This window comes from Gossypium hirsutum, chromosome D09 (assembly GCF_007990345.1).
Source record: "Gossypium hirsutum isolate 1008001.06 chromosome D09, Gossypium_hirsutum_v2.1, whole genome shotgun sequence".
Lineage (NCBI taxonomy): Eukaryota > Viridiplantae > Streptophyta > Magnoliopsida > Malvales > Malvaceae > Gossypium > Gossypium hirsutum.
Window position 1 is genome coordinate 1,478,545 of NC_053445.1, and position 139,846 is coordinate 1,618,390.

Consider the following 139,846-nt stretch of genomic DNA (forward strand, 5'->3'; position numbering starts at 1 on the left):
ATACAAAGTATATTAATGAAATTAATGAAATTGCTTTATTAACCAATTTGTTCGAAAAAATTGCAAGTGTACTTAGATGGAAATACTACACTTAGGGTATTGTTGTTCTGCTTGAAAATATTTAGAATTTGTTTTCTAAAGGTCTGTTTGTTTGACTGAAAATTGTTTCCGAAAAATGATTTTTGGAAAATGACTTACTTTTCTAGAAAAAACTAGTATTTTCTGGTGTTTGGATGAATCTGTGTAAAATATTTTCTATTGTTTGACAGATTTCCTTAAAATATTTCATAAAAATTGTTTAAATGAAAGAAACATATATTTGAGAATTTCTTGTCCTTTCATTGTTTAATTGATTTTATTTTATATCTATTAAATTTATATTTTACATTTTTTTCATATATTGTAATGATTTATTTATAAATAAATACATCAAATTAAATATATAATAGTACCTAATTATGAAGCTAGAATATTAACAATCATAAATTGAAAATAACCAAAGAGAATAGATGATTCCTAATTGTGTTATAAGAAAAACAATGATTGAATAATAATAAATTAGCTTCCAAGCCACAATTAGTACTACAAATTAATAATATTATCCAAGTGCATAATTAATAATACACTACATGATAACTACAATATTGTCAAAGTGCATAATTGTTCAAGTTCATTATTAGTATTACACTATATAATTAGTACTACACCATATTAAAGCATCAATATCTTCAATCTTGAAAAAATTTTTGAAGCCAAATTTTTCGATGCTTCGTAATTTTATCCAAGAAAGCTTTGGCCTTGGATTCATGACCTACAAGATAATCAAATACACTACATAGGAAGTTGTCATAAAATCCTTCCACCTCCATTCTACAGTAAATTGTTCCAATGCATTAGCAATCTTACCAAGTTGGTCACCCACAAATTTAATTTGTTCATTAACGACACTTTCTTGAGTATTTTTTCTTTTACGCTTAGATGAGCAAAAATGAAGATGCTTTTGTTCTTATCTCCTCAACCTCTTCATTGTCACAATCTACAAGCACTGAATCTACCATCAATTAAGTCTATGTCAGCAAATGTTCTAGCAAAACTCCCTTTTGTCATATATTTGCCAACAACCAAAGCCATTTCATCATAATGATCAATGCTTTTGTTCAAAAATATTTCATACTTATTGTGTGCATGTTGGATATTATACAAAATTAGAATAACTAGTAAAAACAACTAAAATATCTTTTGTGACACCCCAAACCCGATCGGAACAGACCGGCTCGAATTCGAAGCGTTACATTAGCCACTGAAGCGTCTTTCCAGCTAACGACCACCCGACACACACCGCAACCTTATAACACCTCATTTATGACTAATTAACTATCATTTATTAATGCGGAAGCAATTTATGAACCATTTTTAAACTTTTTCTAAGTATTTAAACCTAAAAGTATTTTAGTCATTTTACCACCTAAGGTTAAACAATCCCAATTTTAATTCAAGATAGTTATCTACCTTATTTTAGTCAAATTATTCTAGCCCTAAAAATTTCAACTTAATTTGAGTTCATTTACTATGTCTAATTCAAGTTTTATTATTAGGGACTAAATCGTGACTTTTACAAACTTTTAGTACATTTTTCAAATTAAAAATTAAGGGTGTTTATACCAAATATTAATAGTTACAAGTCTAATCCTAAAATATTATCAAGTTTCCCTATCATTAAAGGCTTCAATTAATCTATTCAAGTTTTAGGACTAAAATATAAATTAAGCAAATTAGAACACTAGATTACAAAAACCAAAAATCAAACCCCCCAAAACCCACACGGCCGTGTCCCCAGCTTGTGTGTTGTTTAAAAACTCATGTTCAAATCGCGAAAAACTTTCAAGTCGATCGCACACACCCGTGTGTGATTACCTACACGCCCGTGTGAAAAGACACATACCCGTGTGCAGACCACTACACCTATTTTGTCAAACATTCGTTTTAATTACTCGATTTTACATATTTTACTTACACATTAAACTTAAAATAGGTACAACTAATTACCATAAACTTTCACACATCTCCAATTTAATTGATTTACAACAAATATGCAATAATTAATCAAAATTTAACACCCAATTATACGCTTAGGAAACACCAATTAATTCACAGAAGCTACATACCTTAGTTGCAAGCAACCCACTCCATGGTAAGCTTCAATTAAACATTTTTAGTATAAAATACATGCTTCATACATCGTGTTATCAATCACCGTACGAACACTCATCAATAGACCATAAATCAAACATCAATTAGACAAAAAATCATGTATTAAAGTAATTATAAAATCACCAAAATTAAAGTCCAAAATTTAATGTCCAATGTCCATTACAAGTTAAATAAAACTAGTCCCAAAAGCATCACAATGCTTCTATATAGTCTCTAAAGTAAATTTCTTAAGTCAGTACTAAACCTTATTCTTGGATCGCCCTTGCACTCGCTTCTTGACTCCTTACGCTAAAAAATTCTCTACACGAAATGTGAGGGTGTGAGCTTAAAAATCTTAGTGAATGATAGTAAAAACATAAAGTAATTTGCACCCAATCATGCATAAATCAAAGTAATTAAGCATTAAATTTTCAGTCGCAACATGTTAACATTTCACCAGAATATCACATGCTATTTCAAGAATTAAGAATCAATTTTTCCATGACATGTAAAATCATCTTTTAACACATAAACATTCAATTATGTTGGCACAATCAATCAGTTATATTGGCATAATACATCCATGGCAATAAGTAAATGTGTGATCACACATTGGATAAATGGATCTCCGAACTCCCACAAATCAAATACAGTCCTCCGAATTGAGCGGGTCGAAGCCACACGCTCCCTTATAGCGCCCCAACTAACCCGATGAGTGGAGACTCAAGCACAACACTCCCTTATCTACTTCAAACAAATCAGTCCACCAAGAGCCATAAGCTCACAATATCACAAATAATGGTGAGTACTCACAAATCCTATGGCATGCCAACTATATCCAATGGATCCACCATGCAATGTTGCCAATATAATCATACATAAAAGGCATAAAATCTGATGTTTAATCACTTAATTTAGGATGTTAAAATGCAAGTAAAAGCATGTCGCTAAATAAATTTAACATCAATAAAATTAAGCATAGAAAATATCATTTTCCCAATATTCATATACCAATTAGAACACCTTTATCAAATGTTCAATAAATCAGCAATTCATGCTCCAAATATCAATTTATTCTATACAATTTAATCATGCTAAAAGCATAATACACAACTTACCAAACCAATTGTCATTTTGCTCTTTTATAAAATAAAGCCTATTTTTGCAAGTCTAACCATCCAATATATAATTAAGTCATTAATAACACCAAAATCTTTAATTTAATACATAATTAGGCCAATTTACCAAATTGCCCTTACTACCACTCACCTCTACACTTGGCTCTTTAAGCAAAAATGTGTTCAAACAAGAAAGTTTGAGCTCCAATTCTAATTTGCATGTTCCTCCTCTTGATATGGAGTTTTAACAGAGACAAGGTATGCATTACAAACTAACAATAGTAACAAGAAACACGAAATTTGATAAAGTATATGAATCTAAACCATTGCTCTAAACTACCTTACCAATGTTGCACAACTAAGCCAAAATATGGAGTTCCTCAACTAAACTCCCTTTCCAGCACCTGAAACCACTTCTAATCTTCATTCCTAGTCCAATAACAAGTATTCTAAGTGTTAATTTCATTATTTAATTTGTTTCATAATTTTTTCGAAAAAATCATCCATGTTCTTGATCAAATTCAAAATTCTCAAAATAGATCCATATAACATGTTTGATCTTTTAGTTTAAGATAAAAACCTCTTATTAGACCTATTTTGAGCTTAGACAGCCATTAATATTTGGATTCCAACTCAAAATTAAAGTTCCACCATTGTTGATCATCAAGTTTAAGAAAGAATAAATTAAAGTTGAAAATCCATTATAATCATTTTAATTAACAAATAATGATTGAAATCAACTTAAAAACAAGTTTAGAGATGATGATTACCTTCAATTGAACTCAAATCATTGATTTAGAAGTTTGAATCAAAACGCATGAAGAAATTCAAATGACTTTTTGCCCAACTTTGAAAATCATTTCGATAGATTTTAGAGAGAATTGTGGGAGAGAAAAGGTTTAAATCTATTCTCTGATATTTGGTTTATGAAAACAAGCAAAAAATGAGAGAAAAAGCTCTCAATTCGGGTGAAAAATGAGTGAAAAGTGAGGTAGTTGCAGGGTTTTTAAAATTGAAAACCCTACCTATTTTCAAAATTTGGGGAATTTTCCATCAAGCCACACCCCCTTTTCCCTTGTTTTAAAATATGCTCCTTTCCCTCCAAAATTTATTATAAAACCTCTTTCACATTTCCCTTGTTTTTCAATTTAGTCATATTTAATTAATATTTTAAATCGCCCAATTAAACCCTCATTTTAAATTATTTTTAAATTCAAATTTAATCCAAAATATTTATTTTTACCCAAAAATTATTTAAAACCATACAAATTAATTTTTCTAAAAATATTTTTATTTTTTGGAATATTATTTATCGATTTTTAGATGAAATTGAGCTAACTAATTAAGAATAAAAATCACTAATTAATCTGATTAATTCCCAATTTTCACTCGGAACCAGGTAAACTTTCCTAAAATTACTAGACCTATTTTTCGGGCCTTACATATTTAACATATATATTACCATCACTAATGCATCATATGTCGCACTATTTGATCATTTTCATGTTATCATCCCATCCAAAACCACTTTTGGCCCAAATTATGCATATAATTTACCATGTGCTTTTTACAGTCCTCCGATTATTTTCTACATGCTTAGCATCACATTAAACTTGGAATCTTTCAGAAATAGTTGCAGCAACTCGATTAATAGAAACTATTTTGAAAGTGTTAAAAGGCTTATTTCCTTTCTGGGCCACATTTGCTAGAAATTCGAGAGAAAGATGTTTCATCGGTTTTGTCCACCTGTTACGTGTAAATAACTAATGCAATTGTGCAAGTGTACACGTCATTCAAGTAATAAAATGATAAGTAAGTATTGTCTCCACAGGGACCATAAATTGGTAAGAGATTGATTAAGTTATTATAATCCTATTAACTATAATAAATAGTAAGAAATACTCTTCAATTGAATAAGATGTTGGTATAATGAATTAATGAAATTTAATGCTAAAAATAGAGAATTGATATGGAAAATCAAATGTAGTGGCAAATTACAAGCAAGAGTAATTATGTTGTTGAATGAATAGGGCTGGAATTATTTAGGTGAAATGCTTATATCTAAATAATGTTATATAAAATATTGTCTAATCAACTACTTAGAGAGTGACTACTGTAACTTGCCTATTTCGATAGCTAGATTTTAAGCTAAAATCTAAGTTACTGTATGCCTACAAAACTCTGGACTAATAACTGCAATGAACATTCTTCTCTACACAACTGGCAACATCTATGTCTAGTGTGTTACGAATATTCTGTCCAAAAGTCACTTGCATCAAATGATTCTAGATCCAGTATATTTAACCTTTTTAGAATTAAAAATACCTCTATGAACACAACATACAATCAACTATGTCTAGAGCTTGCATGCATGCATTTAAAATAGGCATAAATCGAATGAAACAGTGATATAAGAAATCTCAAATCATAAGCATTAAAGATGATAAACATCCACCTAAATAACTCCAACCCAGAAACGATTTAGTTCATAGGTGGAAATGTAACACCCCGAACCCGAGACCGTCGCCGGAGTCGAACACGAGGTGTTAACAGACTTCAAACCACTTATTAAAATTTTTCCAGACAAGCTGTCAATCTGCGTACTAGTCGCTTTAAAAATCATATCTTGAGCTCTGGAACTCAAAATCCAGTTCCGTGAATTTTTCCTGAAACTAGACTCATATTCCCATCTACATAATTTTTTCTAGAATTTTTGGTTGGGCCAATTAGTACAGTTTATTAGTCAAAGTCTCCCATGTTACTGGGGTCGACTACACTGACCTTTGCGCATTACGACCTGGATATCTCCCTGTACAGAACTTCCATACTGATGCCGTTTGTTTCTATAGAAACTAGACTCAGAGAGGAATCTATACATATATGGTATGACTCCTAATTAACTCTGGTTAATTTATAATGAATTTCCAAAGTCGGAGCAGGGAATCCAGAAACCGTTCTGGCCCTGTCCCACGAGAACCTGATTATCTCTTAACATACTGTCCATATGATCTTTTCGTTACTTCTATATGAAAATAGACTCATCAAACTTCGATTACATAATTTATTCATCAATTAATTCCACTCCTACTATTTTTAGTGATTTTTCAATCTCACGTCACTGCTGCTGCCAGCATCTGTTACGAAAGCAACTATGCCCACTTCGTGTTTACTCCTTGATCTAACTAATAATTCATCATGCATATCACAAATTATGATCATGACTAACCATGCCAAAGGCTAATCATTGTCAAACTTCCCCCTACTACACTATTGCCATATCATGAATTTTAACACCAAAATAATCAACCATGACGTATGGCATAAAAAGGTCGAATTATCAAGATTTGCGACCTAACGTTATGAATCCAAACCCAACCGAACATTTATGCCATTTTCGCATGGCTAAAAGATTACATACCAAAGTTCAAACACAACATAATAGCCTATACATGCCGAAATGTTCTCCTAAGCCAACTAAGAAGAAAGTACCAAAACTTGCTATCCGGTGTGATGACTTCGATGACGGCCCGGCCACGCAAAAAGAGACGAGTCCAAGAAACCTAGAATAGGTGACAAGGAAACACCGGGTGAGTTTATAACTCAGTAAGTCATAAGCAATACACTACCATCCATTAATAACATTATCACAAGAGGAAACAAAATGGAACGAGGCTAGTTACTCCATCCATACCGAACCATACCATAGTTCCTCCGACCTATCGGTTCAATCTCATACCAAATCATGCATTCACATTCCATATACTCATCAATAGAATATTCGAGGCATTTTCATAAATCATTTTATTTTCGTTACAATCATACAACTAAACGGCCTTTCACCCATTCCACGATAAATCTTATGTACGTGACTTCAAGTATATTTGTCACATAGGTTCAACTTACCAAGCTCAACTCCAAATATAAACATAGCACCTATTAGCCATGAACTCGAGATACTTACTCGATCCGCTGTCCGTGATCGACTCAATAGTGTCGCACACTTAGTGTCCATAATGATTCAAGAATATATATTAAGTCCGCACACTCAGTGCTATATAATCAACTCGCACACTTAGTGCTACATAATCAAACTCGCACACTTAGTGCTACATAGTCAACTCGCACACTTAGTGCTACATAGTCAAACTCGCACACTTAGTGCTACATAGTCAAACTCGCACACTTAGTGCTACATAGTCAATTCGCACACTTAGTGCTGCACAATTTAAACCCGCACACTTAGCGCCAATCTCATGGTCATAAATGTTTATACCCGCACATTTAGTGCCGAGATCAACAACTCAATACATCTCACCTCTTTTCTTTTCATTCAACACTTTCATCATCACATACGTACATGCATATATATATATATTTATTCATTCCATTCAGCATCATTACATAAACGTTATGACCATTTGAATTAATACCAACTATATGCTTAATGACTTACTTTATGTTGGGTAAGACGGCTCCAACTCGGCTACTCGATGATCTTTTCTTTGCCTTTGCTTGATTCTCTCCCTTTGATGTCTTGATCTATAATAAACACATTTAGTAGTTTAATTTTCTTGCTGGATACTTATGTATAATTTAACGGTTTTCGCTCCATTTCACAATTATCCTTGTTCAAAATATCAAAACCTTAACCATATTCGATTAATGCTTCAAGGCCGAATGCATTATCGCTATTATGGTAACCTAGTCTTGAGTATTTTTGATTCTAATATACAACATTATGAATCAACTCAACCTTATAAGCCAATATTACTCCTTCAATCGGTTATCAAGAGTTAACAAAAATAGTATCACAAACATATACACCTATATGGCCGAATATACCAAATTAAATTTGACCTTACGTATGTGATTACCTATAGTTAATATACATCAAATTTCATACATTTAACCCTTAATTTCCACCACATAACAAGCATAAATCGGGTTTATGGATATACCATGGCCGATTCAATCTAATCACTTCCAAAATCATCAACCATTTTCAATGCATATAACATATATAAACATGAATAAGTTTCATATAATCTCTTAACACATTTACTTCTTCCATCAGCAACCTTTTGTTTCTTTATCCATCAAAACTTAAAGGAAATAATCAAATTCCTTCTTTAATAGCCATAGCCGAATGGTCCATCCATCCATCAAAGTTTTTTTTTTTAAAAAATTTAGCATGGTCTAAGTAAGAACCATGATAATTAAACTAAAACAAGCTAAAATTTCACAACTTTAACACAATATACTAACCTTATTAAACATTCAAATGGCCGAAAGTTCTTTGCCCCTATTCCTTCCTTCAATTCGGCCAAGAAGACAAGAATGAAGCCCCTTTTTTTTTTCATCACATTTTCATTCTTTTCTTTTATTTATTAAATCCCATAACCCAATATCAATTTCAACAAATATTTTGCCCATCATCAACCCACCTTGGCCGGCCACTATAAGGAAAATTGGGCAATTTGACATGCAAGTCCACCTTTGTGTTGACATGCACTAATAAGCCCCTTTAAAATTAACCTATCATTTTTCACCATGTCTCATGTTGATCCCTATTTAATAATTCCTCATGCAATTGGCAAAAATTAAGGCATGAAACTTCCACATATGCATGTACACACATAATAAACATAGAATATAACAATTAATTATCTTCATAACTCGGTTTTGTGGTCCCGAAACCACTTCCCGACTAGGGTAAATTTTGGGCTGTTACAACTCTCCCCCACTTAAGAAATTTTCGTCCCCGAAAATCTTACCGGTAAATAGGTTTGGGTATCGTTCTTTCATCGAGCTCTCGGTTTCCCAAGTAGCTTCCTCGATCCCATGTTTGAGCCATAACACCTTCACTAACGGAACCCTTTTGTTTCGCAACTCCTTCACTTCACGAGCTAGGATACGTATCGGTTCTTCTTCATAACTCATATCGGCTTGAATTTCAACCTCTGATGGGCTAATTATATGCGATGGATCAGATCGATAGCGTCGAAGCATCGAAACATGAAAGATGTCGTGAATCTTTTCAAGCTCAGGGGGCAAAATCAATCTATACGCAACCGGACCAACTCGTTCGGAGATCTCGTACGGCCCAATGAATCTCGGGCTCAACTTGCCCTTACGGCCAAACCTGAGTACCTTTTTCCAAGGCGAAACTTTAAGGAACACTTTATCTCCCACCTGATATTCAATGTCCTTTCATTTCAAGTCTGCATACGATTTCTGACGATCTGTGGCTGCCTTCAGACTTTCACGGATTACCTTTACTTTCTGTTCGGCATCTTTAATCAAATCAACTCTGAAAATTTTACTTTCACCGAGCTCGGTCCAAAACAATGGTGTACGGCATTTACGACCGTACAAAGCCTCGTAAGGTGCCATCTTAATAACTGATTGAGAACTATTGTTGTAAGCGAATTCAATCAAAGGTACATACCGTTCCCATGAACCACTAAACTCAAGGATGCAGCATCTCAGCATATCCTCGAGTATCTGAATTATCCGCTCGGATTGACCATCGGTTTGGGGATGAAAAGTGGTGCTAAAATGCAGCTTGGTACCCAAAGCTTCTTGCAATTTCTTCCAAAATCGCAAGGTGAATCTCGGATCTCTATCCGACACGATAGAAATAGGTACTCCATGTAATCTCACAATCTGAGAAACATACAATTCGGCTAGTTTATCCAATGAAAAATCCGTACGCACGGGGATAAAGTGAGCCGACTTAGTCAGTCTATCAACAACAACCCAAATCGCATCCTTCTTACTTGTTGACAATGGTAGTCCGGACACAAGGTCCATTGTGACTCGATCCCATTTCCACTCGGGTATCATGATCGGCTGAAGTAATCCTGAAGGCACTTGATGTTCCGCTTTCACTTGTTGACATATTAAACACCTTAAAACAAATTCAGAAATGTCTCGTTTCATGCCCGGCCACCAAAATTGACGTTTCAGATCGTTGTACATTTTAGTACTACCCGGGTGGATAGACATTCGGCCACTATGAGCCTCATTCAAAATCATCGAAATAAGTTCCGAATTCCTTGGAACACACAAACGACTTCTGAACCTCAAACAATCATCATCATCCATTTGAAACTCCGATTCCTTGTTCGGAACACACTCAGCCCGTTTTGCAACCAATTCATCATCAACTTTCTGGGCTTCAAGAATTTGATGAATCAATAATGGTTTGGCTTTTAATTCAGCTACTAACACATTGTCGGGTAGAACAGACAAGTGCACATTCATCGCTCGTAAAGCAAACAATGATTTCCGGCTTAAGGCGTCCGCAACCACATTAGCCTTTCCCGGGTGGTAATCAATGACAAGCTCGTAATCTTTCAACAACTCAAGCCAACGTCTTTGTCGCAGATTTAAGTCTCTTTGAGTCATCAAATATTTGAGACTTTTGTGATCCGAAAATACATGGCACTTTTCGCCAAACAAGTAATGTCGCCATATTTTCAAAGCGAATACGATGGCGGCTAGTTCGAGATCATGGGTGGGATAATTTCTCTCGTGTGGCTTCAATTGTCTCGACGCATAGGCCACAACTCGACCTTCTTGCATCAATACGCAACCCAACCCGAGTAGGGATGCATCACTATAAATGACAAACTCTTTGCCTGATTCGGGTTGCACTAAAATTGGAGCTTCAGTCAAATGAGTTTTCAGTTGATCGAAGCCTTTCTGACATTTCTCCGTCCATTCAAACTTAGCATCCTTTTGAAGTAGCTTCGTCATTGGTGTGGCTATCATCGAGAAACCTTTGACAAATCGTCGGTAATAACCGGCGAGTCCCAAAAAGCTCCGAACCTCAGTAATATTTCTCGGAGGTTTCCAGTTAAGTATGGCTGAGATTTTGTTCGGGTCAACTCGAATACCCGATGCGGATACCACATGGCCCAAGAAGCTAACCTCTCTTAACCAGAACTCACACTTACTGAACTTAGCATATAACTTCTTATCCCGCAAAACTTGCAACACTAATCTCAAGTGTTCAGCATGTTCGATCTCATCTCTTGAATAGACCAAGATGTCATCAATGAACACAACTACGAACCGATCCAAATATGGTCTGAAGATTCGATTCATCAAATCCATAAATACTGCAGGGGCATTAGTGAGCCCAAACGGCATCACTAAGAACTCGTAGTGACCGTACCTCGTTCTGAAAGCAGTTTTGGGTATGTCCGAATCTCGAATTCGCAACTGATAATAGCCCGATCTCAAATCTATTTTTGAGAACACTGAGGCTCCCTTCAGTTGGTCGAACAAATCATCGATGCGCGGCAACGGATATTTGTTCTTTATCGTCACTTTATTCAGTTGACGATAGTCAATGCACAACCTCATGGTTCCGTCCTTCTTTTTCACGAACAATACTGGTGCACCCCAAGGTGAGAAACTTGGTCGAGCGAAACCTCTATCCGTCAATTCTTGCAACTGAGCTTTCAACTCTTTTAACTCGGTTAGTGCCATACGATACGAAGCTATCGAAATTGGCGTAGTTCCAGGTACAAGCTCAATACCAAACTCTATCTCCCGAACAGGTGGCAAACCCGGTAACTCTTCAGGAAAAACATCCGGGTATTCACAAACCACCGGTACAGATTCGGGTTTCTTTTCTAACTCTTTGTCATCAAGTACATACGTAAGGTATGCTTCGCACCCTTTTCTCACATATTTCTGGGCCAACATTGCTGATATTACAGCTGGCAACCCCCTTAAGTCCGCAGACTCAACTCGGATTATCTCGTTATTTGCGCACCTCAAATCAATAGTCTTGCTTTTGCAATTCACAACCGCATCATGCGCGGTCAACCAATCCAAACCAAGAATAACATCAAATTCGTCAAACGGCAAAAGCATCAAATTGGCCGGAAAACAAGATTCTCGGATTATTAGAGGGCATCTCTTACACACTTTATCAACAAATACGCATTGACCCAAAGGGTTTGACACTCGAATTACGAACTCAGTAGACTCAACAGGTAGAGGCTTACTGGATGCTAAGGTTTCGCATACATATGAATGAGTAGAGCCAGGGTCAATCAATGCAATCACATTAGTATCAAAGAGAGTGAAGGTACCAGTGATGACGTCAGGGGAGGATGCCTCCTCTCGTGCGCGGATGGCATAAGCTCTAGCAGGAGTACGGTTCTCGGCTCGAACAGCCGTATCAGAGGCCCCTCTCTGACTACCACCCCTACCTCCCAAAATTCTCGGTGGTCTACCTCTAGTTGTCACTCCACTAGGTCTTGCACCTTGAATCTTATTCTTCTCATCAAGCTCCGTGCAATCTCTAATGAAGTGGTCCTTCGAACCGCATCCGTAACAGGCCCTGTTAGTAGACTTACCCCAACATTCACCTAGGTGTCGTCTTCCGCATTGGGGACATTCAGGTTTCTCTAGACGATTATTGCCCACACTAGCTACCGAAGTAGCTCGGGAGCCCGTCGATGGTTTTGCTCTGATGGAAATTCCCGCAGTCATCCTCGACTTATTAGTGTCCTCCTTGAACTTCTTTACAGCTGAGAACGGAGCTTTACCCGTCGATCTTTTACGATAGTCTCTAGCTTCAAATTCAGCCTTCTTCTTCTCCTTTCCAAGTTCTTCCGCCTTGCAGGCTCGTTCGACTAGTGTTACGAATTCTTTTATTTCCAAAATACCCATTAGTAGCTTTAAATCTTCATTCAATCCTTCTTCGAATCTTTTGCACATAGCAACCTCATCAGCTACACACTCCCGGGCATACCTACTGAGTCTCACGAATTCATGTTCGTATTCAGATACTGTCATACGGCCTTGCTTGAGTTCCAAGAATTCCTTACGCTTTTGATCAATGAACCGTTGGCTAATATATTTCTTTCGAAATTCCGTCTGAAAGAAGTCCCAAGTTACTCATTCGTTCGAGACTATGGATATCAAGGTCCTCCACCAATAGTAGGCTGAGTCTCGCAACAAAGATACAGCACACTTTAGACATTCATCAGGTGTGCATGACAGTTCATCGAACACCCGGATGGTGTTATCAAGCCAGAACTCGGCCCTTTCGGCATCATCAGTAACTATGGCCTTGAACTCCTCAGCCCCGCGCTTCCTAATCAAGTCTACAGGTGGCTTACTTAGCCTCACAGGATCAGTGACTGATGGCATTACGGGCTCTTGGGGTGGATTATTCAAATTCGGGAATTGTTGGACAGCCGGATTGGTTCGGGCATATTGCGCGACCCACTCATTCATCATGGTAAAGAAGGCTTGTTTAGCCCCCTCACCTTGATTATTCGCAGATGACTGAGGTTCAACAGGCGGTGTCCTTTGTGCAGGAGCAGCCGCTACACTTTTAACGTCATCCGCTAAGATTCTTTCTACACCGGGGTCCATTTACTAATCAAAACAAACACATTTTAACCGTCAGAAGTCATCACACATTTAAACATTAACATTAAGGCATGTATAGCTAGACTCATACACGCTATGGTAGTCCTAGAACCGACTAAACCATAGCTCTGATACCAATCAAATGTAACACCCCGAACCCGAGACCGTCGCCGGAGTCGAACACGAGGTGTTAACAGACTTCAAACCACTTATTAAAATTTTTCCAGACAAGCTGTCAATCTGCATACTAGTTGCTTTAAAAATCATATCTTGAGCTCTGGAACTCAAAATCTAGTTCCGTGAATTTTTCCTGAAACTAGAGTCATATTCCCATCTACATAATTTTTTCTAGAATTTTTGGTTGGGCCAATTAGTACAGTTTATTAGTCAAAGTCTCCCATGTTACTGGGGTCGACTACACTGACCTTTGCGCATTACGACCTGGATATCTCCCTGTACAGAACTTCCATACTGATGCCGTTTGTTTCTATAGAAACTAGACTCAGAGAGGAATCTATACATATATGGTATGACTCCTAATTAACTCTGGTTAATTTATAATTAATTTCCAAAGTCGGAGCAGGGAATCCAGAAACCGTTCTGGCCCTGTCCCACGAGAACCTGATTATCTCTTAACATACTGTCCATATGATCTTTTCGTTACTTCTATATGAAAATAGACTCATCAAACTTCGATTACATAATTTATTCATCAATTAATTCCACTCCTACTATTTTTAGTGATTTTTCAATCTCACGTCACTGCTGCTGCCAGCATCTGTTACGAAAGCAACTATGCCCACTTCGTGTTTACTCCTTGATCTAACTAATAATTCATCATGCATATCACAAATTATGATCATGACTAACCATGCCAAAGGCTAATCATTGTCAAACTTCCCCCTACTACACTATTGCCATATCATGAATTTTAACACCAAAATAATCAACCATGACGTATGGCATAAAAAGGTCGAATTATCAAGATTTGCGACCTAACGTTATGAATCCAAACCCAACCGAACATTTATGCCATTTTCGCATGGCTAAAAGATTACATACCAAAGTTCAAACACAACATAATAGCCTATACATGCCGAAATGTTCTCCTAAGCCAACTAAGAAGAAAGTACCAAAACTTGCTATCCGGTGTGATGACTTCGATGACGGCCCGGCCACGCAAAAAGAGACGAGTCCAAGAAACCTAGAATAGGTGACAAGGAAACACCGGGTGAGTTTATAACTCAGTAAGTCATAAGCAATACACTACCATCCATTAATAACATTATCACAAGAGGAAACAAAATGGAACGAGGCTAGTTACTCCATCCATACCGAACCATACCATAGTTCCTCCGACCTATCGGTTCAATCTCATACCAAATCATGCATTCACATTCCATATACTCATCAATAGAATATTCGAGGCATTTTCATAAATCATTTTATTTTCGTTACAATCATACAACTAAACGGCCTTTCACCCATTCCACGATAAATCTTATGTACGTGACTTCAAGTATATTTGTCACATAGGTTCAACTTACCAAGCTCAACTCCAAATATAAACATAGCACCTATTAGCCATGAACTCGAGATACTTACCCGATCCGCTGTCCGTGATCGACTCAATAGTGTCGCACACTTAGTGTCCATAATGATTCAAGAATATATATTAAGTCCGCACACTCAGTGCTATATAATCAACTCGCGCACTTAGTGCTACATAATCAAACTCGCACACTTAGTGCTACATAGTCAACTCGCACAGTTAGTGCTACATAGTCAAACTCGCACACTTAGTGCTACATAGTCAACTTGCACACTTAGTGCTACATAGTCAAACTCGCACACTTAGTGCTACATAGTCAATTCGCACACTTAGTGCTGCACAATTTAAACCCGCACACTTAGCGCCAATCTCATGGTCATAAATGTTTATACCCGCACATTTAGTGCCGAGATCAACAACTCAATACATCTCACCTCTTTTCTTTTCATTCAACACTTTCATCATCACATACGTACATGCATATATATATTTATTCATTCCATTCAGCATCATTACATAAACGTTATGACCATTTGAATTAATACCAACTATATGCTTAATGACTTACTTTATGTTGGGTAAGACGGTTCCAACTCGGCTACTCGATGATCTTTTCTTTGCCTTTGCTTGATTCTCTCCCTTTGATGTCTTGATCTATAATAAACACATTTAGTAGTTTAATTTTCTTGCTGGATACTTATGTATAATTTAACGGTTTTCGCTCCATTTCACAATTATCCTTGTTCAAAATATCAAAACCTTAACCATATTCGATTAATGCTTCAAGGCCGAATGCATTATCGCTATTATGGTAACCTAGTCTTGAGTATTTTTGATTCTAATATACAACATCATGAATCAACTCAACCTTATAAGCCAATATTACTCCTTCAATCGGTTATCAAGAGTTAACAAAAATAGTATCACAAACATATACACCTATATGGCCGAATATACCAAATTAAATTTGACCTTACGTATGTGATTACCTATAGTTAATATACATCAAATTTCATACATTTAACCCTTAATTTCCACCACATAACAAGCATAAATCGGGTTTATGGATATACCATGGCCGATTCAATCTAATCACTTCCAAAATCATCAACCATTTTCAATGCATATAACATATATAAACATGAATAAGTTTCATATAATCTCTTAACACATTTACTTCTTCCATCAGCAACCTTTTGTTTCTTTATCCATCAAAACTTAAAGGAAATAATCAAATTCCTTCTTTAATAGCCATAGCCGAATGGTCCATCCATCCATCAAAGTTTTTTTTTTAAAAAAATTTAGCATGGTCTAAGTAAGAACCATGATAATTAACCTAAAACAAGCTAAAATTTCACAACTTTAACACAATATACTAACCTTATTAAACATTCAAATGGCCGAAAGTTCTTTGCCCCTATTCCTTCCTTCAATTCGGCCAAGAAGACAAGAATGAAGCCCCCTTTTTTTTTCATCACATTTTCATTCTTTTCTTTTATTTATTAAATCCCATAACCCAATATCAATTTCAACAAATATTTTGCCCATCATCAACCCACCTTGGCCGGCCACTATAAGGAAAATTGGGCAATTTGACATGCAAGTCCACCTTTGTGTTGACATGCACTAATAAGCCCCTTTAAAATTAACCTATCATTTTTCACCATGTCTCATGTTGATCCCTATTTAATAATTCCTCATGCAATTGGCAAAAATTAAGGCATGAAACTTCCACATATGCATGTACACACATAATAAACATAGAATATAACAATTAATTATCTTCATAACTCGGTTTTGTGGTCCCGAAACTACTTCCCGACTAGGGTAAATTTTGGGCTGTTACAACTCTCCCCCACTTAAGAAATTTTCGTCCCCGAAAATCTTACTGGTAAATAGGTTTGGGTATCGTTCTTGTTCAATTTTTTTAGGCACTTGTTCAATTTTCAATGGAGCATACATTAGACTGCCATGTATTATATCATGTCACAATTTAAATATAAATCACTCATGAAACAAAAGCTTTTAACTAAAAAGAAGGATGGAGCAAACAAGTACCTTCTTAGCAATTTAGCCTCAAAATTTAGTAAAGTTTCCCTAAAATATGTTTTTTTAACAAACACTTATATCTGAACTCATTTTTTTGGTCAACAATATAATGGAGCAAACAAAATATTACTGACCTACTCAACAGGTTCAAACATTAGAGTATTCATATTATTTTACCATGACATAAAATTATACACTATTACTAAACTAAATTTAAGTTAAGAAATCCTAAATTCATTCAAAGAATGATACTATAGCCTAATTGCATTTATATTTTAATTATTCTACTTTTAGAAAGTCATTTTCAACAACTGTCCTATACTAAACACGCTTAAACAACTATCACAATATTTTCTATGTTTGCTAAGAAGAATTATTATCCTCATTGAACATTGTTGATCACCATATACTCGCATAAGCAGACAGTGGAATGGAAATTGAATGTTATGAAAAAAAGACTGTATGAACAATTAATAATGCAATATATATGCACAACACACCCCCAAACCTAAGGGATGCATTGTCCTCAATGTAGGAACATGACAAAGTTAAATGAATAAAAGCTACATAAATGCATGAAACAAATAAAAACCAAGATGAATGATCATGAAAATATAAAAATCAAAGCTTGGAAGGGAAGGAAACTACTTGGGTTGGGTGGATTTTTTTGCAACTCTCTTGTAACATTACGACCTGTCCTGGTCATCACTGTCAGCTTGAATAGTTTTACCAGCAGTTCAATCGGAATTGGGCTTTGTGATTTTGTCAACTAGTTGATGAACCGCACGTTCTTGGGAAGTCATAGAGGCCTTGGATTATGGTACAGGTGCGGTAGTTTGAGTGGTAGCCCTTCCATCATCATCAGATACAATGTGGACAGATTCTGTCCTGGCTTCATCTTACTCTAGGTCTTGGTTATTCGTGTGGGCAGTAGTATGTTCATCTTCTTCTTTAGGATTCAATAGTAGTTCTTTAGAAAAAAAATAAAATTGTGGCATTGGGCACGAGAAATTCTTTTATAAAGATTTACGAATGGCAATATCACATTGGCGAACATATCCCCAAAACATGGTCATGTCCTCTTGATCTTTGCCAAAGTCAATGACAAGCATTTTCTGATGTTTTTCCAACACAAAAAACTGTTGTTTCAAACCTTCTACAGCTTTAATCATTCGTTACTCAAACTCAGTGTAAGAAGTCGAGGGGGCAACAGAAGCAAACCTAAGGGGAGAAGATAGAGGTGTGCCAGTTTGCCTTGGCATTTCCTCGCCCACCAGTTTTTGTGCAATGTGTGTAGTAATATCCCCTTTGTTAGGAAGGTCGTCTTCATTTTGTGACAAGAGAACCTTGACTCTTTAGCAGAGTGCAGTAATTAGTGAGGGGAAATTTAATGTGCCAGCATTCTTTTTGGCACAGCAAGGAATCTCACGAAAGATGATTTTTCCAACATTAATCTTTCTGCCCACCATTATGGAGTGGAGAAGCAACAATCGATCCTTAGAGATTGTAGCATTATGTGTAGAAGGAATGAAACAAGCTTTTAAGAAATGGTACCAAATCTTGCATTGAGGCTTCAATCAGATTCTATTGATGGTCTAACAGTCATTTCTTGAGATTAACCATTGTGTTCTCTCCACACAAACATCAATGAGTATCTAGGCTAAACGCTCTGGGGACATTGTCTTCACAAAGTTAGCATGCTTGTCAGAACCTTCAAACAATCCATATTGAGCATTGATGGAGTCCTCATCAAATAGAACTGATGCGCCACCCACGTATATAAATGCATTGTTAGGAGAGGTAATGTGGGAATAAAACTCTTTCACTACCTTTGGGAGGACATCATCAGGATGGAGGTAGAAGATTCCCATCTAAGCTTTTCGAAAACTTATGAAAAAGCCTTTGTATACCCCATGAAGGGAGCATCCTGAACAAGAAATCCTTTTTCCATGCAGAATGCTCATTTGGAAATATTTTTATGGTATTTCTCCTCAGCAAGTTTACTGAAAAAGGTGCATGGAGAAATTGTGTTAGCTAGGTTAAAACATGGGGGAGAAGAATTTATGACGTGTGCGATAAGACTAGCCTCAATCATGTGCTGACAAGGAAAAACAATTAACATTTAGTGGGAAATTGAAATGAAATTAGCGCAAATTGGGAGGACTAAATAATTTAGGCTAATGGCTCCAAGTTGTACTTATTCTTTCCCAAAGAAAAACTTGTAACAAGAAGGAAAAATTAAATGAGTTTAGTGAATAAAAAAAATAAAATGAAGAAAAGTTTAAATGAATGAGAGAAATTTTCATTATTCCAAAGAGAAATGAAATTTTTGTCACACATTATAAGAGCTTCAAAATAGTGTTTCAGTCGTTGACCATTGACTTTGAAAGTGGATCCTATTTTTCCAACTTTAACATCGACAGCTTCATGAGGATATATACGCTTGACTTCGAATGGTCCAGACCATCTCGATTTTGATTTGCTAGGAAATAGTTTAAGTCTGGAATTGAAAAGCAAGACTTGTTGTCCAAGTATAAATTGTCGTGGAAAAATTTTCTTCTCACGCCAGCACTTTGTCTTTTCTTTGTACAATTTCATATTTTATTAAGCTTGAGCTTAAAATTCATCCATCTCATTAAGCTCTAGTAGGCGATGAGTAGCAACAGCACCCCAGTCCATGTTTAGTTTCTTGATTGCCCAAAATGCTTTATGTTCTAGCTCAACAGGAAAATGACGTGGTTTACCATAGACAAGCTTGAAAGGTGACATTCCTAATGGTGTCTTAAAAGCTGTGTGATAAGCCCACAAGGCATCATCCAACCTCACTGACCAATCCTTGCGGTTGGGATTGACAACTTTCTCTAGAATTTGCTTGATTTCTCTGTTGGAAATTTTAGCTTGTCCATTTATTTGGGGGTGATATGCAGTGGCAATGTTATGTTTTACCTCATATTTGTTCAGAACATTGGCAACTAATCTACAACAAAAATGTGAGCCTTCATCACTAATTAAAGCACGAGGGGTACCAAACTTGGTAAAAATATTTGTATGCAAGAATCTCAGAACTGATTTGGCATCATTTGTAGGTAAAACCACAGCTTCAACCCATTTGGAGACATAATCCACAACGACAAAAATATAGATTTTTCCCCAGGATGGTGGAAATGGACCTATGAAATCAATTCCCCAAAAATCAAATATTTTCACCTCTAAAATATTTTGTAATGGCATCTCGTGTCTTCTTGATAAGTTATTAGTTCTTTGACAGCGGTCACAATTTTTACAGAACTCATTAGGATCTTTAAACTTGATAGGCCAATAAAAACCAAATTTGAGAACCTTTGCAGCAGTTACCATGCTTCCAAATGTCTACCATAAAGTGCAAAATGACAGTGATGCAGGATACTTTGAAATTCATCATCTGGAATATGTCTTCGAATTACTTGATCTACACACTGCTTGAATAGAAATGGCTCGTCCCAATAGTATTGCTTGACATCATGAAGGAATTTCCTTTGTCCTTGATGTTTGAGCGTAGGTGGCAGCAACCCACTAACTAGAAAGTTAACAATATCAACATACGATGGCAATGTCATAGCCAACAATATCTACTCATTAGGGAATTCATCTTTAATCATTTACCCTCATCATACTCATTTCCAGCTTCTAGTTGTGACAAGTGATCAACCACTTGATTTTTAGTGTCTTTCCTATCTTTGATTTCCTAATCAAATTCCTGCAACAACAATATCCATCTAATGAGTCTAGGTTTGGCCTCTTTTTTTCTTCACTGAGTTTTTGATGGCAGAATGGTCTATATAAAATCTGACTTTGGTGCCCACTAAATAAGCTCTGAAATTTTCAAAGGCAAACACCACTGCTAACAATTCTTTCTTCTTGGTGGTATAATTGAGCTGTGAATCTGTCAGCGTGCAATTGGCATAATATATAGCATGAAACACCTTGGCTTTTCTTTGCCCTAGCATTGCTCTGACAGTAAAGTCACTTGCATCACAAATTAGTTCAAGCTGTAGCATCTAGTCCAGTGAAGTGACTATTGGTGTTGTAGTTAATCATTCCTTTAACTCTTCGAACGCCTTTGAGCATAACTCATCAAAATGAAATGATTTATTTTGCTCCAACAATTGACATAGAGGCTTTGATATATTAGAAAAATCCTTGATGAAGTGATGGTAAAATCCAGCATGCCCGAGGAAACTTCTAATTCCTTTCACTAAAGTGCGTGGTGGCAACTTTTCAATGACTTCTATTTTTGCTTTGTCAACGACAATTCCTTGCTATGAAATTATGTAGCCCAAAATAATGCCTTTACAAACCATGAAGTGACATTTTTCCCAATTCAACACCAAATTTGTTTCTTAACATTGGCAAAGTACTGACTCTAAATTTTTTAAGCAATCTTCAAAAGTGTCGCCAAACATCGAGAAATTATCAATGAATATTTCAAGGAATTTCTCCACCATGTCGAAAAATATTGCCATAATGCAACGCTGGAATGTTGTCGGGGCATTACAAAACTCAAATGACATTCTTCTGAAAGCAAATGTTCCATAAGGAAAAGTGAATGTAGTTTTTTCTTAATCAGTAGGAGATATGGCAATCTAGTTGTACCTTGAGTATCCACCTAAAAAATAATAGAAGGCTTTCCCTGCTAGTTTGTCCAGCATCTGATTTATAAAAGACAAAAGGAAATGGTCCTTTTTAGTTGCTTTTTTAATCTTTCAATAATCCATACAAACTCTCCAACCTGTGATAGTACGTGTGGCAATGAGTTCGTTGTTATCATTGCTGACTTTTAGGACTCCTCCTTTCTTGGGTACACACTGAACAGGGCTCACCCAAGAGCTATCAGAAATTGGGTATATAATCCTAGCATCCAACCATTTGATAATCTCTTTCTTAACTACTTCTTTCATGATAGGATTCAGTCTCTTTTGTTGTTCAATAGATTTGCCATGGCAATCTTCAAGTATTATTTTGTGCATATAGATTGCTGGGCTAATTCCTTTAATATTCGCAATTGACCATCCTAAATCTTTCTTGGATTTCTTTAAGACCTCTAGTAATTGCATCTCCTGGTCTGTTGTAAGCTCGATAGAAATAGCTACATGTAGTGTATCTTTTTCTCCCAAATAAGTGTATTTCAAATACACTGGTAATGGCTTCAAATTCAGCACTGGTGGATCTTCTATTGATGAGTGATGAGGGTTGAAAGAGTGACTTGATAAATCTAATGATTCAAAGCTCCTTTTACCTCTATTTTCAAATTACTGAGTTTCCATCCATTCTTCAGATTCTTCAATCAAATTTGTTTCATTTAATTTGACAAAGTCTACATCAAAATTTTTGTACATATGTCCTGTAAATTCTTCTTGAATTATAATGTCAACAAATTTTACAGCATGGCATTCTTCATCTGGGTCTGCACACTTTAAAGCATCAAACACATTAAAAGTCAACTGCTGATCATTAATTCTCATTGTTAGCTCACCTTTCTGAACATCAATCAATGTTCTACCAGCTGCTAAGAAAGGTTGTCCTAGTATTATAAGTACCTCTTTATTTACTTTACATTCCAGAATAATAAACTTTGTTGGAAAGATGAACTTGTCAACTCTTACTAGTACATCTTCAATTTTACCTTCTGGATGGATATATAATCTATCAGCTAGTTGTAGTGTGACTGTAGTAGGTCTTACCTTTCTTATCCCAAGTTTCTTGAAAACAGACATATGCATTAGATTGATACTTGCACCTAAATCGCATAATGCTTTGCCTACATAATGGTTTCCAATCGAATAGGGTATAGTGAAATTCCTTGGATCTTTTAATTTTGGTGGTAATTCATTCTTCAGCATTGTTGTGCACCCTTCAGTAACTGCCACAGTTTTGAACTCCCCTAACCTTCTCTTCTTAGATAGGATATCTTTCATGAATTTCACATAATTAGACATTTGTTCTAATGCTTCCACCAAAGGTATATTGATGTGTAATTGCTTCAAGACCTCTAGAAATTTCTTGAATTGAGCATTTTGTTTCAACATTTGGAAACACTAGGGAAAATGTAACAGTGGCCTTCCTTCCATTTGTTGAGGTTGTCTTTCCATGACATTTGTATTGGCTCGGCAAGATGAATTTGCTTTTATATGCTTTTTTCTACTATCATATTTTGTAGTTTGTTCCACTTCTAGTTGGAAAGTTGTGCTTCCAGGAACTTTGGAACTTTCCTCCTCAAACAAGGCATCATTCACAACTCCTGGTAACTGAGTGCCACTCCGAAGTGTTATGGATTTACATTGTTTGTTTCCTTGATATCTAGAACTTTTTGTGTCACTAAGCAATGCTTCTTATTGTCTGGAGCTTAATGCAATGGCAATTTGTCCCACTTGATTCCCCAAAGCTCTTAAGGAAGTTGTCTGGCTATGAATAATTGCATCATTCTTAGCCATATACACTTTTAATAAAGCTTCCATAGCTGATGTTGAAGATGACGAACTTTTTTACACATTTTGCTGCAACATTGGTTGACTGTGTCTAGGTGGTACACCAGCCGCATTCTGTCTACTAACAGTGCTAGCATTTCCCATTCCCTGATTACTCCAGCTGAAATTTTAATGTTGCTTCCACCCTGGATTGTAGGTGTTAGAGTAGGGATTGTTGTTGCTACGATTAAAATTTCCCATGTAATACACAGAGGCTGGATTGGATGAGCATTCATCAAAAACATGATCTTCTCCACAATATACGAATGCTAGTTCTGCAACCTTCTTCTCCTGCACTGAGAGGGTCCTTTCAGAGTTTTAATCATATTTGTTAAAGATGATACCTGAGCTGTTAACAATGTAATCGCATCAAGTTCCATTACTCCAGCAACTCTTCTACGAGTACCAACTCTGGTAGTGGGGTACTGATAATCATTATTTGTTATTCTTTATAGAATTTCATATGCTTCATTGTAGGATTTGTCAAGCAATGTCCCATTAACAGATGCATCTACCACCATTTGCATATTAGCATTTAATCTATTGTAGAACATTTCCATTTGTGTCCAATGTTGAAAACGATGCATCGGGCATTTTCTAATTAATTCCTTGAAACGCTCACATGCTTGCCTAAAGGATATAATGTAATTCCTCAGCTTGGCATTCATGTTGGGAAGATTGGATAAGATATTGGTATAATAAATTAATGTAATTTAATGCTAAAAACATAGAATTGATATGATAAATAAAATGTAGAGGCAAATTACAAAGAAAAGCAAGAGTAATTCTATTGTTGAATGAATAGGGTTAGAATTATTCAGGTGAAATGCTCACATCAAAATAATGTCATGGCAAAATATTGTCTGATCAAATACTCAGAGAGTTACTACTGTAACCCGCCTCTTTCGATAGCAAGATTTTAAGCTAAAAATCTAAGTTAATTTATGTCTACAGAACTCTGGATTAATAACTGCAATTAACGTTCTTCCCTGCACAACTCGTAACATCTATGTCTAGAGTGCTACGAATATCCTGTCGAATATTCGCTTGCATCAAATGATTCTAGATCCAAAATATTTAACCTTTTCAGAATTAAAAATACATCTATGAACACAACATACAATCAGCTATATCTAGAGCTCGCATGCATGTATTTCAAATAGGCATAAATCGAATGAAACAGTCATATAGGCAATCTCAAATCATAAGCATTAAAAATGATAGACATCCACCCAAATAACTCCAACCCAGATAATATTTAGTACATGGGTGGAAAAGTAAACACCAAATTTAAATCATTCATCAACATTTAAAGAAGTTTAAATCATTAGAAATCAGGAAAACTAAAGGCAGAACTACAGTATTTCTCGCCACACTCCAGCTTGTCTTTTATCTTCCGATCGTACGTGAATCCAGGATATATGTCTCTTCCCCTTCTTCACGTCTGTATTTTACTCTTTTTAGCTGCTACCCTTTCTTTCTCTGAAATTCTCCAATGGAGTTTTTCTCTGTGCAGAGAAAGGATTGTTGTCACCAGTCTTTTTCTCATACAAATTCTCCTCTCCTTTGTTTCTTCTCTCTCCTTCTTTTATTGGGTAGATACGTCCCACCTCAGTACACTTTTTTCATTACACTTTTTAGGTTGGATTTTCTGGTACATGCACAGCTGGCTGAGAATGAGGTAGATAAAGTGCTGAGTCATCTTCTCAGAATTACCATGGCAAATCTGCTAGCAGTCAATTTCACCATTTTCCATGGAAATATTTCACTTCCTTTATTTTCCCCCTTCATGTTCTTGCTCTTCCTACACTTGTGTTAACACAAAACCACACCTTTCCTCCCCAAATGATAAAAGTAACAAATAATGACCATTATATCACAATCCAAGCTTTGTTATGAAATGTTCTAAAAAAATCATAAAAATGAAAATGTATTCACTTAATTAAAACCAATTAATTCTATTTAGAGACCTTAAATATAACTCTTTTCAAAAGTTATCACCACCTAAGTTGCTTTATTATCCCTTTTTTGTTGTCTTTACCCATTCTACATTAATAATTTACATTTTCAATAATTTCAATATCCAACAAGCTTAAAACATAATAATTTCAATATCCAACAAGCTAATTTCAATATCCATATACAACCAACATTTAAAAAATAACAATTTTAATACACTAAACATACATAACATAGAAATGTTAACCCTAAGACATGACCCTAACAATTGCATTATGGTCTTGATTACAGTTCATCTACATAAAATAATATCACACAAATATTTGATCATTACAAAAAATAATTTCAATTTGTATTTGAGATCAAGAACTAACAAAGCCAACATTAACAATAAACAATACAAACCAAAAAGATTTTTGAGCTTTACAACAAGTTAAAACTTCAAAAAAAAAACATAAGTGAGAAATTAAAAATAAACATTCAACTAAAAATAATTGTAAAACCCAGTTTTGGCGAGTCTCTAGATGGCGAGTAAACAAGAATAATCTGTGTGGCGGGATCCTATTCGCTCAATCGATGCTTTTGGCAGATGGTTGGGGCGCATAGTTAATGATAGAGTATAAGGTAAGGATCGTTCTCAAAATGTGTAGATTTGTATAAAAGAGGGGATTGGTAGGAGTACTAAGGATTCGTGGGTGATGAGGGTATCGCCAAAGGTAAGGTACGTCTAGTTGGTCTAGTTATTATGCTAGTTACGTTCTAACGAGATGGTCAGGATTGAACAAAGGGATAACTCAAGGATACGTAAAGATTTTGGATCCTTGTATACATTTCTTTACAGCTGTAAGCCACTAATAGGGAAGTTTTGAAAGTTGGTTACACGTGTTATGTTGCACTATGAGAAAATAAGTTTTATATATCTATTGACGTGAGCTTTATAAGAAGAGAGGGACTTATCTTCTTCCTTCTATTTGAAAGCACCATTGCTAACTTACTTTGAAGTTGATCGAGGATATTTCATGCTAAACTGAAAATAAGGAACAAAATTCATGCGAGGGGTTGTTTCATATCCTGGGTAAGTATTATGGGACTTACATGTTGGCTTCTCAAAGAATAAGTCTGTTTTATGTGCATAAATAGTAAGGTGAGGGAATAAGGTGTTGCATGGAGGTTGTTTATGTTTCAGATGATGATAAAAGTTATATGAATGAGTTTTAACAATACCCCTATATATCAAAAGCAGTGATTGATGGGTTTTCATGTTGGATGTTTGGGATCTGGAGATCAAGCTACTGTTCGTAGGTGTCAAGTGAGTCCCGAAGTTGACTTATGTTATTGTATGTTGTTCATTCTAGATATTCTTGTGAAAGATTGTATGAATTGTGACTTGAAACTAAAAAGGGATGGTATGATGAATATGCTAATATATGAATGTTGGATAATATTTGCATATATTGTTGGTATGAATCTGACAAGTATAGAGCATGTGATAAGAAATCTAGAGTCGAAGATATTATTGAATGAGCATGGCTGGAATGTGTAAAATGAGATGTATATTAAGTTTGGTGCTAATGCATGAAAGGTTTGTTAAGTGTCTCTGTCTGTTCATTGCGGTGGAGTCTAAAAGGGTCCGTCAGGACTTTAAACGCGATCTTTAAAAGGAAAGCCCATGGTCATGGCACCATATTGTGTAAGACCATAACTGGTAGGCTATGTCATCATATGGAAAGAACTAAAGGAATGTTATTACCTAATGGGTTCTCTGCATGACCCAGGACGATGAGAGGCAAACCTAAAAAAATGTGAGTCTAGGCGAATCCTTATCGTGAACACGCTAGAAAATGGAAGCCTTTGTGGAAATATATGAAATAGAAGCCTTTGTGGAAATCTATGAAACGAAAGCCTTTGTGGCAATTGATGAGATGGAAGCTTTTGCGGTGATTTAAGGAAAAGAAAGCCTTTGTGGCAAATGATGAAAGGAACGCCTTCGTGGCACACACAAAAGAAGGACCCTTGTGGCATTTATTTGAAGGGATAGTATGTTTTTCAGAATCTAAAGGGATATTATGTATGGTGAATTCTAAATGGATAATATGTCTGGCGAACTCTGAATGAGCGGTAGGCATGATGAACTCTGAAGGAAAAACCCTTGTGGCGTATTAAGCTACACTTTCAATAAGATAATCTAATGAGTTTTCTTTGTGGAGAGTGACATGTCAGTTGTTGGGGCGGATCTTTCATGGTCTTAAGATAAGAACAGAGAAACTAGAATGCACCAGAGCATGTGGTGAATTCGAAATATGGGTTAAATAGACTTGAAAAACAAATCTGGGTAAATGCTATGTCTGGTAAGTTGAATAAGGTTATCTATCCGTAATTATCATAAGAAAAAGGGATATTCCCCATAAAGAATCAAATTGTATAATTAAAGAATGTATCTTTTAATTGTGTATAAGAGCATGCTTGGATTTCAAAGAAATTATGGCTTAGAGTATGTAAGTAAGAATAACATTATTTTGTTTGTATAGGCATCTGAAATGGGTATGGTTAAGGAATCACAATTGTGTAGGGCGAAGAACATGAGTAATATATCAAGATGTGGAAAGTAAGGCATGATTTCAGAAATTAGGGGTGACATCTATAGTACGAAAAATGACACTCTAGGAAGGTATTCATTAGAGACAAGTTGAAGAAAAAAAAACAATGATGACGAACTTTATTACTAGATGAGAAATATTAAAACGGTTCCGATAAATGGGTGTTTATCTCATTAATTTCTCATGAACTTACCTCTATATTTTATGTTACAGGAATGTTGATTTGGGTCTACGCCAGAAGGGACGATGTAAGACCCTTAACCCGTCTCCGTCGTCGGATCAAGATTACGAAGCATTACTGTACAAAACAGAATATTTAACATCGAAACGTAATTAACATGCAATTTATATATTAACATTTGATAACATAATTGAATTATAGCATAATTACTTTTTTGAGCCAAAAATCGAGTCTTAAAGGCCTTAAAAAATAGTTTGGAAACAATCAGGGACTTATTTGAAACAAATAAAAAATTTTAGGCTAAACTTGAAAATTTTCAAAATAAGGGTCACACGACCATGTGGCCAAGCTGTGTGACATAGCCCAAGTCGTATGAGCATTTGAACTATGGGACACACGGTCGTGTCCCAGCCCGTGTGTCAAACCGTGTAACTCATTGACTTAGGTCACACGGTCGTGTCGCAGGTTGTGTGAAGCATGCACCTAAATTAATATGACACACGGCTGTGTGACAGTCCGTGTGTAGCAAAATTTGCCCCTAAAACAAGCCATTTCAAATTTAATTACTTGCATACCAATGCGCACCATATCTAAGCTATTTCACATGGTTAAAAGTACATTCAAAGGATAAAAAACATGTCAAATTCTCATTCAACCTATGACAAACCAATATGTCATCAATAGACTCTCCAATTCACACTCCAAAACCATTCATGAACTAAGTTACAATATCATATCTCAATCATATATCACGAATACCAAAAGACCATTTCTTTTCAAATTATACCATCAAAACTTACCAATTTAGATAGGCAAAATTAAAATGACCATATTTATAAAAGTTTAAACATATACAACTCAAATCAAACTATATATATACTACTAGACACAAGAAGAGCCAAAATACACTATGTGATCAAACAAGATAAGCACCTATTACATGCCAAAGCACATATATCATTTAATCACTTCAATGAACCAAAAACATGTCAATCAACCATTTCTTTCCTAATTTCAAAAGACCATGCACAATCAGTAACAAAAGATATTAAAACATACCAAAGCTTGGCACAACCCAAAGCATACCAATTTAACATATAACCCTATACATGCCATTTATAAAAATAGGTTAAAACATTCAAAAACCACCAAAACATATCGATGGATAGTGTGATCGTGCTCTGACGATGTTCCCAACTGATCGAGCTTTCCGATGACCTACAAAGAAATGAAATAACTAACATAAGCATTAAGCTTAGTAAGCTCGTATAACATGAACTTAGTCTTACCGAACATACAAAATTTAAACCATTCAAACATGAATCCATTTATATGTCAATTGCACATCTTTCATTTTTATACACACACGTTCAAAAGTTAGAAAATAAATCAATAAAACATATAAATACAACCAATCTTGAACGTGCATAATAAGATTTGCCTTTCAAATTCCATTCAGCACTTAATTCACCATAATCAAATCCTATATCAATTCTTCACAACATTAATTTTCAATTTATAAATTATAACTATGTAACCTTCCATACATATATTCATATTCATTCCATTAATTCTTGATTACCAGATGTACCTAATGAAATAACATCGAATACTTAGAAAATACTCATATATCCATTTTACTCTCTAAACCCACCACAAACATAACTAATTAACATATTTAAAGACTCATGAAATATATAATTACAACAATGCATTTATATTCATCACCGAACTATACTAGTCAAACATTCATCTCATATTCCTATTTGTGATACGAATCTCACCCGAAACATGTTACCTGAATAGTGAATAATTGAAAGATGAGATACCAACTTTTTCGTTGATATCTTTTTCACCTTTTTATTTATATCCTTTTCAACCTTCTTCAATAGATCATTTATACATCATCAACATGGATCAACCTGTTATTGGCACCCGATGCCCGACGGATAAATCGTAACAAAGTTTTGCGCCCAGCCCTAGTCGGATAAACCAATGATAGGTGTGCCCTGCACTAGTCGAATAGATCAACAATGTTTTGCACCCAGCGCTAGTCAGATAAACCGATGATATCAAATGTGTGCCCAACACTAGTTAGATAAACAAACAATCAGTTGCGCCCAATGCTAGTCGGATAAACCGATGATATCAAATGTGTGCCCAGCACTAGTCGAATAAATCGATAATGATTTGTGCCCAGCACTAGCCAGATAAACCGACAAATACATACATAATTACATCATTCCACAATTCTTCAATTCATAATTTAAATCCTTTACATTAATCTTCTATATTAAATTTCTATAACCCACTCCATAACCATCTTCATATATATATTTCCATAACATTACATTTAAAATACTAATCATTTGAATACATATAATTGACTATCAAATTAACTAATAATCAAACTAATTACATAAATAAAGTTCGAGTGTAAGGACTACGAACTTACCTCAACTACAACCGTTGTAAAAACTTAATCGAGAACTAATCCAAAACTTTAGCTTTTTCACGATTTAAGTCCGGTTGTTGTATATCTTAGTCTAAATAGTAATTTAATTCAATTAAACAATTCAAATAAATTAAAATAACTAATTCAAGCCTATAATCCATTTTAAGGTGAATTTACGGAATTACCACTAATATTTTAACTTTTGTGCAATTTAGTCTCTAATCCCAAAACTTGCAAATTCACTATTTTAAACTAAAAATCATGCTAGCTGATATTTAATAGATTCACAAACAGCCCATTTATTCTTCCATTTCACATAATTATCATTAACTTTTACTATTTTTTAAAATAAATCCTTAAACACAAATTCATCAAAAATCACTTAACAAAATAAGTTTATTCAACAACCAAGCTTACTATTATATCAACCAAATTCAAAACACAACCAAACTCATTCTTGGTGAGTCCCTAAACTTTTAACAGTTTTACAAATTGACCTCCGAGTTAGTTAGACTAAGCTAAAAGATCTCAAAAACATAAAATTCATTAAAAACATGGTCAAAATCACTTACCATGCATGAACAAATGTTGACCGAAGCTCTCTAATTCTCTAATGAAGGGTTCTGCTATGGTGAATTAAAGGAAGAAGATGATGACAATGAAATTTGTCATCTTTTGTTTTAAATGTTCAAATACCTATTTACAAAATTAACCTTTAAAAATAAACGCAATATCACCAAATTTCAAGCCACAACCTCCACTATCTAATGGTATGGGATATTTACCATTTAAGCCCACTTGTTTATCTTTCCTTAACTATTTGACAACTTTAACTAATAGAACTTATTTTTGAAGCTTTTATAATTTAATCCTTTTTACTTAATTAACTATTTGAATGTTAAAATTTCTTAACCAAATTTCAATACACCTATATAATTATTCTGTAAATATTTAATAAAAATATTTATGGGCTCAATTTAAAGAAATGAGGTCCCGATACCTTACTTTCTAAAACCACTTGACTTGAGGGATATACCACTTGAACCTAATTATTCATTCAAATAACATAAATTATCAAATCAAAATTTATTATATTACTATATTTGACTCATAAATATTAAATAATAATATTTACGGACTCACTCGTTAGATTTGTGGCCTCGAAACCACTATTTCCGACACTACTGAAAAATGGGTTGTTACAGACGACACCAGAGTTGCACCAAAGAAGTGGCAGAGCGGGCTATTATGCATACAAAGTGAGTTAGTGAGATAAATGTAGTCAAAAACATTACTTAAGATTTTCACCTTAAGATAATGTAATTAAGTTTTGAGGTTTGCTTGGAAGTCTTTGTAATAGCAATTCTTGTACAATAATGGTAATTGTTCATTGTTATATTCAATTGAGATTTTGGGTTGGGAGATTCTAAGTTGTAATGATTTATGAAACTTAGTTATGAGTATTTAAGTAACACCTGAGATTCCAATCCGGTGAATCGGATCGGGTTGAGGGTGTCACAAGAATGATAGCAAATCATTCAACTAAAAAAATCATAAAACTAGAATATCCAAAGATTATGTTTATCCCATTGTTACAAGCAGCGAATGGATAGCATAAGAAGATATTAAAACTACAAATCAAGTTCAACACGAAAGATTATATTCAACACTCCAAACTAAAATATTCAATGGTCAATCACGGGACACAAAGAGATTGTTTCAACTGCCAAAATGATTAGTATATTTGCCTTGAAATATCGGCATAAGGCTTGCAAACCAAATACTAGGTTTCGTTTCGAAAACATAAAAATTAACAATCCTAGATCGATAATGATAATTGAAAATCATCTCATTTTTCCTGCATAATCCACCCAAGCACCAACAGGAGAAACGAACAAACAAAACAGTGCTACTCAAGAAACATGATCTCAAAGTAATGAAACCCTCAAATCAAAGAGATGCATCTTATAGAGGTCACTGCACATGAGTGGAAGCATCGACTGGCCCCCCAAGTTATGCAATCGAGATAAATAAAATACAACACAAGTTGAGTAACAAATCAACACAATTAGTGGAGACATTTGCAATGGTTTTGCAGAAATCAGTGAACTTTTCGTTGCAATGTCACAAGAACTGGAACATGATCAACCGCCATTAAGGCAAACTGTGAAACCAAATTAACAATAGCAATGTAACTTCTTAAGCACCCTTAAACATTGTTGATCTGATAGAACATAATAACAGCAACCTAGATTTTGCAAATTTTATATTATGATCCTTAAAGCAAAGCAAAGCATAATTTTTGCCTTTAGAAGTAGGAACTTCATGGTCGTGCTTTCAGTAATACTCCCTTCTAGAAAAGAAAATAAAAAACAGGAAAACCCCCCCGCAAATATTTCATCGAACTGACCAAAAAAGGGGAAAAAAGAAAAGATTAAAAGAAAACCCAAAGGAGAAAAACGAACCCAACAAACAACCCAGATTAGAGACCATAAACAAAAACCAAAACTATGGATCAAAAAAAAAAATATATTGGAGATGAGAGATGAAGCAAAACTAACTTGTAAAATAAATAGGGAAAGAGAGTGAGCTGCAGAGTGAAACCAGTAAAAGGCCGGCGAAAAAAAAGCTAAAAACTAACTTGTTGAGAGAGATTTACTTTTCTATTAGAAGTAATAAAATTATTAATCATTCTATGTTTGATTCGTGATTGTTTAAGCTTACACTCAAAGCGAAGCGATTTGTGATATGGGAGTAGCGGAGACCTGGACAGAAAGACCCTATGAAGCTTCACTGTTCCCTGGGATTGGCTTTGGACTTTTCCTGCGCAGCTTAGGTGGAAGGCGAAGAAGGCCTCCTTCCGGGGGGGCCCGAGCCATCAGTGAGATACCACTCTAGAAGAGCTAGAATTCTAACCTTGTGTCAGGACCTACAGGCCAAGGGACAGTCTCATCGTTCGATTGAAAACACAAAACACAAATACTTTTTGATAAAAATTTATTATTATAAATATCACAAACCAACATAATTTTTAAATTTGTAATTTTCTTCAACATCAACTGATACAGTACAATGCCCACTACCATAATCTAAATGCATGGTTGATTTTAATCACACCACTAAAAAAACAGTTTTTACCATCAATAGAGCCATAGAAAGGAAGGTTTAGCCCCCGGAAGTACTATAGTTATTTTATTTTTTTATTTTTTAAATTTAGTTATCTTTAAAAAGAATAAACAATCATTAATTGATTATCTAGGACTTGTTTCAAGCAGAAGTCAGGTTGTCTCTTGATTTCGCCTTTGACATTGTACAAATTTCTTAAGTTGAAATGCCTCGAAGCTTATCTCGGTCTCCGTCTCCGTCTCCGTCATACCGGTCTAGGCACAGCCGCCGTAGCCGAAGAGAGCACAGCCGGAGAAGCCGTTCATCCTCTCCACGTCGCCGCAGAAGCCGTTCGCCATCTCATCGACGCCGAAAAAGTCGCTCTCCGACTTCGAGGAGACACCGCCGGCGAACCTCCTTATCTCCTTTGCCCAAATCTCCCTCCCCACCTCCTCCCATCCCTCAAAACAAAAACAATAGGTATCTTTTTTATTTTTCTTTAATTCGAATTTTATTTTTGTTACTTTGAACGAAAGCAAAAACAATAGAGCACAACGTGAAGTCAAATTTTAATAAAATCTAGTATATGGCTAAATCATTGAGCATATTCATATGTAATCGTTTAGTTTTGTTGCTTTGGTTTGTAATTAGGCTTCATCAAGAAGCTGAACTAAAATTATTAGAGGAAGAGACGGCGAAGAGATTGGAGGAAGCAATTCAGAAAAATGTTGAGGAGAGGTTGAATTCGGAGGATGTTAAGTTAGATATAGAGAGACGGGTAGTGGAAGGGCGTAAGAAATTGTTCGATGATGTTTCCACTCAACTCCAAAAAGAAAAGGAATCTGCTCTTGCCGAGGCAAGGCTTAAACAGGTAAGCATCTTCACCCCTGCCTTCTTGTTCTTTTAACTCAAATGTTCTTCCATTTGTATTCTTATATTATTTGGATTTGCATTCTAGACTACAAAATTTAAGCTGATATTAGTGACTTTTTTGGAATAAGAAAGCGTTTGGGAAGAATGTCCCACATAGATATTAGATCCATGGTATGCCTTGATTCATTAAATGAGATTCATCACTTAAAAATTTCTTGGTAAAAGAGTGGTTGGTTAAGTTGGTTTGCTATTTCAAGTTATAATACATACCTATTTTACTTGAACTTGAGGGTGAGAATTGGGTACAAATATGTGTTTGAAATGAGTATATTCGATTTTCTATGTTTTTTCTATGTATTTTGGGTAGAGTGGGTGGGTCTTGGAGATCATATTCCCATATCCATGTCTGGAAATGCATTTGACATGAGTATTGGGCAATAAGTATTTCAAGAAAATTGGAGAGTCAAAGCAACATAGTAGTGTCCTATAAACTTGGTCTTAGATCTCCTATGGCGTTTGGTACTTCTTGTAATTGACGTATTGAGATGATGATGGTGATGGTGGCGATGGGGTTCCTTAGCTCATGTGGTGATTAAGTCAACAAGTAGAAAATTGATGCCTCAAACTAATCTAGAATATAATGTACAAAAACTGTGATTGAGATTTTTGAACAATTTACTTAAAAATTAATTTAATAAGCAATTAAAGCAAATAAAAGAATAGAGATAAAAGATCAAATACTATTGATTTATGGAGGTTCAATCTCGTGCCTATGTCCTCTTCTTTAGTCTCATTTGCCAAGAAGTTTCTAATTTGCTATCTTGAATTGATACTTTTAAAGGACGAAGGATATTTTCATAATTCCTATCTTTTATCTAGGTTAAGATAGCAACCTCTTCTATCTTTTCAAAGCTAAGATGTATCTTCTCTACTTTTAACGGCCTAAGTTGAAACCTCCTCTTTATAATAAAGATGTTTGTGTAAACAAGATGAATCTCTAATAGGCTAGATGTTTGTAAGGTTGAGCTCAACAAAGAGAAACTATATATAAGGTGTTTTTATACAGGAATGAAAAGAACGACATGAAATTAAGTTTAGATAGTGAACTTGAAAACTTTGTGAGAGATAATGATATTGCTTTGATCTTTCTCTCTTGGTGTTTCATACTCCTGGAAATGTGGGAGACCCTTATTTAATGCATGGAACATCGAAGTATATGAGTCATTGATATGCAGTCATGTATTTGCTAGAGATAAAACACATTGTAAGTGAATTTATTTTTAAACGGATTTAAGGTCATTCAACCCAGGTCCAATCCAGTGTACTCCCAAGTCCAGACCAGACATCTCTATCTCTACTTAGAAATCCAACTAGCTCCGATAGTTAAGAAAATCTATCTCCCACTGATAGTATCTTAGACAAAATAATAATCTTCACATAAGTTACTTGCTCATTTTAACCCCTTGTAGTAGGGGCATATTTAGATTACTAACTATGAAAAGTTTTCTTCCCTCACACAAAAGACCATTGTATGTTTCTATCAGTTTAACTCGGGTAATCAGGGAACCATATTTGTTTTACATTGCTTTACATGCACAAAAATTTTGTGGACAATATATTGCAGAAGAAGTGAATAATGTGTTTGCTTCCAATGATAATCAGTTTGATTGGTTACATTAACTTAAAGTTTAATTAAATTATAAGACTATAGCCTAATGCTTCTTTCTTCAATTTGTTAGTAGGGTGCTATTGTGCTTCTAATGCTGTTATTTATATTTGATGTTTCGATGTTGATTCCCTTTTTATCTTGAAGATTTGAATTTCAATTTTAGGAATCCAGATTGTTTTCCATGTGAAGTTCTAGGAGAAGTGGATCTGGTTACTATTGCTTGAACCAGATGTGTTACCCGTGCCTAACTAACTTTCTCTATAAATTTATATTTGTCCTTGTGTCACATTTTGGTCCCCGTCTTGTTTTGATACGATATCAACAATTTGGGCAGGAACAAGCACGGAGAGAGAGAGAAGAGCTGGATAAGATGCTTGAAGAGAACAAGCGGAGGGTGGAAGAGGCTCAGAGACGAGAAGCATTGGAGCAACAAAGGAAAGAGGAGGAAAGATACCGGGAGTTGGAGATGATTCAAAGGCAAAAGGAAGAGGCTGCACGGAGGAAAAAGCTTGAAGAGGAAGAAGAACATGCAAAGCAGATGAAGTTGGGTAAGAATAAGTCCAGGACAAAGGTTCCATTCGGAATTGGGTTATAACAAAAACATGTACCATATCACGGTATTGTATCGATCTTCAATCTTTTATGTTTCATTGGCACTTCTGTACCAAGCCCCAATGCCCTTGTTCTCTTCTATACCTTGAGTACGATATTTGATTTACAAGAAAAGGAACTAAAACCTACTTCCTTGGAAAACTGGAAGTGAATTTCTTATGGTTGGTTGGTAAGCTATTTGCCGAGAAAATCAATTGCAAGGATTATGTTTTTCCTTTGGATTTAGGTTGTTTGCTTCACTTTCATGAGTTTTGCAGGAAATTCACTTTTGGGTGTTCTAATGTTAGCTTCTTAAAAAGAGTCCATAGTGAGCTATTGCTTCTGAAAATACAAGTATTGTTCTCTTCTATACCTGTTTTTTTTTTTTTTTTTGAATGAAGCAGGTAACATGTTAAATTATTGTATGTCTTGTAACTTTGTAATATTTTCGGTATACTACTTAATTTCTTACTACATTAGAAATTATTGAAATCTTACCAATTTATTCTTTTCTATTTACAAAATTTTTGAATTCCTTCTAACATTGTAAAAATTTTAGAAATTTATTTACTTTTTTCCAACTTAATTTATTGAAATTCTTACAAAATTTAATCTCGAAAAACTTTATGATAGACTTAATATATTATTTGGCACATGAGTTTGACATTTTCTCTAATGTGGTACTCGTGACTTTTATGTCCAATATTTGTATTCGATGAAAATGCTATAAATTTAGGTATTGTTTAATTCAGATTTTAGGACTATTTTGATGAAAATTAATAATTAATAAGTAATCTTAGCAATTATCTTTAATCATATCAACTTTAAAGCCTAACAAAAAAAAATCACAATCATCAAATTATATTGAACAAATTAAGTATAACATTAAACAAATTTATAATTAATATTATTAGTTTTGATGAATGATGAAATTCATTAATCTAATAATGGAGTTAAATTGCTACAAAAGAATAGAAAAAAAACACTATATAGTGACTTTAAGCTATACAAATAAATTAATAGGATCAGTTTTATTGATTGATTTTCCTCCTTAACGAGTCTGCACAATCTCTTTAATCTACACTAAGATAACGTGTTCAATCAAGAAAGATGCACCAAAATAGCTCTTTTTCCTCTATCTCCATATCACATACAAATATACACTCACAACAAGCTTGAATATAACAAAAAGCAAGGAATTTTCTTTAAGTTTCAATATTGCCCAAGCTAACTTTTGCCTTCAAGTTCCCACAACCCTATGAATGGAGCAAAGACACAAAATTGACTGCCACACCTTCCTTGAAAAACTGCACTCAAAAAAAATGTGATTACGTCTTTCTACAGCATCTATATAGAAAAAGCAACAACTATCAACTAAAATCCCAAAAGCAAGGAAGTGATCTCGAGTTGGGAGCCTATTAAGAATGACCATCCAAGCAATCCAAAGATACCCCTCTCCTACAAGCAAGATACGAATAAGTTACAAAAAACAAGCTTGATTTCATTCTACTATATTTTTTAGTCCTAAGCCCTCCTCATATTAGGTAAACAAATTGCCTTCCAACAAACACAAGCCCCTCGACCCAAGCCAACTTTCCCTTTCCAAAAGAAGCTAAGACAAAATTGACAAACCTTCTTAAGAACAATCTTATGCATTAGAAATTGACGAATCCAATAAGCTTCCACACTAAAGATCATAGCCTTAATGAGTTGTAGTCTACCAGCATAACTCAAGTGCTTAGTAGACCACCCTTGAATCTTGTCTAGAATCCTATTAGTTAAATCAGCACAGTTAGACCGAGACAACTTTCGAGAAATAAGAGGAACACCAAGGTACCTCATTGGCAGCCTACCAACTTTAAACCCTATACAAGTAGTCATGAAAACCAACTCCTTTTGAGGCACCTCAGCAACAAACAATTCACTTTTGGAGGCGTTGAGTTGCAACCTAGAAACTAAGTAAAACTGCTAAAGAACACAATAAACACCAGCCATTGAATCAACAGTACCCTTAGAAAAAATAAGAAGATTAGCAACAAACATGAGATGTGTCAACAACACTCGAAGGCACTTAAGATGATCCTTGAAGACATCATTTATTGTAGCAACATCCAATAATTTGGATAACACATTCATTGCAAGCACAAAGAGGTAAGGACAAAGAGGATCTCCCTGCCTAATACCTCTCCTCCCTCGAAAAAACTCCACAAGGCTTCCATTAAGGGAGACAAAGAACCGAGGAGTAGTTAAGCAAACTTCAGTCCACTTCAAGAACTTTCCAAGGAACCCTTGAGCTCTAAGTATTGAAAGCAAAAAGGCCCAGTGCAAATAATCAAACGTCTTTTGAAGATCAACCTTCAAGGCACATCTAGGAGAAATATGTCTTCTACCATACCCTCGCATTAGCTCATGAGCCAATATGGTATTATCAGTGATACTACGCCCTCTAAAAAGGCACACTGACTATTAGAAATCAAAGCAGAAAGAAAAAGAGTCATTCTATTAACCAAAACCTTGGTGATGCACTTATAAATTGCGCTGCAACAAGAAATAGGCCGAAAATCCTTTATATAGCCAGGATTAATCACACTTGGGAACCAATGAAATTGAAGTAGCATTAAAGGCAGTCAAAAGAGTGGAGGATGCAAAAAAAAAAATACTGAACAACCTTAAAAAAGTTAGGCCCCACTATACTCCAAGCAGATTTGAAGAAGAAAGTCATGAAACTGTCAAGACCAGGGGCTTTCTCATTCCCTTGCCCAAAAATAGTTACATTTATCTCCTTATTGGTAATAGGGATATTCAACACACGATGAGCATTGTTAAACAGTTTAGGTAGTAACTCCTGAAGTAAAAAATCTAGGCACTCAACAACATTGGAATCAACTGTACCGAGAAGATTCTGACAAAACCCCAAAACCACTGCAGAAATTTGATCAAAAGATTCCAACCGATTACCAGCTACAACAAAAAGAAAAGTAACAATGTGCTTATTCTTCTTCACTGCAACAGTACTATGAAAAAATTTAGTGTTTTGATCCCCCTCCTAATCCACAACACCGAGCTTTTTGCAGATAAAAACATGACTCAGCCTCTTGCAAAACCAAAAGGCCAGCTCTCACCTGACCAATAGGACCATTTCTAACTAGATCATCCCATAACAAAGCAACCTGAAAACTCTCCAGCTCTTCAGCCTTAGCCTTAACTCAAGCAGAAATATTACCAAAAGCCTCAGTATTGAGCATCTTCAAGACAGACTTAAGTCTCTTACTTGGTAAGTAACTTCAACATAAGATCACCTACCATAGTAGGCTGCCAAGATTCAGCAACAAGCTGCAGAAACTTATCATGCTTAACCCAAAAATTAAAGAATCAAAAAGGATTTAGTAAGGATTGTACAGGCCGCTCCAACCAGACAATAGAAGTACAATGATCCGAACAACCAAGAGTAGCAAACTCAACCCATGAATGAGGCAAAAACCTCAACCAAGCTGCATTAACAAGAACTCTTTCAAGCTTCTTCACAATCGGCCTATCCAATTTATGATTAGACAAAGTTAAAACATGACCAAAATAAGCATAACCAAAATAAACATGACCAAAATAAGCATGGCCAAAATAAACATGACCAAAATAAGCTTGAAAATCCTTCATATCAATAGTAAAAGATTGAAAACTATCAAAAGAAGAACTCTTTTGATCTGTCGTAATTCGGTGTAGTAGATTATACACTTTAGGAGCTTGAAATTAAACATTATCATTAGGATTTAATTATTTTTTAGTAAGTTTTATTAAGTTCAATAAAATGTGCAAATTGAGTCTTTTATTGACCTTGGGGACCGAATGAGACCTAAGGGTGAGCTAATGAACTTTATAAGTGTGCAGTAGACTATTAGAAGGCATATTAAACAAATACTGGCTACTATGTCACAACACGAAATGATCAATGTCGTAACATTGGGACACTGGTCCTGGTGTCACGACATACCCCTGAAGATATTCCAAAAGGAGTATACTGATTCCTATGTTGCGATACAGGTCCTGGTGTGTTGCGACATCGACTCTAGACAGGAATTAAACACGAGCCAGGGGGTGTTTTCTGCATGATCAAACTTTAAGCTTGAGAACGTTAGCTAACCTAGGGTTAAGGACGACAACCACCTAAGATTTATAAATAGGCTCCTTTGTCACACGTAAAAGAGACCATTCACTTAGCTTATAATTAGTCTTTTAAATTCAGTTTAGTTCTCTCTTTTCTTACGCTAGAGTTATTTCTATTTGTTCTTTGTTCTATTTGGAGAGATCTGAATTGTGGAGACAATCAAACCTTGTAGATTCGCGATCAATCTTAATACAACCAGACTCCTTCATGAACTCTATATTGTCGATTTATTTAGCATGCTTTCTATTTATATTGATGTTATATTGTCTATGCAGACCATGAGGAACTAATCCATCTATGGGGGATTAGCGAGTGGAGGGATGATTTTTTAACTATTTTGTAGGGATACTGAACGGATCATCTATTTGGAAAAGGAAGAACGTAAAACAAACCCTATGTCTGACAACCTTGGGAAGTTATCAAGGTAGGAATTAACCCAAAATTGGTATGGCCAATCCGTGAACACCTTCACATTAAACCAGTATGGACTGTGAGGTCGGAAGACAAGTAGTCCTTGCCGACTCATTGTTCAAGTGGAAGATCGAAATATCCTACTGGGATAGCGACTAGTTGATTGATGAAGAACCCGAAATGACAGTTGATGGGGATTACCGAAGCAAGCTAATCACCCATAATTAGATTCGATTATTTATATTCTTCAATATCTTGAATTTTATTTCTTTATGATATTTTATTTTTTATTCATAAAAACCATAAAAACTCCTTCTTACCTTTGCTCTCATTATATAACTGACTTAAATTACTAATTAGATCTTTTCGTGTTTAGGTTAAAATCGATCTAGCACCCACCTCCCTTCGGTACGATCCTCGAAGTAGTCACGTACTCCGTTGTAACTATATTACAACTAGACCCGTACACTTGCAGATATCGAATCATTTTTATATCTTTTACTGTAGTATTAACACTGTGGACATTAGTACGTTAGGAGGCGATCAAGTTATTGGCCCCGTTGCCAGGGAGGCAACATCATCAGTTTGATTTTAATTTTTGCACTCAGAAAGAATAATTAGAAAATTTTTAAGTCATAGATACGATCTTTAATTTATTTAACTAACTAACTTTACTATTACTCATTTTTTTAAGAAGACCGTAGTGCACATCATGAATCAAAACTACAACTAAAGGAGACCGATGGTCTAGGAATTTTCCAGATACTAAACAGTATTGGAAAAATATATGTAGACAGGACTTATGATCACCTAACAAGCCTCAATCAAGCTAGGCAACTAATAAGCATGAGCCTTGAGCTGCGAGTATCTTGGAACGTTCAGACATTACAGGAACCATTCAAGAAAACTATCTATAACAAAATGGACAAATTAAAAATGCCACAAATACAGAATCCAAGTCTGGTGGTTCAAAATTCCTTACCAATCATCACCTCAAATACCCTGAACAACCATTTCTGGTCGATGAGATGGGCAGAAACATCATAAGTAATGAGTATGAACCGCAATTCTCAACCTTCATCCAAAGAGAAGATGTTAAGCAGAAATAAAAGTGGTTATGCGATTACGTAATACTACCAATAATTAATAGCTATGATTTAAAGAAAGAGCTGTCAGTTGTGAAGGCAAGTCGGAAAGGCAAGTTCAAGGAAAGAGACAATCGCAGACGAATAGAATGGCATGATGGGTGTTGGACGAATACAGACAGAGATAATCTACAAGGAACATCATCGTGTACATTGACTAAGCCGACGGACGAGTCCGGTAGCAAAACCTAACTTTTTTTTCTTAAAACCTCTTACTAACTGTACTAAATTGTATATTTCGCTAACCAATTCTTTAAAATACTACAGGTAGATCAAATTCAAAAATTTTTAAAGTACTTGCAAGCACTCTGAAGAGAAAAAATTTGGGAAATTGGCATCAACGTCGCAACACGGGCATTCCGTGTCGCAACACAACGGACAGAAGCAAAGAAACAAAAAAATCACATCAATGTCTCAACACTATTGTCCTGTTTCGTGACATGGTAGACATTATCCAAAATTTTCAAAACTACAGAGTTTGTTGCAACACTGAACCCCGGTGTCACTACATGGGCGATCTGCTAAGGATGTCGCGACACGAAAGCCCTGTATCGCGACATCGCTGCAATTTTAAACATCCCCAATCACGCAACCCAGCATTTTAACCCCTAAAATATCCAGATTTTAACCCTAGAAACACTAATTTTAAACATAAAAATACCCCATTAAGTTAATCCAACCTAGTTTTAACATCCCAACTTTTCCAAAACCTCTAATTTCAAAAACCCTTTTTTCCACCAAAAACCTAGGTTTTCAATCCTTCATCCCTAATTCCAAAGCCACATCGGATGAAGCTTTCAACTATCAAAGAGGAAGTGCATACAAGTCCACAGAGGTTGAGATTAAGTGTTTTCGACTCTATTTTATTGTTCCATTGATTACTGTTCATCTATCTTTCTGTTAGAAACATTGTTTATAAAATGCCTCTGCATAAAAATAAGAGAACGACTGTTTCTGACACCAGACATTTCAGACTCCGTTAGATTTCATCATTTGAATGTCGAAAAATATTTTCTCGAGTTAAAAGGGAGACCTTTCATTCAGGAATGAGAGTTCAAACCCTCTATGGCCTACTGTAAGGAAATCTAGACTTTAGTTCAATATCAGCACTGGGAACGGTTATGTATCATTCCCAAAGAAAATGTTGTTATCCTAATAGTTCATGAATTTTATGCTTCTCTTAAGCATCAAATAGTTCGAGATGGTGCTGGGGCATATGTGACTATTGTTACAGTCCGAGGGGTTCCCTTATTCCCTAGTGATATTTGTGAGTTTTATGACATTCCGTTATATGAAAAAGATTTCATTGATGGAGTAGATTTGGATAGATTGCAAAATATTGATATGGATAATGTTATAAAATATCTGAAACAAGGTAGGGGTAGATGAAACTATAGGTCAGATTCGAGTATGCCGACTAATTTCAATCAAGCAATTATGTTCCCGGTCACCAAAATGTGGATTCAATTCACTGGAACCAAAATTGCACCCGCATTAAATTTCTCTAATGTTAATGTTTTTTTAGCTGTTTTGTTGTATGATATTTTGTAGCGTAAACAGATTTGTGCAGGATGTTAAATTTTTTTAGTAATGAAAAGATGCGTCCAGAGTTAGAAATCTGAACTCTTCTTGCCTCACCTAGTGACAGCATTATGCCGAAGGGCGAGTGTGGCAATCAGTGAAAATAAATAGTTCATGAAGCCAACAAAAAGCATAATTAAAGACACATTATACATACAATTCGTTGAGCCTTAGCGAGAGCAAATCACTGAATGGAAACAAATGAGGAAAGAAAATATGGATGTTTTGGCATCGCTCATAGAACAAACAAAAGCCCGAAGAGGAGCTAAACAGAGCACAGGGACAAAGCTTGATGGAATGATTTGATGGATGCAAACGACAGGATCGGTTCTATAGGATTTTGCACGAATGAATGGATTACGAGCCCCAAACTATCCACCTGAACTATTCAATGCAGCACCAACCCATCATGATAAAGGAATGAGTTGTGAAGGGGAGGATTCCGAAGATGGAGGGGATGCTCAAAATCCCCTAGGAACAGAAGATGAATATGAAGCGACTTTCTAACCGCAATTTTTTACACTGAATAGTCCCGTTATATGAAGCCCAACCAACCATGCACCTTCAACGGGCAGGAGCTCTCACTAAGAATCTACATTGGGAAAAGGAAAAGCCCTGATGGAAAGGAGGCGGTTGCCATAGTGGGGCAATGAAGAGGATGATTGAACTTTGTTAAAATTTTTTTTAAATACTTGTAATAATTTTTAGATGATTTTGAGTTAAACTTGGTAGGAGTAGGATTAATAATAGATTCTTAGTTATGTTGCAATTTATTTAAGTTTTCTATGTAGGAACCCAACACGAAGGAGACACAAACAATTCGAGCTTTACACTATCAAAGGAGGAAACACCTACCATTAGTAGTTAGAGAAACCATGATCAATCGGGTAATTTCTTTCCTTATCTTTTTATGGGTTGCACATTGAGGACAATGTGTTGGCTAAAGTGTGAGGGGTAACATTGAAAATTTGTTTTAAATTTTTACGTTTTTCTTTGATTTTTCATGTCTTTTGTATGCTTGAGCTTGTAGAAATACAAGTGATTGGTTAAGAGTATATACAAAGGTTGTTTATGTTTATAAATTAATTTGGCTTGATGATAGGTGATTTTAAAATTTTGATTATTAGACTACTACGTTCTATATATTACACTGTAGATAAGCATTAAGCAACTGACTGTACCAAATGATATAAACGTTACAAGGAAACAAGCATGCTAGTATGAATGATAAATGGTTGAACTTGAGTTTGTTTGATTGATTAAATTTGTACATATTAGGATATTAAGGGATGACCTAAGGCATTGTTTGGAAAACATCCAGAGCTAAAAAACTGACCTATTTGTGTTTCACGTTTAGTACCAATTTTTTTAGCTTGTTGACACTTCTTGAGGAACCTCATTACAAACCCCGAGCCTGAATCATTAATTTGTATTTACCCTTTTTCTTTGGTCGTGCACTTCACGACTATAAATGTCTGACCATGCGTATTGAGGGTTAAGTAGATACATCAACGCGAAGTTTGCAAAATAGAGAGAAATAGGAAAGATTAGTGTGAAATGGGAACTATAAGTTAGCCTAAAAGTGCAAAACAAAATAAAAGGTCAAAAAGAAAATCAGTACGAGTAGAGAAAGTCTTGAAATAGTAAAAAAAGCACTGGTGAGTGAGATAAGCTGAAAAAGAAAGTGACATAGTCATAAAAGGAAGAAAAACTTGTTCATGACTGCACAAGAAACTTGTAAGCTAGTCGTAGTTATTATATCATGCTATGATTTCCTATGTGGAGAAAAAAGGAAGGTGAGAGAAGGAAAAATAAGGCGGTGAGCGGGTAAGGGTCACTAAGGGGGAAGAATAGGGATTGATACGATGTGCCAAACTATTTTCGTGTTTGTAAACAAATTGATGCTTACTATTTTTGAATTCCATACCTGTCCTAAGCTTCAAAATGTTACAAGCCGATAAGTCCTATTTGACCTAAATATCCTTATGCATGAATGGACATTACATTAAACAATCATATAAACAACTATTTGTATTTTGCTCAGAATCAAATTACTTGTATGATTTATTGATGAATCTTTACAGGTGAGACCCTTAGTGTTTGTATACTTTGTAATTTATTGAACTTAGATGTTTGTAGTCAAAAGTGGTAAGTCAATTATTCATCATGTTAAAGTTACTAGTGAATATGAAACACTTAGTCATGTGCTCCAAATTCAGTACTTGTATGATATCTGCTCAAGGGACGTCTTTTGTTTCTAGTCTTTGTTCATGTTGCTTGAGGACAAGTAATGACTTAAGTGTGAGGGAGTTTGATATGCCGTAATTTGGTGTAGAAAATTAAACTAGTTTTCATACTTTAGGAGCTTGAAATTAACCATTATCATTAGGTTTTAATTATGTTTTAGTAAGTTTTGTTAAGTTCAATAAAATGTGCAAATTGAGTCTTTTATTGACATTGGGGGTCGAATGAGGCCTAAGGGTAAGCTAATGCACTTTATAAGTATGCAAGAGACTGTTAGAAGGCATACTAAATAGATACTGGTCTTTATGTGGCGACGCAGAATGATTGATGTCGCAATATAAGAGTAGAATAGAGAAATCACAAAACTGCCTTCGTTGTCATGACACAGTGTAACACCCCTAACCCGTATCTGTCACCGGAACAAGATTATAGAGTATTACCAAAATAAACAGATCAAATACAAACATTCCATATTATTTAACATTCATTCATATATTATTCATAAAGTCCCTTATATGAGTCCTCGAGACCCAAAACATGCATTAGAAACAAGTCGGGACTAAACTGGGTACTTAGAAAATTTTTTGTGAAATTTTAAAATTTTTCCTTGGTGTAAGGAACACACGCCCATGTGGTCAGGTCGTCCACACGGGCGTGTGGGCATTCAAAATAGGGCACACGACCATGTCCCAACCCATGTTTGTACCTGTGCAACTCTCTGACTTGGGTCACATGGCCAAGTCACACACCCATGTACTAAGCCGTGTGTCGATGCAGAGGTCACATGGCCAAGCCACACGTCCTTGTGCCAGGCCGTGTGAAAAATCCTGAGCATTCTGTTTTGAAATTTTAAGATGCAGGGGACACACGGCCAAGCAACATGCCCATGTACTAGACTATGTGTCACACACGGCTGAGACACACGCCCGTGTCTTTGCCCTTGTGGATGAAAATAGGCCTTTTCCAAGGCCAGATTTCTCACCCAATTTGTCTTCCACCTACATCAAGACTTTAATACATTCACCAACCAATTCAAGACATTAAAACCAGGCCAAAACTAAGTCTTATGAATGACATATTATCACATATGTTCAAGTGTTCAAACTTACCAAATACACATATGTGCATATAGGCATATTTTACCAATTATGCTATATCAAACCAGTCATCAATAGGTTTATAAACTTTCCACCATTTAACCATTTCAAACTCACACATCAAACATGTTTAGGCCATATATTTACATATCAAAATATACCAAACACAAGCCATACCAGTGGCTAATTTCAACTAAATATTTATATGCCATCCATTTGGCCAATTTAACCTATACATGTCATTATATCCAAAAGAAATTTTGCTATTTATACCAAAACAAGCTGAAAGATAGTGTGATGTTGCTCTGACCCGCATCCAACCTTTACGAGCTTCCGAATACTATAAAATAGAGGAAATGCACAAGTTAAGCATTTAATGCTTAGTAAGTTCGTATAACGGGAAATTAACTTACCATTCATTTTCATTAAAATAAACATATAAGATGCATCCAAGCAATTTGGCTAATAGCCTAAACACACAACTTCATCAAACATGTTAGTCATTTACTTCACATGAATTTCAAGAATTGTGTATGAGCTCATCAATACCAAATTTCCATGTATTTCATGTATATACAAGTAATAATTCATTTTGAATTCATTTATTTTCTTCTATTAGGGTTTTACCCATTGAATAATTTAAAATATCGATGGATACCTAGGTAGTACACATAAAGTGTACAAATCTATACTTTGTCAATTCATATTTAGGAATGCTCATACGAGCACATAAACGGGAAGCCCTTTCTTGAGCTATATAACGAGAAGCTCATATAAGCCATGTAACGAGAAGCTTATCCAGGTTGTCTAAGGGGAAGCTCATAAGAGCCAATAACGGGTAGCTCTGAAGAGCCATTAACGGGAAGCTCTGGATAGCTATATATCGGGAAATTCAAGCGAGCCATATCAGCTCACAAAGAGCCTTTAATCGGGAAGCTTACAAAGAGCCATATAACGAGACACTTATAAAAGCTGTGGTGTATCTATGACACATGCATAATCACAACCGATCGGGATGCTCCGAAGAGCTATTATCAGGAAGCTTGTAGGAACCATATAACGGGAAGCTCGAGAGGGCTAATATCAGGTCAATCTTTCGAGCTATGGTGTGTCTACAACATATGCAGGACTACAACCGATTCGGGAACCCTGTATCCATCGAATCTTATTTATTTTAAATGGAACTTAATATTTATCAAACATTGTCGAATATGTGATCAATTTCATATACATGGCATTTACACAATTCAAATATGTAACATTCAATTTAAACATATAAATATGCAATTTAGTTATACGAACTTACCTTGACAAGTGTTCATTGATTTGTTGACTACTAATCTGACACTTTCTCTTTTCCTCGATCTAATTTCGTATTTTGTCTATCCGGATCTATATGAGTAAATTTAGTTCAATTTAATACAATTCATAATCAATTCAATTCAATTCACATCCTAGAAAAAATTACCATTTTGCCCCTATACTTTTAATTAATGATGATTTCGTCCCTAGGCTCGGAAAATAAAATTCATGCAATTTAATCCTTATTTCAAGCCTAACCAATTTCTGCATGTAACATTTGCAGCCCAAGTAATTCATAAAATTTAGAATTTTTCCATGAATTTTACATCTTTACAATTTAGTCCCTAAATCACAATTTCATCAAAATTCACTTTACAAAAGTTATTTATCTATCAACAACCTTTCATTTTCTATCATAAATTTCATAATTCATGAATATTCAACCATGGAAAAACCCTAGTACTTTGATAAATTTACAAATTAATCCCCGAGATAGCTAGATTAAGCTATTATGATCTCGAAAATATAAAAATTACTAAAAAACAGGACTTGAATACTCACCTAATTAGGCCAAATAAGTTTTATCTTTCTTCAATTCTCCATGGCTAGGGTTTCCATATTTTTTTAGGAAAAATGATGATAAAATGATAATATTTTCTTTATTTTATTATTTATCATCTTTATTTTTTCATCTTTCCAATTTTATCCTTTTCTTTTTCTAATTTTCCATGGATGAATCATCAAACTTATCTACTAACTTCTCTTAAAGGTCTATTTGTCATATAAGGACATCAAATTTTGAATTACATAGCTATTTGATCCTTTTAGCTACTAGAATTCAACTTTTGCATTTTATGCAATTTGGTCCTTTTATCAATTAATCATGTAATTGGTAAAATTTTCTTAACAAAATTTTTATATAATATTTCTATTACACGATACACCATAATATAAATTTAAAATAATTTTTCTAACGGGCTCAGATTTGTGGTCTCGAAACCACTATTCTAATTTCACTAAAAATGGGCTGTTACACACAGACTAAGGGTGTCGCGACATACCCTTGAAGATATTCCAAAAGGAGTATATTGACTCCTGTGTCATGACACAGGTCTTGGTGTGTCGCGACATCGACTCTAGACGGGAATTAAACATGAGCCAAGGGGCATTTTGGTCTGCATAATCAAACTTAAAGCTTGAGAACATCAGCTAACCTAGGGTTAAAAACGACGACCACCTGAGATCTATAAATATGCTCCTTTGTCACATGTAGAAGAGACCATTCACTTAGCTTAGAATTAGTCTTTCAAATTCAGTTTAGTTCTCTCTTTTCTTAGGTTAGATTTATTTATATTTTTTCTTTGATCTATTTGGAAATATATAAATTGTGGAGACAATCAAACCTTGTGGATTCGTGATCAATCTTAATACAATTAGGCTTCTATATTGTCGATTTATTTAGTATGCTTTCTCTTTATATCGATGTTATATTGTTTATGTAGACCATGATGAACTAATTCCTCTGTGGGGGATTAGCGAGTGGAGGGATGCTTTGTTAACCATTCTTTACGGATACTTAACGGATCATCTATTTGGGAAAGGAAGAACGTAAAACAAACCCTAGGCTTAACAACCCTAGAAAGTCATCAAGGTGGGAATTAACCCAAATGGCCCATCCGTGAACACCTTCACCCTAAACCGATATGGACTGTGAAGTCGGAAGACAAGTAGTCCTTGTCGACTCATTGTTCGAGTGGAAGACCGGAAGATCTTGCTGGGATAACGACTAGTTGATTGACGAGGAACCCGAAGTGACAATTGACAGGGATTACTAAAGCGAACTAATCACCCATAATCAGATTCACCTTATTTAGTATCAACATGGCTGAATGATTCTTGAAGAAGTATTTTCTACCCAATAAAAATGCCAAGCTTAGAAGTGAAATTGCCTCATTTTAGCAATTTGACGAAGAATCTCTCTATAATGCATGGGAGCGATTCAAGGAGCTACTGTAGAAATATCCTCACCATGGCATTTCTTACTGTATTCAGTTAGAGACATTTTATAATGGTCCCAATGCACATACAAGATTGGTTGTTGACGCTTCAACCAATAGAGTTTTTCTTTCAAACTTGTACAACGAAGCTTATGAGATCCTTGAAACAACTATCAGTGACCGACTAATCGAGTAAACAAAAGAAGAAAAGTGGTCAGAGTTTACGAAGTTGATACACTTATGTCTTTGGCAGCCCAGGTATCTTTTGTGAATTCCAAGCTTAAGAACTTTACTACTAACGATTTTAATGCTAACATGTCAGGTCAGCAGCCAAGCTAGTTTGAAAACATCTCTTGTATTTGTTGCGGAGATGGTTATATGCTTGAAAATTACCCATCATACCCAGAATCCATCTACTACATGGGTAACTAAAATCAAAATAGAAGTGGGCTAAGACCGGAATAAAATTATTACAATTCTTCATGGCAAAATCATCCAAATTTCTCATAGAGCAACCAAGAGGTTGTTCTAGCAAATCATATATGCAAACCTAACCAAACCAACCGTAAGGGCTTCCTCAACAAGTTTAGGAGCCTCCACCCATTGAACCTTTGAACAACCTTGAAGATTTGCTGAAGGCATACATGACAAAGAGTGATGTCATGATTCAAAGCCAAGCAGCGATGTTGAAGAACTTGGAGAACCACATGGGACAGCTAAGCAACGAGCTCAAAAGGAGAGTAATGTTTAGAAGATTTTTTTTTATCAAAAAGGAGGAGTAGAGAAGTAGAGCTAGCGATAGAGAAAGTTGTGTGTTGGTTGTTGGTGCTCCTAATGATGAGAGTTAATGTTTACTTTGATTTATTCATAATTTATTTTGAATATTTTAGTTTTATTTATTGGAATCTTTGTAATGATGAACTATTCTAATAGATGGTTATTTTTACTTTGGTTGTACAAACTCTTATCCTTCTTCTTACTTAGATATAATTCTAGTATTTGATTGTTGATGCACATATTTAAAAGGTATTGATGGTTTATTTAGTTGTTTATGTTTTAAGTTTAGTTTGATGGATTAAGGGGATTGTACTAAGGGGGAGCATGCATATCTTGTTACTTTTGTACTTCTTCCTCATTGTTTGGTTTTGTTCAAAATATTGCCAATGGGGAGATTGTTGAGGCAAGTTTTTTTTTTTTTGAAGTTTTTGCATAATGCCAATGTTAGTGGTCATTGCGACTAACACTACAACAGGCTGATTAAGCCATGTTTAGAGTTGGCAAATTTCAAAAGAAAATATGATAGCCTAGCTATGAACACCAATCTATTTGAAGCAACATATCTTAAGGATTGGATTGGACCAAACAATCAGATTTCTTGAATTATGGAGATTGGATTAGGACGACATTGAAGACTTATCGCAATTGATCCTACTTTATCTTGGACTTTATTATTATACTGTATATGCTATTTTAGCTGCAACTTAATAGGCGAAATTTATCGCAATTGATCTAGCATGTTAGCATGCCCCAAAATCTTATATATTTGAGAGACTTGTATATGTTTTGTACCGAGAGTTGAGAGATCTTATTTGTTTATTAAGGAACTTGTATTTCAAAAGTGCATTTGAGATTGTAAACATATTTGCTGCTTGGTACAGAAGTAAGGGCCCTATACCAGAGTGTGATAGGAATTAAATCACTTGTTGTATTGTGTTGAAAGATGGTGGGTTTACTCGTTGAGCTGGGCTTCATAGACAACTTGTGTTCTTGTCACAGTGCTACCTTCAGTGGACTCTGTAGTCATCACTTCTATTCAGCCACTTTGTTTTCTTAGCATTTAACAACTGTAGGTTCCAGGAAAGTCAATTTTGATGTTAGTTTTATTAGCCAATACTGTAAGATGGGGGTGTGTATTGTTTTTAGGGATTTTGAAGGCTTTGTCGTGGGAGCAACAACATTGAAGCTGCCGAATGTTACTCACTCCGTTATTGCTGAAGCTCTTGCAGCTGTCAAAGCCATCGAGATTGCCATGGAGATAGGATATTCCCATATTTTCTTGGAAAGTGACCGTTAACTCTAGTGAAAGGGTTGCCCAATAATGAAGAAGAATTTTCAGAGGTAGAACCTATTTTCCACCCTGCCAAATCCTTGCTACGACAACTTACAGAGGTAAAGATTGGCCATACGCGACGGGATGGAAACAAAGCAACCCATGAACTAGCAAAGCATAACCTCTGCATTTACGAAGCCATCTTGACCAGGGGCAAAATCAAAAAAAAATGTGTGAGAGAGAGATTGAGTTGTATATTTTTATGAAAGTTAAAATATTATTTCGCTATTATATTGCTATATAGTTTTTATAATTTTTTGAATCACTAAATTAAAATATAACTTTTTAGGGTCAAATTATGATTTTAACATTTATTAACTTAGAACTTTATAAATTTTCAAAGATTAAAAATATAATTTTTCATTTTAGGGAGTTAAGGCAGCTGCCCCCTCTCCCTTCGCCCAGAAATTGTCAATGTTTAATGATATTTGATGTTTCTTTTTTAAAAAAAAATCGTGAATTTGAAGACTTACATAGCGAACCCCCATATCCATGCACAGCCACAATTATTATATTTTCAGTACATAAAAGAAAACTCTAAAAGGGAAAAAGTAGCCTCACAAACAGAGTTAGGTGGAAAGAATATAGTTGGGATACCAGTTGAAAACAAGAAAAAAAACATGCGAGTTGGAGTCGGACATGGCACAGTGCGGCACCACCACCGCCCAAATCCAATTGCCATCTCTATTAAACCAGTCGGTCAATTCTTCCAATTCTCTCGAATTGGTTCCTTCCATTTGGCCTTTACTGTTTATACCCATACAATCTCTTTAATAAATGTCTTAGGCTTCATATTTGATTGCGACTAAAGATACTAGGAGAACATTAGTGTAGCATATTAATACAATTAGATTTTAATGTTGGAAAGGTGAATTCTTTGAGGAGAAATTTTCGATGTATTTTTTTGTTGGGTATTTAATTGGACTCTAATTAATAATTGAAAGTATTGTCTTTCTATAGAGATTTTGCTCTTAACTTCTGTGAAAACCCATGTACGATTCACAAAAGAGACATCTCGATTACTACTAGCAAAACTCAAAAAAATTTGTTAATATAAAGCAGGTAAATAATAATAGAGTTATCTAAATATCAACTATAAATTTCAAATTGGAATCCCTCGCAATCAAAAGAAAAAAAAAGTTGATAGTATCGCGTATCTCTTGTTAGATTTAGGATGGGTTTCAATAGGTGGTGGGGTGCGGTGCAGTGCGTTTAGTTTACTTTTTGTCTCACGCTAAGTATCGTTACAATATCTAATATCATCGCTATTGATGTTTTTACACTAACCACAGATAAACGTATCGCACATCCAAACTTACCATGTGGAACATCAATTTTAAAAGCTTAATTGCAACTGATTCATTTTTCAGAATTTATATACTGAATGCATTTATAGTTGATCATTTGTTAAAATTTAATTATTTGTATTTATTAGATTTTTATTTGAATTATTTTGAATATAGTATAATTAATTAATTATTATAATAAATATATCTTTAAAAAGAAAATATTTATTACATTGTTAGCAGAGTTTTTAGACTTAACAAACAATATAAAGAGGTTGACAAGTATCCTATACGAATATAGTAAATATTAAAAATAAATAAATCTTTTAAAAGAAAGACATGTGTCAAATTTTAAAATTGTTTGTGGAATAATAAAAATACATGTCAATATATCAAATACTAACCTATCAAAAAATTATCTTTGAGAATACATTTTCATAGGAGTACCTTGACACCTAGGACTGAGGAAGAAAAATAAAAAATTTGACCTAAATCGAAGTATTTGGATGGTTTATGGAATGCAAGTTTAAAAATCACAATTACCAGAAATCAAACTGAGTTCTATTTTTATTTAATATATAATTACTTTTATTTTTATTATAAAAATAAATATTTTATACTAAAAATAGTGAAAATAATTTGAAAATTTTTTGTTTTTAAGAAATACTTATGAAAAAATCTTTGAAATTTTGTCAAATAATTATTCAAAAATCATAAAACAAAGCTCATTTTGCCAAAATAAGTCTAAAAATTCAACAACCAAAAGTTAATATGGAAAAATCAAGAATCGAACCAAGTCGAACTGAATTAAGTTGGATGGTTAAAAAAGTCCAAAACACCTAAACAAATTGAACCAATATCAACCCTATCAAAACCATGAGCGTTAAGCTTAGTATAGGTTCTAATCAGCACAAAATGCGTGCCGCATCTGTTAAGAGAAAAATAATGTAATCATTTGTGCAACCTATAGGTGTTGATTTCAAGCTAGTAAACTTTAACTAGGATATTTATTTACTTGTTTGCCCAACCAACCCATTTAATACAAGGAATTTGACACATGGAAGTCGTGATATGTATCCTAAAAATACCTCACAATTTGACCACCATGTCAGGCCCACAAAAGGCCAAAATTGCTCACACACTCTTAGACTGGAGAGGGAGTGAATCCAAGGAGATTTTGAACTTGATCCAACGGACACTGAAATTCTTGCACTATCTTGAGACATCAAGTGTATGATACAATTGTAGAATTGAGAGGTTTGTGTTGTGCGGAAGCGTGTAAAAGATTAAAATTATTGTACTAAAAAATCACACTAAGTTCAATTCCCAGGAAAGAGAGGTGGATCACAAGGATCGCTTAAGTATCAAGTCTTTCCTAGCCAGAATATTCCTCAATCGTAATTTAATAGTACAATAAATCACTACAATCACACTCACAATTCGTGCAGAATAATACAATAAAGAACACAAGAATTTAACGAGGTTCAGCAAATTTTGCCTACGTCCTCGGGCACTACCAAATATATTTCACTCCAAAATACAAGTGAGAATTTAAAAAGAGAGAGAGAGAGAGAGAGAGAGAGAGAGAGAGAGAGAGAGAGAGAGAGAGAGAGAGAACAATGCCTTAAGTAGAGAATGGCTAATATGCAATGCCTTAAGTAGAGAATGGCTAATATGAGATACAGAATGAGAGATGGTTATGCCTATTTATAGTTGAGGTTCAGGGATCAACTTGCAAAGTTACTTTACAATTAGGGACCAAATATTGCAAATATCTCAGATTTCTTATGCCAATATCTCGATACCCATATCTTTGACTTTCCATAAATATGGATGATTTCTAATAATCTCCACCTTGAAGATTTGATTCGAATAATCTTATCTTCACACAATTCTCTCTGCCTTTGTCAACAACACTTGATAGTGCCTTCTTCAACTGTTAAACATGCAGAATATTGATCAAGTTCAAATAATGTTCGAACTTGATTATTGTTACCACCTTGGTCATCATATCTGCGGGATTATCTGCAGTCTTAATCTTCTAAAGGTGAATTTTCCCCTCATCAATAATTTCCCGCACAAAATGGAAACGTACGTTGATATGCTTTGTACATGCATGATAGACTTGATTCTTTGCTAAATGAATAGCACTTTGACTATCACAATACACGTTAATATGTTCCTGAACTAATCCCATGGTTTTAACCATACCTTGTAACCAAATAGCTTCTTTTACAGCCTCTGTTACAGCCATGTATTCAGCTTCTGTGGTTGACAACGCAACTGTAGACTGCAGTGTAGACTTCCAACTTATTGGTCCTCCAGGAAGTGTAAACACATAACCAGTGGTTGATCTTCGTTTGTCCAAATCATCGGCATAATCAGAATTAGCGTACCCAATAACACCTTTACCAAGTGTAGTATCCTGCTTGAACAGTAATTCGGTATCCATGGTATTCTGAATATACCGTAGTCCATTTCACAGCTTGCCAATGTCTTTTTCCAGGATTATACATATACCTGCTCACTATACTAACTGCCTGTGAAATGTCGGGCCTTGTACACACCATTGCATACATCAAGCTACCTACTACATTAGAATATGAAACTTGTAACATGTATTCTTGTTCCGTATTCGCCGAAGGAGATAGTTGTGCAGAAAGCTTGAAATGAGAAGCCAACGGGGTACTTACAACTTTTGTCTGCTCGTTCATGCCAAACTTCTATAGTACCTTCTTCAAATATTGCTTCTGAGACAAACTAACTCTGCCATGAGCTCTATCCCTACATATTTCCATGCCAAGAATCTTCTTAGCTTCACCTAGATTTTTCATCTCAAACTCAAGGTTGAGTTGAGTCTTCAATCTCTCAATTTCAACTTTACTCTTAGATGCTATCAACATATCATCAACATATAAGAGAAAGTATACGAAAAATCTTTCTTGTAGCTTCTGAAAATACACGCAATGATCAAATTTACTTCTTGTGTACTTTTGCCCTTTCATGAACTGATTAAATCGCTTGTACCACTGCCTCGGAGATTATTTCAATCCATAAAACGAATTTGTCAATTTGCAAACTCAATTTTCTTTATCAGCAACCTTGAATCCATTTAGCTGAGTCATATAGATTTCCTATTCCAAATCACCGTGTAAAATGCGGTCTTCACATCGAGCTGAACTAGTTCAAGATCATATTGCACAACCAAGGCTAGCAAAATCGGAATAGACGAATGCTTCACAACTGGAGAAAACACTTCATTGTAGTTTATTCCTTCTTTCTGAGCGTAACCCTTTGCTACCAATCTAGCCTTGTATCGAACTTCATTTTTACCAGGAAATCCTTCATTCTTTGCATATACCCATTTGCATCCAATTGCCTTATTTCCTTTGGGTAGTGTCATCAACTCCCAAGTCCTATTTTTATGAAGAGACTGCATTTCTTCATTCATAGCTTGCTTCTACTTTACACCATCAGGGTTACTTCTTGCTTCTGTGTAAGTAGAATGAACATCATCATCTGCAATTGGAAGTGCATAGGCCACCATATCATCAAAGCGAGCAGGCATACGAATCTCTCTTCTTGGCCTTCTATATGCAATTGAATCATGTTGTTGTAGAAGTTCTTGGGTCGAGACTTCTTCATCATTTGATTCTTTAATATTAGCTGGATCATCATTAACCTTTTCAAGCTCCACTTGCTACAAAGTGCCACTGGTTTTGTTATCCTTTTGTGAATCCTTGTTCTTCATCATGGTTGATTCATCAAAAGTCACATCTCTACTGAAAACAATCTTTCTTGTATCAGGACACCAGAGACGGTATCCTTTTACTCCATCGGTTATACCCATGAATAATGCTTTCTTTGTTCTTGGGTCTAACTTAGATTCTTTTACATGATAATATGCAGTGGAACCAAAAACATGTAAAGAATCATAATCAGTAGCAGGTTTACCAGCCCACCTCTCCATAGGAGTTTTTCCATTTATTACAGTTGATAGCAACTGGTTAATTAGATGGCACGCATATGTAATTGCCTCAGCCCAAAATTCCTTGCCTAATCTAGCATTGGACAACATACATCAAACTTTCTCCAGTATAGTCCGATTCACACGTTCTGCCACCCCATTCTGTTGTGGTGTATCTCGAATAGTGAAGTGTCGCACAATGCCCTCATATTGACATACTTGTAGAAATAGATCATTCTTGTACTCAATACCATTGTCTGATCGAAGTCGTTTGACCTTTCCACCTGTCTGAGTCTCCACCATCTTCTTTCATTTCAAAAATGCATCCAAAACTTCATTTTTCCTTTTCATTTGATACACCAATACTTTTCTTGAATAATCATCAACAAAAGTAACAAAATAGCGCATACTTCCCAAAGAAGCCACTTTAGTAGGTCCCCATACATCACTATGAACGTAGTCCAGAATTCCTTTTGTATTATGAATTGTTGAACCAAATTTTATCCTCGTCTGCTTGCCCAGAACACAATGTTCGCAGAATTCCAATTTGCAAGAATTTGCACCTTTCAACAAGCCTTGCTTTGCCAAACTCTACAAAGCTTTTTCACCAGCATGTCCCAATCGCATATGCCATAACCTGGTAGCCTCTGAATCTACATCTTTTGCAGAAGCTGTTGATGTTGATCCAATAATTGTACTTCTATTTAAATAGTACAGATTATTCCTTCTTGTGCCTTTCGTCACCGTCAATACCCCAGCTACTACCTTTAGTAATCCATCTCTCAAAGTGATTGTGAGCCCTTTAGATTCTAGGACCCCTAATGAGATGAGATTTTTTTTCAAGCTAGGTATGTAGCGAACATCTGCCAAGACTTGAATTGAGCCGTCGTGATTCTTCAATTGGATTGTACCTACTCCCATTGTCTTACAAGCGCTGTCATTGCCCATAAAAACAACTCCGCCTTCTAGTTCTTTAAGACTAGAAAACCAGTCCTTATTAGGACACATATGATAAGTACATCCCAAATCCAAAATCCACTCATCTGTATGACATGCCATTGCCATGCCAACCAAACTAAAGTCTGACTCCTCATTATGCTCCACTACACATGCATCAAAAATAGCCTTGCCCTTTTGTAACTTAGGACAATTCTTTTTCCAATGCCCTTTCTCACGACAAAAAGCACATTCATCTTTGGCAGGTCTCCCTTTGGACTTACTCCTTCTACCAGATTTGTTGCTGTGCGAATGACCTCTTACTGTTAAGACTTCTGTAGTTGTATCTCTGTGATCTTTTTTATCTTTCTTTCGAGTCTCAGATCTATACAACGCACTACAGACTGCATCAAATGTGATCGTATCCTTCCCATGAAGCAATATGGTGGTAAGATGATCATATTCATCAGGAAGAGAATTCAACAACAGTAATGCCTTGTCTTCATCTTCAAATTTCTCATCCAAATTTAGCAAGTCTGCTAAAATTTTATTGAATGAGTTCACATAGTCATTCATCGACATACCGAATGCATACGTGAATCGATAAAGTTTCTTTTTCATATAAAGCCTATTTTCAAAACTTTTTATTAGAAACTTTTCTTCCAGTGTATCCCACAACTTCTTCGCTGATGTCTCCCTCATGACAGAGTACTTCTGTTCTTTGGCCAAACATAGGCGAATTGTTCCACATGCCTGTCTATTGATCTTAGCCCACTCCTTGTCATCCATCTTGTCAGGTATTTCTTCAAGGGCTATATCCAACTTTTTCTGACATAAGACATCCAGGATCTCACATTGCCACATACCAAAATTATTGGTACCATCAAATTTCTCTACTTCAAATTTTGCATTGGTCACAGTAGTCTTTGCTGATGACGATACCTCTTCCATTTTTCTCCTCAATCCCAACTACTGTATGTGAACAGTGCCGTGAACGATTGTATTCCCCAAGTACGAATCTAGCTCTGATACCAATTGTTGTGCAGAAGCGTGTAAAAGAGTAAAATTATTGTACTAAAAAATCACAATAAGTTCAATTCCTAGGAAAGAGAGGTGGATCACAAGGATTGCTTAAGTACCAAGTCTTTCCTAGCCAGAATATTCCTCAATCGTAATTTAATAGCACAATAAATCACTACAATCACACTCACAATTCAAGCAGAATAATACAATAAAGAACACAAGAATTTAACGAGGTTCAGCAAATTTTGCCTACGTCCTCGGGCACTACCAAATATATTTCACTCCAAAATACAAGTGAGAATTTACAAAGAGAGAGAGAGATAGAACAATGCCTTAAGTAGAGAATGGCAAATATGAGATACAGAATGAGAGATGGTTATGCCTATTTATAGTAGAGGTTCAGGGATCAACTTGCAAAGTCACTTTACAATTAGGGACCAAATATTGCAAATATCTCAGATTTCTTATGCCAATATCTCAATACTCATATCTTTGACTTTCCAACATTTGATACCTATATCTTTGACTTTATTTGATACCCGTATCTTTGACTTTCCATAAATATGGATGATTTCCAATAGTTTGTGAAGAATAAAACATATTTTAATCATGTGATCCCTCTTGAATATTCCTGTCATTAACTATCAAAATGATCTCAACCGAAATTAAAAGAAAATTTTAAACATATTCTTTAATAAATAGAGTAAACTCCAAATAAATGTAATCATTTTTACCATTAAATTTTACTTCATCTGTCATATATTGATTATACATTACAGTTTCTATCCTCTCATTAAAAAAATAACATCATTAGTATTTTTGGCTAATTTGTAAAATATTTGACAAATTTAAGTATCAAATTAGACATAAAAAATTATGAACCAAATTAAGAAAAAGTACCAAATTCATGTAATAAATTAAAATATATATAATTTAGGTGTCCCTTTACTTTAAAAGAAAATATCTAATCTCAAAAAAATAGTTTATGTTCTAGAAACTTTAATTTATTACATGACCCCCAAAAAGAAAAAAAAAACTTTAAATTACGAAAATCGAACCTAAAACTAAAGGCCACATCTTCCAGCAAGAGCAAAACATGGAGGTTCCACGTCCTTATCCACGCTCACGCCAGGAAGAGTCGCTGTCGAAAATAAATAAAAAAATAAAAAAAAAAAAAGAAAAAAGAAAAGAGGACGGCATAAAGGAATGAACGGAAGAACAACAGCTAAATTTGTGAAGGAAATGAAATGCCCCACCTCTTTTGTCTTTATAAAGTACTAGAACCGTATACATATCACACACACACATATATATTAGGATTTTAGATGTATTTAATCTAAAATCTCTCCATACCTATCCATTACATTTGGATTTGATTATTTCGAAATTAAATTGGAAAATTTACTGTGTTTAGATTAAAAGCAATGTTTTTTGAATTGGATTGAATCGATTAGTTGGACCGATTGATTAGGAATCAATTGAGGTATCGATCCAGAAAAAATTTTGAACTGGTTACCTCGAAAATCGTTACGGACTAGTTGAACTGAATTTTTTAATTTTTATTAATTTTATAAAAATTTAATAATTTTTTAATCGGACCGATTAAACTGACAAATCGATGATCTGACTAGTTCGACAATCGATCTAATTTAAAAAAAAAACATTAATTTCAAAAGTAATAAATGAAAGGAAACGAAAGAAAGAAAAGTTTGGAAATTTTGTTTTGCTTTCGTTTCCTCCTAATTGGGTTAAATAAAAAATTTAAGCTTCCTTTGATTAAATTAAAAGATACATCCCAACAAAAAATATATATATAATTCTTTATTTTCTCCATCCTCATTTCAATCTAAATATAGAGTTAAATTGCACTAAACTCTTACTGTTTAACAATTTTTCTTTTAAATATTTGAAATCACAATATCATTATGGTCTAATTAAATCCGAAATCAAGTCAGATTGGTGAAGTAAAGTTCTCCTAACTATTTTTTTCATAAACAAAACTCTATCCTAAAATTTTACTTAAAACAAATCGAATATCTTATCACTTATTTTTTCTAAGCCAAAAACATTACTAAAAATTCCCCACCATCACTGCTATAAATACCAAAATTTGTAAGCCTGGCTTCAAACCAACAGTTACATACAAGTAGAAGATGCAAGAAGACAAGAAGGCGACCAAGGTGAAGAAAGGATGGCTCGCCGTTCGGGTTGGGTTAGAAGAAGAAGATGGAGGGCTTAAGCGGTTTGCGATTCCAATATCCCACCTTTACCATCCACTTTTCAAGCAGCTTTTAGACAAGGCTTATGAAGTATACGGCTACCACATGACGGGGCCTTTAAGGTTGCCATGTTCTACCGATGATTTTCTTAGTCTCAAGTGGCGAATAGAGAGAGAATCCAACCATCATCATCACCACCACCACCATCATCATCACCATCATCATCCTCTCACTTTATCTTTCAACTCTTGTTGAATTTCTTCATCAAAACAACACATAGACTTGCTTCTCTTCTAGTTTTACTTTTTTTTTCGTTGTTAATTTTGATACATGATTGATTATCAAGCTCCTTTATTTTACTTGTTTGATATTATAGCTCTGCCTTGGATGTTTTAATCTGTCAAAACTTTCAAAGTTTAAATCTAATTTCATGGTATCAATTTAACCCATTATTCATCATGTGGGAACCTTAAATAGGAATGAAGGGATTGTTTATAAATCTTATAGTTTCAAAAAAAAAGTTGAGAAAAATCATACAACAAATTAAAACATCAGCTTAAAAATTGTATATCTTTTCAACATAATTCGTTGGATATTTTCTAAAGTACAAATGGTATCATTATAGTACAACAACAGTAATTAATTAACTCAAGCATGGTGAGAAAGTAGTACAGTGATCATGTTATAGCATTATTTCTCGGGGATAATCCCTCGAATACACTACTCAGTATGGCACTCATCTTGGAGTTTTGACTGCTCCTAATCCTTCCATTTCATGTTCCAACTTATTAGAACTACAACAGCTATATTTTGTCAAAACTCAAAGGTGGCATTTATGAGTCTTAAACCTGCATCCAAAGGCATAGAATTCAGTAGCCTACATCTTTTGTCGCATGGGAAAAGAGGGCCATTAGATTGATTAGCCCAATTGGGTGAATAGGAATGCGGTGCTTAATAGGGGTGAGTAAAATTCGATTCGATTAAAAAAAATAAAAAAATTTTAAATTTCAAATTAATGGAATCGATTTATTCAAATTATTCAAGTTAACTCGAATAGGTAATTCGAGTTTCGAGTTCGATTTGTGTTGAATTTTACAATTCAAATAATTCAAATAATAGATTGGTGTAAATACTTTTTTGGTTCCTGTCAAGTTTAAAAACGAGCAAATTGATCTCTCTCAATAAAAGTTACAAAAAAATTCAAAATAATTTTTTTAAATTCAAAATATTTATAAAAACTCCAAAATTTATCATTTTTAAAAAAATATGAAAATTTCAAAAAATATATAAATGTTATAAAATAAAAAGACAAAAACTGAAGAAAATAAAATAAGAGAGCGAGCGTATTTTATTGATCAATGCGGATATTTACAATGTTTCTCCAAAGTTTATATTTATAGACATAAGAAATATAAATGGAATAGAACTCTACTTCCAATGACTATTAGAATTTAAAGTATATCAAAACTTATTTAGATCTTGATAGACATTCACTTAATAAAATATTTATAACACTCCCTATTGGATGTTCATTTGTAGATAATGTGCCTCGTTAAAATCTTACTAAGATAAAAACCCTGTGGGAAAAAAATTCCTAGTGAAGAAAAAAAAGTACATGTATCTATAATATGCATAATATGCTGCATCATTAAAAACCTTACTAAGAAAATCCAGTGGGATAAAACCTCGGTTAAGGGAAAAAAAGTACAACACGTATTTACTCCTCCTCATGAAAACATCACATACTTTCTCATATTCTACGTATTCAATCTTGAATACTAGTTTTTCAAATGACTATTTGAATGTATTTGCTAAGCATTTATATCACCATTCTTTTGAAAGTCATGAGTGATGGAAAATTTGTGGGGAAATATATTTTGATGTCTTCAGGAGTTTCAACAATAATCATAGTAAACTTTAATCATGATTCTTTTATAAAAACACAAATAGGTATTTTGGATAATTTCTCAATTTGAATTGTCTTAATTGCATAATCTGAAATTAATTATTTAAATAAGCAATCTTGCAAACGACAGGTTGCAAGTTGATAACACATATGTGATTATTTTGTAGGTGCATCTACCAGGAATCATATAATATCAAAATCATCCACATGGTGGGTGAGTGGGCTCATATTCATTTCAGAAATGCAAAACATTAAATCTCAATTTTAGCTAGTGAATTTCTAATAAGCAATTTTCATTGAGAACAAGCAACAAATGAGAATTCTTTAATGAATGTCCATATGAATTCTCAATTAATTTTCGCATCATATATGATCTAAGATGATTTAACTGGTCATGCCAAGTAATAAATGCATTTGTATCAATAAACTTGTGGTTTACTTTAACATGCATTTCCATCGTACTAATAATGTTAATATAACTTGTAACAAATTGATAATTTTATTGTCATTCCTTTTACTTTGTATCTACAAATAAGTACTAGTGTGACATTTACAACTGGAAATGTTAAATCAATGTGAAGTTCAAATCACTATTTTTCAGGTGTACAACAGGCACATAACCAATGACTTTTCATATATAAGTTTTCTCTCTTGTGAGTTCTCATCAATAATATTTTTCCACGTAATTTTAATTGAGAACTTATTTTGAATACTGTGGAGTTATACTCACAATCACTACACCAAAATAGGGTTTTAGCGGCGTTTTTTAGGCCTTTAGCGGCGCTTTTTAGCGCAAGCGCTGTAAAAAAGGCCGCTATAGACAACGTTGTTAACGTTTGCGGCGTTTATTTCTATAAACGCTGCTAAAGGTCATGACTTTTAGCGGCGCTTTTCCCACAAACGCCGCTAAAGAACATGACTTTTAGCGGCGCTTTAATCACAAACGCCGCTAAAGAACATGAATTTTAGCGGCGCTTTTCCCACAAACGTTGCTATAGATCATGACTTTTAGCGGCGCTTTTCCCACAAACGCCATTATTGTTTGGTGACTTTTAGCGACGCTTTATCTAAAAACGCCACTAATTTTGGGATTTTTGTAAAATAAAATTTTTCATATTTTCAGTCCTCCTGTAGCAACAAATCAAAAGCAACCAAATCTAAACCAGCCAAAAGCAATAAATCTATATAATATTTCAAATTAAATGAATAAAATAATATTAATGTCAATAAATAAAATATAATTCATATTATTTTTACAAAAATGTTAAAAGTTAAAATGATAAAAATATTTATACAATACACTATGACGGCGGATGTTGCGGCTGCTGAAACATCTTCATCATATTCTGAAGCTACTGTTGGAGTTTGTCATACTTTCTTCTTTGCTCTGCTCTGCTTCCCTCGTTGCCGCCTCTGCTTTAAGTTGTAGCTGGAGTTCTTCATATTTCTTTTGAACCTCAACTGTGGTCACTTGCATTTAAGCCATCTGCTCTTTTAACCTCTAAACTTCAGCTTGAGCCTGACTCCCCGAAGGCATGTATTGCTGCAAGCTGGATCCAAAATATTGGGTTGGGTTAACAAAAGATCCTTGAAATCGAACCCGACCATACCTTTTAGGACCCAAAACTTCAGTAATAATCCGGTTATCAATGTCTTCAAGATGAACAGAACTATCATTGGAAGCAATCGCTTTGTACTCCGCCTTTTTATCCTTTAGTTTTTCCTAAAAAAATAAATCACATAGTTAGGAATGCAATATATATTAAAAAAACAAGTGCAACATAACTTAACAATAGTTACATTACAAGCAATGAATTAAACCATTAGAAAATAAACACTATAAATAACTAAAACAAGTCAAATCGTATTAAGTAAACGTACCATAATTTCTGCAACTTCAGGAGTAATAGGAGATCCATCTTTCTTCCATGTGTAATTTCAAAAAGTTGAAGGCGTCCAACTTTTTGACCGGACGACAGTTCCTACAATATAGTAGTAAATATATTATTTAATGGAAAGTAATACATATTTGACTATTAAAAAATTAAAAATACCTCGACCTCAACTACATAAGCAAAACTTTTCGACCCGGCTGTGTGAGTGAATTTTTGTTTCTGCCTGCTACTTTTTCTAACTCGTTCACGATCCTACATTATGAAATTATTAGTACGTAAATAGTAAATACTATAAACCAAAATAATTACAAGAGTTTGGAAGTACGTCATACCTCGTCTTTCTTCGAATGCCAAAATCTAACCGCATCTTCCCATTGGTTCCTCAGCATACTCGGCGGGACATTTTGCAATTTCTCTTCGAGGGTTGTTTTTGTCTTATAATAATCTTTATTTAAAGTACTTTTATGGTCTCTCCATCTTTTTCCCAATGACTTCTTTCCATAAGTATCCGAGACCTCTAAAGCAAACCTCGCCTACAAAAAACACAAGTTAAGAAAGTAAATATAAATGAAACTTAAACCCAAGTATTACAGATAACATTAACATTTTGTTACATTAATATTATCGAGGGCTTGGTTTTTGTTACTATCGGGCATTTGACGCCATGACTCGTAGTTGATAGGCAACATATTTGCATTTCATGCTAAAATACCCAAGTATCCAGCTAAAAGTCGAGCTTCTGATCCAACAAGCTGACCAAAACTGTTTCTGCATACTTTGACATGCTCGACTGGATCTAACTCGTATAAATCTCTAAGTAGTGTACGTCCTCGACCTCTGCGTATCCCACCATTTTCAGCTGAAAAATGGTATATTATAATATAAGAATTTGAAAAATAAATCAATTATAAGTCAACACGCATGTAAATTAAATGTAAAATTACTTTGAACTTCTGTAGGATCCTCAGGTGTAATCGGAACATTCGAAGATACAATAGTTGTCTGTTGTTTACTATTTGTTTCTGCCGAGTTCGGAGCATTTTAAATAATGATTAGATCTCGTATTTTTCTTCTAGGCATTTTATATGCAATACACCTAAGATAGTTGAAAACTTAGTAACTAATTACAACAATAATAACACATATAAAATAGTTGAAATATATAATAAGACCAAGATTTAAATTATGATATTACATATAATTAAACAATCGTAAAATCTTACTACATCATAATTCGTAAATATCTTCATTCGTATCCTTACGAACCCATTGAAATTGTGTACTAATACTAGGGATATTTTCGTTTAAGTTTTGTTCTGGAAAGGGCAAAGTTTCTGATCTGTCGTTGATGCTATCTCTACTTCCACTGCCCATGTCAAACAAGTCTCTAGAGATGTTACGGAGTATAATGTACCAACCCTCATCAGTTGGATCTTTTGAGTAAAAAATTTGTTTGACTTGAGAAGAGAATACATACGGCTCATCTATCAATTGTTGTCCTGTGTGAATCAATCGATCGAAGTTCACCATTGTAAAACCAAATTGATCTTGCTTAATTCCACGAGCAGTATTAACATCGGCCCAATCACCTTGAAATAAGACAACTTTCCATTTGCTGTAGTAATCCAACTCAATTATGTCAGTAAGAAGTCCGAAATATTCCATATTTCCCTCGACAGGATTATTGTCTCTAGCACTAGCATAACTTTTAATTGAGGAATTAACAACTATTCCACAATTTTGCGTTCTCCTCAATCTCTCGCGATACTTTGTATGAAATCTGAATCCGTTGATGAGGAACGCACTATATCTTTTAACCACTCGATTTGGACCTTGAGAAAGCCATTTAACTTCGTCATTGACGTTCTTCCCACTCCAAACCTATTGAATGGAAAGTAAACTGAGTAATTAAAAATGTTATGAGAAACATTATTATTTGTCAATGAAAGCTCCAATTGCATACCGTTTGGCTTAACCATTCATGAAAACATTCTGTGAACAACTTATTGATATCTCGATGTTGTGTAGATCTCAATATTTGTTTGTACTCACTATGTTAAAAAAAGGTTCACTTTGTTAGAACATAAACAATTTGTAATTGACGAATATTTTTCCAAATTCTAGAACTTACTTCCGTAATGGTTTCATTGAATCATGGTGAAACAGAACATATTGATATGCTTGTACCTACGATAAATCATCTAATTTTGCAATTTCAACTTTGTCGATTGGTTCTCCAAAACTTTGAAACAAATAAGTATCGACGAAGTTATGATCCATGAGTCCAGCATTTCTACTAGGTCTGTTCAACCTTGTTTCAACATCTTCCAAATATCTTGAATAGAAGGTCATACATTCTTTTGCCAAGTAGCCTTTAGCAATCGATCCTTCTGGATAATGCTTGTTGCGGCAGTAAGACTTCAATTTGGATAGGAACCTAAACACGATATACAACATTATTCAAAGTTTTAAGTAAAGGAATATAGGTGAATTAAGGAAAATTTTACAAATAAATTAACACATTTCTATGGGATACATCCATCGATAGAAAACGGGTCCACCAAGAATTACTTCATGCGAGAGATGGATTATCAAGTGAACCATAATAGTGAAGAAGGAAGGTGGGAAGATTTTCTCCAAGTTGCATAAAGTCAAAGCGGCTCGATCTTGTACTTCTGAAGTTCTTGAACATCCAAAACTTTGCCACAAATGGCTTTCATTATATTGGATAGTTCAATTATACAAGACTCACCTTATTCGACATACAACATCGTAGAGCAACTGGCAGTAAATCTTACATCAAGATGTGATAGTCATGTGATTTTAAGGAATATAGTCTTCAATCTTTAACACTAACACATCGAGATATATTTGATGCATACGCATCTGGAACCTTTATATCCTTCAACACCATGCAGAACACTTTTTTCTCTCTCTTCGACATTGAAAAAATAGAAGGTGACAATCGATATTTCCCATTCGAAAGTGGATTGGGATGAAGATCATGACGAATTCCCATGTTGACTAAATCAAGTCGACTCTGAAGATTGTCTTTTGATTTTCCATCGACATTCAAAATTGTACCGACAATGTTCTCGCAAACATTTTTCTCAATGTGCATGACATCAAGATTTTGTCGTAAAAGTTGATGCTCCCAATAAGACAACTAAAAAAAATACTTCTTTTTTTCCACCAGTCCGCCTCATTAGGATCATCCTCTTCATTAGAATCATCATCAGCTTCATCATTCGATCTCCTAAATCTTTACGTGTTTGGCGGTTGGTTCATCTTCCCATAACTAAACTTCATATCCTCTAACATGAACAAGATTTCAGATCCACTGGTCTGCGAAGGAGTTTCTCTGAACTCTTCAGTACCGTCAAATACAGAACTCTAAAATCTAAATCTATGATTTTCCGGTAACCACCGACGATGCCCTATATAAGAGAACTTCTTCCCATTATATAACCATTGCAAACATGTTTGCGCAGCACAACAAGGACAAGCATAATGACCCTTGCTACTCCAACCAGATAAATTTGCATAAGCGAGGAAGTCATTAATAGTCCACACCAAAGCTGCACACAAATTAAAGTTCTCCTTTCTCAGTGCATCGTATGTCTCAAGACCATCTTATAAATGTTTTAACTCCTTAATAAGTGGTTGTAAATAAATGTCGATGTCATTCACGGGACCTTTCTCTCCAGGGATAATCCCAAATAAGATAAGGGAAGATTGCTTCATGCAAATCCACAAAGGCAAATTGTAATGAACAAGCACTACTGGCCAGGTACTGTACACAGTGCTCATGATCTTGTATGGATTAAATCCATCAGATGCTAGCCCAAGCCTCACACTCCTAGGATCGGTTGCAAAGCTTAGAAATTTATTGTCAAATGATTTCCAAGCTGCATAATCTGCCGGATGCCTTAGTAATCCACCATTAGTCCGTCCATCATGGTGCCACATCATCGACTCGGCCGTCTTCGACGACGTGAAAAGCTTTGAACCTTGGTATTAGCGAAAAATATCGCAATATCTTATTTGTCTTCTTCCTTGACTGTGCGCCATTTTCATCATCATTCCCATCATCTGTGTTTCTTTTCATCCAACAGGATTGGCCGCATATATGACAACACTGCTAGTTTTTCCGATCACCCTAATTCAACATGCAACCATTCGGACAACTATGAATTTTGTTGTACCCAAGACCTAAATCTTTTATCATTTTCTTCATATCTTTACATGAGTGAGGAATCTTTGTAAACGGAAACATGTCTCTCAAAAACTCTAACAGCATTGTCAAGGAGTTTCTAGTCCACCCTCCCAAAAATTTTAACTAAAAAAGACGAATACAAAATGACATTTTTAAAAATTTTGATCCTTCATAAAGTTCTTCGTTCATGTCATTAAGTAGCGCGTAGAACTTCGACGCTTCTCCATTCGGCTCTTCATGAGGTACACTTCTTTCCGGTTCGGTAAAAGTATTTCCACCGAGATTACAATCTTTAGATGTCATAAAGTCAGCTGCGAATGACTGCAAACCATAATTGTGCATATTAAATGCATCCCGCAACATCCCTTCCATGTCATCCCCTCTAACAAACTGATGGTAAGCAGTACCTGGATAAGATACATCCATCCTTGAAGAGGAAGTACTAGGCGGGCATTCTCCATGAAAAAGCCATTGTTTATAACCCCGAACAAACCCATCAACAATTAGATGCTCATATACAACTTCACGATAATGCCAGTTTATGTTGACACAGTTCTTACACGGGCAAAGAATCATGTTCTCTTGGCTTGCATATTGAAATGCAAAATTTAGAAAAGTTTGTACTCCATTTCGATAACCGTTGCTAACCCTTGACAAATTCATCCAAGACCGATCCATTTCTTAATTCTTGAAGTCTGACGTTGACAATAATCTGCACGAGTAAGTTGTTCAGTTATAACTATAAATGAGTTATGTAAGTTATTATATGATATATTTTTATGTATTATGTAAGTTATGTACTAAGTTGTGTATTATGTGAGTTATGTAAGTTGTGTATTATGTAAGTTATGTATTATGTAAGTTATGTAAGTTATGTATTATGTATGTTATGTAAGTTATGTATATTGTATGTTATGTAAGTTATGTAAGTTATGTATTATGTATGTTATGTAAGTTATGTATTATGTATTATGTAAGTACTGTAAGTTATTTAAGTAATGTATTATGTAAGTTGTGTATGATATTAATTAAGTTATGTAAGTTGTGTATAATGTAAGTTAGGAAGGTTATGTATTATGTAAGTTATTATGTTATTATATAAGTTATGGAAGTTTATATATAAGTTTATATATTATATATTATTTAAGTTATGTATTATGTAAGTTTATATATAAGTTATGAAATGATTGATAAATTTGAGTTATGTAAGTTATGATATGATTGATAAATTTTGAAAAAAATATAAATTTTAAAATATATATATTAAAAATGTATATAAATATTTATAAGTTATGTAAGTAATATATTAAAAAAATTGGTTATGCAATTTATGTATTATGTAAGTATATCACTTTTATACTTCTTAATTATAATTATTTTTAAAATTTAAAAATTGTTTACTAATAAATTTGAAATATAGGTTATATATCCATACCATATATGGGGTGACATATTAAAAATGTAGGTTTTAATATTTAAAAAATAACATTTACATTTATTTTTAAAATTATAAAATTTATTATTAATAAAATTGAAATATAGGTTATATATCCATATTAATATATGTTATATATTAAAAAGTTTTTGTCTTATAATATTTGAGTTATAATATTTATGTCCCAAATTGATTGCGTTTTTTGCAGAATGGTTGCGTTTTTTGCACGAATGTAGCAAACCTAAAAAGTTTTTGTCTTATAATATTTGAGTTATAATATTTATGTCCCAAATTGATTGCTTTTTTTGCACGAATGGTTGCGTTTTTTGCACGAATGTAGCAAACCATATTCCTTTCTAAGCTGCAGCAAAAAAAAAACTTGCTAGAGGGTGGGACAATTCTGTGTTCATAATCCTTTCTAAGCTACAACAACTGTTACCAAGTAAAAGAAAATATTTTCAGCAAAGAAAACCGAACACATGAGGTAGAATTTGTGATTTAAGCAAAGTCTAAATTCGATTCATAAAAACTTTAAATCAATTCAGTTCACAATTGAAAGGTTTGGTTAAAATTGATTTCAATTTGGATCTTTACAAACCAAAAATACTGTAAAATAATTGCAAATATATTCCATAACCGAAATTGATTCAAACACTTAGTAGAAAAATGGAGCAAAAAACAACTTGAATACCAGAACATTAACCAGGAATAAATACACTAAGCAGCAACATTAACCACAACTTGCAGCAAAAAAGAACTTGCAGCAACATTAACCCCTAACATTAACTAGCAACATTAAGTAGAACTTCCAGCAAAAAAGAACTTGCAGCAACATTAACCAAATACCAAATTAAAACAGTCCCAACTACAAAATACCAAATTTAAAAATAGTCCAAAATCAAATGTAAATTTATAAAACAAAAAAAAAATAAAGGATAAACTAACCTTCTGGTTATCTAGGCTTTCTATGTATTGCTTCAAACCAGTGGGAGGTACCAAATTTACAGACTAGATTGCTAAAACTAAATTGCTACAACCAAAATGGAAAGAAAAAACTAAGAAAAAACTAAATTTGTTCAACTTGATCAATAAAACAAATTTACATGAACTTAAGTGAATAATAAACTGTCAAAGTATCTAAATCAAAATATTATAATAGCGTATTTTATATATAAAATTTTCTTAAATTATATGAGTACTAACTGTATAATATAGTATACTAATTAAACCGTAAATAGAAAGACAAAACAAAGGTCCTGATTCCTTTAAACAAAAACAAATAGAAATACAAAACAAGGTTTAGAATATGAGTTAAAATCGTTTTTAATTTAGAAAATAACTTTAACCACACACAAATTAAAAAAATATATCAATACAAAAAAGATTTAGGCATTCGAAAGCATACAATTTATGGTCAAAATGTAAGACAGTAACTGCTTAAAACCCTAAACAGACTAAATTGGTAAAGCTAGAATTAACAGAAAAGAATTTCATACCTTTAGGAAGATGGAGAGAAAGTAAATCGGTTCGGATCAGATTCCACGACTAAATTCAAAAATGAGATTGTTTTATGTGTTCAAAAACCCTAAAACCATGGACGAACATCAATGTTAACGATTCAAACAAGTAAATTCCACGAAAAAGCTCACTCAAACATGAATAACCCAAACCCTAAACACGAAAAAAGGTGAAATGAAACTGGTTCATGCTTACCCAAAAAACATAATCCCCATGGTCTGTCTTCGTCTAAATGCTGTGAAGAATCGAATAACTAAACCGACGAAATGAAGAATCGAATAAACTAAAATAAAACTAGCAGCAGTTCTACAGGATCGACTCAGTGAATGACAGGAATTAGGGATGTGGAAGAGATTTCGAAAGGGAATTAGGGATTTGGAAGGGGAAGAAAACTGAATTTAGGGGCTGGGTGTGGGAAAGGGGAAAAAATGTGACGCTAAGCAGAACGATGACATTCTAAATAATAATTGTTCCTCAAACGAAACGGCGACGTTCTGAACATTTTCTAATACACAGTTGCGGCGTTTTCAGAAAAAACGCCGCTAAAGCTTACAATTTGCGGCGTTTCTGAGAAAAACGCCACTAAAGAGTTAAAATCATTTAAGTAAACGACGCCATTTTCGTACACTTTTTGATATATTTTTGCAACGTTTCTATAAAAAACGCCGCTATTTCATACCTTCTGTGGCGTTTTTGATAAAAACGCCACTAAAAATCAAATTCCTGTAACCAAACGGCCCCGTTTTATATACTTTTAAACACATTTTTGCGGCGTTTTTGGTCCAAATGCCACTAATGTTAAAAATTTTCAAATATTTAATAATTTTAAAAAATTAAAATATGATACAATAATATGACATTATTTTTAATTCTATTAAATGGGAAATTTGATTTATAGTGCTTGTATTTTTCTTAAAATTTATAGTAGGAACTTAATCCGTATAGTGTTTGTATTTTTCTAAAACTTCAAATTAGAAATTTAATTCTATGAAGTCAAGTTGTATTTTTCAAAAATACTAATTAATCTAAACCCTAAACCATAACCCCTATCCTGAAAACCATAAACCGTAAACCCTATTCCTTAAACACTAGATCATAAACCCTAAACCCTTAAACATTAAACCCACAAACCCTAAACAATAATCCATAAACCTTAAACCCTAAACTTTGAGCCCTCTTATCCCTTTAACCCTAAATTTTAAACCTATAAATCATAAACCCCTAACCCTTAACCCCTAACACCTAAACCTTAAGCCCTAACCTCAAATGATAAACCACAAACCATAATACATAAACCCTTAACCCATATCCCTTAAACCTTGAATCATAAAACATTAACTATAAACCCTTAAACCACTAACCCTTAACCCCAAACACCTAAACCTTAAATCCCAACCCTTACACCATAATCCCTAAACCTCTAACCTATATTTCTTAAACCCTGAATCATAAAACATATATAAACCTCAACCCTTAAACAATAAACCATAACCCCTAAATCCATAATCCCTAAACTGCCAATGCGTCTAAAGCTCAACAAAAAAAGAGGTTATTTTGCTTAACTTTTTTGCGGCATTTTTTGTAAAGCGCCACTAATGTCTCTAAAGCTCAACAAAAAAAAGACGTCGTTTGCTTAAATCTTTTTGCGGCGCTTCTGAGAAAGCACCGCTAATGCTTGATTTCTGCGACGTTTTTATAAATGCGCCGCTAATGTGCATAAACTTAACAATAAAACGTTGTCATTTGCTTAAAAACTTTTGCGATGCTATTGTGAAAGCGCCACTAATTCTTGCCTTTTGCGGCGTTTTTAGGAATACGCCACTAATATCTCCAAAGCTGAAAAAGAAAATGCTGTCGTTTGCTTAAAACTATTGTGACGCTTTTGATAAAGTGCAGCTAATGCTTGACTTTTGCGGCATTTTTTGTAAAGCGCCACTAATGTCTCTAAAGCTCAACAGAAAAACGACGCCGTTTGCTTAAAAATTTTTGCCGTGCTTCCCGTAAAGCGCCGCTAATGATTGACATCTGTGGCATTTTTCCTAAAATGCCACTAATGTGTCTAAAGCTCAACAATAAAACGACGTCGTTTGATAAAAACTTTTGTGGCGCTTTGGAGAAAGTGCCGCTAATACATGATCTTTTGCGGCGTTTCTTGATAAACACCACTACTGTCTCTAAACCTAAAAGAAAACGATGTCGTCTGCTTAACAGTTTTGTGGCGCTTTTGTAAAAGCGCCGCTAATGTTTGACTTTTGCGGCGTTTTGTTTAAAGTGCCACTAATGTCTTTGAAGCTCACCAAGAAAACGGTACCGTTTACCTAACTCTTTTGAGGCGCTTTTGGGAAATCGCCGCTATTGCTTATAATTTGCGGCGTTTATTTAAACTCGCTGCTATTACTCGATTTTTGGTGGCTTTTTTGTTAAAACGCCACTATAAAAGCCACTAAAAGCCTGTTTTGGTGTAGTGAGTTTAAAAAAAAAACTTGCAACTTTAGGTGCATCCAACCATAATGAGCTTTAGATAGAAATACCAAATTCTGTTGCTCATAAGTAGATCTTTCACAATCAAATATTTTGCTTTCAACCACTTAATGGGGATGATGACAAAAGAATATCACAAAGATAGCCACAGTCAGTTCAATTTAATAACAAGAGTAATCAATAACTCAATCCTCTCTTCTTCTTTTTTCATCCTTTCAAAATAAATATTTATAGCAATAATGATTCATATGAAATATAATCTTTTCTTAATTCACAATCTCAATATGATGTCCATTACAATGAATATCTTTTAAAACTAATACATTAACCATCACAAATTTTGTGCTTTTCTAGATATTGATATATTAGCTCTTCTGGAGCTTTCAACTAATTTTGTACTATCAAATATTAGAATAATATTTGTTTGTTTTAGTATCAAATAAGATAAATATTTTCTATATATAATGATAGAATTCATTACTACATTATTATATCATTCCTCAAAGAAGATTAACAGAAACAAAATATTTGGGCATACGCTATATATATGGCCAATAATCTTTCATATCACATTGATAATATAAGTTATCTTTACCCTTTGAAGAGTTATCTTGAGCACTCTCATTGTTCTTTTATTGATTACTATATTCCCACTTTTAGTGGTTCATGATTATATCTTTTATTTTCTTTATGTTTAATTCACTTTGGGGAATGCAACAAATCTAGTAGGACAGACTTCTAAATGCCTCCATTGATTCTTTATTTCATAATCACCATCACAAACATGCGTGGATTTCAAATTAGAGTCTAGATAAACTAAAAGACTTCCACAGCTTCTTCGATTAGATGGTCCAATCTCTCCATACATAACACAAAAAGATATGGTGACGATGGGTCTCTTTGTCGAATTCCTCATGAAGGAATAAATTCGTCCGTAAGAGTATCATTCTAGAGAACTTGAAGGGATGATGATGTCAAACAATTTGAGATTAACCTAACCAATAAAGGTGGCAGCCCTACTTCCAACAATGTATCCTCCAAAAAATCTCATCTAATTCGGTCATAGGCCTTTTCCAGGTCAATATTCAAAGTCATCCCAAACCTCCTACCCCTGAAGTTCTTCAAAGAATGCACCGCCTCCTGTGTAATAATTATATTATCTAAAATGTTCCTACCCATCATAAAGCTTGCTTGGTTTTGCTTTGTGAGTTTCACCAACAACGGGCGTAATCTATTAACAACCGTTTTAGTAATGATTTTATATAACACTATACACAAGTTGATTGGCTTAAAATGCGTAATCTTGTCCAGACGTGAAACCTTAGGAATCAAAACAAGTAGATTTCTACTAAGCCAAGTATCCATCGGCTGTCCTTCCAACACCCGCCTAACCAAAGAATAAATCGAAGGCCCAACAACATCCCACTGTGCTTGGTAAAACTTTGCATGAAAACCATCCACCCTAGGAGCCTTAAGAGGAGCCATTCCAAACATAGTACGACGCACCTCCTCACTTGAAACCACCAAACATAAACTATCCTTCTCCATTGTTGACAAAGAAGGAAATCTACCCCTACATGGAAAAACCCTATCAATAGTATAGTTAGTGGAAAAGAGACCCTTAAAGTACTCTACAACATGTTGTTTTAAAAGCTCGTTTTCAAAACACCATTCATCACCATCAATCCTTAGCCCCTCTGTTAGAATTAAGTGACCCGAATCCTTATTTAAATAAAATACAGTGGTAAAATAAAATAAAAGTAAAATTCCTATAGAATTATACTTCTTTTATTTTATTTTAAAATAAGGTTTTTTAAACCTTATTAAACTCCATCTATTTGATATTGATTAGAATAAAGTGTTTCACTCCTATTAGAATATGGTTTTACAAGCCTATAAATAGACATAGTCTACTCCTCTTGTAATTAATTCGAATTCGACATAGTGAATTTTCTTCTTCTCTGCCCGTGGTTTTTTCCCGAAAGGATGTCCACGTAAAATCTGTGTGTTCTTTATTTTTATTTCTATTTCTATTTTCTTTGCGATATATTGTCATTGTCAAAGTTATATTTCTACACCCTCAATTTTGTTATGTTTGCATCTAATTAAAGTATGACTATGGAAATACCGCATATTACGGTCACAGCTTGCAAGCCAAACCATTCTGGATTTTTGGAACCACAAAATCTCCTCATGCTTTAGAACCTCATCAATATCCTGTATTAATTTCAGCTCACAATTACGAAGTCTAACATAAAATTCGTTGAACACGTTTGAGTTCAGAAATCAGCTGTCGCTTAAGTTCGAATATGTTGCCGTAAACACGTTTATTCCAATCCTGTACCACACTCTTGGAATTTCTTCAAGTTATCAACCATCAAAACATAACCTTCCCAACTACTACGAACCAGGGCCTTAAATTCAACACGAAGCATCCAACTGTCCAGGCAACGAAAAGGCCGACTCCCTTTGTTAGTCCTTGGTTCTAAGGTTACTAAAATAGGTCGGTGGAGATTTCTAACCGAGCAGTTCGGCGCAAAGGATTCCCTACTTGCATTACAAATTTCCCTCTCCAAACGTTGAGACAACCCTCCTCTACTCCATGTGAATTTAGAACCAACGCAACCCAAATCCCGAAGGCCATTATTAAAAAGGAAATCTTGAAACCATGCGCACTAATTCGGGTCTCAAATAAGCATAAGATATCCGGGTTAAAATCATTTCTATGCTCAGCGACTATTTTATGGAAATGGGGATGTCTCGTTTCCTAACAATTCCAGAAAATAATACTTAAATCCATAAAAATCAATATAACTCTTAAGGAACTGCAAAGAACACACAATCAACCCCATAAAATCAACAAGTAGAATCCACATTACTATCAAAATCCGCATCCATAATTTCAATCGCAGATGGCGGATCCCCCTCTCTGGGACATACAGTCGATTTCCTTCACTCTTTTGTTCATGGTAATATAATTTGTCATATTTATAATACATAAATGGATCACAATAAATAAGTTTAGCACGACAACTAAATTAATTTCTCGCTCTTTACTATTTTTTCTTATATTTCATATCACAACTTTAAGAAACATAATTAGATTGTTTAATTTCATGTTGAGTGCCAATAATTACCACCCAAAAACTTTTGGTGGTAAATGTTTATGGTGACATTTATTTTTATTGAAATTTTGTTTGTATCATTAATTAGTTACTAGTTTTTAAATTTTTATCATATGACAAATTTTGGTGGGATTGTTTAATTAGTTACTAGTTTTCAAATTTTTATCCTTTCGCTCTCCCTTATAGGTATGCTAAACAACCTTTTCCTCTAGTTTTAGTTAATAATTTTATTTTTTATTTTAATTTCATGAAAGATTGTACAATATTCTCAACTTTATTTATTATTTCCTTCTGTTTTTTCTTTTTTTTGCATAATGTTAAATTTAGTTTTCAACATTTATATTTTTTGTCGATTTGATTTTTATTCTTTTTTAAGTTAAATTTTGCTCTCAACCTTTCAAAAAAAGAGTTAAAATATTTTTTTATGGAAATGTTGACTAAAACATTAATTTCTTAATGATGTTAGTGTAACAACCCGTATGACAGTCCACATGTGCTTTCATGCTGACATGGTACTATGTCTTATACGCCATGTCAACAAATAATTTTAAAAAGTATAAAATAGATTATATTTAAAATTATAAAAATTCAAAAAAAATTAACATGAAGTACATATAGATTGTCATTCAAGTTATCATGTTTAAAAATTAGAGCACGTTTGGTTCACTGTATTGGATTAGAGGTGTATTGGATTAGAGGTGTAATAGCAAATCAACTGTTTGGTTGAATGTAATGGAATACAGGCGTAATAGTAATCTTGTGTTTGGTTGAATGAAATAGAGGTGTAATAGCATAATGGAAAAAACTAAAATGACTAGAATACCCTTAGCATAAATTTGTTTTGGTAAATGATTATTGTTATTGTTATTTAAATTTTAATAAGATTATTAATATCAATAATAGAGCATTTAATTATATTTAAACATAATAATTATTAAATATATTATAATTAAAATATATAATTTAATAAAATTCTTAATAATCAATATCTTATATGAATTTACTCAAATCATAATATATGATACTATAAAATATAATTTAACATAATTATTATTAAATATATTATAATTAAATATATAATTTAGTAAAATTCTTAAAAATTAATATTCTTATATGAATTTACTCAAATCATAATATATGATACTATAAAAGATAATTTAACATAATTATTATTAAATATATTTTAATTAAAATATATAATTTAATAAAATTCTTAATAATCAAAATTCTTATATGAATTTACTAAAATCATAATATATGATACTATAAAATATAATTTGAAGTAATTAATATTAAAAATATTTTAATTAAAATATATAATTTAATAAAATTCTTAATAATCAACATTCTTATATGAATTTACTAAAATCATAATATATGATACTATAAAATATAATTTGAAGTAATTAATATTAAAAATATTTAATTAAAATATATGATTTAATAAAATTTAAAATAATTATAACTAATAAATTTTCTTATATGAATTTGTATAATTTAAAATAATTATTATTAAATATAATTTAATAATAATATATAATTTCATAAAATTCGTGATAATAAATTTTCTTATATGGATTTATACAATTTAAAATAATTAATATTAAATATAATTTAATAATAAAATGTTCTTATATGAATTTACTAAAATCAAAAAATAACTTGAGAATTATATTCTGCATAAACATAATTAACTTATATTAAGAAAAGGTTAGATGAAAATGAAATTCTTCATCATAATCCATATGTTATATAGTTTTACAACATCATAATAAATTTTCTTATATGAATTTATACAATTTAAAAAGTTTGAAGTACGCAATTCCAAGGAAAAAGTGGAGGGGATGATATCACTTTCCTCTCTTTTTGGATTGCTATTTGTTAATGACAAATGCAACATCAGATTTCAGCTACTCCAACATAAATAGAATAGGGTAACAATTTTATAAGAAACCAAATCAAACAAATTTCCATAATTAACTCCAGTAGTTGATCTATAAGCTAGATATCCTTCCAGGCATAAGAGTAAATTTCTAATGCCAATAACTAATTTAACTTTACAAATCCATTGGCATGAACTAATCAAATTTGTGTTAATAATAGATACAAATTCGTTTTCTACAAAGATATACAGAAGCAATGCATCAAAGCAAGCCAACCATTACTGAATACAACTGCCTCCAAGACTCAACAACCAAAAATACTAAGAAGGGGGGAGAGCGAAGAACCACCACAGAGGAAATGAGGCAGTATCATGCATCTAGCAGCAACCACGAACAAGATTTTGTCTAAAACTTCTGCATGATGGGTAAAAAGATTCCTAAAAACCTGATTGTCAAGAAGGTGACATAGACCTCTGGAAGTTGTAATCTGAAAAGATTCTTATCATTTTATGAAAATAAGTGGTACAAAAGGTGTTTGAGGAAGAAGTGAGGTGTAAGTCAATTCATTCCATGTTTTCCCCTCAATGAAGGGAACAGATAAATCAATTGTGTGAAAAATACTTGAAAATATAAACTCCATATACTACCTTCTCTCCATATTTGATTCAGGAAGCATATAAGACACAACAAACATTACTTCAAGATGCACCAAATACAGCTAACACAATCTCCAAACTATTCAAATATACAATATGGTTTTATTAACAAGATACTAAACCACTAGACCACTGCAAAAGAGCATGTATAATATGATCTTATTAAAAAAGTACAAAAGAGCTACCTCTCATTGTGAAGAGCAAAGAGAACGAATCAAATAAATTAACTTCGGAAAGCAGCCAACTAAGATGGCTACATTGTCAACTTATAAATACAGAGAACAAGGTTCACAATGTTTTGCACAGACAAATAGAACAATATATAATATGAACTCCCACAGAGCTTTATTCTACAAATAAAACTCGCATGCCAACCACTAATTGAATGCAGTAGAATCTATCTGTTAAAGAACATGGAGAAAAAATCCAACAATAATCCAAAAGGCTATTTTTTAGCATGACGCCTAGAAGGGAGACATTTATTTTCCGATCGAATAGTCACTGGTTGTGCTATGCTGCAGAAACTTGCAAGAACAATCGAAACAGGAAAAATAAAACTGAAAGAAACAAGAATATTAACCTCCTCTTGATCAAACAAAAACTCCTCTTCATCAAGTCCAGCTCCAGGTAAATCCTCATCCTCATCATCTAGCCCCCCCAATTCAACTTCCTCGAGAACATCGTTTCCAAAAAATGCATATTGTGATGCATCAAATACTGCACCTTCTGCATAATAGAAAGGTTAACTTTACTGAATGAGCTCCTCATAAAGAAGAAAACAACACAGAATCATTAAAAAAAAGTACTTTCTCCAATTCAATGGGCAGGAATGGGGTAATTGAGATGGGCGCAAGTTAACACCCTTTGTATATCCAAGGGTCTGATATTTCTCAAAATGTACAAAAAGCAGCTTCTCCAATTCAATCATAATTCAAATAAATCGTGCTTATTTCCATCACTAAAAATATTCGAAACCAAAGTCAATTCAACTGAAAGTTTGAAACACCAGCACACTGAAATCATTAACTGGCGTGATTTAGTAGCCAAATTCAAACTTATAATTACTAATCTGGAAAATGTCCAGGCCAACATGAAACAAATTCGCTACTTAAAAACCAAAAATTGTTCACATATGGAAACGACATTTGACTTCTAACTGAATCAAACAGTGTTACCACAATTGTTTTAGCAACAAAAGCCTGCCCTTAGCATTGAAAACACAATATTTAAGGATCTAATTTCATTTCCTTCTAACATGAAAAAGAGTGTTATATTGAGTTTACCAGTGGTTTGAACTCTAATATTAACTCGAGCCTCTGAAGGATGAGGAATACTGTAGCCACAGAATGTAACCCTTGGGCTGCACAACATAAAAAGGATAGCTTCCACTTTCAATACAATCACTTAAAACAAAGAAACCCAGCATGAATCAAAGCCAAAAACAGATGTGAGTGAACTGACTCTTGATTCAAAGTGAATCTAACAGCATTAGCTATGGTATGATCCTCACAGTTAAAGAAAAAGTGGCAGCACTATTATTAGTGAAAGACCCGTGTTCCATTGTTTCCTTTTATCCAATTTCTAAATCTCCAAACCAAGAAACAAAACTATTAAAATGATGAAATTTAATCCAATAATCATTGGGAAAACATATTTTTAAATAAAAAATAAGGTTGTATCTTCCTTACCGGTTCCAATGGACAGAACACAGTTTCACCGATGGAGAGGAACGGAAAACATGAGAAGGAGGCTGCTTTCTGATCGGTGTTCGAAGTCCAGTTGTGATGCCAAAGAGAGGTAAGATAGAAAGGTAGAAGCGTGAATCGGTGGAGATAGAAAGGTAAGACAAAAAGGTGAGGAGAATGGAGAAGAAAGGTAGAAGGAAGAAACAGAAGACGGTGGATTTTGGGTAATACAGAAGCGTGAATCAGGAGGGTAAAACAGGGACCAAAACTCAATCCGGACCTAAACTGAGCACAACGAAGGGATTGGAAATCGGTGGAATTTGGGGATTAGATCAGTAATGTAATAGACTCGTATTAAGCTAATACACCCAACCAAACAATGTATTGAGTGGGGCCCACGATTAGGGGTGTAATGGCTATGCCAATACACCCAACCAAACAAGCTCTTAATGTTTTAGTCAGTATTTTTGTTAAAAATAATAATTTAACTCTTTTTAAAAAGTTGATGGTTGAATACAATTTTTTTTAAAGGTTGAGGGTTAAATTTTTTTAAAAATTAATGTATGCATGTTAACCTTAAAGTAGGGTACACTGTTGCACAATCGTTAGCAAATACACAATAATAAAAAATATTTAAGTATATTAATTTAAATCAAATAAATCACAAGATCGAAACATGAATAACAAGTAAAATATTATTTAAAATAAATGTTTACTGTAAACAGGTTGGAAATCGATTTAGGGTTGAGGCCTATGGAACACAATTTCCTTAAGACAGATCCGACCGCTCCTTTCGCGTCGAAGAAACATCGAACGATTGTTTCCTAGGATACAACAACTGGATGAACACCACAGTAGTGCAGTTGCGTGATCAACGAACTAGGCTTGCCTTCTTTCTATCACTGGAAAACAGATTCAGGTGAAATCCAATGTAGATCCAATTTTCTATTTACTCGTGGGATCTAGGCGGTCCCGGTGGACCACCACGACTCCTCTCTTCTCGATAGTCTATACATCCCTTATTAGTGTATGGACAGCTATCTTTCAAGCACAGGTTTAGGTTCGGCCTCAATGGGAAAATAAAATGGAGCACCTAACAACGTATCTTTACAAACCAAGAACTACGAGATCGCCCCTTTCATTCTAGGGTGACGGAGGTATCGTACCATTCAAGCCTTTTTTTTCATGCTTTTCCCAGAGGTTGAAGAAAGCTGCAATCAATAGGATTTAGCCGTAAGAATGCTTGGCTGCTAAATAATTCACTTATTGGTCTTCGACCCCCTCAGTCACTACAAACGCCTCCCATCAGTGTAATGGGATGTGTCTATTTATCTATCTCTTGACTAGAAATGGGAGCAAGTTTGAAAAAATATCTTAGAGTGTTTAGGGTTGGGCCAAGAGGGCCTCTTAACGCCCTTTTTTTTTCTTCCCATCGGAGTTATTTCTTATTTCACAAATACTTGCCATGGTAAGGATGAAAGGGGGAACAAGCACACTTGGAGAGCGCAGTACAATGGAAAGTTGTATGTTGCGTTCGAGGATGAATCACTCCTGAAAATGAATCTATTGATTCTCTCCCAATTGGTTGGACCATAGGTGTAATGATTTACTTCATGAGCGAAATCTCTGGTTTAAGTCCAAGATGGCCCAACTGCACCAAAGAAAAGAATAGAAGAAGCATCTGACTCCTTCATGTATGCTCCACTTGGCTCAGGAGATATAGCTCAGCTGGTAGAGCTCCGCTCTACAATTGGGTCGTTGCAATTACAAGTTGGGTGTCTAATTGTCTAGGCAGTAATGATAGTATCTTGTACCTGAACCGGTGGCTCACTTTTTCTAAGTAATGGAAAAGATGATCGAAACATGCCACTGAAAGACTCTACTAAGACAAAAATGGGCTGTCAAGAATGTAGAAGAGATAGGATGGGCGGTTGGCCAGATCTAGTAAGGATCGTACATAGACAGTAGTTGGAGTCGGCAGTTCCCTTAGGTTCCCCCATCTGGGATCCCTGGGGAAGAGGATCAAGCTGGTCCTTGTGAACAACTTGATGCACCATCTCCCTTCAACCCTTTGAGCGAAATGCGGTAAAAGGAAGGAAAATCTATAGACCAACCCCATCATCTCCACCGCGTAGGAACTACGAGATCACCCCAAAGAAACATGTATGGGCTAAAATATCTACAGGCATAGAAGGGCTCGACCGATCCAGACGTTTTGCGTCACCCACGTGCGCCCCCAACCCCGCCGGATTTGGATTTGCACCCCCTTGCACGCAAGGGAGAACATTAGTTTAGTCATTTAATAACCACCAAGTTGGTTTACCTCTATATACAAGTTCCACACTTGATTCCCAATCAATGTGGGACTAATACTTTTCATTTTCCTCAACATAATTCATAAGTAACTTGCCTTGAGCATCAATTTCTCATTCATCACTCAACCAGTTTGAGCATATGATTGTAAAGGTCTTATAGGTAGAACATAAAATCATAATTTTAGGATTCAAAACTCCTCATTTACCAATCGAAAATATGCCTCAATGATTCAAAAAAATTTATATTTTTCCAAAATACACGTCATCATTAATGGAGATCTACTTAGCATATCACATCTATAAACAATGATCGTATTATATAAATACATAGAATTAACCTATCTGAGATGACATACAGAAAAATACACAACAATAATAGTGAAAATAGTAGAAATGTGTTAACGAGAGTGATAGCTTTTATTTTTCTTCAATAAAAATTAATAATACAAACTTCAAATATGTGGTATTTATTTTCTAATTTGCAGCTCCAAATGACACCACATACTTGCCATCACTACAATCACCATGCATTGAAGACCCAATATCCAATTTGAGAAGCACGCGATAAGCTATTCTACCAGCTATGTTATTGCTTTCAACATTTAAGTTTTATTATATTGAGAATAACAATTATCTAAGTTTTTAATTCCACGGTTTTGATTTTTTTAAGAAATAAATTTTGTAATGTTTTTAGTAAAAAAATAATTATTATATTTGAGAATTATTTTACAAATTTTAATTAATTATTTTTTTACTTTTTTTTAAAATTATCATATGATGATTATTATGTTATTAATAATTTGATGATTTTGAACCTCATGTGTTGGTTTGATGGTCAGGGTGTTCATCGTCCTAGGTGTGACATGAGTTTGAGTTGCGCTATTACATTGTTGTTAGGGTTTTGCCCTCCTCTTGTAATTCACTAAAAATGATTGTCACTGAATATTGATTATAAGATGATTTTTGTGTGTGTGTAATATGTGACAATTTCAAATTGACACTAAATAGATTTTTTATGACATTATTTAGCATATTAGGTAACAATATATTGCGTCATTAGTAATGTGACAATATCTTTTTCGTCACCTATATGTTGAATGCTATTTCATTATTGATGATGATTCGAATAATAAATGACGTATATAATTTCATGATGAAGTGATCTGTCATTAAATACTTATTAAACGGTGACATTTTACATTTTCGTCATTAAAGTTATTAATTTTATTATATTATATGATGATATGATACGTCATTAACACTTTTACAGTATCACTTTTTCACCTATAGATTAAATGTTATTTTATTATAAGTGACGATACTAATGATTAATAATGAAATTTGATATAATTTAGTGATGCCACTAAATGACTTAGTGTTAAGTATAAGATGGCGTTATACATTATCATCACTATATTTCCAATAATACATGAGGAGAAAAAGAACATTATCATTATTAATCTTTAGTAACACACCTAATGTGAGGAACGTCATGTAGAAATTAGAGTAGTTCTCTGTATTTGTATTTTTAATTCAATAGAACATATTACACCTTTATATATACAAACTATGTCTCTAATCTAGGAAATTCTAAGTTAGGAAAGATACTAATATTAGAAGATATGATCCCCTAAAATAATGGATTAATAAAAAGAATATTTTCAGAATCCCTTAACTAAAGGGATGGCATATATTTCTATAATTCCTGCACTCCCCCTCAAGCTGGAGGATATACATTGTATAATCCCAACTTGAATAGAAATTTATTGAAAATAGGCTTTGGCAAAGCCTTAGTGAGAATGTCTACAATCTGTCCTTCTGAAGGAATGTATGAAAGAGTGGCTGTCTTTTTGTTGACTTGGTCAGCAATAAAATGCCTATCAATCTCAACATGCTTTGTTCGGTCATGTTGAACTAGGTTCTTGGCAATCTGAATGGCAAATTGATTATCACACAAAACTTCAAAATGATCCTCCTAATTAGCGCCAAGTTCTTTTAGTAATTTAAGTAGCAAAATTCCTTCGCATATTCCCAAAGCTAGTGCTCTAAATTCAGCTTAAGCACTACTTCTTGAAACGACAGATTATTTTTGTACTTCTCCAAGTTGTAAGGTTACCCCAAACAAAAGTGCAGTAGCTACTAGTGGATCTTCTTTCAGTGAGATCTTCGGCCCAACTAGAGTCTGTAAAAATCTTAACAGTTCTGTCTTGTGTCTTCTTAAACATTAAGCCGTGTCCTGGAGTTTTCTTCAAGTGCTTGAGAATTCTATTTGCTGCTGCCATTTGCTCCTTAGTAGAATTAGTCATGTGTTGGCTTATCACATTTACGGGAAAGGCTATACCTGGCCTCGTCAAGGATAAGTAAATTAGTTTCCCAACTAATCTTTGAAATTTCTCTCTGTCTACTAAAGACCCATCTTCTTTGTTGAATCTTAAGTTGGCCTCCATTGGTGTATCAGTTGGCTTACAACCAAGAAAACCAGTTTCTTTAACTAAATCAAGTATATACTTTCTTTGATCAATCATAAGTCCTTCTTTTGATCTTGCCACCTCAATTCTTAGGAAATACCTTAGCTTTCCCAAGTCATTGGTTCCGAATTCCCTGTTTAAAAACTTCTTCAAATTGCTAATCTCTTATCATCTCCAGTAAGAATTATGTCATCCACACACACAATTAGGATAGCTTTCTTATTTGTAGAAGTTACCTTGATGAAAAGTGTATGATCGGCAAGGGACTGCTTGTAGCCGTTTTTAAGAATGACTTTAGTGAACCTCTCGAACCAAGCTCTAGGTGATTGTTTTAACCCGTATAGAGACTTGTTGAGCTTGCAAACCTTATTGCTACCTTCAACAGATTTTAAGCTAGGTGGCAATTTCATATAGACTTCTTCCTCTAGCTTACCATTAAGAAATGCATTTTTTTTACATCAAGTTGGTATATTTGCCAATCGCAATTTACAACCAAACGTAGGAGTACTCGAACAGTGTTAAGCTTTGCCATAGGTGCAAATTTTTCTGTGAAATCTATCCCATATGTTTTCGTAAAACCTCTAGCCACTAGTCTAGCTTTGTATTGTTAGATACTACCATTGGAGTTATACTTTACAGTAAAGATCCATTTACAGCCAACAGCCATTTTTCCTTGAGGAAGGTCTGTAACGGTCTAAGTAGCATTTTTCTCTAGTGCACAAATTTCCTCTTCAACAGCCCTTCTCTATTTTGGATCCTTTAGAGCTTCAACTTGCTTGTGAGACCCTGTTCTTTATCCAAGGTTGCTGTAAATGCTTGAAAAGAAGGCATCAATAAATTATAACCAACAAATTTTTCAATAGGATGCTTGGTGTACTGTCTAACCCCTTTTATAATAGCAATAGAGATTTCTTCTTCCATTTCGGTAGCTGGACCCAAATCCAATTCTCGACAAGAATTAGATTGCAAAATAGTCTCATGGATATGTTTTCTTTTTTTTTTTTGTAGACACGAAGCTATTTGGGTAGTGTTTATTTTTTGAAGACTTTCAGTGGGAGTAGGTGTATTTTCAGGAAGGGTGTTTAAAGTAGGTGTGAGTGAATTAGTGATAGGTATTACAGGAGAATCAATAGGAGTAGTCACGGGTGACAAATCTACAGGTAAAGACGAAAATAGTGGTAATTCTGAAGGTTGAAAATGAAGAATAGAAGGAGATACCTGATGTGGCTGAAAATTACTCCATGGCTCCCCCTAAATTTCAGCCAGAGTGAAATAGGGATCCTGCTCATAAAATGTTATATCCATAGTGGTAAAAAATCATTTAGAAGGAGGATGATAGCATTTGTAACCCTTCTTAAGTGAAAAATACCCAACCAGTACACATTTTAAAGACTTAGGGTCTAACTTGGACTTATTAGGAGTAATATTTTGGATAAAAACAGTGCAGCCAAAGATTTTTAAGTGGCAGAATGGAGGAGATAGGCTTAAAATGGGGAAAGTGCTGCAAAAATATAGATTGAGATGTTTGAAATTTTAAAACCTTACTAGGCATTCGGTTAATTAAATACGTGACAGTTAATAAGGCTTCCCCCCACAAATATTTGGGAACATTAGTTGTAAACAGAAGAGAACGAGTGACTTCAAGAAGGTGCCTATTTTTCCTTTTGGCAATGCCGTTTTGCTGTGGGGTTCCAACACAAGAACTAAGTTGAACTATGCCCTTTTCCCTAAAAAAATCACCCAAAGACCTAGCAAAAAACTCACTACCATTATCAAATTTAAAGAGCTGGATTTTAGACTCAAATTGAGTGAGAACCATGTTATAAAATTTCACAAAAACACCAGCAGTTTCAGATTTATCTTTCAGCAAATAAGTCCAAGTTATCCTATTGTGATCATCAATGAAAGTGATAAACCACTTACAATTATCAGCATTCTTCACCCGAGAAAGACCCTAAATATCACTATGGATCAAAGCAAAGGGGTGAGAAGGCTTGTATGGAGAAGGAAAATAAGATGATTTAGCATGTTTGGCAAGAGAGCAAACTTTGTAAGAAAAAAATTTGCCTTTTATTGATTAATAGAGTAGGAAATAATTTGGCAAGGTATCAGAAACTAGGATGGCCTAAACGAAAGTGCCATAACATAACAATATCAAGTTTTTTCAAAGCAATGAAAGATTTAGAGATATCAGTTTTAGGAGAGGAAGGGAGGATGTAGAGGCCATTTTGCAAGCCGGCCTTACCAATCATCTTCTTTGAGTTCAGTGCCTACAAAGTACAATCAAGATCATTAAAAATTACGGAACAATGCAAGTCTGTGGAAATTTTACTTACGAAAATGAGATTGCAAGCCAGATTTGGTACAAAGAGAACATTTTTAAGTGCAATTTGTTCGTTGAGAACAACAGTGCCATGTCCTTCTATTTTGCACAAAGAACCATTAGCCGTTTTAACAGCTTTACCAAAAGTTTGGAAAAAAGCGCGAAACAAGGCCTTGTTACCAGTCATATGATCCATAGCACCAGAATCAAGGATCCAATTAGGAGTCAACTGGAAAGAGAAAAATGTTGTAGAATAAGGGTTACCTTCTGGTTCTTTCATGACTAGATTACCCTCACAAGACCCCTGAAACTTTCCAAACAGTTTTTGAAGTTCAACAATCTACTCTTTGGTGAAGCTAGTGATAGATGTGGCAGTGGCAAGGCTTGATTTATTATCTCGAGAGTTCTTGGACTTCCAGTCCTAAGGCTTACAATGAAGCTTCCAACACTTCTCCTTGGAGTGACCAGGATTTTTGCAATGATCACACCAAGGTCTCCCCCATTTGGAAGAGGGAAATGAGTGATGTGTCAGTAAGGCAGATCCTTCAGGAGTGGAATATGGTTCATCAAGTAGCATCACACACCTTCGGCTTTCTTCCTCCTTGACCATAGAGAAGGCCTCTCGAAGAGAGGGAAGAGGAAAAATAGCCAGGACCAACCTCGTCCAGGTCCTTGTTTAAGCCTTGTAAAAATTTAAACAGCCTTCACTGAGTGACAATTTGCTGATAAAGGGTAGCATCTCTTGGATCTGCCCAATCATGCTGTGCATACAAATTTAATTGTTACCATAGAGCGGTAAGGGTATTGTAGTAGAGAGTAACGGGCATGGTTCGTTGCTTAAGGGTGGCTGCCTAATTTTCAGCATGATACAATTCGGTAATGTTATTAGTGCTAGAGTAGGTTTCGCGGACTACACTCCAGATGTCAGCAGCTGTGGTGTAAAGAAGAAAGTTTCTGCTTATACTCGGGGTCATGGAATTAAGGAGCCAAGTCATAACCTGACCATTGTCACGCATCCACTTAGCGAAACCAGTGTCAGGCACAGCAGGCTTATTGATTTCACTAATAACATAGCCCAATCTTTCTCTGCCCAAGAGAAAAATCTTAACCGATTGGGACCATTCTAGAAAATTGTTGCCATTCAATCGATGGCAGGTGATAGACAAACCAGATAAATCTAATTGAAAATCAGAACCAGAAAAATTTTCTAGATTTGAAGTAATCTCCGGAGTAGAAGAAAGAGATGTAGAAGAAGAAGTCTCAAACATGGTCTAGGTTGGAAAGAAACCATAACCTAATCTGATACCATGTAGAAATTAGGGTAATTCTCTGTATTTCTATTTTTAATTCAATAGATACTAATATTGTCTCTAATCTAGGAAACTCTAAGTTAGGAAAGATACTAATATTAGGAGGTATGATCCCTTAAAATAAGGGATTAATAAAAAGAATATTTTCAGAATCCCTTAACTAAAGGGATGGCAAATATTTTTATAATTCCTACACGTCATGACAACAAACTTTGCATCACCAAATACAAATAGTGATATAAATGTGATTTTCAGGGAAAATAATTTAGACGCCATTAATGAGCAAAATTGTAGTAGTGACTCATCACATTTAACTCTCATGTTACTATACATCTGTCCACTAGAAGGTCCATCAGTAATGTTACATCTTCCAACCCTATTGTAGCTTTAACGCATGAGAGATAAAACGTATGAGTCACTAGTCTCCCTCATTCAATTAGTAAAATTCTCAACTTGACTAACGTGATAAAAACAACATTTCTTAAGTGATAAATGCTTTTGTCGTTAGGCCATTATATTTCCATATTATTGCAGTACTAAGCTAGTAGATAATACTCCATTGTTGTTGCATTCTAAGTAACAAATCCTTCTTCCATCTCAATAAGAGAGCGGGCATTATGGCATCCTTCAAAATTTGGATTTAGAAAATATTAGGTATGTAGGATAGCATAGAATGTAGAGGGTGAATGTTTTGGGTATTTCATGAAAAAAAATAAGTGACATGTCATATTTATAGCTTTTTGTGTTAGGGTTCTGTTAGGGCATTTAATAAAACCTAAACACGGGTGGTGAGGTTAATTTAAATTTCCGAGACCTTCTCTTAAAAAAATCAGTTTCAAATTACTATTTAAATTTTTTTAAAATAACAAAGACCTTGACAACAATAGATGTCAAGGCTTGTTTAGAGAGGATCCATAATCATTACAAAATGCATAAATGAGTACAATTTAAATTTTAAAAATTTATCCAGAACCCCACCAGTCCTTCCAAAATCATTACCCTGATTTCAGTCTAGTTTGGAAAACTCATTAACACAATACATATAACAAAACTTGACACCCATAAATGTTGAAACACCCATCCCCAAAGAAAAAAACTATAGAATGAACTTGTACACATACATATTTTTACCCTTCTACCCCCCTTTTTTCTATATTCAAATAAAAAACCTAATATTAACACAAAATTTAATATAATCTACTAAAATCAAGCTTGAAACTAACATAATCCACTAATATCAACCTTCATTACTACTTCTTTTAGCTTGGCCGTATTTCCCAAATTCATCATCTTTTAATATTCATTTCTTAAAAGTTGCTTCTACATTAGAATTGTAATTTTGTATATATTAATATATATTTGAATAAACCCTAAATTACCCTCACTTTATTGATGAATCTATATTAAAGCATAGACACAAACTGCAACACCAAAATGTGTATACAAAAATTATGAATTAAAATTAAATTTTGATGTAATAACAACAGCAAAAAGAGAGAGAAAAAACCCCTTAAGAATAAGAACATAAAAAAAATCTCTAGGCTGTAACAACAACAGCAAATTAGTACAGTGTAATAGTTCAACAAGTAGTATTCAAATAAGAATATATTGCGTGTAGATATGGCCAACATGATAGATCTCATGTTGTAAACAACTTGGTAGGTCTAGGTTAAAATTTTCTATTAGTCCTTGTATTTTTCTAAAATTATAGATTTAGTCCATGTAGATATGACCAACATGACAGGTCTCATGTTGTAAACAACTTGATATGTCTAGGTTAAAATTTTCTATTAGTCCTTGAATTTTTCTAAAGTTATAGATTTAGTCCATGTACTTTAATTTGACCATTTTTAGCCTTACACTTTTCAAATTTTAAAAAATTCAATTTGCACCAAAAGATGACTATTAAATTCATTACGTTAAGTTTTGTTATTTCCTAAATCTGATGTGGCAAACATAGTATCATATATGTAATGCCACATCAGCTTGTTATTTTCACATTTTACTCACCAAATAATCAGTTAATGTATTAACGATTATCATTTATGCTAAGACTGAAATTTCAAAATTCGAATATATTGACTTCGAATGATCCAGTTGGAGAATATGGACTAAACCTACAACTATGCACATAGTGCAAGACTAGTAATTGAAATTTAATCAAACAGGTTTAACTACTATTATTTGAGTCAGGACAAATTTTCTAAATTCAAAAAATACAATGACTAAAATTGAACGATTCAAAAAGTATAAGAACTAAATTTACAACTTTTGCAAAGTACAAAGACTAATAATAAAATTTAACCGTACGTAGATATTTATCCTTTATTTATTCACTGTATTAGTTTAGGGTTAAGTTTGGCCATTGGGGTCATAGGTAAAGGTGATGAGTAAATAGATTTGGTTGTTTGGATTAATTTATTTGCTTAAAAAATACATAAAAATATAATTATTATTTTAGTATATATAATAAATACTAGAAATTCTATTATAAGTGTATGCACATGGAAACTACATAGTTAGAATATAGAGCCAAGTTTAAAAATAACATATAATAAATAATAGGTTTAATGACAAATTTGGTCATTAACATTTGCATGTTTTGTTAAAATGGCCCTAAATGTATTTTTGAGCATTTTTTTACCATCAACTTTTGTTCTCTTTTTTTTCAATTTGCTTTTTCTAACAGTTTTAATGAAAATTCAATTAAAAAAGTTAACAGGGATGATGTGGAATTTCATATGTGATATATTTTTAATGAGATTTAATTTATTACTTAGATAACCTAATAAGATAATTGCATGTGGAAAATAATATATTAAACTAAAAAAATAACTCTTAATTGAAAGAAAATAAATGTAATTATGTAAAACAAATTAACTCAGTAAAAAAATTCTCAGTAAACAAATGTATGAAAGATTGAAACCCTTTGAAAGAAAAGAAAGATTAAAATGTTGAATTTATTCATTAAATCTGTTAAAATAAACATATTTTTAAAAAAAAGGTCGATGGCCAAAAAAAAGCTCAAAAATACAATTAGGGCTATTTTGACAAAACATGCAAACGTTAGTGCCCAAATTTATCATTAAGCCAAAATAATAAAATGTATAGTTTGAAACTAATTAATAATAATAAAATATAAAATATGTACAATATTAAAATGAAAAAATATATATTAAATTGTGAGTAAAATGAAATTTAAACACGTAAAGACGTCATATTAAGAATATTAAATGCATTACAATTTTTTATCATGAATATTGTCATCAATTTTAAGTTAGTGTCATCAACTTAGCCAACAATATTATTAATATATATACAGTTGGTGGAGGTAATATCGTATGCATAATATAATTAAAGTATAAATATCATTTGAAAGTAAAGCTTTAGTTTAGTGGTAAAATTAAAGCTTTACCTGAATTTGAAATTTAAAATATGAAGAGACCAAAATTTCTGGAAATACAAGTATATGGACTAAAATCCTAATTTTTGAAAAGTACAAAGATTAGATGCATATTTTAACCATTTTTTAAATAAGATAAAAAAAAACTTCAAAAAAATATATTTTGAATGGCTTAAATAATAATATAGGTATAAAAAAAAAAGATGGAAGGAATTTGAGGTAAACTTTAAAAAGGGGTTGAAGAGGTCTTGAAAGGTATTTAGAAGCATAGGATGCTTTGAGTCATGGTCCTCATTTTGGCTTATACATGTCAAATTCACTTACGTAACGCCATTTATTATTTATTATTTTTATTTCTATTTGTGATGATTCGTAGTAATACAAATTCCAAGTAAACAGTATATTAGTGTATGTGTATGATTCGTTTTTCACCCTCACTTTCTTTTCAAAATATGCCCTTCCATCCCTCTTTACTCAACTTCTTTCTCTTCCATTTACTCCCTCCACTATTATTAATCATCCTTATTTAATAGTATACAAGGACTGATCTGATACAGTTCCTATAATATAAGGGCTTCTTACAAATTTAACTTTTTTTTAAATGATTTGATCAGTCAACGATGAACCGTTTTTTAAATGTTACACAACTTTTTATATAAGAAAAAAGACCAAAATTTCTACACGTTCTCATAAAAAAAAAACCGTTATAAGTAGCACCTCGTTGCTTCCGCATTTAGTTGGAGTTAAGTTATTACACCTGCATACTCAAATAAGCCTTTCTTTCCATTGATTTTCAGCTTTTACTTTCGAACCTAGTAGAGCTGCAAACATGGGCGAGAACCACCGTGTATTTATCGATAACCCTTCTCTGAACGACTCACAATGTTTCGATGATGATGGCCGCCTCAAACGAACCGGAACTTTCTGGACGGCCAGTGCACACATAATAACGGCGGTGATTGGATCGGGGGTTCTTTCGTTAGCATGGGCAATTGCTCAACTGGGTTGGATTGCAGGTCCAGCTGTAATGTTGTTGTTTTCCATTATCACTTTTTACACTTCTTGTCTGCTCACCGATTGTTATCGGACCGGTGATCCTGTTTCTGGCAAGCGTAACTATACTTATACACAGGCGGTTGGCTCTCTTTTGGGTAACTTTTCTTCCTTTTTGCTTATTTATTCAATGTTCGCAAACAAGACTAATAGTAAAAATGCAATGCTATTTTTTGTTTGTTTTGATAAGGTGGATACAAAGTGAAGGTTTGTGGGTTTATTCAGTATGTCAATCTTTTTGGTGTTTCCATTGGGTACACAATTGCAGCTTCAATAAGCATGATGTAAGTTCCAATTTAAAAAAACCAAAAAGGTAAACAACACCAGACTACTAAACTATTATGAGTTTATGTTTTGGTCACTAAAATTTAAAAAAAAAAATAGAAAATAGCCATTGAATTATTTAAAAAATTTTATTCAAGTCTCTAGATATTTAAGCTTTTTCTTTCTTAAAAAAAAAAAAAAAAGAGTTCAACTGGCGAGCTCCAAGCGATAATTTGACAATTGACACAGTGGATCAAAACGTTAAATTTAAATTGATCTAACAGTCAGTGTCAAAAATTGAAGAAGAATGCCTTTTAGATTTTAGCTTACAGATCCAAGACATTAAAAAAAATTGAATTGTAGAAAAGAATGGGAATGAAAACTTTCGATTTCGATTAGTGCAAGCGGTGCAAACAGAGAGAATCGTACTGTAACGATTTTAACAATCCAATAACTTAAACGAAAGTTTCAAATAATTTAATGACTATTTTATGAGTGACCAAAAAATAAACGTACTAATAGTTTAGTGATGTTAAGTGTAATTTACCTTCAAAAAACCCCCTCATTACAATTCTAAGAAATTACATATTCAAAGTTGTGACGCTTTTCCTGCTTTTGAAATGGTAATGATAGGGCAATAAAAAGGTCTAATTGTTTCCACAATAGTGGGGGGAAGAACCCATGTCACATGTCCAGCAGTCCATACATGATGATGTTCGGAGTCGCTGAGATCTTACTTTCACAAATCCCAGATTTTGATCAAATATGGTGGCTCTCAATTCTAGCTGCTGTCATGTCCTTTACCTATTCCGGCATTGGTCTCGCCCTTGGAATTGCTAAAGTTATAGGTATAGTTTCAACTCCGCCATGCACATTACAAATGCCTTTGAGTCTTGTGAAACATTTGAGGTCCAACTCGATCTTCTTCCTAGACTGATGGTTTTTCTTCATTTTGCTTAAGCAGGTATTGGAACTTTTAGGGGTAGTCTTACTGGAATAAGCCTTGGAACAGTTACTCCAGCTCAAAAGATATGGAGGAGCTTCCGAGCTCTTGGTGACATTGCTTTTGCATACTCGTTTTCAATGATTCTCATTGAAATTCAGGTATATTTCTTGGTTCTCTTTCAAATGTCGTAGTTTGAATTAATGATTTAAATTTACAAAGATAGATACGATTCCAACTCTCATGGTTGCATGCATAATAAATAGATTATAATATATTAAAAAAGCCCTTAAACTACTGCACTTTGTCCTTGATTTTAATATTAAAGTAGAATTATTTTAAATTTCATACTCTTACCTTAATTTCTTATTGATGCAATAAAAATTCTATAGACTTTTCAGATAAAAAATCTAAACTTAAAAGACTATCAAAATTTTCAAAAGAATGATTTAGTGAGCTATGTATATAAGCACTTTCAAAAGGTTTTAAAATATTATTTTGTTTTACTTTTAAAAATATTATTTTATTTTTATTTAATAAATTATTTTCATCAAATTCACCTCAGCATAAATGCAAATTAACTTAAATTTTCAAAATATTTTTCTTTAATAATAAAATCAAGGGTTTTATGTGTAAAAATTATAGGTTAGGGAGTACAAAAATAACATAAAGACTTGTTTAAACAAGGTATAATAGTTTAAGGGGTTCTTTTAGTATATTAACCTAATTAATATTATCAGCCGCCAATTATGACAAAAACATCACAAAATAATAACAGAAAAATTAATTATTGGGATATTGTAGGACACAGTGAAATCCCCACCAGCAGAAGCAAAGACAATGAAGAAGGCCACTAAACTTAGCATTGCAATAACAACAGCATTCTACATGTTATGTGGGTGCATGGGCTATGCCTCCTTTGGTGACTTTGCACCTGACAATCTCCTTACTGGTTTTGGCTTCTATAACCCATTTTGGCTTCTTGATATTGCTAATGCTGCTATAGTCATCCACCTTGTGGGAGCATATCAAGTGTTTTGCCAGCCGATTTTCACCTTCGTCGAAAAATGGGCATCACAAAGATGGCCCGAAAGCAAGACCATCACCAAAGAGTTGAAGATCCCAATGCCAATCCGGGGTTTTCGTCCTTACAAACTTAACCTGTTTAGATCGGTTTGGAGAACAGCGTTTGTGATGTTAACCACTGTGATATCTATGTTGCTTCCATTCTTCGGCGATGTTGTGGGGATTCTAGGGGCATTTGGATTTTGGCCTTTAACAGTTTATTTTCCAGTGGAGATGTACATTGAACAGAAGAAGATATCTAAGTGGAGTAGCAGATGGATTTGTTTGAAGATGCTAAGCATGGGTTGCTTGATGATTTCTATTCTAGCCGGCACAGGTTCAATAGCTGGTGTGATTCTTGACCTTAAAGTTTATAAGCCATTCAAGACTACCTACTGATCGTTGCTTTTCCGGCTCGTTGGTTCATCTGTTAGTTACTGATGGCAGATAAATTCAGCAATGTATTTGGATTTCAGTTCACAATATGGTAATACAATACAATACATTATTTAGGTAATACACCAAAATATTTCGATGATAAATGAGTGAAGTGGAACAATTCACAGAACCATATATCCCTTACATCTTACATGAGAATCCCTTGTACTAAAAGTCAGATTACAATTTTCTATCTCTACTAAAAATATGGACAAATTAGTCTTTATATGTTAAATTAAAGAGCAAATTACCCCTTTCTGTTAAAAATTACATTCATTTCTACTATTAAAAACTTCTGTTAAAAATTCAATTCACTTCTACTATTAAAAACTGGCATAACTGATAGAACAGTTTTCTGTGGCGTGCCACATTACCTCATTCCAACATATAGAGAGCAATTTTGAACAGTAGAAATGGATGTAATTTTTAACAGAAATTGGCAATTTGCTCCTTAATCTAACCTACAAAGATTAAATTACCCATTTTTTAAGTAAAGAGAACAAAATGCAATCTAACTCTTAATACCTATGATACTTTTACCATCTTACATGTCATTCCTACCTTTGACACTTCCCAATCTACACTATTTCATATTCAAAAGAACTTCAATACAGAAAAACAGATGCACAGATTGCATTAGAACCGATCTTTCTTGACTTTAAAACGAAGGAAATTTATGTTATAATCAGTAATGTCGCGTTCCTTCACTCCCATCCTATTAGCTAATAATATAGTACAATCATACTACTTACTAGTAAACGGCATCAAATTTCAAGGACTTGCAGTATGGAACGACACGATCACATTATTATTTGAGATGTTGGCATCAACTTAAATGGAAGGCTAAAAGGATGGGAGGCTTGGCATTTTTCACTTCATTCAGACTTGAAGCTGTAACTTCAGGGTTTTCTAATGGCAGCTCAAGGAATCACATACGCATACGTTTCGCATCATTCTGAGGGACGTCCACGTCACCATCATTGCCCTTTTCTAAATGAACTGTTTGTCCCTGTATGCATTTTAACATCAACAGTCAAATGACATAACCATAGGGTCTTCAAAAACTTCCCATAATATTGGAGGAAAAAACATAGGGGAATCTCAAAACATAGGAGAAAGACAATCTTTTGTGGCTTTCAATAATATTGGCACCTTCCAAAGTTGCATATGTGAGACCTTAAGTATCAAAGTTGGGCCATTTCTTGTAGTTAATTTTTAGGGATGTGATCACCTAATGCAGAGGTCTAAGGACATTTTTCCTACAAATATTTGCCAGCTAGACTTGTTGAGGGGGGATCGACTCTTTTGGGAGAAGTCATCGAAGTGTCGTCTGACAGACAACCAATCCAGTCCCCCAACAACCAAAGGTATTGTCCCCTGGGACAGGGTTTTGTCTCCCATGCTCTGCCAAAAGCCAGCGTGCTGTGAGTAGCTACCTTGAGTGCTTAGTTCACAGAGTTAGGAGCGTCTCGACCATACATTGACATACGGCCACCCACCAAGAGGTGACATGAGCAACTCGCCCACCAAGGGCTCTATGAACCAAGCCCTCAAGGCAGCCACTCACGGCACGCTGGCTCTAGGCAGAACACGGGAAACACAACCCTCCCCCAAAGACAATACCTTCAGTTGTTGGGGGACTAGATCGGCTGCCTAGTAGATGACACTTCAAAAACTTCTCCGGAGGAGCCAATCCTCCCTCAACAAGACCTTTGAAAAATAAATTGCCTAAACAGTCAATCATTAAACCAAATGTTTGAAGGTGGAAATGGGTGCTTCAAGTTTCCAGGGATTTGCTATCAGAACCCATTAGAACTTACACTTTCACCAGGGACAACTGCATATCGCTCTGCTGGAGAAACCCAAGATTTACCTGCCAATAAAACACTTCTATATTCAAGCATATAAAAAGCCAGATAGCAGAACAGGAAGGGCATCGATCGTCATTATACATTTACCTGACAATGGGTCAAGCTTTGAAGATTCTATCTGTTCCCCACTGGAACCTTCAACACTCAAAGCTTCTATGATCTTTGGAAAATTCCTGAAAATAAGAATCCAAAATATCACTACTTAGACCGTGACAGCTTTGTTACTGTAAGCACTTTTATATGTTTTGATCGGAATCTTCATTTTTCTGTAAGTATCCATGTCACACACCTATGCTTGATGCATATTCAGATTTTTGTATAGAGATATAACCCTCCAAATACATAGGGTGTGGAACTCATACCAGTATCTAACACTTACACCCCAGTCCAAATAACATATCTTTCTATGGTATCATGAAACCTAAACTTCAGTGGTCTAGATTAAAATGCTATTACCGGTCCATAGATTCTCCATGTCCAAGCTGTCCATTTGTACCCCTACCCCAAGAGAAGATGTTTTGCTCTTCGGTAATAGCAAGTGTGTGCCTCCATCCACACGAAACCTGAACTACTCTCTGCCAAGTAACACACAAACAAACATGTGAGAAGAGAAGAAGGAATTAAAAGAAAACTCCTAGAGCCTAGGGCTATCATAACCAATATTTGGAAGCAACAGTAACAAGAATGTGCCTGATCATTAGGAAATTTAACTTGCACTGGAGAGCAAATGTCGGTATTTTCACCAACCCCGACCTGTCCAAACTGTAAACAAGGTACAAAAATTAATTATTGCACCTTTGACAAGCATCCATAACCACGAAAGCAATTAAAGGACTTGTAAAATGTTAAGACACATGCACCAGTAAATTACTATTGGGCAGACAAGTCCATCTGCATGTGTTCATACATGTCAACCAAAATGCATGCACAATGGCTCAGGATTTATGCCTAATGTATTAGAAAGCAAACCGAGGCAATGTAGTGATACGGCATGTTGAGTGGGGTTATCTCACCGCTGTTGAGTATTGGGCTATGTATTTCGAAGATATAAACCTAGGATAATTTATTTTCATTTTCTACCTTGTTCCATCCCCAGCCGTAGAGTTTTCCATCAGATGTGAGTGCCATTGTATGTCTCCATCCACCTGATATCTAGTAAGATCCAAAACCAAAATGAAACAAACAATTTCAAAAATAATTTTAAAGCCAACGTATATTCGAGAGAAACAACAAATGTCATGAAAGGTATGAGGCATACTACACATCAGATATCAATAACACAGAAAAAGGGGAGACCGTATCATACACATTTAAAAATGAGATTACCATAATAACTCTAGCTGTTTGCATGTTACTTGCACTGGAATTGTCACTTAATATAGCCTGCTAAGAGTAAAAGTACTATGGAGGCCCTTATACTAAGAGTCGGATTGCATTTTGCCTCCTCTACTCAAAAAATGGGCAAATTAGTCCCTGTAGACTAAACCAAAGAACAAACTGGACCTTCGGAGACCAGTTTGCTCTTTAATCTAGAGTACAAAGACTAATTTGCCCATATGTTGAGTAAATGAGACAAAAATGCAATATGACTCATAGTACATGGGCCTCCATGGTACTTTTACCTCTGTTAAGATATCAAGAAATGACATCTCTCTCACACCTTGCAAAAGACATGATTAGGAGATCATTGAACATGCACTTACGTGATAAGACATATGAAAACCATGCTTTTTTGTTTTAACATGGAAGGAACATGTAAGAACTTCAGACTCTTTCTTGCAATACATTACTAAGAGATGGGAGCACCAAAAGGTCACCTGTTTAATAGAACTGTCAGCTAAAGCTTCCACCTTGTAAGGAACAAGATGATCCTCAAAGTCCCCATGTCCTAGTTGACCATACTTGCTCCAGCCATAAGTGTATAATCCACCAATAACGGAGACTGATATGGTATGCCGCCATCCACAAGCAACCATATTCATCTTCTCTTCCTACAACTCGAAATTTTAACAGAAAACAAAGACATAAAGGAAAATGACAGAAACAATCATAAAATAAGACAAGATGCAAAAAGGAAACTCACCTTTCCTGCGTTAGAATACAAAGAAGTCTTTAATTGAAGATTAAAGACAAAAGGAAAGAAAGGCCCTTTCAAATACCAAGGATGAACAAAAGAAGTCTTTAATTGATTGGTAATTACGTAGAAATTCAAACTACTAATTCAAAAGGAATTAAAAGTAAAGTAAAGATAATAACAATTTATTTGAATATCTGAATGTACCAAATCCTAAAGTTACACTATTACGCCCTCGCAAATTGATGGTCAATAGAGTAGAAATCTTGGATTCATTATGAGGAAAAAGCGTGGACAGTTCATAGAAAAAAATGTGGATTTTGCGACTGAGGTCACTATGATGGCAGACTCTTGTTGTGAGTTGCGACAGCTATGAATTGAATAGGGAATATTGTAACTTTGGAGACTATGCCGATTGTGACCTAGTTTTATGAGTTATGGAGTTGTGATTGGTGTATCCCAGACGTGGTTTAACGTCCATTAGGCAAAGCTCCTCAACAGACAACCAAGATAGTTGGGCACGAACCTTGCCACTTGGAACCATTAGATTGAAGCCGATGATTGGTTGGTGATAAAGAATGTCAGTTTATTGGCTTTGGTGAACAGACTTGGCGTTGTTTTAGCCAAAAAAAAAAGGTAAATTGTTTGAGTCATATGAAGGTCCAAGATGTGCTTGTTTGAACAAAGGGGTAAGAAAACATTTATAGGCCAGAAACGAGAACCATGTTGTTAGACAAAAGGCTTTGATACTATATTGAAGTAAAGGGAAGCTTATCAAATGGCTCCAATAATTCATTGATAGAAACCTCTATTTATAGAGGTAAAGATGGTTATATGGACCAAATAAATCTTACTAGCTTGTTGACTTACATTGAGAGTAGAAACCTTCTCTGGAACTAAGCGATCATTTCTGTCACCTAAGCCTAAGTTACCATATCGCCCCCAACCCCATCCATAGAGGGCACCCTCTTTTGAAATAGCTGCAGTATGCTCAGCACCAGCAGCAACCATTTTGATAGAAATACCCTATAACATATATGACAGGATTCCAAAGTTAAGAAAGAAGCAAATACTATTTGAACAAATGTACAACTCTATATGAGTACAACACATTTTGCGAAGGTCAACAAAACTAACTTGTATGCAAGCAGAGGCTCCTTTCTCTTAATGCTAATGCTATAGTACAAACATACTACCATGGAGGCCTTAATACAAGGAGTCAGATTGTATTTTGCCCCCTCTACTTAAAAATGAACAAATTAATCTATGTACGTTAGATCAAAGGGCAAATTACTTCTTTTGTAAAAAAATTCATCCATTTCTATTGTTAAAAATTGGTCCTTGTACGTCGCCATAAGGTACGCATGACATGTCATATGTAACAATTTGAAAAAATGGATGGAAATTTTAACTGAAAAGACTAGTTTGTTCTTTAATTTAAATTTGCTCATTGTTTTTTAGAAAAAGGGGCAAAATACAATTTAACTCCTAGTACAAGGGCTTCTATGGTAATTTTACCACAAACCAGATAATGGAGCATTGCATGGAAATTTGTTAAAGAAAACCAGAAAACAAACAATACCTGAAAGGCTTTAATCTTTTGAGGCACTGGAGAGTCTTCAGTAGTTCCAAGACCAAGTTGACCATTTTGATTTCTTCCCCAACTTCAATTAAATTCCAAAAGGTAAACATTAAAATAAGGGTAAAAAAAACCAATCAGTAATAAGAGCTATCAAATGTATAAATTGAAAGAAGAAATAACTGCAAATGTAAACTTCTGTAGAAGAGAGTAAAGTAGGCTATTATACAAATCACTGACCAGCTTTCAAGAAAATAAATAGAACCAGCTATTTTAAAATGATTAACTATCAGGTATAATATCAATTGAAATCAACATTAGCGGCATCTCTCAGTTCTTTTCACAGTCAAGCTTTCTTCTTTAGTAGTTTCTCTCCTGCACGGGAATAAATGCTTGAGGTAATAGTATTCAAAATGACAGTATTTTACATTTAAGGGTAAACTGTAGTAAAGGTCACCCAACTATGAAAAGTTAAAAATGGTCAATCAACTATTCAATTTTATCTTTTTTGGTCACCAGCATGCTAACCAAAAAAATGAAAACACCCAAAAATCTAAGCTAGTTGAGTGACCATTTTTTAGTTTTTCATAGTTAGGTGACCAAAATAGAAAAAAAAACCATAGTTGGATGACTAGTAATATAGTTTACCCTCCATTTAATTCATGCATTCCAGCCCTCTCATAGATCACCCCTAATTGCATATAGAGGTCAAAGGTTCTCTAATTTCTTCAAGAATACAAGATTACCTCTTGAAATGCATTTTGCTTACAATCGCAGTTTATTTCATGAAGGTCATGGGAATCAATATATATTATAAATCTTTTAGTTCAGTATAATAGGAGCATTATTATTTCATACCCTACCACTTCAAGTTCAAGCTACTATTTGTACTTGGATGTTAAACTCTAGGCACCAGTAAACATAGTTAACAGATAATTGGTCAAACAAAAAAAAAACCTACAAACTTTTGATCCTGAAACAAGGAAATTGAAATGAAATATAAACATAAAGGTAAAAGTACCATGGAGGTCCCTATACTAGGAATCGGATTGCACATTGCCCCCTCTACTCAAAAGCAAATTTATCCTTCTATTAAAAATTCTATCAACTTCTATTGTTAATAACTGGCCCTTGTACATCAACATGAGGTACATGTCGCATTCCACGTGTCACTATATGGTTATTCTGTCAACCACGCCAGTTTTTAACCGTACAAATGGATGAAATTTTTAACAGAAATGACCAATTTGCTCTTTAATCTAACGTCTAAATTAAGACTAATTTATCCATTTGTTGAGTTAGAGGGGCAAAAAGCAATCTGACTCCTAGTACAGGAGCCTCCATGATATTTTTACCAACATAAAGTAAAAAGAAAGTAAAAAAAGATCAAAAGGCCATACAAACCTTTGCACCTCGCCTTCCATTGTCACAGCCAAACAATGGCTGTCACCACAAGCAATTTGTTTGATCCTCAGACCATGTAACGCTTTTATTGGTTGAGGAGTGAACAAGTCACTAGAGTTTCCATGACCAAGTCTACCAAAGTCACCCCTGGAATTAGTAACAGTTAAAAACAGTCATACATTTTAGTCAGAATTGAAAATAGATAAATGAGAATATGATACAAACATTACCTCATAAGATACAGTATGCTTTTTTAAAAGCATAGATGAACAAGTTAAAAGAGTTAAAGAAAAGGTACATGCTTGTTCCTTAGTAATATGATGTTGGCATGAAGAATAGATTAGACAAACAAAGAACGACCCACATAAATATAATTTATAAACTTAATATAAGCCTGAATAGTGGAGAAAAAGGATAAAATTTAACAAAACAGTTCAAAAAGTTAATACAGATGTGATTATAGATGATATAAAGAATGTACCATCCCCAACTATAGACTTCTGCATTTGACAATGAATATGCAATTGTATGATCAGCACCACAGGTAATAGATATTATGTCATGTCCATCTAAAGCACTCAATCGAGTAGGAGAAAGTCGATCCTCCGCATCCCCATGGCCTAATTGTCCATCCTCTCCTCGTCCCCAAGAGCAAATAATATTTCCAGCTGTAAATGAACAAGAACCAGATTATAGGCTTAAGTAGCTCTATGCAAGTCAAATGAATGCATAAAGTAAGCTGAACAAATGTCAGAATCTAAACTTGAAATACAAGGACTCAAAAGACAAATTACAATAAATGTCAAATTAGTGAAGCAATAAGACAAGATAATACTGAAAATCCGGTAAAATTACCATGAAGGCCTTTGTATTAGGAGTTGGATTCCATTTGAGCCCCTCTACTAAAAAGTGGGCAAATTAGTTACTATACATTAGATCAAAGAGCAAACTGGTCCTTTGGTTATAAATTTCATCCATTTTTACTATTAAAAATTAGTCCTATATGCCTGAATCTGGTTATTCTAGTAGCCATTTCAGTTCTTAACTGTAAAAATGGATAAAAATTTTAACAGAAACGACCGGGTTACTTTTTGATCTAACGTATAGGGTTTAATTTACCTATTTTTTTAGTAAAGGGGACAAAATACAGTCTGACTCTTAGTTCAAGGGTCTTTATGGTACTTTTACCTCAATTAAGTTAATGAAAGCAATAGCAATGACAGCCCATTTATTTCTCAAAGCTTAGTTGGGTGAAGGATCTACGGCTTAACAATTTAATGAACTGAACAGCAGTTGGAAGAATTATTTGTTCAAAATTTAGTGCATTAATTTATTCAAATGAGGAAAAATGAAACATGCCATCAATCACAACCATTCTCCACCATTTAACAGTGAAGATCATATCAAAACATGTCTCAAATTGGCTCAGAAGCCCCACCAAATAGTAAAAAGACATAAATTAATTGGACATTTGAACAATATAAAAATCATATCTAAGTAAAGTACAAGCAGTCAACCAATCATAGCCACCATGCAACAAGGAACACTGCAAAATTACTACAAATGACAGAACTGATTGCAGAAAGAAACAAAGAAAAAAAATATCAAATTGAAGAACAAATTAAAACAATGAAGAAGCAGGTACTGCTAAACAAGTAAAATGAAGTAAAAATTTTGTAAGATTTAAAAGACCCTAAATGTTTCTTCCAAAAGATGAAATATCTGGGAAACTTTGGATAGATCAACGACTTTCCAGCATATAATAAGAAAATAAAAGAAAAAAATGGAGCTTACAGAGAAGAGCAACAGAATGGCTAGCACCAGCAGAGATGAAAAGAACCTGACGAAATGCACCACTGACCCCACTCAAACTCATTTCCTCTTCTGCCATTTGTGGATCTTATTACAACCCAAACTCTCTTTTTCTCTCTGTCTGAAAAGGGCAAAGATATTTTTGTGGTTTTGCTAGAGGGAGAAAGTGAAACAAAGATATTTGGGAGTATGTTAGAACAAGAAGATGACACAAGTAAGGCTTTGTTTGAATGAATAGGGAAAAAGATGATAAGAATAAAAATAATGAATTGAAACGAAGAAAGTAATAAAGAGGGAGTGGGCGAGGATTAATTATAGCGACAGAGGTAGGACATGTGCATGATACATGCAAGTACAAACTATCTAACAACGAAAACAAAAACAATTTAATTATGCCTAACCCAGGCTAAATTACCATGGAAGCCTCAAATTACATTTTGTTTATTTTATTTAAAAATTACATACAAGTACCGATTTTTAACAATAAAAATAAATAGAATTTTTAATAAAATGATTAATTTACTCTTTAATCTAACATATAATAGCTAATTTGCCTATTTTTTAATAAAATGACGAGTTATTTTGGATTCAGATTGTATCGATATGGGAATATTTAAATTCAAACAATTTTAAATTTAGGTCATTCATGATTGACACTCGTTTTTAAGGTTGTATCATTTTAGGTTAAAGAAACAATACTAGTCGTCACTTAATTATTTGTTAAGTATTCATTTTGGTCATCTAATTATGGAAAGTTATATTGATTATTAACGTTAGGAATAATTTAAGTTTTGGCCCTGAACTTGGTAACTAGGTCCACTTTGATACTTAAACTTAAGAACCAAATTCATTTTGGTCCTTAAACTTGAAAAGTATAGAAGTTTGATGACTTGACACTCCGAGATTGTGTCACATCATTAATTGAAATTTTTTTAAAAAATTATATAAACTTTTAGGTAATCATGTGGCACAATCTTAGAGTGTGACATATTGTGCTCTAATAGCCAGACTGATGGTTGAACTAGTAAGACCATTGATTCTTGATTTAACCAATTTGATCAGTTCAACTGCTAGATAAAAAATAATTAAATAACTAATTAAAATTCATAAAAATAAATTGATTCAACCTATTCAACTACATATTTTTGTCCTAGTTTCTGATTTTTACTAGTTCGGAGCGGTTTCTGATTCAATCAATTCAACCCCTTTGTTCGAATCAGTATATGGGTCAGTTCTTGCCCAATTGGTCCAACCAATCAATCTAGTCTTGTTTGAATAGCACTAGTCACATCATTAAATCTTGATGGAATTCAAGTTTAAGGACGTGACTGGTAAGTTGGAAGTGCAAAATTTATATTATTCCTTAACGTTATTGGAACTTCTTTTCGTTGGTCCTTCGTTTTCAAGGAATTTTCACTTTGTAATTCTATTTTTTTTTTCACACACGTTGACGTGAGTCTTCTTTTTCATGCTCCAACCACCATCAAATAATGGCTTCTTTCCCTTTCGTTCACAGCCCATAGCATCAAACTCCATCTAAAGTTGCGTAAGGGATTAATGGTGGTACTAATTGGTGGTCAAATTGTAGTTCAGCTTCTCTCTTTATTTGTCATTTACCTTGCTCTTAGTCTTACTCCCACCAACTTCTTTCTATTTTCATCAATTTTGTGTTAGAAAATTAGCTCGTGATTAGTTTTGGTTCTGATTGTGAAGTACCAATTTCATTGTTAATTGAACAAAATCAGAGTTACTCTAGTCCAAGAATTGTTATGTTTCATTTATTTTGCGTTAAATAAATTCAAATTCACCAATGGAAAGTAACTTTTTAAGTTTTATTTATTTATATAATATATTTTAATTTGGCCACCTGAATGAAAATTTTTGTAATTTCATCACGATCTTAGAAAATATTTTTATTTTAGTCACCTAAACGTTATATCTTTAACGGTGACTAAATTTACACGCCAAACCATGTCCACATCATGTTTATATTTTCATTTTAGTCATTCAACTTCTAAGTCATTATCATTTTGGTCACCAAAAAAAAAATCTTTAGTCCTAACTTTAAAGGGACTGATAAAAAAGCAAAATGAAGCATACTTTTATTGATTGAAATTAGAGTATTTATAGAGCTATACTCAATTAACAAGAATTCAACAAACTAAGAGTTCAAAAACAATAAAGGATAATAATTAACTAACAAAACATCAAAAATTTTGATGAAATCATGTACCATCACGCTCCCTAAAGTTGGGATTGAGTGGAACAGTTCCCAACTTGACAAAGAATTTATCAAAGGTAGCAGTTGTAAGGGGTTCACTTGAACTTGTTCACAAACAAAATGGAAATCGATTGCAAGATGCTTCATCTGACTACGAAAGATCGGATTTTCACAAAGATAAATAGTCCTAACATTATCAAAAAATATCGAGGAGTAGTAGTAAGCTTGTAGCGAAGTTCTTGCAACAAATTTGTGATCCAGCTGGTCTTTGCAACAACAACCACAACAGCTTTATACTAAGCCTCCATAGATGATCAAGAGATAGATCTTTGTTTTTTAGAAGACCATGAAATGAGTGTATTCCCAAGATAAACCACATAAACAATGGTAGAAGTGTGATTATCAAGGTCACCTGCCTAATCAAAATTAGAATAGACAAGCAAGTTTTTATTAAGGTCTTTGGAAACGTTAAAATCATAATAAGATGCACGTTAAGATATCGAAGAACTCTCTTTTTAGCTTTCCAATGACACTCTTTAGGATAATGCATGTATTGAAAGAGTTTCTTGTCCATAAAACTAATGTCAAATCTAGTAAATGAATGATATTGAAGCTTGTCAAGGATGCATTGATAATAAGATCCATCAATAGTGGCACCAGTAAGAGTTGTAAATATTGTGGTGGAGCTCATAAGAGTAGCCGTAACCTTGCTTAAATCCATATGAAATTCATTGAGCATATCTTGAATATATTTTTGTTGGGATAAAATAATTTCAATAGAGAAGTAAATTACCTCAACTCACAAGATGTATGAAAGACACCCAAGATCTCTGTGAGAGAATTGACTAGCAAGGCCATCAATAATAGATTCGACACCGCTTGTAGCATTGCTAGTGAAAATAATATCATCAACTTAGACTAACACATAGACAATGAATCCACGATCATGAAGGACAAATAAGGATGAGTTAACTCTAGACCCAGAAAAGCCTACAGTATCAAAATAATTCTGAAGTTAGATTTACCAAGCATGGGGAGACTGGTTAAGGCTATAAATTGCTTTCTTTAGCTTGCATACATAAGAAGGTAGAGTGGAATCTTCGAACTCTAGTGGATGTCTCATATAAACATCCTTTGTAAGATGGCTATGAAAATAAAATGTCGGCAATGACAATATATCACAAAAAAAAATAAAAAAATAAAGAACGCATAGATTTTACATTGAAACCCTTTCGGGAAAAAAAACCACGGGCAGAGGAGAAGAAGATTTACTATGTCAAATTCGAATAATTACAAGAGGAGTAGACTACGTCTATTTATATGCTTGTAAAACCATATTCTAATAGGAGTATAGTAAGATTGAAACACCTTATTCTAATCAATATCAAATAGATAAAGTTTAATAAGGTTTAAAAAACCTTATTCTAAAAATAAAATAAAAGAAGTATAATTCTATAGGGATTTAACTTTTATTTTATTTTACCACTGTATTTGATTTAAATAAGGATTCAGGTCACTTAATTCTAACAATCTCCACCTTGACACAAATTCTTAATGAACAAGTTCTTCATCGCGAACTCTCAACGAACAAGTTCTCCACCTATTCTATAAAACCCCTTAAGGGTTTAACTTCAACAATGAACACCAACCAAGTCTAAGTAATGCTCAAACTTGATTATAGGAAGTGACTTAGTCATCATATCTGCAGGATTTTCATGAGTACTAATTTTGCTCACAACAATATCACCACGAGCAATAATATCACGAACAAAATGATACCGAACATCAATGTGTTTTGTTCTCTCATGAAACATTTGATCTTTTGTAAGGAAGATGGCACTCTGACTATCACAAAATACTGTATTTATTTGACGGTATTCATTGAGTTTACTAAAGAGTCCCTTCAACCAAGTAGCTTCTTTACAAGCCTCAGTAATCACCATGTACTCAGCTTCAGTGGTAGACAAAGCGACTGTAGTTTGCAAAGTGGCTTTCCAACTGATTGCACAACCTCCGATTGTAAAGACATAACCTGTGAGAGATCTTCTTCTATCGAGGTCTCCAGCAAAATCAGCATCAACATACCCAATGACTCCATCTCTAGTTTTTCCAAACTGTAAGCAAACATCAGTAGTACCTCATAAGTATCTTAAAACCCACGAAATTGCTTTCCAATAATCTTTACTGGGATTCGCCATGTATCTGCTAACTGCACTGGCTGCATATGATAAATATGGACGTGAAAAAAACATGGCATACATGAGAAATCTCACTGCATTAGAGTATGAAACATGTGCCATGTACTCAATCTCATCATCTAATTGTGGAGAAAAAGCCGATGAAAGTCTGAAATGGGCTGCTAAAGGAGTACTAACAGACTTAGCATTCTGCATATTGAATCTGCAAAGAACTTTCTCAATGTACCCATATAGATTGGATCTATGTCGAATTGCTAAGGTACCTGACTTAGGTACAATTTACTTACTTTTCTATCTCTGAGAATCTTTATACCAATTATCTTCTTTGCTGGTCCCAAATCTTTTATCTCAAATTCTTCACTTAGTTGGGTTTTGACCTTTCTTATCTCTCATTTATCTTTCGCTGCTATCAACATGCCATCAACATAAAGGAGTAGATACACAAAAGAACCATCATTGTTTTTCTTAAAGTAAACACAACTGTCAAAGCTACTTCTTTTAAAATCATGAGAAGTCATAAAGGAATCAAACCTCTTGTACCACTGTCTTGGTGACTGTTTCAAACCGTAAAGGGACTTTTTCAGCAAGCAAACATATTCCTCTTTTTCTGAGACTGTAAAACCCTCTGGTTGTTGCATGTAAATATCCTCCTCAAGTTCTCCATGCAAAAATACAGTTTTTACATCTATCTGCTCAAGCTCCAAACCAGGCATGGCCACAATACCAAGCAAAGCTCGAATCGAACTATACTTCACAACTGGGGAGAACACATCTGTGAAGTCCACTCCTGGAATTTGACTGTAACCCTTTGCAACAAGCCTTGCTTTATATCTGGGTTCTTCAACTCTTAGAGTCCCCTCTTTCTTTTTAAACACCCATTTACAACGAACAACGTTTTTACCTTCAGAAAGTTTTACAAGATCCCATGTTTTATTTTTGTGTAGTGATTCCATCTCCTCTTGAATAGCAAACATCCACTTTTTTGAGTCTTCACAACTAACCGCCTCAGAATAATTAGATGGCTCTTGGTTTGCATTTATATCTTCAGCCACATTTAAAGCATAAGCAACTAGATTAACCTCGGCATACTTCTTTGGAGGTTTAATTTCTCTTCTAGTTCTGTTTTTGGCGATAGAGTATTGTGGTGAAAAGGCAACTCTATTTTGAATTTTTGTACTGGCTTCAGTAGTCGACTCTGTTGTAGATTCTAGATTAATCTGATGCTCCACCTGCTTTTGATTTTCTTTATTGGAAGAGTCTTTAAGAGATAAGTTAGGTAGCATAGCAGTTTCATCAAAAACAACATCTTTGCTAATCACAAGTTTTCTATTTTCAGGACACCATAACTTATACCCTTTTACACCAGCTTTATAACCAAGAAAAACACATTTAATGGATCTCAGTTCCAATTTTCCATTATCAACATAAGCATACGCAGGACAACTAAAGATCTTTAAATTAGAATAGTCAGCAGGATTACCAGACCATACCTCTTGTGGAGTGTTTTTCTCAATGGCAACGAATGGAGATCGGTTGATCAAAAAATATGCAGTAGAGGCTGCTTCGACCCAAAATGAATTTGGTAAGTTGGCATTTGACAACATACATTAAACCTTCTCCATGATCGTTCTGTTCATTCGTTCTGCAATGCCGTTTTGCTGTGGAGTATGACAAACTGTCAAGTGTCTCACGATCCCTTTTGACGTGCACAGTTTATTAAAATCATCAGAACAGAACTCTAAGCCATTGTTTGTGTAGAGATATTTTATTTACTTTCCCATCTGTTATTCAATCATGGTTTTCCAAGACTTAAATGCGGAAAACACATCACTTTTTTGCTTCAGGAAGAACGCCCACACTTTTCTAGAAAAATCATTAATAAAAGTTAGCATATAATTAGCTCCACCTCTCGAAGGCACTCTGGATGGCCCCTACAGATCAGAATTAATATACTCCAACGTTCCTTTAGTGTTATGAATTCTTCTGGTGAATTGAACTCTCTTTTGCTTCCCAAAAACGCAGTGGTCACAAAACTTCAGTTTGCAAATTCTTTGCCCATCAAGAAGTCCTCTTTTTCTCAATTTTGTCATGCCATTCTCACTCATATGCCCTAGGCGCATATGCCAAATTGGTATCAGAGAATTTCTTTAAACACTATCAAGTGTTCGTGCATAGACGCACCTTCCTCCAAATGATGAGCATAAAGACGCTGCTTCATATGCAGCTTACTAGTTAGAGTTTTCGACATACATATTTGTTCCAACCTCTTCCATAATCCAGCGGCGGACTTCTCCTTCATCACATCCTGTAAAATTTTGTTAGACAAATGCAGATGTAACTGTATTAACGCCTTTCGATCCTTGCGCTTCTTCTCTTCCTCCGTCAATGTTGAAGGCATCTTATCTACCCCTAGTAGGGCTTCCTCTAAGTCCATCTGTGCAAGAACTGTCTGCATCTTCATTTGCCACAATGCGAATCTGGTGTTGCGATCCAACAGTGAAATTTCATACTTCAAAGACGTCATTACCGTGATTGAGATGAACAACCTGAAAGCTCTGATACCAATTTGTGAAAATAGAATGTCGGCAATGAAAATATATCACAAAAAAATAAAAAAATACAGAATACACAGATTTTACGTGGAAATCCTTTCGAAAAAAAAATCCACGGACAGAGGAGAAGAAAATTCACTATGTCGAATTTGAATAATTACAAGAGGAGTAAATTGTGTCTATTTATAGGCTTGCAAAACCATATTCTAATAGGAGTGTAGTAAGATTAAAACACCTTATTCTAATCAATATCAAATAGATGGAGTTTAATAAGGTTTAAAGAACTTTATTCTAAAAATAAAATAAAAGAAGTATAATTCTATAGGGATTTTACTTTTATTTTATTTTACCACTGTATTTGGTTTAAATAAGGATTCGGGTCACTTAATTCTAACAATGGCCTTGAAGAAAGACATTGTTAATGTCAAGTTGATGAATAGGCCACCCATATTGAGTCGCTACAGTCAAACTAATCTACTTGTTTTGGCCTTTACAACAGGGTTGAAGGTAGGACCATAATCAAGACCTAGTCTTCGAGTGAAACCCTTCACCACAAGTCTCGCCTTATACTTGTCAAGTGTGTCATCTAATTTATATTTAATGCGAAAGAGCCACTTATAATCTACTACGTTTTAAGAGGGATTATTAGGGACCAATTCCCAAGTCTGATTTCTTATAAGTTCTTCATATTCATATTTCATAGCTTCAACCTAGTGCGGATTTTTTCTTGGTTATATGTGGAAAGGGTGTAGAAAGGTACTGTAGGAGCAATGTAATCAATTAATGCTTTTGATTTTAAATGTGTAATCATGGGATAGGTGAATTTTAGCTCGATGTGACTTTGGGTTGGTATTGTTGTGATGGTAGACGACAATATGTAAGGGTGAGTAGTAGTGGGAGCATCAACTGAGTGTTTAGGATCCATGGATTTCTTGTTTGGTAATTTTTTACGGTGGTATGTTTGTATTTGTTTAGAAGGAGATAAAACAAAATTATTAGAAACAATAACTTCACAAGTACTGAGATTTGGAAATGTACTTGAATATGCTATGGGTAGCAACAAATTCTCTTGATAGACAAACAAGATGTGGAAGTTCTAGAATAAGATTTGAAGTTGTGGATAATGGCTTTGAATCTTGATATTTTTTAACATATCCCCAAGACATAGTTTTAAAAATTGATTTTACATAGGAAAATATATATTGGTAAGGATAAGAATTTTAAAAAAAGCTAACCTCCATCGACAAATAATGTGGCACCTCAAACCCGGTCGGGACGGTCTGGCCCGAATCTGAAACGTCACATTAGTCACCGAAGTGACCCAGAACACATCACATCCTAACACGCACACAACACATACAACATAAAATAAAACATTCAATTAACGACAATTATATAGTACATTACAAGTCTAATATGTTACTAACCATATTATTTAACAAATTGACTTAATTTGAATGGTAATTTTTAGCCAGTTTAGAAATTAGAGCTTAAAAGACTAAACTGTAAGGATGACAAAATATCAAATTTATCATATTACAAATTTTATCTATTGAGTTACAAAATTAAACATCTAATTTACTTGTGTACACGTTTTCAAGGAGTTTCGTAACCATTTAAAGCTCTTATTGCATTACTTAAAACCTAAGACTAAATTGCAAAACTGAGGAAACTACCTTTAGGAGCACCTAGCTCTATGTTGGGACGACACGAAGAAGCACGTAGTAGCGTGCCTTAGTGATAGGCTCTCATCCCGACATCATGAATAGGGCATCTCGATGCCAGTTCCATATCCCGATGACGTTTGAATATCATCTTGACGTCCCCTGCATTTTTGCAGCAAACAGACTTGCAATTCAATAATTCAAAGTTTGGGCACTTCCTCACTTACCACTTCATGCATTTAAGGTCTAAACTCAACCCACACAAGTCATATTACTCTTTTTCAACATTTAAAACATGCTCACAACCTCCAAAACACATCATGGCATAATTAGACTCTCTAAGTGAACAATACATGCTTGCTTATATCATTAGACTCTTGTGAATGTATAAATATTTTTTAACTCTCAAAGGGTATTTTTGAGTTGCCATGTTATTATGATAAAGCAAATTTAAGTTACAATTAGGGATGACAATTTTGATTAAGGATTTGGATAAATCCGATTCGAAATTTTGCAAATTCAAATAATATTCAGATTCAAATATTAAAATTATTATTTGTTGCGGATGTGTGAAGTGAATGCGAATAAACCCCCTCGGATATCCATTATTTGAATCCACATTCAAAATTTTGATAATGGATTCAAATATCCACAACTATCCGACTCTGCATAGTTGGTTACAAAATATTTAAAATTTTAATTCCAACCGGGTTCAAACACATGACCTTTGATAATTAAAATTTTAATTATCAATGCTAATATTCAACTTTAATTGAAGTTTGCACAAACTAATAAATAACATATAAATATCAAAAAAAATATTTTCAAAAATTAAATATTTAATTAATAATAAAATTAAATATGATAATTAATATTAAAAATAATAAAATTAAATATGTTTAAAAAAATTGAAGAAAAAAATATCTCATTTAACATGTTATTCTCTTAAATCTCATGTAGCTTCTCTTAAATCTTATTCTTTTGTATTCGTAAACCTAACTAACAATGAGATGAAATCATCAGGATTTCTATATTTGTGATTATCTCTGTATTATTTGATCAACTCAATTAGTTAAATTATTTTTAAAAAAATTAACTAATATTTATATAATTAAAATAAATATTATAATATGAATTTATTTTGCAATGTGACATAATTATCTTTAGTACATATTATATTATGAAAATAGTATACATACACTTTTAAGGACATTGATCTATCGTAATTTCATATGGCAAATTAGGCTTTCCAGTTACACTTAAGGAGCTTATTCTCAAGCAAAGTACAGCTTTTTCGTAGTTTTTAGGTTTTGACTTAATAAGTGTAAATACCTTGTTTTTACTTATTTTGAGACCCAAATTGGCCAATAGTGTTATTGGGAGCCCTAACATATGGTTGAGTGATGTAGGGACACATTGAAGGCTGAAGCCAAGCAAGAACGACACCAAAGAAGAGCGTATTGCGATATCCAAACATTAGAATCGCAATACCTCCAACAAACCCAAGATTGGAGACCGCCTGTAATAGCCCGATTTTAGGCTTAGTCGGAACAGTGGTTTCGGGACCACAAATCCGACGAAAAAAAAATGTAATGGCTTGAATTTTCAGAGGTGTCAGAACGGTGATTCGAGATCACTAAATTCGACAAATGAGTAGAAAATATTATTAATTTAGTAAGTATAAGTTAAATATGAAGTTAGGAAAATTTTTGAAATAGTGAATAGTGCACTAGAAATAAATATTAAAATAATTAGAATCGAAATGAGGTATCAAGACCTCGGGGATTTTAAACTGAGCCATAAATATTTTTATAAATATTTATGGAGTGTTAAAAAGTTAGTATTAAAGTTTCGTTAAGAAATTTTAAAGTTCCGATAATTAATTGAACAAAAAAGACTAAATTGTAACAAATGCAAAATTTTGGGAAATGATTAAATAGCTTAAATGATAAAAGGAAGAGGGCTTAAAAGGAAAATAGACCCAAGGTCTATTTGGGCTGGACGGCAGAGGCATGAAATCAGCAAGAAAGTAAGGAGAATTAAGGGCAAAATTGGAAAATTGCAAAATTTGCTTAATAAAGTTAGGACCCAAGTGGAATTATCTAGATTTCTCTTCATTTTTCTGAATTCTCATCAGCTAAAACACCATGGAAGGGCTTCTTCAAGCTGGTTCTTCATATTTTTATTACAAGTAAGTTCAATTATTGACTATTTCTTGAAATTTTTGTATTTTTATGACTTTTACAACTAGGCCCACTTGTTAAATCCATTAGTTTTTGATTTTATGAAAGAAGTTGAAAGTTGATATGAATATGTGCTGGAAGTATATGATGATTTACCATGAAATTAGAGCTTTAAATTGTTCATATGCTGATTTTATTGAAAGAATTGAATAGAAAGTGAATGTTTGGGACCTAATAGTAAAAGAGTTTGAAGATAGAGTTATATGTGGAAATTCTGAATTTCAATAGTTGTGTAACAACTTATAATGTCTAGTAAAGTACTAATTGAGAAAATTAGATTAATTGAGGGGTTAATTGAGAAAGGACCGAATTGTATAAACTGTGAAATTTGGGGCAAAATGGAAATCAACATTTTGCACTAAAGCAGTTTTGGACAGCAGCAGTAGTGTAACTTTGAAAAATCACCAAAAATTGTAGAGATTGAATTAGAGGATGAATAAAATGTGAAACTAAAGCTTATTGAGTCTAGATTCTTATAAAAGAAATGATGTAAGCAATGGAATTGTAAATCATGAGATATAATAGATTTTGTGAGACAAGGTCAGAATGAATTCGGGTTCCCCTGTTCTGACTTTGGAAAATCATTAAAAATTGTACAAAAATGATTATGAGTTATATTTTATATGGTTAGAATCCTTAATGAGTCTATTTTTATAAGAAACAAGCTAAAACATCATCCGAATTCTGTACAATGAGATAATTAGTTTTTAGTAAAGAGTGGTCGGAACTGTCAGACAGCGAAACAGGGGAAACTTTAAAGAATAAACTGTACTATTTGGCTGAACCAAAAATTATGAAAATTTTATGGTACGAAGATATGTGAGTCTAGTTTCAAGGAAAATTAACGGATCTTAATTTGGAGCTCTGTAGCTCCGGATAAAAATAATTTAGTGACTCTGACTCGGATAAACAGCTTTGAATATACATGTTAGTGAATATTGAAATTATGGTTAATGTTGTTTAAGTGTGTTATACACATTAAGGATGTGGAATGGAGAGGAGGAGGAGGAAAATTGGGAAATATATGAATGATTCGTGTATAAATGGTCATATGTTTGATTATAACTCATAAACGATGAAATATGAATGATGCTTATTTTTGTGCATTATTGGTCATGGTTTAAGCTCATGTGTGAAAATAAAGTTTCATAGTATGTGTGTATGGTATATTCAGTATATGATTTGGCATGAAATAATACCATGAATGGTTTATGAATTAACACATGTTGGTAAGCCTGATATATGAATAAATGATCAAATTGAGCGGAACGCCGGATTTGAGTACTTCTGATCAAGTGACAAAGTGATAAGTGGTAGCTTTAGCTACACTTATCTGATCAAGTGACAAGTGGAAAGTGAAAAGTAATAGCTTCGGCTATACTTATCTGATCAAGTGACAAAGTGATAAGTGATAGCTTCGGCTACACTTATCTGATCAAGTGACAAGTGAAAAGTGATAAGTGATAGCTTCGGCTATACTTATCTGATCAAGAGACAAAGTGATAAGTGATAGCTTTAGCTACACTTATCTGATCAAGAGACAAAGTGATAAGTGGCTACACTTATCTGATCAAGAAACAAAGTGATAAGTGGCTACACTTATCTGATCAAGAAACAAAGTGATAGGTGGCTACACTTATCTGATCAGGGACAAGTGATAAGTGATCATACGTAAGACCATAGTTATACTATGGCAAAGTGAAAGTGAAGTACTCAATTTTCCGTGACCGTTCCCTAATTTGATTAAGGATGGTAAGTGACAAATGGGCCCAAAAGAATTAAAGTAAATGGATAAGTGGTAGTGTATTTATATCAGGACGATGTTGTTATTCAAACTAAAGTGATATTTTCATTGCTAAATTGATAATTTCATAAATGTGTTATTGAATGGTATAATCAATAAACATTGAGTTAAATGGTAAATACGTATTAGTTTTGAATTTGATGTCATTGAATTGTACGTGAATTAAATGGAAATTGCTAGTGATATGATTTAAATTATGAGCATGAGAAATTGCGAATTGAATGAAATGGAAATGAAGCATTAAATTGCATGAGTATGTATCGGGTCTCGCAGGCCCTAATTATTATGATTATAATATTTTGAGGATATATTGTGAAAAGTTATAGAAACATGTTAATTATTTTGAAAGTTTTAATTTTGATGAAATTTTATAACTCGGTTAAATACGTTTACAAGTGTATGTGTTTTGGTAATGCCTCGTACCCTATTCCGGTGTTGGATACGGGTAAGGGGTGTTACACCGCCCTTCAATTGTATTGCGATATCCATTTTGGCTACGCGATATCTACTTGCCAATAAACACCCTAAGTTCAAAGTTGTTCAATGTATCACGATATCTTATTCCTTGGTATCACGATACCTTTGGTATCATAATACCAACATCGTGAGGGGACAAAAATTGACAAAAAGGGCAATCTTTGTCCACCCAAAGCATCAATCATCGAAGGCTCATTCAAGGATATTTTGGGCACAAGAACAGGGTTAGAATAACTGCTTATTGTACGAGCCCATTTTGCCCGGGCCCATACCAGCAAACCAACCCCAAACAAACCAGACTAATAAAACACTTCCAGTCCATTACAACAAAAATTAACCCAAAATGCCCAAACCTAATAGCCCATAACAAACTTTCAGCAACAGCAAACCCTAGCCCCAACTGCCCATGAGCGCCGCATGTGTGCCACTCCACCTCCTCGCCTGCCACGCCTCCAGCCCATGCCTCCACTCACACGTTTCTGCCACCACTGTCGGCCACGGACACCTGCAAAACGAAGCACACGCAACAGAAAAAGGCCGAATAGGAAAATAAAACGAAACAGAGATGAAGAGTTTGTAATCTGGCTATAAAAGCCACAAGCAATTTCTTGTAGTAGCTCTGGACAGAATAGCAATAAAAATATAGATTTTGAATCAGAGAAGGTGATATTTTCGTTTTTTTTGTGTGCGTTTTTTAGATCTAGTTTTTATTTTTTTTTATTTACGAAAATAAATAAAAGGAGAGAGAGGAAACTTACCTAGGGCTGCATGCAAGGTCCATCGCCGGAATCGCCTTGGTCGGTGGAAATCGGGACCGAAGAGAGGCCGTGGGGGTTTCTCTTCTTTCGACCTTCGAACCCAGAGGCTTCGACCTTTAAATGGCCTTTAAATCGGGTAAAAGACTCGACTTTTGCATTGCTCTGATCACCGATGACGGTGAGGGGCGCGGCGGCGCCGGCGATGGCCCTATCGGCCGGACTTGGAACCTGCGAGAGAGAGAGGTGCTGAGCCCTCTGTTTTTTTCTTTGAAAAATGAAGCAATTTTTTTTCTTTCCTTTTTGATGTTTATATTAGATAAAACGGCGCCGTAAATGGGGGATCTGCGCATGCGTTGCCCTAATGGGTAATTTATGCATTTAGTCCCCCCAACTTGAGTCGAAGTGCAATCCAACCTTTCATTTATTTTCTAATTTAGGCCGTAAGCTTTGCTCCCGCTTCAATTCGGTCCTTAGACCAGGCGCCGTTGTTGTTCCTTGAAACGGTGCCGTTCAGATGGCATGGGAACATTTCCCTGAGGGTCCTTTGGGCCTTGAGCGCGCTTCATTTCAGCCCCTCCCCCTTTTATTTGCGAAATTGGTCCCAAATTATTGGCCTGATTCCAATTCGATCCTCGGCCTTTTTTTTAACTTCAAGTTTTTATTTATTTATTTATTTTTATTTTATAGAAATATACATGTTTAAAAACCAGTCTTATTTAATATTTTACTTAATGTTATACATATATATATATATAAAAAAATTCAGATTTCGTCATATACATGTACATGCATGCTTCTTAATACGTACATATTTTTTTCAATCAATATATCTACATACTTATATTTTTTATATATGCTACAATCTATATTTTTTTTTATATATACATGTATATACACATTTTTTAAATATACATACGTATATATTTTATGTTATAGATTTGTACATACACGTGTTTTATATTTTATAACTCCTACATATGTATAAACATATATTCCTCTTGTGTATATTTTATAGTCTAAAAAATAAGTATACCTATATACATTTTAAATGTACATATGCACATACTTACATTTTTATTTTATAATACTTACAGTTTTTTTATATATGTATATATTTATGTACGTTTTCATACTCTATAATTTATATGCATTTCTTATTTTATGGCTTTAAATATACATGCATACACATTTTATATAATTGTATTTATTGTCATCATTGATATTTGGTGTTTGTTTATTTATTCATGTACACTTGTGCTTTTTCTAAAATGTTAGTTCTATTTATTTATTTGTATGCTTTGTTTATGTAATCGCCTCGTCATTTCATTTTGCCTATTGCATCGTTATTACTCACTTTACTTTGCTCACCTTGTCGTATTCGTTATTGTTTTGTCAAGCATTGACACTAAACACCAAAAGGAAAATTTTTCTAAATAAGGCAATATTTCGCGTTTGGAAACTCGAGAAAACGTGCCCTAACGTGCTGGGTTTCGATTTCTGGTTTGACTAAATAGCCAAATATCCTCTTAAAGCTTCAAAGTATGGTTTCATTAAACTATAAGGTGATCTTGGTTTCGATGGTTTAGAGTATCGTGTCCTAACGTGCTGGATGTGATATTCCTTCGGAACAAGAGAATCTTATGTTTCAATTCACGATATCAGATTTTCTTTTAAGTATCGTATTTTTTAAAACTCTTCAAATTTTCAATTTTCGACACTAAGACACTAATTAATCAACTAGGCACCAATTTTGGGCGTATCGAGGGTGCTAATCCTTCCTCGTGCGTAACCGACTCCCGAACCCATTTTTCTGATTTCCGTAGACAAAAATCGTTGTTTTAATAAAATCTAAATCGTTTATTAAAAACAACCATTTTACGAGGTGACCCGATCACACCTCATGAAAAAAAGATTGGTGGCGACTCCCATTTTTCGTTTTATTTCAAAATCCAAGTTGACCCCGTTTTCATCAAAAAAATGGTGTCAACAGCTTGGCGACTCCGCTGGGGAAAATAAGAGAGTCAAGCCACGTGTTGATTATTTCTTGTCTTTTTGTTGAAAGTGGAAAATTCGATTTAAATTTACGATCCTCTCATTGCATCTCTTTTGTTTTGAATTATATATTTTTTATCATGTTTTGTATTTTATTTTATACCTCTGCACATTGCATTGCATGACCGCTGGTCATACCCTTTTAAGTGGGAGTGAGAAACTACGCCTTCGTGAGGTTTTCACCTCCGCATGGGATAGTGAATCGCTTCCGGGATACATCCGTACCTATGTCTTCGTGAGATTTTCATCTCCGCATGGCCATAGAGAAATGTATCCCCCTGAACCGAACTCGGTCCGCATGAGCCTATAATGGGTGAGGATCGAGGAATCTGCTGGTTCAGGTACCCTTACTTTAGAACCAAACCTCATGTAGTGAACCTTAGGAGCTCACCCTAAGTAGAACCACTTCGAACCCCTAGTATTCACCCAAATAGGTGTTCTATTTATTCTTGCTTGCTTTTGCTTTGTACTAACATGTTTTCTTTTTGTCATGATTGCATTGCATTTTCATCATAAAAAGAGGTGTTGATTCACGTTCAATTGCTAAATAGAGAGCTTGTCATAAGAAAATGGGTTTCTTGATAAAGTGGATGACGATACGGTTGTCCTAATACGGTCCGAGAAGATATAACAAAAGAAGGATGATAGTTCAGTAGAGGACTATACGACTTTGCCTCGTTGCCTGAAGACTCAAGATGACAAAGATTATTCGAGAACCGCTAAACTTTTTAAAGAGAAGCCAACGAGCATCACAAGGATGAGTGAGTAACGAGTCGCGGCCCAGATGAAGAAAAAAGAGATAGAAGGGATGTCCCTTTTGAAGAGTTCGGGAGATTTATCTTAACGCTCGAATGAAGAAGAGGATCGAATGTCCCCGCCTATGACGGCAAAGCCGTATATATATCTGCTTTATGTAAATGGATTTGTTTTCTATTCCAGTTGTTCTAATAGAATTGAACCAAGAATCAACGTTTCTTTTGGCATTCATTTCATGCATTTGCATTACATTGCATCATATGCATTAGACTTTCACGAAGTGACCCTAACTAGGTAAAATTATTTCAGTTACCCTGGAAACCACCAAAAATCTAATCAAATATCACTACGGTACTCGTCGCCAAACGAAAGCAATGGATCAAAGGTTGGAAAGATTGGAACAGTTGCAACGAGAGATGCAAGATCAGATGCACGAACGACTGGAAAAAATCCAGCAAGACATGTTAGAATCCCAGAACACTGTGATGAACCAAGTAAAGCAGTTATTGACTGGAAGGAATGACAAAGGAAAAGGCCCTTTAGTTGATGCTGGGGATGATCACGATGACCCTGCCTATCCTCCAGGTTTCACCCCAACTAACATCCAAGCGCAACCAGAGGTGTACCCGCAGAGGGCACCTGTTACCATTAGATCCCAATACCAGGTCGGTGCCCCAGCATCGATGAACTTTCCAATAGGCTCGGGTTCTAATCCCGGTGATAATCCTACCAACCCCGTGTTTCCTGATCTCGATAACATGGCAGAGATGGAGAAAGCGAAAACAGACTTGTCAAAACAACTTGAGGACCGATGTAGATGGCTAGAGGAGAAATTTAGAGCCATGGAGAACACCGACTACCATTGTGGAGTCGACGCCAAGGACTTGAGTTTGGTACCTGATCTAGTACTCCCTCCCAAATTCAAAATGCCGGAGTTTGAAAAGTACAACGGGACTAGTTGTCCTGAAGCTCATATAACTATGTTCTGTCGAAGAATGACGGGATACATCAATAATGATCAACTGTTGATCCACTGCTTCCAGGACAGTCTGATCGGGTCTGCAGCTAAGTGGTACAACCAGTTAAGCCGCGTCAACATCCATTCATGGAAGGACTTAGCACAGGCTTTCATAAAGCAGTACAACCATGTGACAGATATGACACCCGATAGAATCACATTGCAGAACATGGAAAAGAAGCAAAGTGAGAGCTTTAGGCAATATGCCCAAAGATGGAGAGAGGTCGCGACACAGGTCCAGCCACCTCTTTTAGAGAAAGAAACCACGATGCTTTTCATCAACACTCTGAAAGCACCGTTCATTAACCACATGTTAGGAAGTGCTACCATGAGCTTCTCAGATGTAGTGATGTCTGGTGAAATGATTGAAAATGCAATAAGAAGTGGGAAGATAGATGCGGAAGAAGGCATCAAGAGATCAACCCCAAAGCACAAAGACAATGAGGTGAACAACACGAGTACATATAGCAAGGGTTATTCAAAACCAATTACGGTGAATCAGCCAAGAAAAATGGTCGCTAACCAACAAGGCTCATTGAGACAAGAACCTGGAGTGAAACCAGGTACTGAGAACCTCCAGTTCACAACAATTCCAATGTCATATGAAGAGTTGTATCAAAATTTATTCGATGCGCATGTTGTTTCCCCTTCCTACTCAAAACCCCTACAACCTCCATATCCAAAGTGGTATAATGCGAACACACACTGTGACTACCACGCAGGAATTACGGGGCACTCAATAGAGAATTGCATCACCTTTAAGAAACTAGTTGAAAAACTCATCAACATGGGTATTGTCAAGTTGGGTGACTCATCTACTGCAGAAAATCTGCTACCCAATCATGATTGACAATAAGGTGAATACGATGTATGAAGAGATATTGGGAAGTGTTCACATCAATGACATGCATGAAGACACAACTGAAGAGGGAACTTTGTTAGATGTCTGCCCTCATAAACTTGGAAGTGTTCTAAATAAATCAGACTGTAAAAGAAGTCTCTGTAGTATTTAGAGCCTACTTAGAGTAATATTCAGAACAAACTTGTTGCTTTTAGCCTGAAGCAATATGAATTTTTTTTGTGAAATAGGCTCATGTCTGAACGTCGTTATTTTAATGAAATGCATCTTTGCGATCATTTTTGAGCTAATATTCTTTCATTCTTTATGAATAATTATTTTTAATCTTTCATTCTTTCTCCAAAATCATTTATTCATTCATAATTATACTGTACAAATAATTATTCTTAAATTCATACATTCTTTGTATATTCTTTTGCACCAACAACAGGTCCCTAAATATCAACGACATGAATGACACTGCTACAGACTCAGAATCTCCTTTTGAGCGAGACATGTGTTTAGAGGAATCTCATGACTTCGAAGATGACATAGATTGTGGCCTATCTCCGTACTTATTGAGGAGGGTAGAGCAAGGTGAAAACAGATTCCACCTTACGAAAAATCAATGGAGTCCATGTGGGGCATGAAGGTTGTTAGGTCGATCTCGCCAAAAAAGGTCTGGCGGTCATCAGTTTATCTTCACGGGAAGAAGCTGTTTCATATGCCAATGTCACGAAGTCAACAGCAATTTTTTTGAAAAATCACGTCAGCTTGAAAAGTCGAAAAGAATCATATTTGACAATGCACTAAATTTGAACAAGAGCAAAATATAAGAAGTTTGCAGTCTGTTCAAGATTAACACCATATCGCCAAAAAAAAACTCTCTCAGGGCAACGCCCTCTTTTTGGGCTTATCGCGATTTCACCTATTGAGGTCGAGATTTCCTTCTCTTTGAGTTTTTGGATCCAATCCTGGTTGGAGAGGAATGTTCAAAATATCTATCATGGTCAAATGTACCAAAAGCAAATGGTATGAGTTCACCAAAACAAGGTTTGCTCCAGAGAATTCCACAAGGGGGACCCGATATCAAAGAAGATCCTTCCCATACAAAAGGGACTTCAGAAGAAAGTGGATGCCAAGCCAGAAGGACCTTATGTGGAAGGCTTTATCGGGGAGAGTGTCGGTATGACCAAGATAGATGGCAAGAACTTGCCTAATCTTAAGAATTTTGATTCAAGGAACAAATACTTCACTTAAAAAAAAGGAAAATTAATGAAAAGAAGAAAAGAAAATGAGTGAAAAAAGGAGAGGCCAAGGTGAAAACCCACAAAGGGCGCCTTGAGACCAGAGGGGCTTGAGTTGAAAACCCAAAAAAGGGCGACTCAAATTTTGGATCAAATTGGGGCATGAGGCGATCAGGGCAGCTCAAATTTTGATCAAATCGGGGCATGTAATGATCTTGCTATACCTGATTCAACAGGAAAGGGTAGGTAGCATCTTGGGGTATCGACAAAGTCTTGTAGATCTCCTAAACACATGTCAAACACAAAATGGTCTTTCAAAGAGTTGGTACAGAGAAGTTCAAGCTACGATATCTGGGGCATCTTGTCCTCATACTTTTTTTTCTCTTGGAATACTTCATTCTTTTTCAAGATACGTGTTCCCAATTAATTCCCCTTTTATTCTTGCTATCCTTGATAGTTTATCCATTTTGAGCTATGCTCTCAAATCAATTCTATTTTATCTATCGTTATGATCTTTTGCAAGCATGTTGCATTGGAATAATGATTAATGGACTAATAAAATTTTCACGAAGGAAGTTTTGCATATTACTCTGAAAAGTTTCTAAATAATATAGGAGCCTGAAGCAGGACAATTGTTTAGAACACTCCAAATTTAAAGGTTGGAAATTTGGGAAGGAATAGTCTAAATTTAGACTTTCTCTTTGGATTTTTGTTGTCAAATGCGTTGATTGACAAGACGCCATGTTGGTGACAAAGCTTGAATAAACAAGAAAGTGATGATCTTCAGGCAATAAGAAGAGGTTACCTCGGGAATGAGAACCCTCGTTTGCGCATGAGTCTTTGGTACGACACCTTGGGAATGATATAAGGAACCAGGAGGATTTAAATCTTATACCCTTGAATGGCGATAGGAGAAGATTGAAAAAAGCCATATCTTTCTACCCTTGGGTTACAGTAGGAGATTGATAGTACAAATTTTATGTCACAATGGATTGAACTACGATGTTCACAGTGGGGGGCAATCAGATTACGTGTTTCTTTGGAAATGCCAGGCTGGTCAAGAAGGCGTTGCGACACGTTAGTGATAAAGCCTTAATAAGCTTTTAAGCGATGATAACCTAAGCATTAAGGAATCATTTTCATGACATTCTGTATTCATTCAAATGTCATTCACGCACATCTAGTTAGGAACATTTGATCCATTCTGATCATGCCATCCTAATTATTAGGCATAATTAGGTTCATTATACAGGTCATGTTCCCTAGAGAACAGATCAGTAAAAATCAAAGACAAACCTTGCCTCTCTCGTTTGTAGCAGAGCAGATTGAAGATTGCAGATCTTGCCTTCCTGTATTTGGCAGCGAAGCAGATCAAAGATGGCAAATTTTACCTCCATGTGACTACAGTGGAGTACATTGAAGCCGATAACTCTATCTCCCTGTATTTGGCAGTGGAATTGTGACAACCCAAATTAGACCCTGGTCGGAATGTGGTTTCGAGACCACATTACCGAGCCAAAAATTTATTTTCGTGTTTTAATTGCATAAATTGTTGTGTGACAGTGAATGCATGAGAAAATTAAATGCTTAATATTAGCATTAGGATTGTGAATTCATTCAAAAAGGACCTAGTTGACGAAGTTAGGAAAGATGATAGATGAATTATAAGGATCAATTAATAATAGGTTGAGGAAGCATGGTTTTGCATGTCAATTTGCCCATAAAATTTATGGTGGCCGGCCAAGGAGTGATAATGCTCCACTCATTCTAATTTAAAATGTTTCTTTGGTGAACAAATGATGGGATTAATAATAGAAAAGGGAACAAAAAAAAAATGGGTGTCATACTTGCCATCACCTAGCCGAAAAACCAAGAAAAAGAAGGGGAGAAAGGAACTTGGGAGGGATTCGGCCATTGCTTGCCTAGGGAGAGTGTTTGATGTTGTGGCATGAAAAATGAGGGAGTTTGAATGCTTAATAAGGAGGGAAGAAGGAGTGTTCATATTTTCTTTCTTTTGCAATTGTTCTAACTAGAGGAAGAAGGGGAAACAAGATTCGGCCAAGGTGGTCCTTTAGACCAAGGTATGTTTAATGTTGTCTTAGAGATGCATGCATGTTTTAAATAGCCCATGTTCAAACCTTGAACCTTGTTGATAACATGAGCGATCGGTCATGAGAAAGTGTTCAAGGAAAGGTTGTTGATGAAAGAAATTAATGTGTTAAGAGATTATATGAAACTTATTCATGTTTATATATGTTATATGCAACGAAAATGGTTGATGATTTTGGAGGTGATTAGCTTGAATCGGCCACGGTATATCCATAAACACGATCTATGCTTGTTATGTTACTCATGGTTAAAACAATTCGGCTAGGACATTCGGCCATGGATGGTTGTATTTCTTTGATGTTGTTTTTGATGCTTTAGGGAATTGAGGGTTGATTATAGATGAGGTGAGTTTCTTGATTTAAAATTTGATGGATGTTAAGCTAATTGGGCAACCAAAGGTTCAATATTTTTGTTATGAGGTCATATGTGCATTTCGGCCATGGTCTTTGCTTGAATATGAGATTTGTAATGTGATTTTCCTAAATTGTCTATGAATTTGGTTGTTGATTTCATGGTAATGGTATATTGAATCCATGAGAATTTAGTAAGGTTGCATTCGGCAACTTACTTGAAATTAAAAATCGATGTCTAAGCTTAGGTGATTTCGATGATGATATATGTGTATATACATAAGTATATTTAGTTGATTCGGCTTTGGTAGTTGCATGAGATTATTAGCCGAATATACTAACATACATATACATGTGAGATTGGATTGTAAATATTTAGCAAGGTGGTTAAACTAGTTAAATTATTGATATAGCTCAAGGAGCTAAAGGAGGTGAATCGATCAAAGGCAAAGAAAAGGTTATCGAGTAGCCGAGTTGGAACCGTCTTACCCAACACGAGGTAAGTCATTAAGCATGTAGTGGGTATTATTTCAAATGGTCATAATGTGTATGTATTGATGCTGATTGGAATGAATAAATATACATATATATATATGCATGTACGTATGTGATGATGAAATTGTTGAATGAATGAAAAGAGGTAAGATGTACTGAGTTGTTGATCTCGGCACTAAACGTGCGGGATAACCATTTATGACCATGAGATTGGCGCTAAGTGCGCGGGATTAAATTGTACAGTACTAAGTGTGCGATTCGACTATGTTGCACTAAGTGTGCGAAATGAATATGATGCACTAAGTGTGCGAAATGACCATGCGGCACTAAGTGTGCGAGTCTAACTATGTAGCACTAAGTGTGCGATTGATTACGTGGCACTAAGTGTGCGAGTTGATTGTATAGCACTGAGTGTGCGGGCTCAATATACATTCGTGAATCATTATGGACACTATGTGTGCGACACTATTGAGTCGATCGCGGACAGCGGGTCGGGTAAGTGTCTTGAGCACGTGGTTAATAGGTGCTATGCTTATACTTGGTGTTGAGCTCGGTAAGTTCGAACCTATGTGACATATATACTTGAAGTTACGTACATAAAATTTATCGTAGGATGGGAGAAAGGTCGTATAGTCGTTTGATTGTAACGAAAATAAATCGATTTATGAAATTGCTTCAATGTCCTATTGATGAGTATATAGAATGTGAATGCATGAATTGATATGAAATTGAATTGATAAGTTGGAGGAACTATGGTATGGTTCGGTATGGATAGAGTAAATTGTCTCGTTCCATTTTGTTTCCTCTTGTGATAATGTTGTTGATAGATGGTAGTGCATTGCTTATGACTTACTGAGTTATAAACTCACTCGATGTTTCCTTGTCACCCACTATAGGTTGCTTGGTCTCATCTATTTTGCGGGGTCGGGCCGTCATTGAAGTCATCACACCGGATAGCAAGTTTTGGTACTTTCTTCTTAGTGTGTTTAGAAGATCATTTTGGCATGTATAAGCTAGTACGTTGTGTTTGAATTATGGCATGTAAACTTTAAGCCATGCGAAAATGGCACGAATGTTCGATTGAATTGGATCAAGGGTAGGCATGAAATGGACCTAGTTACTTTCGTAACAGATGCTGGCAGCAGCAGTGTCATGAGATTGAAAAATCACTAAAAATAGTGGGAGTGGAATTAATTGATGAATAAATTATGTAATCGAAGCTCGATGAGTCTTCTTTCATGAGGAAGTAACGAAAAGATCATATGGGCAGTATATTAAGAGATAATCAGATTTTAGTGGGACAGGGCCAGAACGGTTTCTGGATTCCCTGCTCCGACTTTGGAAATTCATTATAAATTAACCAGAGATAATTAGGGGTCGTACCAAATATGTGCAGATTCCTCTCTGAGTCTAGTTTTCATAGAAACAAACGGCAACAGTATTGAAGCCCCGTGCAGGGAGATATCCCAGTCGTAATGGACAAAGGTCAGTGTAGTCGACCCCTGCAACTTGGGGGACTTTGACTAATAAACTGTACTAATTGGCCCAACCAAAAATTCTAGAAAAAAATACATAGATGGGCACATGAGTCTAGTTTCTGGGAAAAATTACGAAACTGATTTTTGAGTTATGAAACTCAAGATATGATTTTTAAAGCGCCTAGTACACAGATTGGGCAGTGTGGAAAATAAATTTTGTAAGGGGCTAAAGCCAGTTAACACCTCGTGTTCGACTCCGGTGTCGGTTTCGGGTTCGGGGTGTTACATTTTATTGGTATCAGAGCTATGGTTTAGTCGGTTCTAGGACTTCCATAGCACGTATGAGTCTAGCTATACATGCCATAATGTTAATGTTTAAAAGGGTGATGACTTCTGACGGTTGAAATGTTTTTGTCTTGATTAGTAAATGGATCCCGGTGAAGAAAGAACCCTAGCGGATGACGTTGAGAGCGTAGCGGCTGCTCCTGCACAAGGGACGCCGCCTGTTGAACCTCAGTCATCTGCGAATAATCAAGGTGAGGGGGCTAAACAAGCCTTCTTTACCATGATGAATGAGTGGGTCGCGCAATATGCCCGAGCCAACCCGGCTGTCCAACAATTCCCAAATTTGAATAACCCACCCCAAGAGCCTGTAAGGCCGTCAGTCGCTGATCCTGTGAGGCTGAGTAAGCTACCTGTAGACTTGATTAGGAAGCGTGGGGCCGAGGAGTTCAAGGCCATAGTAACTGATGACGCCGAAAGGGCCGAGTTCTGGCTTGATAACACCATTCGGGTGTTCGATGAATTGTCATGCACACCCGATGAATGTCTAAAATGTGCTGTATCTTTGCTGCGAGACTCAGCCTACTATTGGTGGAGGACCTTGATTTCCATAGTCCCGAACGAGCGAGTAACTTGGGACTTCTTTCAAACGGAATTCCGGAAGAAATTTATTAGCCAACGGTTCATTGACCAGAAGCGTAAGGAGTTCTTGGAACTCAAGCAAGGCCGTATGACTGTATCTGAATACGAACATGAATTCGTAAGACTTAGTAGGTATGCCCGGGAGTGTGTAGCTGATGAGGTTGCTATGTGCAAAAGATTCGAGGAAGGATTGAATGAAGATTTAAAGCTACTAACGGGTATTTTGGAAATAAAGGAATTCGTAACACTAGTCGAACGAGCCTGCAAGGCGGAGGAACTTGGAAAGGAGAAGAGGAAGGCTGAATTTGAAGCTAGAGATTATCGTAAAAGATCGATGAGTAAAGCTCCGTTCTCAACTGTGAAGAAGTTCAGGGAGGACATTAATAAGTCGAGGGCGACTGCGGGAATTTCCATCAGGGCAAGACCATCGATGGGCTCCCGAGCTACTTCGGTAGCTAGTGTGGGCAATAATCGTCACGAGAAACCTGAGTGTCCCCAATGTGGAAGACGACACCTAGGTGAATGTTGGGGCAAGTCTACTAACAGGGCCTGTTACGGATGCGGTTCGAAGGACCACTTCATTAGAGATTGCACGGAGCTGGATGAGAAGAATAAGATTCAAGGTGCAAGACCTAGTGGAGTGACATCTAGAGGTAGACCACCGAGAATATTAGGAGGCAGGGGTGGTAGTCAGAGGGGGCCTCTGATACGGCCGATCGCGCCGAGAACCGTACTCCTGCTAGAGCATATGCCATTCGCGCACGAGAGGAGGCAACCTCCCCCGACGTCATCACTGGTACCTTCACTCTCTTTGATACTAATGTGATTGCATTGATTGACCCTGGTTCTACTCATTCATATGTATGCGAAACCTTAGCAACCAGTAAGACTCTACCTGTTGAGTCTACTGAGCTCGTAATTCGAGTATCAAACCCTTTGGGTCAATGCGTACTTGTTGATAAAGTGTGTAAGAGATGCCCTCTAATAATCCGAGAATCCTGTTTTCCGGCTGATTTGATGCTTTTGCCGTTCAACGAGTTTGATGTTATTCTTGGTTTGGATTGGTTAACCGCGCATGATGCGGTTGTGAATTGCAAAAGCAAGACTATCGATTTGAGGTGCGCAAATGACGAAATAATCCGAGTTGAGTCTGCGGACTTAAGGGGGTTGCCAGCTGTAATATCAGCAATGTTGGCCCAGAAATATGTAAGGAAAGGGTGCGAAGCATACCTCGCGTATGTACTTGATGACAAGGAGTTAGAAAAGAAACCCGAGTCGGTGCCGGTGGTTTGTGAATACCCGGATGTTTTTCCTGAAGAGTTACCGGGTTTGCCACCTGTTCGGGAAGTAGAGTTTGGAATTGAGCTTGTACCTGGAACTACGCCAATTTCGATCGCTCCGTATCGTATGGCACTAACCGAGTTAAAAGAGTTGAAAGCTCAGTTGCAAGAATTGACGGATAGAGGCTTCGCTCGACCGAGTTTCTCACCTTGGGGTGCACCAGTATTGTTCGTGAAAAAGAAGGACGGAACCATGAGGTTGTGCATTGACTATCGTCAACTGAATAAAGTGACGATAAAGAATAAATATCCGTTGCCGCGTATTGATGATCTGTTCGATCAATTAAAGGGGGCATCGGTGTTTTCAAAGATAGATTTGAGATCGGGTTATTATCAGTTGCGGATTCGAGATTCGGACGTACCCAAAACTGCTTTCAGAACGAGGTACGGTCACTACGAGTTCTTAGTGATGCCGTTTGGGCTCACTAATACCCCTGCGGTGTTTATGGATCTGATGAATCGGATCTTCAGGCCGTATTTGGATCGGTTTGTAGTTGTGTTTATTGATGACATCTTGGTCTATTCAAGAGACGAGACCGAACATGCTGAGCATCTGAGGCAAGTGTTGCAAATTTTGCGGGATAAGCAGTTATATGCTAAGTTCAGTAAGTGTGAGTTCTGGTTAAGAGAGGTTAGCTTCTTGGGTCATGTGGTATCAGCATCGGGTATTCGAGTTGACCCGAGCAAAATTTCAGCCATACTTAACTGGAAGCCTCCGAGAAATGTTACCGAAGTCCGGAGCTTTCTAGGGCTCGCCGGTTATTACCGACGATTTGTCAAAGGTTTCTCGATGATAGCCACACCAATGACGAAGCTACTTCAGAAGGATGTTAAGTTCGAATGGACGGAGAAATGTCAGAAAAGCTTCGATCAACTGAAAACTCATCTGACTGAAGCTCCAATTTTGGTACAACCCGAATCGGGTAAAGAGTTTGTTGTTTATAGTGACGCATCCCTACTTGGGTTGGGTTGCGTATTGATGCAAGAAGGTCGAGTTGTGGCCTATGCGTCAAGACAATTGAAGCCACACGAGAGGAATTATCCGACCCATGATCTCGAACTAGCCGCCATTGTGTTTGCATTGAAAATATGGCGACATTATTTGTTTGGTGAGAAGTGCCATGTGTTTTCGGATCACAAAAGTCTCAATATTTGATGACTCAACGAGACTTGAATCTGCGACAAAGACGTTGGCTTGAGTTGTTGAAAGATTACGAGCTTGTCATTGATTACCACCCGGGAAAGGCTAATGTGGTTGCGGACGCCTTAAGCCGGAAATCACTGTTTGCTTTGCGAGCGATGAATGTACACTTGTCTGTCCTACCTGACAATGTGTTAGTAGCTGAATTAAAAGCCAAACCATTATTGACTCATCAAATTCGTGAAGCTCAGAAAGTCGATGATGAATTGGTTGCAAAACGAGCTGAGTGTGTTCCGAACAAGGAATCGGAGTTTCAGATTGATGATGATGGTTGTTTGAGGTTTAAAAGTCGTTTGTGTGTTCCAAGGAATTCGGAACTCATTCCGATGATTTTGAACGAAGCCCATTGTAGCCGAATGTCAATTCACCCGGGGAGCACGAAAATGTACAACGACTTGAAACGTCGGTTTTGGTGGCATGGTATGAAGCGAGACATCTCCGACTTTGTTTCGAGATGTTTAATATGTCAACAAGTGAAAGCGGAACATCAAGTGCCTTCAGGGTTACTTCAGCCGATCATGATACCCGAGTGGAAATGGGACCGAGTCACAATGGACTTTGTGTCCGGACTGCCATTGTCCGCAAGTAAGAAGGATGCGATTTGGGTTGTTGTTGATAGGCTGACTAAGTCGGCTCACTTTATCCCCGTGCGTACGGATTTTTCATTGGATAAACTAGCCGAGTTGTATGTTTCTCAGATTGTGAGATTACATGGAGTACCTATTTCTATCGTGTCGGATAGAGATCCGAGATTCACCTCGCGATTTGGAAGAAATTGCAAGAAGCTTTGGGTACCCAGCTGCATTTTAGCACCGCTTTTCATCCCCAAACCGATGGTCAATCCGAGCGGATAATTCAGATACTCGAGGATATGCTGAGATGCTGCATCCTTGAGTTTAGTGGCTCATGGGAACGGTATGTACCTTTGATTGAATTCGCTTACAACAATAGTTTTCAATCAAGTATTAAGATGGCACCTTACGAGGCTTTGTACGGTCGTAAATGCCGTACACCATTGTTTTGGACTGAGCTCGGTGAAAGTAAAATTTTCGGAGTTGATTTGATTAAAGATGCCGAACAGAAAGTAAAAGTAATCCGTGAAAGTTTGAAGGCAGCCACAGATCGTCAGAAATCGTATGCGGATCTGAAACGGAAGGACATTGAATATCAGGTGGGAGATAAAGTGTTCCTTAAAGTTTCGCCTTGGAAAAAGGTACTTAGGTTTGGCCGTAAGGGCAAGTTGAGCCCGAGATTCATTGGGCCGTACGAAATCTCCGAACGAGTGGGGCCAGTTGCGTATAGATTAATTTTGCCCCCTGAGCTTGAAAAGATTCACGATGTCTTTCATGTTTCGATGCTTCGACGCTATCGATCTGATCCGTCGCATATAATTAGCCCATCAGAGGTTGAAATTCAAGCCGATATGAGCTATGAAGAAGAACCGATTCGTGTCCTAACTCGTGAAGTGAAAGAGTTGCGAAATAAAAGGGTTCCGTTGGTTAAGGTGTTGTGGCTTAAACACGGGATCGAGGAAGCAACCTGGGAACCCGAGAGCTCGATGAAAGAACAATACCCAAACCTATTTACCGGTAAGATTTCGGGGACGAAAATTTCTTATGTGGGGAGAGTTGTGACAACCCAAATTAGACCCTGGTCGGAATGTGGTTTCGAGACCACATTACCGAGCCAAAATTTATTTTCGTGTTTTAATTGCATAAATTGTTGTGTGACAGTGAATGCATGAGAAAATTAAATGCTTAATATTAGCATTAGGATTGTGAATTCATTCAAAAAGGACCTAGTTGACGAAGTTAGGAAAGATGATAGATGAATTATAAGGATCAATTAATAATAGGTTGAGGAAGCATGGTTTTGCATGTCAATTTGCCCATAAAATTTATGGTGGCCGGCCAAGGAGTGATAATGCTCCACTCATTCTAATTTAAAATGTTTCTTTGGTGAACAAATGATGGGATTAATAATAGAAAAGGGAACAAAAAAAATGGGTGTCATACTTGCCATCACCTAGCCGAAAAACCAAGAAAAGAAGGGGAGAAAGGAACTTGGGAGGGATTCGGCCATTGCTTGCCTAGGGAGAGTGTTTGATGTTGTGGCATGAAAAATGAGGGAGTTTGAATGCTTAATAAGGAGGGAAGAAGGAGTGTTCATATTTTCTTTCTTTTGCAATTGTTCTAACTAGAGGAAGAAGGGGAAACAAGATTCGGCCAAGGTGGTCCTTTAGACCAAGGTATGTTTAATGTTGTCTTAGAGATGCATGCATGTTTTAAATAGCCATGTTCAAACCTTGAACCTTGTTGATAACATGAGCGATCGGTCATGAGAAAGTGTTCAAGGAAAGGTTGTTGATGAAAGAAATTAATGTGTTAAGAGATTATATGAAACTTATTCATGTTTATATATGTTATATGCAACGAAAATGGTTGATGATTTTGGAGGTGATTAGCTTGAATCGGCCACGGTATATCCATAAACACGATCTATGCTTGTTATGTTACTCATGGTTAAACAATTCGGCTAGGACATTCGGCCATGGATGGTTGTATTTCTTTGATGTTGTTTTTGATGCTTTAGGGCATTGAGGGTTGATTATAGATGAGGTGAGTTTCTTGATTTAAAATTTGATGGATGTTAAGCTAATTGGGCAACCAAAGGTTCAATATTTTTGTTATGAGGTCATATGTGCATTTCGGCAATGGTCTTTGCTTGAATATGAGATTTGTAATGTGATTTTCCTAAATTGTCTATGAATTTGGTTGTTGATTTCATGGTAATGGTATATTGAATCCATGAGAATTTAGTAAGGTTGCATTCGGCAACTTACTTGAAATTAAAAATCGATGTCTAAGCTTAGGTGATTTCGATGATGATATATGTGTATATACATAAGTATATTTAGTTGATTCGGCTTTGGTAGTTGCATGAGATTATTAGCCGAATATACTAACATACATATACATGTGAGATTGGATTGTAATATTTAGCAAGGTGGTTAAACTAGTTAAATTATTGATATAGCTCAAGGAGCTAAAGGAGGTGAATCGAGCAAAGGCAAAGAAAAGGTTATCGAGTAGCCGAGTTGGAACCGTCTTACCCAACACGAGGTAAGTCATTAAGCATGTAGTGGGTATTATTTCAAATGTCATAATGTGTATGTATTGATGCTGATTGGAATGAATAAATATACATATATATATATGCATGTACGTATGTGATGATGAAATTGTTGAATGAATGAAAAGAGGTAAGATGTACTGAGTTGTTGATCTCGGCACTAAACGTGCGGGATAACCATTTATGACCATGAGATTGGCGCTAAGTGCGCGGGATTAAATTGTACAGTACTAAGTGTGCGATTCGACTATGTTGCACTAAGTGTGCGAAATGAATATGATGCACTAAGTGTGCGAAATGACCATGCGGCACTAAGTGTGCGAGTCTAACTATGTAGCACTAAGTGTGCGATTGATTACGTGGCACTAAGTGTGCGAGTTGATTGTATAGCACTGAGTGTGCGGGCTCAATATACATTCGTGAATCATTATGGACACTATGTGTGCGACACTATTGAGTCGATCGCGGACAGCGGGTCGGGTAAGTGTCTTGAGCACGTGGTTAATAGGTGCTATGCTTATACTTGGTGTTGAGCTCGGTAAGTTCGAACCTATGTGACATATATACTTGAAGTTACGTACATAAAATTTATCGTAGGATGGGTGAAAGGTCGTATAGTCGTTTGATTGTAACGAAAATAAATCGATTTATGAAATTGCTTCAATGTCCTATTGATGAGTATATAGAATGTGAATGCATGAATTGATATGAAATTGAATTGATAAGTTGGAGGAACTATGGTATGGTTCGTATGGATAGAGTAAATTGTCTCGTTCCATTTTGTTTCCTCTTGTGATAATGTTGTTGATAGATGGTAGTGCATTGCTTATGACTTACTGAGTTATAAACTCACTCGATGTTTCCTTGTCACCACTATAGGTTGCTTGTCTCATCTATTTTGCGGTCGGGCCGTCATTGAAGTCATCACACCGGATAGCAAGTTTTGGTACTTTCTTCTTAGTGTGTTTAGAAGATCATTTTGCATGTATAAGCTAGTACGTTGTGTTTGAATTATGCATGTAAACTTTAAGCCATGCGAAAATGGCACGAATGTTCGATTGAATTGGATCAAGGTAGCATGAAATGGACCTAGTTACTTTCGTAACAGATGCTGGCGCGCAGTTCATGAGATTGATCACTAAAT

At 34.9% G+C, this 139,846-nt stretch overlaps 6 protein-coding genes and 1 non-coding gene across 7 annotated transcripts; 3 read left to right on the forward strand and 4 right to left on the reverse strand.

Moving 5' to 3' along the window:
- Positions 1-22,598: 22,598 nt before the first annotated feature.
- Positions 22,599-23,285, reverse strand: LOC107931323 (uncharacterized). The gene has a single exon (XM_016863192.1). It carries the CDS (start codon positions 23,283-23,285, stop codon positions 22,599-22,601), a length of 687 nt encoding a protein of 228 aa, XP_016718681.1.
- Positions 23,286-34,049: 10,764 nt separating this feature from the next.
- LOC107931306 (uncharacterized protein At1g10890) lies at positions 34,050-37,485 on the forward strand. Its single transcript, XM_016863165.2, has 3 exons — positions 34,050-34,590; positions 34,762-34,981; positions 36,987-37,485. Exons 1-3 carry the CDS (start codon positions 34,337-34,339, stop codon positions 37,245-37,247), a joined length of 735 nt encoding a protein of 244 aa, XP_016718654.2. The 5' UTR covers positions 34,050-34,336; the 3' UTR covers positions 37,248-37,485.
- Positions 37,486-38,617: 1,132 nt separating this feature from the next.
- Positions 38,618-40,897, reverse strand: LOC107931322 (uncharacterized). Its single transcript, XM_016863191.1, has 7 exons — positions 40,643-40,897; positions 40,547-40,555; positions 40,326-40,443; positions 39,912-40,204; positions 39,305-39,706; positions 38,876-39,208; positions 38,618-38,701 (listed from the first exon to the last, which is right to left on the reverse strand). Exons 1-7 carry the CDS (start codon positions 40,895-40,897, stop codon positions 38,618-38,620), a joined length of 1,494 nt encoding a protein of 497 aa, XP_016718680.1.
- Positions 40,898-51,114: 10,217 nt separating this feature from the next.
- On the reverse strand, positions 51,115-51,221 carry LOC121221418 (small nucleolar RNA R71). The gene has a single exon (XR_005918809.1). It is a non-coding gene; the product is annotated as a small nucleolar RNA R71 (small nucleolar RNA).
- An 11,195-nt stretch (positions 51,222-62,416) lies between these two features.
- On the forward strand, positions 62,417-63,082 carry LOC107931321 (auxin-induced protein 6B). The gene has a single exon (XM_016863190.2). The coding sequence runs from the start codon at positions 62,658-62,660 to the stop codon at positions 62,976-62,978; it is 321 nt and encodes a 106-aa protein (XP_016718679.2). The 5' UTR covers positions 62,417-62,657; the 3' UTR covers positions 62,979-63,082.
- A 32,838-nt stretch (positions 63,083-95,920) lies between these two features.
- On the forward strand, positions 95,921-99,235 carry LOC107931343 (amino acid permease 4). The gene is made up of 5 exons (XM_016863216.2): positions 95,921-96,493; positions 96,586-96,679; positions 97,293-97,507; positions 97,624-97,763; positions 98,407-99,235. Exons 1-5 carry the CDS (start codon positions 96,172-96,174, stop codon positions 99,064-99,066), a joined length of 1,431 nt encoding a protein of 476 aa, XP_016718705.2. The 5' UTR covers positions 95,921-96,171; the 3' UTR covers positions 99,067-99,235.
- A 503-nt stretch (positions 99,236-99,738) lies between these two features.
- LOC107931345 (ultraviolet-B receptor UVR8) lies at positions 99,739-108,201 on the reverse strand. Its single transcript, XM_016863217.2, has 12 exons — positions 107,828-108,201; positions 106,515-106,701; positions 106,034-106,180; positions 104,633-104,714; positions 103,921-104,076; positions 102,794-102,967; positions 102,057-102,128; positions 101,667-101,738; positions 101,433-101,551; positions 101,064-101,149; positions 100,926-100,978; positions 99,739-100,114 (listed from the first exon to the last, which is right to left on the reverse strand). Exons 1-12 carry the CDS (start codon positions 107,922-107,924, stop codon positions 100,034-100,036), a joined length of 1,326 nt encoding a protein of 441 aa, XP_016718706.2. The 5' UTR covers positions 107,925-108,201; the 3' UTR covers positions 99,739-100,033.
- Between the last annotated feature and the right edge of the window lie 31,645 nt (positions 108,202-139,846).

Excerpts from the sequence above, each read along its gene's own strand:
- LOC107931343 (XM_016863216.2), top strand. The coding sequence starts at position 96,172 with ATGGGCGAGAACCACCGTGTATTTATCGATAACCCTTCTCTGAACGAC. Across the intron at positions 96,494-96,585 it reads GGCGGTTGGCTCTCTTTTGG|GTGGATACAAAGTGAAGGTT; the intron begins GTAACTTTTCTT and ends TGTTTTGATAAG. Across the intron at positions 97,508-97,623 it reads TGGAATTGCTAAAGTTATAG|GTATTGGAACTTTTAGGGGT; the intron begins GTATAGTTTCAA and ends TTGCTTAAGCAG.
- LOC107931321 (XM_016863190.2), top strand. The coding sequence starts at position 62,658 with ATGCAAGAAGACAAGAAGGCGACCAAGGTGAAGAAAGGATGGCTCGCC.
- LOC107931306 (XM_016863165.2), top strand. The coding sequence starts at position 34,337 with ATGCCTCGAAGCTTATCTCGGTCTCCGTCTCCGTCTCCGTCATACCGG. Across the intron at positions 34,591-34,761 it reads CCTCAAAACAAAAACAATAG|GCTTCATCAAGAAGCTGAAC; the intron begins GTATCTTTTTTA and ends GTTTGTAATTAG. Across the intron at positions 34,982-36,986 it reads CCGAGGCAAGGCTTAAACAG|GAACAAGCACGGAGAGAGAG; the intron begins GTAAGCATCTTC and ends CAATTTGGGCAG.
- LOC107931345 (XM_016863217.2), bottom strand. The coding sequence starts at position 107,924 with ATGGCAGAAGAGGAAATGAGTTTGAGTGGGGTCAGTGGTGCATTTCGT. Across the intron at positions 101,739-102,056 it reads ACGGCTGGGGATGGAACAAG|TTTGGACAGGTCGGGGTTGG; the intron begins GTAGAAAATGAA and ends CCTTGTTTACAG. Across the intron at positions 101,552-101,666 it reads TTAAATTTCCTAATGATCAG|AGAGTAGTTCAGGTTTCGTG; the intron begins GCACATTCTTGT and ends GTTACTTGGCAG.
- LOC107931323 (XM_016863192.1), bottom strand. The coding sequence starts at position 23,285 with ATGTCTAATTATGTGAAATTCATGAAAGATATCCTATCTAAGAAGAGA.
- LOC107931322 (XM_016863191.1), bottom strand. The coding sequence starts at position 40,897 with ATGAAGGATTTTCAAGCTTATTTTGGTCATGTTTATTTTGGCCATGCT. Across the intron at positions 40,205-40,325 it reads TTTGCAAGAGGCTGAGTCAT|CTGGTAATCGGTTGGAATCT; the intron begins GTTTTTATCTGC and ends TTTTTGTTGTAG. Across the intron at positions 39,707-39,911 it reads TGGGGCCTAACTTTTTTAAG|TCAGTGTGCCTTTTTAGAGG; the intron begins GTTGTTCAGTAT and ends GATTTCTAATAG.